Source organism: Hypomesus nipponensis, chromosome 20 (assembly GCF_054491055.1).
Source record: "Hypomesus nipponensis isolate SF chromosome 20, ASM5449105v1, whole genome shotgun sequence".
Taxonomy (NCBI): domain Eukaryota; kingdom Metazoa; phylum Chordata; class Actinopteri; order Osmeriformes; family Osmeridae; genus Hypomesus; species Hypomesus nipponensis.
Window position 1 is genome coordinate 3,375,914 of NC_140380.1, and position 121,671 is coordinate 3,497,584.

Sequence of the window (121,671 nt, forward strand, 5' to 3'; positions counted from 1 at the left end):
AGGCTACCCTAGGCTTGATGGCACTGTGTTCACACTCCGTAGTCAACAATGAAGAGAGGAAAATGCAATTAGATTTCAATGATCTATGACAGATTGTCGGACAGTATATTATCAACAAGACATCTTGTGTTTGTGTGTCCAACTAACTGCTTGTACATATTGGTGCAGGTTGAGGGGTGTGGGGTTTACACAACATCAAGCTCAATAAAACCCTGGCACACACAGTCCAATTTCCATGCAACTGTATCTTTAATCCGTTACATACATACACCACAGTTTCCGGTCACGCTCCCTTCTTATATGCAAACACTCAATCAATTAATCACTCAACGAGACACAGTCTGTCTCGTTGCTGCAGGAAGTCCCTACATGGCTCGGAGGTGGATCCAACAGGCTGCCAGATATTGCCCCCCAATCACCATTCCCCTGCCTTCTGCCACAATACGTAAGGACAAACAGTCAACAATTTAGCTCTTCTGATTGTTGCGTTGCCATTTTGGAATCCCTTGTCCTCCATACTTACTGCTGTACAAATGTCAGTGCTGTGTGCTCTGTAAAGGACAAGCTGAGTAAAAGGAATATTTTTGGACATCATACAATTTGAACTGTCAAATTATGAGTAAAAAACTGGGGCATTGCATGATTTTAAATTACTTTTGTTTCTCACTTACTGTCAGCACTGTAGGCCTCTAATGGATATGTCTGCAATTCAAACTTGGCCACTGGGGGGCTCGTATCATTAGCGTCCACAAAACCAACAAGTCGCTGTCAGGCGCTCCTCTGAACAAAAGGCTTCTTATTCGTCTTTTTTTTTACCTCCTCTGCATTGCCAAGACAGAAAAAAAAACAAGGGCCCTGTTTGTTGCGTCTTAAAATGCATCATCCATTTCCTTCCTTTGAAATCACTGATCCGACATGGCTGTGTTGCAATTGAACCTCTGTGAGATGAACATCCCTTCACCTACACACATGTTAGGTCTTACTAATGTTTTAGACTGTCTCTGCCTTGTCTGTGTTTATAAGAATAGCTCACAGTGTTTTCTTTGTCAAAATTCAGATTTAAAACCACATAGGATTTAGGTGCTAGTGCTAGGATTCTAGGAAGCAGTTGATAGGAGCAGGACCAAACATTTAAATGTGCCTTGTACTTGTTACTATGGCATATCCAAAAGGGCTGTAGGCAACACAGCAGACCAGTGAGAATCAGCAAGATGGCCTTAGGAGCTGCTGCTGTAACCAGTGGTGTACAGGTCACTGAAGAACTACATTAAAATGTCTAACTTGTGTTGGGGGGGAGGGGTTAAGAGGTGAGTTCTGTATGTCCATGTCAGAAGTGGGTAATACTAATACTTGATCGCATGTATTAGAATCCAGTCAATAGAACCACCAAGAAGGTGGAGAACCAGCAGCAGACAGAACGAGGGGTGGGGGGGCATTGTTCAATTATTTTCTGCTGAGTAACGGCCACCCTGGTTGCATGAATGGGTTAATGTGAGAGAGGAATGAGAAATTAAGGAAAAAGGGAGAGTTATGGGTGAGAAAAGTAAGGAGAGAAACGATAGCAAGACTTTAAGAGGGAAGAAAATTCAAGGAAGAGGGAGATGGGGAGGGGAAGAGGGAGGACTGGCGGAGTAGGGCTCAGGCAGGCACATCACAGCAAGAGGTGCACTGCAGAGTCATTTCTGAGGGAAGCTAGGCTCAAGTGCTGCCAATTCCACTCCTACTCTCTCAGCAGACACTGCTGTCATTTGTTAACTGAACATATTTTGTCTTGCTGGACTGTTCTTGTCATTTGTATTGGATAAGTAATTTAGCTAAAAGTGATTTTAATTGTTAGTTTAGCAATATGACTGACCTAAGTTACCCACATAGATTGAAATGTCAATGGCCTTGTGACAATGGGGTAAATAACTGCTTTTATGTTTTTAAATAATTGCACATTGTCTGTTGATGAATCTGGTCTTGGATGACTTTGGATTAAAATCATTGGTATTCCTTTGCCTTGGCAAAGTTGCCTGGTATTCCCTGGATCTCGTCTCAATTATGGGTGGCACCGTGGCAGGTATTTTAGTGTAACTGCTACAAAAATCTGGAACTCACACTCTATGTCTCTTTGCAGCATCACATCCATCTCCGAATTCAAATTTTCTCAATGTTATTTGTGTAATCTGTTGCTATGTATTTTCTCTGTGTCATGTCTAATTTTCTGTGTTTGACTGCTTGATGCTTTTTAGATTTAATGTTTGTCCATGTGTTTGTACTGTATTACCATTGTAAAGCGTCCTAGAGCTCGGGAAAGGGTCTATAAAAATGTAACATATTATTATTATTATTATTATTATTGCGTGCCATAGCTGAACCTACAATATACAGTGTGGGATGCAATTATCATTTTTATCAGTTTGTGTGCAGCAACCCCACCACTGCAGCTGCAATGTTTTGGTCAATCCCGAAGCCTTGCTGCGATTGGTCGGTGGGCCCCCCACGTGACAAGGTAGTCACGCGCTTTCCAGGAACCCGTCAGGAAGAAGATAAACAAAACAAACCAAGAGACAGACGCGTGGACTCCATTGAGATGGCTTTCTTGTTACCGAGATAGAAGCACATACACGAGCCAAACACGATTTCCTACTTTTCCATCGGGATTTCAATGGTGAGTTAAACGTTTCTAAGACCATTTAGCTAACTTTGCTGGCAGTTCAGTCAATGTTTCGTCGATGAGAGCGCGTCGACCTGTGGTTAGCATGCAAGCTAAGTTGTTGTATCTCGCTGCCGAGAGAGGGGAGGGACGGTGGCCATACTGCTAGTAGTAGGAAGCTAGAACAAACCAGCATCATTCGGAAAGGTTGGCCATTTTACATAAGAAACTGAATTAATTTTGATCACAAATTATTTTGGTCTATTAATTGTCACTGCATATATGTTTTATTTCACGTTCGTTGTGTTTAACGTCGAATACGAATATTGGCTAACGAGCTAACGTTACGTTGTAGCTTTGCATTGCTGACATCTGTCAAAAATAACCAAGAAACCTCCTCGCTGGTATCACTGATAGTTTTATTAATATGTAACTCGTTTATAATAAACACAGTAGGAAGTGCCGTTGTTATAGAGCTAGGTAGGTGTGTTAAGAAGGCCATTGTGATTATTACAATGAACATGACACATTAAACCAAAAAATTATCATCTGCTTATTGTTTTCGAGTCAATAACACGGTTGATCATATATCAGTCTTAATAATAACAAAGTTTTAATCACTTGAAGTCCATTCATCTTAAGCTTATAATTTATATTTATGGGTCAACTACAAAACAACACGCGTCAGCCAGCTCTCGGGTACACGCCCCCTCCCAGTGCAGAGAACGCGAGCGAGCGAGAAAATTCCATGCAACCCGATGAAAGAACAAAGCTCAACGGTTCTCAGGAGAACAGTGACATTCAATTATTTTTGTCTACAATGTTATATGTCCGTAGTTTTATTTTGTAAAAGAGGTGTGGTAATTAGATTTTTGCATTTTTACGTGTTTTAACATACATTGTGTGTTCTTCTACTTGTAGATCTAATTTAGATCAGATGTAATCTAAGTAAGACTATGTGTTATGATGAGTCGGCGTTTTAGAAAATGTAGGCTTCTCACCTATTAAGATTGCAGTGTAAGGTCATGAAAAAGGGGCTCGGCTGTGTTCACCCTCAACCTACCTTGATACATGTTATGTTTTTCTTGACGCAGCCGAACTCCTAAATTGACAGCACGCTGTCCATTCGCCACAGTATATGGGCGGGACAACCCAGAAGTTTCACCTATAGAGTTGGAGAATCACGTGGGCGTTGGCTCAATGTGATAGGTTGAGGTTTTATTTTGTTTTTGTAGCATGTCTAGCATGTCATATCTGTCAATCCCAGTTGCTGTTTATACATAATTTATAATATAAGATCATTACGTGCAATGTTATTTTGTATGTTTATGGTCGTTAAACCGCAATGCAAGTACGATAAGTGCACGACATAGGCTGTGTTCGGTTGTTGTTTTTCCCAAATTTCCCATGATTTAAATGAAATGCATGCATTTTATGAACGATGCTCGATGTCCTTGTCTGTACATTATATTACATACACATATATGTACAGCAGTAATACGTTTGTTCCAGATGGAATTAAAGGCGTCAATTCGCAGGCTTACAGAGTGTAGCGAGCGAGCCCCCTCACAAAACACAGACGCACACTTGGCCCAGGGCCGCACGTTTCTCTAACTAGCGTTCACCAGCAGCTGCTGTGATGGCAGAGCGGGACTGTGTTGTCTTAGCTACAGTCAAGGAAAGACGCGCTCTGCTCCGTGCTCTGTTTTTGTTCCATGCGTTTACAACATAAACAGCTAGACGATTTAAACTGTTTTCAAGTTAGTCAATGTTGCAAAAGATATTTCTGTGTTATTTGCTAAAGGAAGAATTAGACTTACACGGTAATAAGGCTAGTTGTCTGTGGTGCAACACTGTGAAAATGCTGTGGTCTGCAAGCAGTGGCAAGCGGTAGATCCTAGGAAACGTAAACGTAAATGTAGTCATTATGGTTGCTGTTCCACCTATTGATGTGTGTTACGTGACTGGTTATTTAAATGAGGTAATTGCAAATGAAACTTGCAAATGTTGTAGGCAGAGGGGAAATTGCCTTCCAGACAGGCAAGGGGATTTATTAGTATGCATTAAGGTGTATTTTGTGTTTACCTTCTTCGGTGAAAGTATCCTAGTTTCAATAGAACTCTGTTGTGACTCAATTCCTATCCTTCTGTTACAGCGAACAGATTTGCGTTTGTGTTATTTGTCCATATGTTTTTGGTGTGTGTCTGTGTTGGGATTCCAACAAGCAGCTGTTGGTGACAGGCCCTCCTGTCTGATAAATCGGATCAGACACTATGGCATCCTGAAGATCTGTTTAACCCTGCTGTTTCCTTTCCGCTTCCCTGTCTCCCCTGTCACACAGAGACCCCGGAAATGAACAGAAACCCAAGCCAGGCCTGAACACCAGACCCTGGCTGCCAGACCTAAGCGAGACTCCTTCAAGGCCATAAGAGGCCACACCCAGGACCGGACAAAATTCAAGAGAGGTCTAGAGACGAACCAGACCCAGGCAACTTAAGACACCTGTATCCATCCTCTGAGCTCAGTTGTCCTCTGAGTTGTCCTCTGGTGGTCCACGTTCAACACACGGCTGGACTCTAGAGGTGGCTGAGAGGTTCCAACACAGGAACACTGCCCTGCAATGCCTCAGGTACAGAGAATCACCTCGGATTTAATCTAATTGATGTTCCAATTCAGACTTAGCGATTCAGTTCCTTTCACATGTGAGTGATTCAGTCCACGGTGAGTTATTCAGCGTGATTCATTAGTGTATGTGCTTACAGCCCAGCATCATTGGGATGGAGCCTCCCTTTGGGGACGCGTTTCAGAACTACACGTTTGCTGACCAGGTGCTGACCAGCACTGAGCTGCTGGCCAACAGCTCCGATCCAGATTTCATGTATGAACTGGTGAGTCCCGGTTCTTTCCAGCTGGAGCACATAACATGCACGGAACCCAACCAGAATTCACACAACGTAGAACAGGTGTTGCACGGCATACCTAAATTGAGGTACGCGTCGATATTGTTTTAGTTAAAAACGGTTCGCATTAGCGTTTCCCAATGTTCGGTACTTGTAGGTAAAACGAGACTAAGCGATTCTGTCCACTGTGGGACTACTTTGCCTACAGAGCCGATGCTGATGGCAAACCCACAACATTACAAAGCCTATTTGTAAAAGGTGCTTTAAAAGTGCCGTGCAAGGGAGGAAATACTTCTAACCTCGCCAAGCACCTCAGTGACAGACCCAAGACCTACACGCCGAGTACAAAAACGTCAGGTTAGCGAATAAGCTAGCTGGCTAGCCAGCTGGTGGGATGGTGAAATATGTATGTCAGGCCTACCCTACTGTATTGTAAGCAAGCATATTGGAAAATGTGAGTTCCAAAACAACCAGTACATTATACTACAGTTATTTGGGGGTCTCATTTTGGTGCTTTTTAAAACAGTCACTAGCTAAATGGCATAGTAGGGCTATGTGCTAGCTACATGTCAAAGTGGCTCTATTGTCAGACAGAACGGCCAAAGGCACACTCCCATCGTCCATTTTGCGAAAACATTGCAAAAGCATTGCAATTGAAAAAGTTTGAGACTTGCAACTTGACTTACAAGGCTGTTAATAAACATTTAAAATGTGATTAACCCTTGTGGACTGTCTGTTTGGGATCTATTGGGTATCGAATCAGTATCGTTTCAGTTTCAAGTATCGTTTTGGTATTGAGTATTGCGATACTAATCTTGGTATTGGTATCAAAGTAAAACATTTGGTATTGTGACAAGACTACTTAGAACCCCAAAAAGAACCTGTTTTGGAATGCTTCCAGGGACAGGGAACACTGTATGCTACTCAGCTTTGTATATGGAATTAGAGAACATGTTTCGACGACATCAAACACTGCATTTTTACACATTTTTACATTTTATTAGTTCAGCAGACGCTTTTATCCAAAGTGATATACAAATAGAGTAACTACCTGCAAATCTAGGACCAAAGGCTAATCTAGGCTCAGCTCTAAAAGTATTTGAGAGGTTAGTGTCTAGGCATTTTCAACCAGACACAGTGCAACAGTAACATCACCTGAAGCACAGCATTACATCATTCTGATGATGGGACCATGCAACAGTAACTATCAAACATATACAGTTACATTGATAGTTACTGTTGCATGGTCCCATCATCAGAATGATGTAATGCTGTATATGTTTGATAGTTTCTGTTGCATGGTCCCATCATCAGAATGATGTAATGCTGTGCTTCAGGTGATGTTACTGTTGCACTGTGTCTGGTTATATATATATAACCAGACACAGTGCAACAGCATATATATATATATATATATATATATATATATATATATATATGACAAATAACCAGGTGTGTTGAGACTACAAAGTTCTCTTTTTTTGTTGCATGAAACACATCTGGTTATTTGTCAGGGACTGGGGGGGGGGGGGGGGGATAGCTCAGTACAACATTGGACAGCAGATCTACAGGTCCCAGGTTACTCCTGTACGTGGCTGTGGGTAAACTTGCTTCATGCTAAATGAATGAATTCCTATGTATGACATCATGAATAGTGAGTTTAACTGGTGCTATGCCACTCCAGGACAAGGACTTGCCTGCATGCCAGAGCCCCAGGGAGGAGGCCTTCTCTATGGGGAGGGGAAGGAGGTGGAGGTTGGGGGTCTGACCGACCTGGGGGAGGCAGAGCCTGCCTACAGCGCCACCTTCGAACAGTGGGACACTTACTGGGAGGACCTCACGAGGTCAGTGGCATGATTGATTTATCAATCCATTGATCTCGATTGTTTGTGCGAACGTTCCAAAGAATTTTGCATTGTTTTTATAATGCGGCCCCACAGGTACACCCGACTCACCAGCTGTGATATCTGGGGCACCAAGGAGGTGGACTTCCTCGGCCTGGACGACTTCTCCAGCCCCTACCAGGATGAGGAGGTGATCGGGCGCACCCCCACCTTGGCCCAGCTCAACGGAGAGGACTCACAGCCCGTGTGCGACACCCTCTACCACCCTGAGCTGCCCCTGCCCCCCTCCCTTAGCAAGAAGACCCCCGGCCCCACACGCCATGCCCCCACCCCTGGCCCTACTCTGGCCCCTTCCTCCGCCCCCCCTGCCCGCAGCCCTCTCCCAGACTTCCCTGACGGCTTCCAGAAGGCCACCTGTCCAGTTCCTTCCAGCACGGAGACCCGCTCCAAGGCCCAGGTCCAGGGCTCCAGCACAAAGATGAACAGCTCTGACTTTGTCCGCAAGGCCAAGGTGCGCATCAGCACGCTCCGTGGACCCCATGCTGAGGCACCCCCCATGAAGACAGAGGCTGACGAGGACCCCCCCTTGGGCCCCCCTCCGATCCCCCAAGACCAGGCCTCCACCTCGGGCAGCCCCGGCCTGGCGGCCGCACCCGGGGCTGTGGCCTCTGGCCCAGCTAGCCTGCTGGCCCCGCGAAGGGAGATGCCCGCTGCCTCCCTGGGCAGGTCTGGGACCGTGCCCCCCCAGCTCAGTTACCCCGGGGCTGGGGGAAGCCAGAGCCTGCAGGGGGGGCAAGGGCAGGAGAATCTGGAGGGAGAGGCAGCACTGGAGAAGACCAAGGAGGACGAGCACAACTATTCTGTCTTCCTCACGCGTGCCAGACTGGCTGGCAAGGTCCTGTCTGAGCTGGAGGAGGAGGAGGAGGAGGAGGGGGAAGAAGAAGAGGAGGAGGAGGAGGAAGAGGAGGAAGGAGAAGAAGAGGAGGCTGAGGCAGAGGAGATGGAGATGGAAGATGAGGACCACGATGAAGGCTTCGGCAGTGAGCATGAGCTGTCGGAGAATGACGAGGAAGAGGAGGAGGAAGAGGAGGAGGACGAAGACTATGAGGCTGATAAAGATGACGATATGAGCGATGCTTTCTCTGAACCAGGTACTTTGTGTGTGTGTGTGTGTGTGTGTCACATACTGTAAGTCAGTGAAATATTCACATTTGTTGCGGGACCAATATCCCATCCCCCATCCTATAAACGTGGGCTGACCGCTTCATCTTTCACGCTTCCCTTTTGGGCGCTCTCTCCCCCTCCTCCCTCTCGTCTCCCCCTCACCTCGTCTCCCCCCTGTCTCTCCAGGCTGTGACACAGACATCGTGGAGGACGTGAAGGGACTGACGGCGGGCGTGTCCAGGAAGCGGGGGAAGCGTCGCTACTTCTGGGAGTACAGCGAGCAGCTGACACCCTGCAAGCAGGAGCGGCTGCTCAAGCCCTCCGAGTGGGACAGAGACACCCTGCCGAGCAACATGTACCAGAGGAACGGTCCTCACCACGGTTAGCACACACACACACACACACACACACACACCCTGCCCAGCAACATGTACCAGAGGAACGGTCCTCACCACGGTTAGCACACACACACACACACCCTGCCCAGCAACATGTACCAGAGGAACGGTCCTCACCACGGTTAGCACACACACACACACACCCTGCCCAGCAACATGTACCACAGGAACGGTCCTCACCACGGTTAGCACACACACACACACACCCTGCCCAGCAACATGTACCACAGGAACGGCTCTTACCATTTGAAACGATATCCATCACAAGTGTTTGGCTGCGCGGAGAAAACCCCCCCCCCCCGATAGGCCAGGAATCAGGAGGTGACCGGGCTGTGTGTGTGTGATTGGCTGCTTGAACAGGGAAGTACACTCTGAAGAAGTCCCGGCGTACAGACGTGGAGGACCTGACGCCCAACCCCAGGAAGCTGCTGCAGATCGGCACGGAGCTCAGGAAGCTCAACAAGGTGATCAGCGACCTGACGCCCGTCAGCGAGCTGCCCCTCACCGCCCGGCCGCGCTCCCGCAAGGAGAAGAACAAGCTGGCGTCCAGGTGACCGGCGTGCCCTCTTCTACACTCTCCCTGCTCGCCACGCGCGGCTTCTTCTCGCATGCAACACTGTCTGTTTTAACGTTGTCTGTTGTATTCCATTGTGCGCGCGTGTGTGTGTGTCCAGGGCGTGCCGTCTGAAGAAGAAGGCCCAGTACGAGGCCAACAAGGTCAAGCTGTGGGGTCTCAGCACCGAGTATGGTATGTTACCTTGGTTAGCGGGGTGGTAAGTTGTTAGGGTTACCGGGGTGGTAGGTTACGATGGTTACCAGAGCGGGACGGACGAACATAAGTTTCTGTGGCAACGCGAGGTGACTGTTTTTCTTCCCGTGTGCGGTGACTGGTGTTTCAGATCGCCTGCTGTTCGTTATCAACGCCATAAAGGAAGAGATTGTGACACGGGTCCATGAGTCATCTCATCACAGCTTCAACATGGCCGACACCCTGGACAGACTGATCAAAGAAACTCTTGGTAAATACAGATACTGTTATATTCATACTGTGTATTACATAGTCTGTATACTTTGATGAATATACTGATGTTACCAACTTAATTTGAGTGTTCCCTCTTTGAGAGAGGATGCAACGCTTAATGGATTTAGCTACAAATGTAAGCAATAGAGGGCGGTTTTACGCTTACAATGTAAACGCTCTTTTATTTATTCCTTTTTTACGGTGACTTGGGCAAAAATGACCAATGGCATTGTTTGGAATCTGGGTTTATTGCCCACTCTGGATTTTGCTTACAGTCACATACAGAGGCTTCACACTAATTTGTGGGTAGACTTGAGACAAAAGTACTTTTTACGCCTCTGTCACTGCCACATGCCTGACTAGGGTGCCTAGAGATAGTGTAGCCTCAACCAAGTCATAATATACAGATTTGAAACAAAGTTCTAACCCTATATTTCGGAGCAGGTTAATGTAATGGTCTAATAGCTCATGTAATATTGCACATATTTTCGTCCTATTTCCCCTAAAGCAATACATTTAGGCTACTTATAGACACCTTCCACTCATAAAATATGTTCTAAATGGCAAAAATGCTGCCAATTAATAATTGACGTAACAACTTTTTGGAAATGGTCAGTAGCCTAGCCTATTGATTAAGGTAGGTCACTTTGAAGCATGTACACTGCCTGCTTCATTTGATCTTGGCTAAGCATTCTGTATCAAATAAGAACAATAAACCCACTATTCATTAATTGCAATTACTTCAGCATAATAATGCACCTAAAATACAAATGTGAGCAAAGGCAGCAATCGCTATCGAATCAACAGACGTGCAATTTAGCTTGCAGGCGAAGAATAGAAACAACGGAAATCACCAGTTAACTTAATTTAAATGTGCTAGAACTATAGACTAATACAATAACAGGCTTAAATGAACTGACAACATAAGTTGTACGACTTACAGTTCTCAAGGACGCACACACGCAATCTCACCTGCGGTGTGAAGTGCGTGTCTGCGCTATTCTCTGACAAGCACTCTAACAATTTCTGATACCTTGGCGGGCCGCCATGGCAAAATCAACATAGAGGAAACACTAAATACTAAAATGACAAATTTCAGTGCACTGGTTTGTGCAACTTCTAATGCGAAAACAAGGTAAAGATCCCATAATGCAACTCGTCTGAGCTGGGTCGCTCCAAGGCAATGATCACATTAAGAGGGTAACATCTGTCTATATACACCGATCAGCCCAAACATGATGACCACTCACAGGTGAAGCCAATAACATTGATCATCACCAAACAAGGGCCCATGGGACAGGGGAGATTGTTCGAGACAGGTCTTGAAGCTGGGGTGTCGGGTAATTTACAGGATTAGAAGGATTGTCTGCTATTGTTTTGGTGATACTAAAGGGCAGGGGTCTCCGATCCTTTTCCTGGAGAGCTACCTGCCTGGAGGTTTTCACTCCAACTCTAATCTAGCACACCTGATTCGAATAATCAGCTGGTTGATCAAGTAACCAGTGTTGAATCAGGTCAAAAAAGTGTGGTTGGAGCAAAAATCTACATGCAGGTAGCTCTCCAGGAACAAGATTGGAGTCCCCTGCTACAGTACACCTCCAGGGGTCTTGTAGAGTCCAGGTCGAGGACCAAGAGCTTATTAGGCAGGGGGTCCAAATGTTTTGGCTCATCTGTGCATTTTTTTTTTGGTGTGTGGATACCGTGCACAAGACCACCATCTAAACACACCATCACTACACAACTATGTGGACTTCTACCTAATTGTGTTTACTTTGTTGCTAAAGTGTGTATTAATAGTGTGACAGTAACAGCTTCTTCCTTCTGTGTGTACAGTGTCAGCACCCGTTGCTGGGCAGACTTCAGATTTTGTCAACCAGATCCTGGAGAACACGGGGAAGGGCGATCCCACCGGCGGATTGGTCGGCCTGCGAGTCCCCACCTCCAAGGTTTAGAAGCCCCGCCCACCGAGGGGAGAGGCCTCAGTCACTCAACGCACTGTCCCACACTGTAACAATGACCCCTCTGCATGCCCCTCCCAACCCCCCTCTCAGACCCCCCCCCCCCACCTCCTGCCGAGCGTGGGACACATGCCGAGGCCCTGTGTGTGTGTGTGTGTGCGTGTGTGTGTGCTCACACTACCCACTTGTAGGGAAACCCAGTAGCTCTCTCTTAGTAGTGTGTGAGTTGCCATGTTGTGCATGTGGTAAGACGTCCCAATAGCAAGCACAGATCTTCTCAAAGCTCCTCATATCACCATGATGTAACACCTTTCTGCAACCAATCACAAGTGGCGGAGGGGGAATACTTCCTGGTTTCGCCTTCTCCTTTAGCGGTCCACGCGTCCAGCTGGAAGGCATGGCAAGTAGGAGGGCGCAGTCATGAGTCATGAGTGGAAGAAATCTTTGATTGCGGCAGGAAGCAATGTCTGCTATCTGAAAAGCTGAAATATGGTAGGGTCATAGCCCTCCAATCAGAAACCTTGTTGTAGACGCCACCTGAGCAGGTGAGCAGTATTGAGGGGAGGGGTTATGGTAACTGTTGAGACCACTCGTGCCCTGCCCCCTCCCACCTGTCTTGCCCCTCTCCCCCAGCCTAGCGCCCCACCACGAAACTGAGGGGATGTACAGCCACATATGCCAACCTGCTCCACAGTGTTTCCTCTTCGACGTGTCTGAACCAGAGGCTCCAGACTAGCCATCCCGGTGGCTATGACGGGCTGGCTCCAGTCTGGTGCTCTCTCCTGGGGTAACCGTGTCCCAGAACCAGGCCTGGGTCTCACACACCCACAGTCACATACTTGTAGAGTACATCACTTAAGTTATTCCACTGCAAAGGTACCAGTGGAAACGGCCCTAATGTAACAAGTTTAAGGTCAAACTAATGGGCTTTCAAACAAGTAGGCTATTTGATCGGATTTTGTGTGTTTGAACCCAGGTCTGACGTAGAACCGGTTCTACTTGCTCGTCACCATTATGGTTACATAGAGTTCTGCAAATGGTTCTCCTGCAGGGTTCTGGAACTGAGCATGAAGAACCGGTTCCAAACACCCTCCCGTCTCTGTGTGTGGGAGGAGCTTCTGTGTGAAGTTGTAATATCTCTATAACAACCTGTTTCTTGGGGGCGTGTCCTAAATGTTCCAAAGCCCATCTGCTCCAATCGCATCGTAGGGATTAGAGGGCTGCTATTTCGATAGGTTCCCTAGTTCGCTGTTTTTACTTGGGTATCTGCTAAAAGTACTATTCTATTCATTGTGCCTTGTATTTGAGACGAGGTCATTTAAGAACTGCCCAAGGGGCAGGAAGACAGAGGACCATAAGGAGAGCAAGGAAGTGAGGCAGGATGGGACAAACTTACATCAGTTTGTCACATATTTCAGCTCTCTTTTTAAAAAGAAAAAGCTATTCTGAATGTATATAAGAACATGGAACCTGTAGATATATGCCACAGAGTCTGTGTTTTCGAAGATGGCTCTGCCAAAATAACTTTTGGTTTTTGGTACTTTGGGAATGGGGGAGGGAAGGGGTGGGGGGGGGGGTGTTGGGTGGGTTCAAACTAGAACTATTCGAGTAAGAGTTACAAAAAAAGAAAAATGTTTGCACAGTATATTTTGATTGTTTTTGTACCAAAGACAAATGCAAGGAATTTGGCGACTAGCCAGTCAAAGTAAGGTTTTGCACAGCTTACCTGATACCGTATTGAATGTAGGAAATATGGTAGGGCCAGGGATTTTCATTGAACTGTGAAGTTAGCGTGGGTCCAACTCTGAATAGAGAGAAGCGTTCATCAACTTTTTAACTAGGAGGCCATTTGCCCTGCAAGTCAGTCGGCTTGACTGAAGCCGGGTTCTGAGCAACTGTTAGAACCACCGAGGAGAACCCTCACACCACTTTACACGTTCTAGCATACACGTTGTAGTTGTTCTACAAAGGTGGACAACCTTTGTAGTTCTACAACTGCATTGTTGAAAGCTTAGATGAATTGGCTTCTGATTTGCTTGTTTGACGACAAATAACCAAAAGCTATGTCGCTATGACTCATCAATGTAGGTAGGACAGATGCAAACACATAACAGCTAGATGTTTGATTTATTCTGCTTGCCCATAGTATGTACGTCGCTACATCTCAACCATGCATACATACATCTGTCTGTATTCGATCAATTGCCACTTTTTCAGATTGATACATTAGTACCGCATGACACATTTCTAAGCTCTGTCTTCACACTAGGAAAAAAGTGGAGGAAAAATTTGAGAAGCAGAAAAAATACGATATTTTTGTACTGTTTGCCTTTATCTACTCTGTTTTATTCAATTGAGTCCTACTCTAGGTTAATATATTTTAGTTTCATGACATGAGAGCTTGGTAGTGAATATCATGGATGACATTATTCTGGTTTCTCTGACAGAAAGACAGAGGCTGACAGGCCCTCAGTCATAATTGAATATTGATGGGGAACTGGAGGAGAGCACAGAGAGGATCAGGAAAGGGGAGCAGTAAGGCAGAGACAAAGAAGAAAGAGAGGAATACATGTCCCCTCACTCCCCCCCTCAAAAAACCAGCTGTGGACAGCTGTGAACACCACGGAAGTGTTCTGTTTATACTACTTCCCGGAGGACGCGTTCCACACATGCGCAGGACATTGCATAGCGCATCATGCAAGGACATTGCATGCAGGACATTGCAAGCGCAGTGGCCATTCAGGATGTCATAGATTATTGGAGGTTCACGGATGGCCATACAGGGCCTACGTGGGCACTCGGATGACCAAATTGCCGTTGTGCAGACCGTCATGGAAAGTTTAACACCAGTTTCCCACAGACTGTCGCCATGTAAACGTAAAAAATGGGGCGAGGCTTCAGTCAGCCCGGAAGTGTAGCAGTTTGCCAACGCAGAGAGAAAAACCTACACTTAAATGCTGTTGTCTTATGTTGAGGAATGTGTGTCAGCTGTGACCAGGTTTGAGGAAGCTTAGTGTGAAGGTTGCCGCGCTGTCCAATTGACTAAATACCTGACCAAGATATCTTTGAATTCTGATTAAAACATAGGTGGGATCTGGCGCAGGAGTGAAACTAGAATGGTTGATTTCCATGATGTCCATCATGACATCATTAGACTTTTATGTTAGCCTTAGGTAGTGGTTGAAACATTCTTTAACTGTTTCCTGTTTTTATAGTGTTTCGTTCTGTATATAGACTTATTAAGTTGAAATGTATCTTCTAAATGTTAAATGTAAAGTATATATTCTATATTACATGTATGAAAAACAGAAAGCACTTTGTTCAACAAAAAAAAGGAAAAAAAAAACAAACAAAAAGAAAAGCATTTTTCCTTCCATTTGCTGCTAATCGGCCTGGTGTGAATGCTGCAGGAAGTACTTGACTATTTTAACCTGGCCAACAGTCTCAGCCCAGTCTATAACCTGGTCTAGACTGTGTTGGAGCAGTCTATTACCTGGCTGACACAGTATGTGTGTAGTAGGTCGTTAACAGGACAGAGTGTCGCAGGTCTCAACAAGATGGTTTTATTCCAAGGCCCCTTTGTTCATATGACTGACGATGTCATGGTTCATTTGCCTTCAGTAGAGATTTCCTATGGAAAGATTTAATTCTGCTCTGGCTCCTTTATTCAGGTTGTTGTACAGTGTAGACACCTCTCTCGTGGCCTTTGCCTAAGGGGGGTTGTTATTGTTATCATTTTTAAAAACTGATTTGTACCTGTGACTTGTACTGAAAAAATTGAAAAAAAGAAAAAACATGGTGGGGTGGGGTGGGGGGGGAGGGAAAGGAGGAGAGGAGACTGAGGTGCCATACCAGGCCTCAGCAGCTAAACTTTTATCACTGTACTGTAAGACAAGTCAATTGCTATGGAGATTCAATCCGGACACACTTGCCTTTTCTCTCTCTATAAAAACGCTCATTCTCAAATAAGATGGCCATCGGCCGATTGCTACTAGTGGCATTCCTATAGCAACCGGACCAGCCAACCTTTTTTCCTACATCGTACTGTCAACAACAGACAACTTAAGCCTGATTGGCTCAAATTAACAGTGAGCTCTCCGCTGGGGGGGTCACAAAAGGCAAATGGGGGTGGAGTGAGGGGACCTGCTGATATGGTAGGGAAAGAGTAAGAGAGGGGAGGAGGGGAAGGGGGGGGGGGATTGTTGGTATGAGGCAGAGGCAGGAAAGCGTGTTCTTGCAGATTTTCACAGTTAACATGACGGATGCAAGCTGTGCAACTTTACAAACCAGAAGACTCTGTGGCATTTTAGCGGTCCAGGACAGGGTTGATTATTCAACGCCAGTAACTATTCCTTCTTCTCTATCAACCTAACAGCTAGAGTCAGATAGATACAAATCTAGTAGGTTGTGTAAGTTAAGTGTGTGCTACTTTCGTCTGATAATCAAATAAACCTGAATCCATAAAGGTGTGCAGTGAATCAGGGTTATGACCATCCTTCTATGACAAACGTGTAATGAAATATATCCTAAAGAAAATATATTTATGTATTCCAATTAATGATCGCCATTTATTTCATCATTAAATAACAATATTATATATGTTTATGGAGTTGTCTATGTGAGAAAAAAATTGTGCAATGCTCTCCACACAAACAGCCAATAGATTTATAAACAGAGCTATATTCCTACCGTAGTTTTCTTTATATTCTATAGACATGGGTGACGTTGTTTTTTTAATCTTTTTTTTATTTTTTAATTATTTGAAAGGGACATTATGCTTCCTGGCTCTGAAGTTGCCTGTGTTGTAGAATGCTGCTGCTGCTGCTACTGGGGCTGGCTCATAGCGACACACAAAGAGACAGACGAAATATCTGCGTTCTAGATTCTATATCGTTCTATCTCCGTGGTGAAACACTTGACGTTGTCCCAGTGTCCTAGTTCTGTGTTTCAACCAAGCCACGGTGAACCTGGAGACGGATTCAATTGGGCTTGTTGTGAGGCTACCATTACAGTACGTATAGTTGTACTGTGGTGATCCTTGCTTGTATACAAACAATGTATTTTCTGTCCTGGCTATCAGCCAATCACAGCTCTGCATGTGGCAGCAGCATGTGCAAGGCAGGGAGGGGGACACTGCAAGCCTCAACATTTTAATGGCTACAGCCTCTGTCACTGTCAACCCTCGTATAGTCTAGGCTCTCTGGCGTCCATCTCTGGACTTCCTGCGGGTCTTCCTGGCCAACATTCCATGTTCGACAGGTTCTGCTCCCATCGTCTTCTATTCCAAACGGAACAAGGGACTGTTGGTCAGGGGGGTGTTCCATTCTAAAAACCATTCTGAAGACTTTGGACCCACATTCTTTCTCCCACACCATAGCCCCCCCACCCACCCCCCTTCACACACACACACACACACACACACACAAGTATCAAATGTTATCACCCTATGAAAGCTTATCACAAACACGGGCTGGATTATGTAACACACTGGAGGGCTCCTGATGAATGGTGTTCCATGTCATAGCCCGCCTCACTCTTTGAGACTCGTCTCTGCAGCGGGCTATGACGACGCTGAGTGTCTGCTATTTTTGATGTATATCTGTGTAGACTGAGATTCCCACCTGTGCAATGGGTATTCCAGTATTCATGTCAACCTGAAGGGTGAAGGGCGCAGGGCTGGGGATCCATGTCCAGGCTACCTGTTGTGTCTGTCTGCTATACAGAGGACCACAGGGTCTGAACGGTCAGTTTGAAAGACAAACAAAGATTTTGGTGTTCGGTAGGTGCAGGGACTCAACCCAGGTTGGGGGGTCAGAGGCCTTGGTACGACCGATAATCAGAACTCGCGCCACGGCTTTCCTTCTTATATCGATCATAACAAAACAGCCACCTTGCACTTGGTTTTACACAAGTAAAAAAGAGAATAAACAAGTCAAACGTTATTTTTAATACAATGCCTGCTAAACCAGGTGCCTTACTGAAACCGATGAGAATCCAAACTTGATCTGCACCCTCTCCTTTTCCAAGTCTGGGTGTTTTGTATTGAGGACCAGACCTCTCTCCTTCCTTCCCCTCTCTCTGCCCACTATGCTAAGAGGTTTCAGGACTATTTGCAGTCCAGGAGTCTAGTGCTGCAAACTGATGCTGCTTTGTTGTTTTCATAAGAGATGAATGTAGTCTTCCTTCTGAGAGTACAGGCCAGTTCAAGCAGAGCCTTGGGTGTAGAAAGATATATATAATGTGTATATATGAAGCTCTAGAATGAGGGGGAACTCAGAAGTCACAGAGAAAGAGAGCCTTTCCAAAAAGTGCTTTAGTGATTCTGAAGATGTAGTGTTTGAAGTGTTAAGCCTGCTCGGTTGGTGTCCTTATTCATCTGAAACTATTCTTATTTCATATGTTTTTTATACATGTTTATGCTCCAATGAGTTTGTACGTTGTCGCACAATTTTGAATTCTTCAGATTGGGAAAAATATATTTTGCCTTGTGTTTCTAGTCAGTGCCCTTTGGCAATGCCACTCCTGATTTACTTTGTCTCTATCTGTCCATTTGTAAGAAAAAATATTTATCAGGTTTGTGTCTATTAGGCATGGCCAATTGAGTAGAAATACTTTCTGCACCAACAGAGGCAGAGCTGTCTAGCTTAGTCAGATTGGTCACACAATGGAATCGCTTAAACTCTCAGAAAAGGCGGAAGGGGGTACAAGCTGGTGCTTTTTCTCAAGTCGTTCCTAATCAGTCGTTCTGAGAACCCGTCTACAGCTGTCTGCCAGGGCTCCTCTCAAGAGCTGCTGCGGTCTGACATGTTGTCCACAGCCCTGGACCTGCTCAGTTGAGAACGTCCTGCCTGGCCCAACCTACTGTGTTCCTCAGAACCCAGCAAGATACATGTGCCTCTCTGTCCCCCATAAGATGGCCTTATGCTACTGCTCTTCTATAACTAAACAAAAACATCAGTTGACCAGTAGAGGCTGCATGTCAAAACCCGGACATAGATACGTGAGAGTTATTGATTTATTGGTTTTAACTGGATCCATAGCGCAGGAGGTATCTCTCCAAACAAAACAGGGCATGGCAAGGATACAAATCAAGTGAGCCCTCACCCCAAGACTGCTGAAGGTTTCTGTGGCGTGGGGAGGAGCTAAATGGTGCTCTGGGAGTTGCTAATGGTACTCTTGGTGCTAATGGTTTTTGGTGCTGAAGTCCAAAGCGAGTCAGCCTACTTCCTCAGACATGCTGTCGTGAGGGATGCCCTGTAGAGTGCTCTGTGTTGTGGTCATCAGGAGCCGAGAAGAAAAGAGCATGCTGGTCCTGCAGGTAGAGATTGTTCTGATTTGGAAGGGGTATCTCCAGCCTCAGGTCTACTTCCTGCTTCTCTGCAAGCTCCATCCAAGGCTAGTCCTTGTTGGCTGCAGGCAGCAATGTTGAAGTGAGGTCGGTCCAGGGGCTTGTGGTGTAGCTTAGTGTTGTGACTGGCTACTTCAGAAAATCTCAGAGGCTGGCAGTGTTGTAGCTTTATGATTGACTGCTGAAGCCATAATAGGCTAGGAGGGCTGGTGGGCAGAGACCTTATCCCTGCACTGAATTGTCTGGGATTTTCTCTCTTGTACAGGAGACACTTGCAGACGAATAAACGCAGATCAACAACAGCAACAATAATAATAAAAACTCAACTTAAAAAATAATAACACCACCACAACACATCCTCGTCACGCTGCAATGATTTACATTTCCTTCCAAACTTGCCAAAATGCATGGGTTTAAATAATAAAGTAACAAACTGCATTATTTGTGGTTAAGAATATTGACAACTTGACAATTGTTTCTCTAGAACCTTTTTTTCTTATGTACGAAAAAAATAATAGTTTTTTCATACAACAGTGAGGATGTAAGAAGCCTCACCCATCCAGAAAGATCATGTCCTTGTTGTAATGCTTCTGGTGTTTTATGGTATATTACTAGATACTTTAAGCATGGGATCTTCTCGTAGCTAGTCCTGTGTGTGTGTTCCCCCTGTAGGACCACTAGTCATGGTAGGAAGGCTGTACATCATTGCTAAGTGCTCAGTTCTAGACCTCTTGGTGATCTCTTTAAGCAAACTGCGAACGTATATCCTGCTGAATCTAACAGTAACTTGACCCTATTGTTATTCCTATTCTTATTATTGTCATTAGCGATGTCTATATTTGTAGTTCACATATATGCCTGTTCGAAAATACAGTATCTTTGACCGTTCTATTTATGTTGTGTAAATGTTGTGCTGGGTTTATACTTTTTGTGGTTCTATCACTTAATTTGTTTTTAGTTTGTTTATTTTTTTTCTTTAGTATTTTTCTTTTAGTATTTCTTTTTTCTTTATTTCTTAGAGGCACAGTAAAGGAAGCTGTTCTGTGGGAAGAGTTGTACTGTCCTGTATGTTAGACCAGCCTGGATCAACTATAACATGTTAGCTTGTGGATTCGTGCCTCTTTTTAATTTCATTTTCCTTTTATCATTTTTTCTTTCTCAGTGCGAGGGCATAAGCCAGGAGTTGGCACTCTCCTGCTCTGCTTGTAACCATGTTAGTCTGATTCTGTTCTTGCTTTTAATATAAAAATAATAAAAACAGTAGAAACCAATGTCCGACTGGTTTTCTGTTTCTGTACTTTCCATTTCTCTGTGTTGTGTGGTGGAAATGAATGTTTGTATACATTCATGGGTTTGATATAGACATGCTGGTGCTTTCAGGTAATATAGATACTTAAGAATTACATTTTGCACGTTTTGGCAAAGAACATCTTTGTTTCTCACTTCCTGTCGAATCCCAGTCATGGTTGATCGGTGGTCAGGCCCTACATCATGGACATCTGTCACACATACAGACATGGACAAAATGGTTGATACCCTCCCGTTACAGACTGAAAAACCCACAATGGTCACTGAAATAACTTGAAACTGACAGTAATAATAAACAAAAATTAACAAATGAAAATAAGACATTACTTTTGAATTGTGGTTCAACAGAATAACACAAAAAAATATATATAATGAAACTGGCCTGGTCAAAAACAATTTTACACAAAAGTACCCTTAACTTAATATTTAGCTGCACAAATTTTTTGAAGAAATAACTGCAATCAAGCAATTACTGTAACTCAATGAGACTTCTGCACCTAAAAACCTTCAAACCTAACTTTTTACTGAAGCATTCAAGTATTTTATCTCAAAAAGGTTTTACTACTTTTATTAGTTATATTATTGTTCTTATAGATTTGCTATTTTAATTATTACTTTTTTTTACTATTCAGTTGTATTATTGTTTTTATTGATTTTATGTAAAGAACCTTGAGCTACAATTCTTGTATGAAATGTGCTATATAAATAAAGTCTTACTTACTTACCTGTTGACAGGTATTTTGTCCCACTCCCCGTCAGGCTTGAAGGATGCCTTCTCCAGACTGCATGTTTCAGCTCCTTCCACATATGTTCAATAGGATTAAGATCCAGGCTCATAGAAGGCAACTTCAGAATAGTGCAATGTTTTGCTCTTAGCCATTTTTGGGTGTTTATAGCTGTGTGTTTTGGGTCATTATCCTGTTGGAGAACCCATGACCTTCGTCTGTGACCAAGCTTTTTGACACTGGGCAGCACATTTGCATTTAGTCATTGAGCAGACGCTCTTATCCAGAGCAACTTAGTCAGTACAGGGACATTCCCTGAGGCAAGTAGGGTGAAGTGCCTTGCCCAAGGACACAACGTAATTTTGAATGGCCGGGAATCAAACCTGCAACCTTCTGATTGATTCTGATTCTTCTGATTCCCGAACCGCTCAGCCATCTGACCCCCCATTTCTCTCCAGAATGCCTTGATAGTCTTGAGATTTCATCGAACCCTGCACAGATTCAAGACTCCCTGTGCCAGATGCAGCAAAGCAGCCCCAGAACATAACTGAGCCTCCTCTATGTTTCACAGTAGGTACAGTGTTATTTTCTTTGTATGCTTCATTTTTGCGTCTGTGAACATAGAGCTGATGTGACTTGCCAAAAAGTTCCAGTTTTGTTCAAAAGACATTCTGCCAGAAGCTTGGTGACTTGTCAATATGCATTTTGGCAAATTCTAGTCTCGCTTTTTAAAATTTGCTTTCAACAGGGGAGTCCTCCTCGGTGTCTTCCAGGAAGTCCACTTTGGCTCAAACAGCGACAGATTGTGCAATCTGACACTGATGTACCTTGACCTTGGAGTTAACCTTTAATCTCTTTGGAAGTTGTTCTAGGCTCTTTGGTTACCATTCGTATTATCCGTCTTTTCATTTTGTCATAAATGTTCCTCTTGCGGCCACATCCAGGGAGGTTTGCTACAGTGCCATGAACCTTAAACTTCTGAATAATAAGTGCATCTGTAATCACAGGAACGTCAAGCTGCTTGGAGAAGGTCTCCAAGCACAAATTAAAATGGTGTTGTGTTGTTTTTAACTTTAACAAGCTTGTCTATAATTTTCTTTCTAATCTTTTCTAGGGGTACCATCATTTTTGACCAGGCCAGTTTCATTAGTTAGTCTTTTTAAATGATTCTGTTGAACCACAATTCAAAAGCAATGTCTGATTTTAATTTGTTAATTTTCAGTAATTTTTAAATTATTATTACTTTTGTCAGTTTCAAGTTTTTTCAGCGATCATTGTGTGTTTTTCTTTAACGGGACGGTACCAACAATTTTGTCCGTCTGTAGAAATGTGCTAAATAATTTTTAAAACTATGTACATTTAAAGGCATTAAAGACATTATTGACCCATTGGGGATCCAAGACACACACAATTAAGCAGACTGAAAATAAGATGAAGAATAGACAGGTCACAGGTACCAATTCGTGAACTTTCTCTTATCCTTTTTGTCTTGTGAAGTGTGCATATACGAATCGCGTTTTGTGGCTCATTTCATTTGGACAACTATTGTTACCGTACCATTACAAAAATGGCTTCTTTGGATGTCCACGTCAGAATCTGTGGACAAGAAATTATCAAATATGATCTAGAAATCAAAGCTCTTATTCAGGTAAATGTTTAAAAGATTTGTTCTGATCGTGTTCTTCAAATGTTGTTTGCTAACCAGATATTATGCTAATGCAGGCAGCTCCTGACAGCTTCAAAGCGGGGTTACAGTTAAAGTTACGAAATGTCATCTCGCTTATTTGTGAGATGTTTTATGGACATAAATTTTTGTATAGCCTATTTAACGAAACAGTCTTTTCACTATGCAGTGGTTCTCAAACTTTTACAGTGATGCAGTCCTGTCATAATGTACAAGTAGCCAAGACTGACCGGTGTTACAAGCCAACTGGTTTTCAAATCTATTGGTTTCCCAGCTGTGCGTTCACCTATCAGCCAGCTGGCTGTATCACCAGATTAGTCACAAGTTCACAAACATATTACAGGCCATTTTCCAGTCGGATCTCATATTTGCTGCGGCGAATATAAAAGTATAGGCTACGTGCGCACTACATTACTGTCACGACAAAATAAATAAAGACAAAATAAAACATTTGCAGGCTCGCATGAAGTGGGATTCGATCGCACTCGAGCAAAACACGTAATTTACCTAAGGCCATTGTTTTACACTACGAGCTATTCTAGCTCATAGAATGACATAAAATCAGTTATGCACTTATTAATCACCTTGGCCTTCAGGTAACATCTTGATTTGGCTTTAATTTGTTTGTGAATTTGTGACTAATCTGGTGATAGAGCAGGGGCGTCGTTAGGCCCTTTTTACTGGGGCACGTGCCCCAGTATAACTCTGGTGTGCCCCAGTGAAATCTGAGGTTTGAGTTTTAACAATTTACTTTAGTAGTCAATGCATACATTTAGATTGATAATCCTGGAAAAAAATATGCTTGTAAAATCAAAGCAGTTTAACAAAAAACCCAAACCGATGCATGCAGAATTCCATGTCAGCGTGCTGTTCTGAGCTTGCCAAATAGTCACTGCAGCATGCACACAGAAGTCAAGGTGTCTGACTCGGCACACAAGTCAGAATTGATAAACTAAGAAAACATAACTAAAGAACGTTTCTAAATGATAGGCCTACCAATCATCTTATTTTGACTAAAACATAAAAGCAATTTTACATGAAGCTCAAAAAAACAGGATTTGCTCTCAAATGAATGCAAAAAAAATGTGCGCACTGGCATTAACTATGATGTCCCTGCTAAAGCTGATATCAAACTTACGTCCCTGAACTGTGTATAGTGGGTTAAGCAAGGGGCGTTTCTATAGCCTAGTAGTGCATTGTGCGCAAAAAGCTTGAAAGAATAAAAGGGATATGAATAGGGGCCTGTGCCCCAGTAGAGTTTTATGTCTAACAACTCCCCTGTGATAGAGGCAGACTGTTAGGTGAATGCACAGCTGGGAAACCAGTAGGTTTGAAAACCAGTTGGCTTGTAACACCGGGATTTGATTCAGGTCTTCATTTGGTTTTACTTACAATACACACGCCGCTGTAACGTCATGTATTTGACTTTAACCAGGACATTAGAGAATGTCCGGGTCCGCAGGCGGTATTGATGGACCTCAACGCACAGGTGAAGGATAAATTCAACCAGCTACGTCTGAGGATCCAGGTAACATTACGGTTGTCAATCGAGGTAGTTTCAGGTTGGATATTCGACGGGCGATTAGCGCGTTTAACCGTCAGTAGCTTTCAAACCACCCAGTGCCTCAATTCAAAATGAAAGTCACAATGTTGGAAAAATAACGCACAACATTGCACACCATTTATTTCCACGATTTGGACCATAGTTCGCTTTACAAACTTGGAAACCATGTAGAAATATTCTTACAGGAGTCCCCAAACTACAACCTGTGGGGCAAATGCGGCCCGCCCACGCATTTGGACAAGCCCTCTGAACAATGCCAGAGACTTTTTTTATTTTTTTATAAAAAATAAACAAAAACAGTTCATACTGATTAACAGTGGTGCCGCCAGGAATTTTGGGCCCCATGACAAAAAAATCTAATTGCGCAGCTGTTGTCACCACATCCAGCTAACTGTCCCATCAAAAGCTTTACATGACTCTAATTAAGGCTTGCAATTGTCTTGCTTCTTGTAGTTCAATACTAGTAGTAGCACACTATTTACTGCTGGGGATTTGTTCATGCAAGTCTGCATGTGTACATCAACATCATCTCTGCTGGCCAGTGCCCCCACAAAAGCCTCCCTGTCCCTGTCAGTCAAATCTGCTGGCCACAAACCTGGGTCAACATCCTTTTTATGACTTCTGTCTTCTTCCACCATGCATCTCTCATCCTGATCATCACTGTAACTTTCTTTCCCTTCTTCCCGTGCTTCCACACTTCTTCTTCCTTCTAGCTCTACCTGAGAGGGCCCTGGATCTGTAGGATGGACACAATGCATGTGATATATACATATATACTGTGATAAATACAGTATATATAAAAATATGCCAAATACCAATAAATGACACTAACACTACAGAACATTGACCCAAATTACCTACAGTTCTGTATCACCACCACCTGATTACATACATTAGCTCTGCTTGATTTTTTGGTGTTTGTGGGCAAGCTTCTCAAATAAATTGCCCTTCATGATGGGAATAATAAAGTCTGTATCTATAGATGTCATTTAACGGCCATAATTCAATCTAAATGAACGTATCAACTGGATTATTTTAATATTTTCTGTAACTTACATGCAGGCTGAGGTAAGCTACTCACTGTTTTCCAACTGTCCAGCATCCAGTACGGACAGTAGGTTGTTTTTATTATTTTAAAATGATCATTATGTGAGAAAATCAGTACGACCCAAGTCATCCAAGGTGTGGGAGCATTTCACACTAAATACATCAGAACAGTGTGTTCATTGACCGAGGTGAAGTTATTTTCATATTCGACATTCGTCTCCCATTCGGAAGACGCTACTTTGCAGCATCGCGTTAAGGACCAGGTGAAAATAACAGATACCATTTTGAAAAATGTAGACTTTTATAATATTTTGGGGAATATGAAACCTCAAACAGACACCAGAATATCTTAACAATGTCTGGTGTACTTCCATAGCCTTTACCTTTTCAATTAAATTTCAAATAAAATGATAGAAAATCACTAATCTTTGAAAATAGCCTAATCCTCAAATTTCAATTGTGATCTGAGAAATATAAGTACCAAAGCCACTGAAAAGAACTGTCATCACCAGCTGCATCACGGGAACTGCACTGTGTGTGTCACCGACATCATCGGGGGATCTTCGCCCTATCCACAATTCCAGGAATCTATGTGTGTTTGTGTGTGCCACCAATTTGGGCAATGTGCACTATCGATAGGTTTTTAATATGTATTTGTGTTTCACTGACATCTTAAGCACCAACTGCATCAGGGACATTGTGCACTAGCTAAGTCAATAGACCAAGGCTTTATTGAACATCAAATCTTTTTTTACTAATAATACGAAATGTAAATAGACCAAAACAAAATGTGTGCAACATGTGTCACTGTCATGGGGTTAGCTAGAACTAGTTTTGAAACTTTTGGGTAAATAGCTATCTGTATATCACTTTGTTTGTTTGGTCCGGTCCTAACTGCTGTTGGTAGACTTAAGGAAAACTACCGGCAAATATCTGTCGAATATCAAACCTGAAAGGAAGGTTGTTAGTCAGACCGAAATAGTTTTCGGTTTGTTAAAGGCTAAGCATAGATGGTCATTGTTTGGCATGGTGTATGTGATGCTTCATCGATGTGTTCCATGCTTATAGAATCTGGAGCAGATGGCTAAAGAGCAGGATCGAGAAACAGACCAGCAAGCCATCCTAAAGGAGACAGAGAGCCAGCACAGACAGATGCTCAGGTGAGGAGTGGGTGTGGAGAAATGGAAAGTGACTGGTGAATTCCGAGTTTGTGTGCTACTGTCACCTTCTCCCTCCCTAGTAACCAGACAGCGTGGAGGAAGGCTAACCTAGCTTGTAAGCTGTCCATAGACATGCTGGAGAAGGATGAGCTTCTGCAAGGAGGTGACGGCAACATCAGGCAGAGGTCAGAACCGTTGTAAATATAGCCCTAGCCCCGAGTTTTAGCTTAGCCCCACAATTCTACCCCTGGTCCTATCTTTATCCCCCCAGTTTTAGTGCCAACCCTGGGTCTAGTGCTAAATCCATAGTTTTAGCCCCACTCTGGACATAACCCTAGCCCCTTGTTATAGCTATTCGAATCTTACTGTGTCCAGGAAGGCAACCAAGAAGAGCCTGGTGCAGACCAGCAGTGACATCACAGAGAGCCTGATGAGCATCAGCAGGATGATGTCACAGCAGGTTGAGCAGAGCGAGGACACCATCGGCACCCTGTGTAATACATTTAAACTGTGTGTGTGTGTGAAAGAGAGGCAATGAGAAAGGCTCTGTATGACTATGTATTTACAAAAAACCTTTAACCCCCACCCCATCTCTTCTACCCCCCTCCCCCCCACACACCCACGCCTTCTAGCCACCTCATCCCGGACGGTTCTGGAGACCAACGAGGAGTTCAAGAACATGACAGGAACCATCCACCTGGGCCGCAAGCTCATCCTCAAGTACAACCGGCGTGAACTCACTGACAAGCTGCTTATCTTCCTGGCTATGGCGCTGTTCCTCGCTACCGTCCTCTACATCCTCAAGAAGCGTCTCTTCCCTTTCATATAGACATACACGCGTTATACCACACATGCAATAAATATGGTTCCTTGTTAATTTTCAACTTGCAAATATGTAAAACCAAACACGTCTGTTTGTCTTTCTGTCACCTGAGATCTTTGCTGCCCAAACCACAGTTACTGATTAGCACTGAACATATAATACTGCTGGCAGAGGGAGGAAAACCTTACTTAGCTTACTAAAGTGAATTCTCTAATTCCTATTGCTTTTTCCAAGGAATGTTGTATATGTTGGATACATTTGAGTGTGTAATAATGTAGTTTTTGATGAACAGTATCTTGTGCCGTTGTGTCTTTTTTACGTATTACCAGAGAAGAAGATCCCTCTTATGTACCTGCATCCATGAAGCACCGCAAGTCTCCACCTGGTAGGAGAACCGTCAACGCATCAAGGAAGTGGTTTGTCCTGAAGTGGAAAATATGTACTATGTTTTATCAATTTCTCAATGTTTGAAATGATGTAAATACTTTTGTAAGTTCCCTTGTATAGTGAAATAATTCCAAGTATCGAAGTTGAGGAAACAGACGCACTGGAACTCAGAGTTTGATGCAAAGGTTTATTGGACAGAGTATCCAACAAGTGAGTGTGCTCCCGGGAGCAGACTGGAATTTTGCTCCGGACTTTCCTCTTTTATATCAAAACCTTATCAGTTCTGTAAATTGTCATTATCTGCTGTCTCTTACTAGGGAGCAGTGGTAGGTTCCACCTGGGTCACGGAGATACTAGGTTCCGTTGAGTTGTCCAGTGCTACCTGACTCAGAAGATTCTGTGCCCAGGCTTGAGTCTCGTGGCAGGGCCGTCCTCGCTTCCTGGAGTGGGAGGGGCACAGGGAGGCCCACTGGAGTAATAGAAGGCACCATGTTCCTAGCCTGGTGGGGCAGTGATGGGCTGTGAGCTATCTAATTGGCTGAGGGAGCACAGTCTGAGGCTGGCGCACAAGGCGCCCCAGTTCTGCTCGCATTGGGCAATGACGTGGCAGGTGATGGCGGCCCGCACGTCCTCGCCACATCACAACAGGATGTTGACTCAGCTCTACATGAGGTCTGGAGGGGTACAAAGGAGGAAACACATCACATGTGGTCTCGAATCTCAACATTGATTAGTTATGTCTGGCAGGAGATCCAGTATAGAAGCGTAGGTCAACTCTGAATGAGTGAATGAATAAAGTGATTGTGTCCAGGTTCACATTTAGATACTGTATAATGTCTATAGATTTCGGCATTTGATTGACCGTGTCTGATGAGGTAATTATTGATGAGTCTATGAGGATATTTTGACTAGTCAGGTCTGGGTGCATATTTCAACTAGTCCAGACTGGCGGTGTGTATTACCATCCTGACTCACCTTTGGGGAAGAGCGGGTGGAAGTGGATCATGTCAGCCATGACGCTCAGGTTGTCAGTGACGACCAGACAGAGATTGTGTTAGGGGTAGCACTCCCGCTGCAGCTGGTACACCATGTCCTCCAGCATCTGGCACCGCCGGCTCACACAGCTGAAGCGCTGGCGAAGCCCTGTCGCCAGACAACGTAGGGCATCCTTGATGAATGACTTACCCTGGTCAACAGCAACAACAGGACACAAACAAACATTAATGAGGACGATAAAGCACATCCTTTTGAGAAACAGTTTATCATGCTCGACAATAACTAAACAACAACAGGGCACAAACAAACAATAAGATCGAGGACGAAGGACGTCCGTCAGCAAGTTTACCCTGACACAGATCACAAACAAAAAATAAATTAACAAAAGGACATGCACAAATAACAATGACACATACATTATTCTTACTCTTAAAGGCAGGATAGGAAACATTTTGAAAACCCAGCAGTTTTAGCTGGAGTTTGAAAGGATTCAAACCAAAATATCCCACCCCCTCCTGTAAAAGCAACTCCAAAACAGATGAACTGACTACTACCGAGAGGTAGGTAGACATGAACGGCCGTCCAATCATTGCATTCGGACCGAATGCCAATCATTAGTGCCGGTCCGACCTTATTGATTGTTCGTGTTTATTACAGTCCTGCAATACCCACAGATATTGGATCTATGTCATTTTACTGTCAAACTTTTAGATTTATTGGTTGTTATCAGAATGTGAAGTTTATTTCCAAAAATATGTCAAAAAGTGCTTCTCAACAACATTATCTGCCCTGCCTTTAAGTCAGTTAGCAGGTTGTCTGAGTTACCGAGTGAGCCTTAGTAAGATAGTAGGTTGTTATGATTATCCAGTTAGCCTTGCTAGTAAGATAGTAGTTTGTTATGGTTACCTACTAAGCCTCGTTAGTAAGTTAGTAGGTTGTCAAGGTTAACTAGCTAGCCTCGCTAGTAAGTTAGTAGGTTGTCTGAGCTATCAAGAGCCTGGTTAGTCACATGAGTTACCTGGGCGTCAAACTTTCCAGCGTTGTGCAAGGTGAGGCAGATGTCCTGGAGACTCACAGGAGTTGTTGTTTTAACACTCAAACATCTCACAGCCAACCTCCCCTGAGCTGACCAGGCAGTGTTGGATGTCCGCTGGGGCGCCCACACATGCACAGCACACAGGCTGTCTCTCTGTCTTATCTGCCTTCCCTTTTGCTTACCCTAATGCCTGTCGGACTGCCTGTCTGTCCACCTGCCTGTTTGTTTGCCCATCTGCCTATTTTCCTACCTGTCTAGCTGCCTCCCTGCCTGTCTATATGCCTGCCTATCTGCCTGTGTGTCTGTCTATCTCCCTCCTTGTTGGCCTCCATGTGCAGAGGCCATGGATAGGAGCATATGTCCGTGGTAGTCAGCTAGTGTTGGCATTTGAAAGGGAATGCGCTGTGGTGTAATGCGTTAAAGGAGTGCCAGTAATAGAGCATTGAATTTCAGCACAACGACAAAACCAGAGCTGCATTTACCTGTCTGGGGGGAGGGGGGGCGTGTCGTCTGGCTATAAAACGGGTATTTGTCAACACATTTATATGATCTGTTCTCGACAAACGTATTTCCTGTTCAGTTTGAGACCAAAGCAGTTTCTATTAATGATTTGCTGCAGTAGATAAACTTATGAATGTTTTTTGTGCATTAACTTGATAAGGTTTTGGATGCATGCAATTCAATAGGAAAAATTAGGCCTAAACGTATTTGTACAAACATTTTGATAATAAGCTACTCAACATAAAGCGATTTAGACGTTTAACTTGATTGATCGATTAAGTCTGCAAGTCCGCTTCCGCATGCATCCTACAAAAGTGTTTATACAAGTTCACAATACTACTTAACTCTATTCAGAATTCAACTGAGATCTCATACCGCATTCTGCTAACATCATAGCGACACTTACCGGTGCTCTGTAGCGAGAGGCGTCTTTTCTGATGGTTTAACTGTTTTTCCTGAATGGTCTCATGAAGTTCGTTTGGATCTGCAGTATCTGCAGGGTGGCTAGCAAAACAAGCGCAAGAGAAAACTCATCTCATCTCTGTTCGCAATGATGTACAAACCACGCCAAAACAACCAGAAATATTCAAATGAAATGTTTTGTATTGAACATTAACTTATTCAACTCGTTCATCAGTAGCTAGATGTCAAGAAAATTGTCCGGTAAATCGCATGAGTGTGATGCGTGCGTCCCAGGATGGAAGAGTTCGTTTCCTCGCGCTCTCTGTCAGTGAAGCTGAAGAAGCCGAGCAGGTGCTGTCACTGGTGGACGCCGACCAGAGCGCCAGATGGAGGCATCCACGTCCAAGGTGAAAGCTCGTGCGATCAGGGAGCGTTTAACCGGCCTAAAATACATATATGGAGTAGCTCACATGAGTCATGTCTATTGAGCACATAATTCATTTAATGTTAGTGGGCGCAGTGTATGGTGGGACAGAGACATGTTTATTAAATCCATGACTTAGAAAAATAAAGACGCTGTCGAACACACTGACCGGCTGGTGTTAGTCCACCAAGTTAGTTTACAGTCCCTGTAAAGTGGCAATAAAATAGTTGTCTGTAAAATATGTGCCTAACTAACCAGCCAAATTTGAATGATTTAAAAAATCGCCAAGTAACTCAAATAAGTCATCAAAACCTTCATGTTTTCTCAGATCTCAGACGCTGGGGGTGTGTCCGCTGAGGTCGCTGAAACCCCGCCCACTCGCGGGAAACCTGGTCCTCTTTCTACTGTCAAATACCGCTACACCAAAAGGGTTATACTCTATGGAACGCCGTTTTAGTTCAAATTAAATACATAAATGAATAAGTAAATACATAATAAATAAATAAATATGGCTCTGAAATAAACCCTGAAAAAAAGATGGCAATAAATATATAAATATAGCATCGTATCAATATATAGCTGAATTCATTTAAATAAATACATACATTTACTTAAATTACGTTTGTGTAAAGACAACATTTATTTATTTCATGGGACTTTTATTTCCTAATGCAACATGTATTTATTCATTGAGACTTTTATTTCCTAATGCCACATATATTTCCGCACATTATAATATGATTTAATTATATTAAAAAAAACAAAGCAGCCGCACAAGATCGAGAGCAGATAGGGACATCTGGATTTGAGAGATGATGGGAGACAAGTGGTGTAAGAGATGGCATGCTGGTCTTCCGAGATTGAGGATTTTGTAGAGGTATTTAGACGTTGAATCACTATTGCAATATTGATGAAAATATTTGAATAACATTGATTTATAGTTTTTATTAATTGATTAAACATCAATTTGTAGTTGACCGAGTAAACAGCAACGATGTAAAAAAGTCATTGAATTATAGTTGACTGGGAAATGAAAAGATGATTGTAGAGCTAGTTGAATGGGAACAATGATCGAAAAGTCATTGAATTATAGTTGACCGGGGAATATGATTGAAAAATCATTGAGTTAAAGTAGACTGGGTTGTTTGGTAAATCAACGTCAGATTAACTTTCTTCTCATTTGTGGATCCACATCAGATAAGCAGAATATTGACAGGGCTCTCAAGTGTCACACATTGAGCGTGACAGTCACTCATTTCGGTCTTTTGTCACGCCCTACATTTTATTTCTCACGCAGAAAAAAATTATTTATAATATATTTAATATGCCGCAGCACCCAACCAAAATTCCTCTGGCCGCGCCACTCTCACTATGGAACCGGAAGGAATCAAGCGCGTCTCCCCAGGAGTTCTTAGTCGAGCCCAGAGCCATAGAAAAAGATAACAATTGATATGTGGTGGTTGAAAAATGAAAAAATGCAGGCTTTTCATCCATTTACCAGCTAACTTGCTTCGGGGACACTGAAAATGTATGGGGTTCAACGGTGAAAAATACAATGTTTGGAACTAGAGGTCGCATGAGACACGCTTTACTTCCGCATTCCTCAATAACAATGGGAGTCTATGGAAGTGTCGCAACTTTTTCTATGGCTCTGGTCGAAACTGCCACTTATTAGCCAATCCAAAAAAAGAAAGGGTCTATACATTAGCCAATCGGAAAATAGCACCATTGTATCTGGGTAAGATTTAATGCAACAACCAATGAAAAAAACACCATATCCTGTAATTTTTCGTGATTCTTCTACGTCTCCCGCAAGTTTTGTTCACCTACAAAGCAAACCACTGGAGCTCGAGCATCACTTTGAGCACGGTCATGATCTCCTGTTTTAATGTTACAACAAATTCACAACTTGTTTGACACAAACAATGACAACTTGACTGCTGTTAGAAAAATGTTTCCCAGATTATTAGCATCAGTTTTTCATTAGTGTCTTAACCAACAGTTTTACAGCCTGTTCGTTGACAACAGTTGCTCAGAACAAGTAGTTCATAGATACACACATAGCCAGTGTGTATCGGTGAAACTCACTCCTCAGATATGTAACACCCGCATCGACGATTTGCTAGCTTTTCGTTGGTGTAGTTGGTAGGGGTGGCACTTGGGATGTCAGAGGTGGCAGGTCCGTACCCAGTGCGGGACAAACATAGGCCCAATACCTCTGACGGAGCTTGCAATACCACGTCTGTTATATAAAATTGGCCTAGTCATATTTTCGTTATCACAGGATGACTGACAACTTGTCACATTATAAACATCTCTTTCCAACTGGGTGTAATAATTACATTTGCACTAAATACATTTAAGTGTTTCGCATAGTCGATGTTATAGGTCACTTTTAAAATAATGTCCTATTTTATAATTATATCCTGGCCATGGATGCATTAATCATTGCTGCCTTTCAAAGATGTCAGGTAAAAAGCAATTTATTCATTAATTAATTAATACATTTTGACCCCCTAATGGGGGGGATGTCACTCTTGCCTGTCTTCAAAACTTGAGATACATTAATCACTGCTGCACTGTGTCTCACTCTCGTTAAGGCTTTTGCTAGTGTTAAGTCAGCGTCAAGGCTTTTGCTAGTGTTAAGTCAGCGTCAAGGCTTTTGCTAGTGTTAAGTCAGCGTCCAACTGTAAACTTTGACAGTTTAGCATCTCTGATGCCAACCACAATTCGGTCCCTTATTAACTGTTCTCTCAGGGCCCCGAACTCCCAATGCTCAGCCAGTGTGTGCTGTTATAAAGAACTCAACACTCTCACCGGGCTCTTGGCTCTGTTGAAGCATGCTCTTTCGAACATAACATTCCACTTGCTAACACAATGTGCTGTGAATGCTGAATATGAACTTTGCAGAGTTCCCGGTTCTTGAGCTGATCGTGGGAAATAAAACTCATTAAAATGTGTACACACACACAGACTCCTGGCATTATTAGAGAGATAACAGTTTATGCGCTATCTAGTTACTAGAATGTTAGGGGAGGGGATATGCTCAATGCCTCCATTGTGTCATCAAGGCATGGTTTCAACCCCGCCCCAAAAAAGTATTTGAAACTGTTTAACTGTCTATTTCCACAATTCAATACTACATAGTTCACAGTCTTTGTAATGTGTTTAAGTAATAGATTTCTAAAAACTTTTATATGTTAATATGACAAAAACATCTAAATTCATTTCACAGGGACTTGAAGTGTCACTGTCGCCACTGTTGACACATCACAGATGTTGGGTCAGTTAGTGAAGGGATTATCACATCCAGATTCAGAATTCAGATTACTAGCCCGATTCCCTAACCGCTCAGCCACCTGACTTCCTCTTCTACCCCTCCTCACCTCTCGTCATCTCCTCCCTCCCTTCCTCTTCTCCTCGAGGAAGTTGATTCAGGTGAGGTTAGAGGTTAATACTTCTATACCGCTCCTCTCCATACAGTACCTGTCCTAGCACATTTTAATTCCAGAGTACAGCAGAATCGCACCCCCCCACCCCATCTCACTCTTGGTAAAGTCCTGACCCAGCACTGACCCCTTCCCCTAGCTAAACCCTGGTGTTTGTGAATTATCCTGGACCTTGTGACTGTGTAGTAAACTCCATGGCAACAATGTAAAATGGTATGGTAAAGTAAAGAGGCCTCATATGTGATGTATGGGAGGGGGGTTAAAGTTGGTTTAACTCACTGAGGGCCTTGTGTTTAAACAGGAGTCTCTTTCATCCTGTGTGAAAACAAGCCCTGGGCCTCAAGAGACCATGCTCTGTCGATGACCTATTCACCCACCTCTCACCTTCACACACAAACCTTTTACTCATATAATCAGGCTGACAGACAAACACTCCCAGACATCCCATACACACATGCTTTCCTCTCTGTACAAACATCCCTTCAGTGCACTTTCGTACTCTCAAGAGATCTTGTTATGACCATCTCTGAACAAAACTCACATGCCATATCTGGGAATGAAGGTGGTCGAGCGCGGTTATGGTGTGTGTGCCTGAGTGAACATTGGTGTGTCTGTGTGTAGTTTTTTGTATATGTATCTTGTCCAAATCTTTTCACCTTCGGGTGAAACCTGTTGTCTTCGGGTCATTCTGGCCCATCAGTCATTGTGACCTACCGTCGTATTGCGACAACTTTACCGCATACAAAAACAAAGTGATACATTTGCTTTTAACCGTTGGGCTGTCTCAGACCCCCCACATTGCGAAGGTTAAAATAAAATGATTTTATTTGTTTTTGTATTGGGTAAAATTGGGTAAACACAACGATGGTTCGTTATCAACCGTCATGTGACCCAAAGGCACCACAAGGGTTAAGGTGTGTGGGAGAAAAAGTGATGACCACCAGAAGTCAAAAGGAATGACTGAATGTTCTCTGATTCTAGAGCAGAGGTCTTCAACCCTGGTCCTCAGGGACCCCCTGTCCTGCACGTTTTAGATGTTTCCCTGCTCCAACACACCTGATTCAAATGAATGGTCGTTAACAGGCTTCTGCATATGTAGATAATGACCCATTCATTTGAATCAGGTGTGTTGGAGCAGGGAAACATCTAAAACGTGCAGGACAGGGAGTCCCTGAGGACCAGGGTTGAAGACCTCTGTTCTAGAGTATTTGGTTCGAGTTCTAACAGGGAGTTCTGAAATGAATATGGATGACCAGGAGGTCTGCTTCTAAATGCAGAAAATAAGCAGCCACGGGGGACTGTTTGCAAAAATTGGAGAGACAGGGATTCTGGGCTGGTTCTGGGGGTCTAGAAAGAAGGGGGGAGTTTGGAGTTGATCTAGGAAGGGAGAAGAGGTTATCTTTCTGAGAGGGGGAGAAGTTGTGTGTTATGGAGAGGGAGAAATTGTGGGGTGGGAGGCAGGGAGAGACGGGCAGGAGGGTTTTCGGTTGGAGGACATGTCGATGGTAGGGAGATGAGAAGACTTGCAGGTTTCTGGTTTGTGAGGGGGGAGAGGTAGTGAGTGTGTGGGGGGGTGACTTGGGAGATGAGGGATTTGGGTTCTGACAGGGGAGCTGTGAATTTACAGTGGGCCCGTTGCATGTATATGATATCCTCCTCTAAAGTGGGAGAAAATGCAGCAGGCCAATTAGTTAGTTGGCTCTTCTAAGGGAACAGTGGTTCGGGTCTTCATCCCTGGGATCCACTTGCAGCTGTGGTGAGGGGCTGATGATGGGTTAGGGGGGCAGGGTAGAATGTTTTTCCCCTCGCTCTGTGCCGAGTTATAAAAGACCGTGTGTACAAATGGATCTACGCAAAAGTAGCAATTTATCATGACGAGATTTCTTGGAATTGTGTGTAAATTTATGAATGGTCAATACTATGCGTAGTACAAACAATTCCAAGTGGTGAAACCATGCAATTGCATCGTAAACATGCATGTAGGCCTATATAAGATTGAAATCAATAATGACAGCATTTTGCAAGGATTTCCATGAAATATTGAATTCAGGAAATATTGTAATGATATAATTGAACACCATGAAAGGAGTTTTAATATTGGCGAATTGATGTAGTGTAATGTATGATACAACAATAATATGCTCGTGGACCACTATAAAAGATTGTCGATTAACACAGAATATCTAATATGAAGATGGCAGATCTAGCTGTGTTTAGAAGATTTAGCACACGCTGCATTTCGTCAAGAGTGCATTTTTAGAGACAGGTATGACTCGGACAGTTACAACAGGCACTTTATAGCGTAAGCTTGCTGATCGGTCTGGCATCTCACATAGGGTGACCAGACGTCCTCTTTTACCCGGACATGTCGTCTTTTTGAGACCTAAAAAATGCGTCTGAGATTCCAAAATTGTCCGGGATTTTGCCTTGTCGGATATTTGGCTGCCAGCTCAACTTCGCCCCGCCCACAAAAAATTTGGTTGGGAAGTTGGGTCTGGTCTCCAGTTTTGATGTTAGCCTCAGAGTCAGACTCGGGCGCTCACTGGCAGTGTTCACAATGTTGTATTTCATTCCAATCTTCACCACAAACGTCAGGGAGGACTGCTTTTGGTAGATACGAGCCTGCTGAAGATAGCCAGACTCTCGGATTTCTTTAACAGAGCCTGTTTCCTTCGTCATTTGCCTGAGAAAGCGACTTCCAGGCTATTCGAAAAACCATTAAAACAGGTTGACAGCAGTGGGGGTTTTTTAACTACAGCGAGCTACTTGAACCACGTGATCACATGTCGGCGAGACCAAAGCGTGTCGCAACTCTCTTTTTATATGGCTCTGGGCTACACCATTCCGGGAGGGGAGCGGGGGGGGGGGGTCGCCGGGCTGAAGCCAACTTGATGTGTTGAATGCTCAGAGCACGTTATAAAATGTATTCTTAAAAAACACATTACTGTTTTAATAAATCCTCGTAACAAATATTGCCTACAACCTAAGGTAAGCACAAAAATAGTGATACATTTGCGACACATTAAAAATTATGGTCGCAATGGCATTTCAAAATGCGACCATTTCGGTCGCCGTGTGCTGCCCTGCTGTTGATGTCAGCTGAGAAGGATGGTGCTGGCCAACCAAGAAATATTCCCCCCACTTTACAGATATTAACTGGTCCTTTACACCAGCGCATGCATGCACACACACGTCTAATGGTTTGGATTACTATGGCACCTGATGGTTCTCTAGAACAAAACACTATCTAAAGTTCTTCCTAGCCTCTTCCTTACCCCTGGAAACTGTTTGGAAAAGGGCAGGCACTTTCAAACTATACAAGGCAGGTGATTGGATGAACCGTCTATAGCAGGTTAACTTCAACCACACCTGTAGTCCCTCATAGGATGACGACTGGTACGCACGCACGCACACACACACACTCCATCTAAACTACTAAAAAGCACAGAAGGTCCTCAGAAACTGTTAATTTAAAATAGAAACAATTATGTACAGAATTCCTCATAATGTATCCAAAATGAGAGGGGGGGGGGCTCCTAAATCAAACACAAATAGCCACAATAAATGTATCTTATCTCGATATATATACATACACACACCAAGACATAAAAGGGCAGTTCCAATTGTTCATTTTATAGGAGGACACTCTTGGGTACCATGATTCAGTGCAGCACTATCTGCTGTCCTTGATTAGGCCTGACTTCTAGACAGGGGGTGAAAGAGTCCAGTCTGCCTCAGGTGCCTGGCATGAGCCATGGAGAGGAGACCTCTGGGTTCAAGACAACCGTCAGTCACAGCAGGATCCAGGACAGGCTATCCTTCTCTCACACCATCACAGACAGACAAGTGGAGGTAGTAGGTGAAGGGGGAAGTAGACACCAACTGTTCCTGCTCATCTTCTCTGGGCTGTCACACATGATGGTGCTGCTTCAGCCCCGTGGACATCCATAAAGGTTCTAGCAGGTTACAGAAGAAGCAGTGCTGGCAGTTACTGGTGGGGTTAGAAAGTAAGAGATGGTAAGGCGTCACAGTATAAAATTAACGCTTTTTAGTTCAATGTCCATGATTGCTAATTACTAATATCACATTTCTATAGTTAAACATTACTGTCTGAACTCTGACCTCAAGGTGTTTTGGGGCCAGCAGCTTGGGGCGGGGCCTCTGGCTGCTCTGGCTCTGGCGGTAGGGCGGAGCTCATCGGGTTTTCTTCCTTCCTGTCTGAGTCTAGGAAGTCATGAATAGCGTTCTCTATATGTGGCCGGAATATATGGTTGAGCTTGGGGTCCACCACCTGAGTGATTATCCTGTCCACCCCAGACTCCAGCATGCCTGACCTGCAGGCATATCACAGAAAACACAACCGTTAGGTAGAAACAAATAGCTGGAGCCAACACTGCAAACAGTCGCTTGTGAACAGAAAAGGCGATAACACAACAACATTTATCACAAATGAAAAAAAGTCGTATACAACTTGAATGGCAGTCGTACTCGTATTTATGTCTGTATATATATTTCTAAACTCACGTCACTGTTGAAAACTAAGATAATGCTAATACCAGGCTGGTACTATACAACGTCATCAGATTCAAAGACATTTGAATTTTAATTGATACTTACTGAACGACGCTTTGTCTCAGTCCATTCCTCACTTGATTCTTGTTAATGGAAGGGTTCCAATCTTGTGTGCTTAGGTGCGTGGAGACAAAGTTGTCAACTTTCTGTCTCAGGTTCTGGTAGGCTGGCTGTAGGACAATGAGTGGAAGAGAGCATTAGCTTCCTAGTTAACCATCATCAACAACTGGTTAGCTGGTTGGGATATTATCCCCGCAATTATCTATAGTAAACAGCTGGCTGAGTGACTATCACGTCAGCAAACTGATTGCAAAGCGGTGGCAAAGCTGCAAAACGTTCTATGTTTTAGTATATTGGCAAGTTCCGCTAACAAAAAGTTATCTTACGACATCAGAGATTGTCCAGTTCACTTCAGCGACATACTGTGGCTACCAAGCTAGTTAGCTACCTTTGTATCTACGTCTGCGAGACAGTCTCTACGGAACTCGTCGAAGAGGCCTCTGTTCTTCAAATGCTCCACAATCATGGCGATAAGTTGCGGGTCACCTGGTGGCAGATTAACCGCACCCGCGTTACCACTGCTGCCCTCAGCCATTAACAGAGTTAAGTGTGCCAGTGGTTGTCTGGTCTAGCCTTTTGATACTTTTAAATATGCTGGTGATTAGGTACGATTGATTCGGTTTTACCGCTTGGTGGCACCACTTGGCTTTGGACCGTTCATAATCTGATCGGGTAACCGGCGGATTGTGTGATACATATATCGAACGAACCCAAAGTCAGTCCTGGCGGAACTGAAGTTGACCAGATCGGAAGTGGGTCTGTTGTTCAAGCGTCGTCGCGGTTCAAAGGTACAGTTCAGCTGACGAATAACGAATGTAATATAGCTTTTAGGTGGTATTTTCGTGGCTGATGTTTGAGCAAAAACTCATTGTTGTATAGATTTTATGACATGTTTACTGACTTCATAACGTTGCAATGCAAGCCGTGATATAGCTTAGGGGTAGGGTTTCTATGAAGCAAGCCAGTATTCACACTGGCTACTGACAGTAGCCTGTACGAGTTAGGCTAACACTTGTTAGCTAGCTTACGTTACTCGCTGTCAAGTAGCCCAGCTAACCCTAGAAAACTAGGTCACTGCTATTTAATTAAGATAACTAACTAAAAATAAGCACATCATGATGTATCTTCCCCGACGTTATACTTATCCGTAGCCCATGCTCGTATGGGTAGCTTAGCTAGCTAATGGACTGGTATTGAGTCGCAAGTAGCTTGCGTGATATGAATAATGTATCGATGCCTTAGACGAATGGTGCGTTGACGTACCCCTTTGTGCATTTATTTTAGATGAGTGGTGACAACTCCGGGAACAACGAGTTTGAGGAACAGCTGCGCCTCCAGCAACTGTACGGCCAGAAGCCAGGGGACGGGACCGATCCCTACACCTTCACCGACCCAGAAGATGGAACAGTCTATGACTGGGACCACGACAAGAAGGCGTGGTTCCCCAAAGTATGTATGCTTGTCTGTCTGTCTGTCTGTCAGGTTTTGCCAACTGCATATCCATCTGCCTTTCAATCTCCCAGCTACACTGTTGCTTCCATGTTGCTAAAGGGTTTTTTGTGGTGCATGATGCTACATTCAAACTCAGTGTAACTTGCATCCCTTCTGCCCACGCAGATCACAGAGGACTTCCTGGCAGCATACCACGCCAACTATGGATTCACCAAGGAAGGCGAGCATGACCCGGATGCAGCGGTGGTGGCCGGTTCTGCCCCTGCAGCTCAGGGTCCAGAGGGCAAGTCAAAGAACACAGACTCGACCCCCACCAAGGACCAGGACCAGGGCCCAGGAAAGGAGGGCAAACAGAAGGGAGAGAAGAGGAAAGCAGATCCAGGTACAGGATAGGAGGAACGATACTCCCAGTTGGACGTTAGTTTCTTATCTAGGACCGTGGTGGTAGATTTCACATTCAATTTATTTGAGCAGACGCTATTATCCAAAACGACATACAGATTGTGCATGTAAGTACTACAGATAAAAGTTGTAGACTTGAGGTTGGAGAAGTTGGCCTGTCACTGGAAGACCGGCTGACTGGTCTGATGTGAACAAAAGTTGATTTGGTTTGACTCTTTAGCTAGCCACTTAAAGTGGTTGTAAAGCAGAACTGAAAATTAGCTTTAAGTTCATCACACCACAGAAGAATGTGTTGTTAACTACCCATCCAAATTAAAAAAAAAAGAAAAGAAAACTGACAAGTATGTAAAAATAGGCTTTTGAAATCGTGGGAAAATCAGCAGTCTTCTCTGCTTGATACTGTGGGGGTGTGTCGCTTGAAGGAGCTCAATCATGGAATTAGCTTTACAGCACTTTTAACAGCTGTATTTGGGCTTTTCTGTTGTTTGGGAAGCATGAGTAATTGTTGGACTGCGGAGCCCCACTGTAAAGAATATCTAACGTCTCTGTCTGCAGGATGGTTCGATGTAGACAAAGACAAGAATACCAACGTATATGTGTCAGGTAGGTCACTTTCTGTATTTTTGCTTGACTGTTTACTGTAATCAACCTTTACACACACACACACACACATTGTAGTATCAACTTGCTTCTCGAACCTTTGTGCACAATGTGCACACACACACACGGTAGAAACACACTCCACAGCACAACACTGGTTTCAGGTGGTCATTGTCCGGTGTTATGGTGATTCCCTGCTGGTGTCCCTCCAGGCCTGCCTCCAGACATCTCCACGGAGGAGTTTGTGGAGCTCATGTCCAAGTGTGGCATTGTCATGAGAGATCCCATCACTGAAGAGTACAAGGTCAAACTGTACAAGGATAACCAGGGCAACCTGAAGGGAGACGGCCTCTGCTGCTACCTCAAGGTACACTCCTGTCTTTGTCTTGAGGCTGTGTGTATACGTGCCAGCCTTTCTCTCTCTATGCGCCCCCCTCTCTATTACCCTCCCCCCCTTTATAGAGGGAGTCAGTAATTCTGGGTCTATCCACCCATCCATCCAATCACCCCCTCCCATAATCTATTAAAGGAGTGTGTGTTTACGTGCCCGCCACTCTCTATTAATAACCCCCTCTGTACGCACCCACACACACAGAAGGAGTCGGTGGCCCTGGCTCTGCGTCTGATAGACGAGTCGGAGGTGCGGGGCTACAAGCTCCACGTAGAGGCAGCCAGGTTTGAGCTGAAGGGCCAGTACGACTCCAGCAAGAAGAAGAAGAAGAGCAAGGAGTACAGGAAGAAGCTGCAGGCACAGCAGAAGTAGGTGCTCCCTGGCTGGTCAAGGTCCGGTCTGCATGTGGAATTACTGCGATCATTATTCTGTGTTTATGAAGGACTTGTGGGATTGACAGCCAGCTCGTGTCTTGATTGGCTGTCCTGGTGGGGGTCCGACATGTTATTGGTAGTTGTAATTGATTGACAGGCAGCTGGACTGGCGACCAGAGAAGAAGGGGGAGGTGAGAAAGAGACACGAGCGTGTTCTGATAATCCAGAACATGTTCCACCCCAGCGACTTTGAGGTGAGGCTGTAGAACCTGCTGCTGGGTTCTCCCAGATGGGGGTTGGTCTGAGTACTGCCTCTGAACTAGTTTATAACTATTTTATTTTTTCTATCTTATCTAAGACTAGGCTTAGTATATAGGTTGATGAACATTATACTGTATACCTTTCTACTAGTGTTGTGACGGTACCAACATTTCAGTCGTTGGTACCAATACCAGTGAAATTTCACGGTACTTGATACCATTTTTGATACCGAAGCAAATATATTTATTACTGAACAACTCTCATTCGTTCTCATAAATCACCTACAATATACAATACTGTAGCCTACTCATGACAACAACAGAGCATTAATACAATCATAATGCATGTGGGCCTAAAGGCAAAATAAATGTGGGTGGAGACTGGACTGAGTATAGACATTAAGTGAATTCAGCAAATGACTGAGAGATCATTTGTAGAGCTCAAAAATATAAATCTTGACTTGAACATCATTTTTAAGAAGTAGAAAGAGTGGATTCAACATGCTTTATGGTGCTCTTTAAATTTTGGTTGTAAATACAGCTCTGGAAAATGTTGAGATCAGTGCACCTTTTTCTTTCAATTTAGAAAAAGTTGAGAAAAACAATTTTGAGTGACGAACAGAAGGATACACAGTGTTTCCCACAGATTAGAAAGCAATTTGTGAATCATATGCCCAACCCAAAATACACATTTAACACCCTATACAATATACACACCCCATTCAAGTCCTATCTGCCAGAAACGGATGAATAGAAATGAGTTCCCTTATCCTGACACCTGTTTTCTTACCTGCCTGTTTCTACATCTGTTTCTCCACCTCACCTGTTGCTTCAGCTGGCTCTCTCACAGCAGCATGTTGGATGCTGTCCTCCTCTCTCACTCTTTCTTCAATGCCTAACGGATCTATCTCTTTCTCCCTGACCCTGTCTGTCTGCTTGAGCAGCACTGGTTGAAGCCTGAAAATATTTCTGGGGAAATTGTGGGGTGTAGTAATTACTGCACTACTACATAAGTGTAGTAGTTAGCTAGCTCTACAATTTACCGGGGCTAGGTCTGAATTTAAGTGAAAAGCAGAGCTGCCAGCTGTAGGTAAAGGCCTATGCAGGTAGCAACGCTAGTGCTAAATAACTATTTAACTGGTCGGCTCCATGATGCCATTAAGTAGGGCACGTGAGATTGCTCACCAAAAGAACGAAGAGGAACCCACTTGTCTAGCAGATTAAGATGTTCATAGGTACCTAGCAAAAAGTAACTTCAACTTTCCTAGGACCTAGACTTTTAGCTATGGTGCTAATGCTCAGGGCTCGGTGAAATCGCTGTCTGTCTAGAACGGCGTATCTATGCATCGTTGCTAACATGTGCTGACGTTGTGACGGTGTGTCTGTATGTGAAAGAGACGCGTGAGTGACTGTCTGGGAATCAACTGGCTTATGTCTTCACAGACATTTTCAACTCCTCTGCATCAGTGTGCAGTCGCACAGTGTTTTAAATCATCTGTCATTATCCCGGTCCAGAAGACAGCAAAAACAACAGAGCTCAGTTACTTAAGGCCAGTGGCCCTCACTTCAGTGGGTATGAAGGTGTTTGAGCGCTTAGTACTCTCTCACCTACAATCCGGTGTATCACCGCTGATGGATCCCATCAGTTTTGCTTACCAGGCTAACAGATCTGTAGAAGATGCCATCAACCTGGCTGTTCACTCTACTCTGCAACATCTGGAGTCAAGTCAACACCTATGCACGCATGCTGTTCATTGACTTGAGCTCAGCCTTCAACACAATTGATCCACTCATTCTTTTCTCCAGGCTGCAAGCCATGAACATCAACATAGCTTTGTGTCACTGGATACTGGACTTCCTGAGAAACAGAACTCAAACAGTCAAAGTCAACAATGCAACATCATGCCCTCCGACCCTCAACACTGGTGCGCCGCAAGGCTGTGTGCTCTCTCCTCTTCTGTTCTCCATCTACACAAATGACCTGATCTCGCCACCACTCTGTCAAGATGCTCAAATATGCAGAAGACACCACCTTTATCGGCCCAATCAGAGATGAGGATGAGTCTCAGTACATCAAGGAGGTGAACTGGGATGTAGACTGGTGTACGAAGAACAAGCCTCATCTTAACACCTCAAAAATTAAGGAAATAGTTGTGGACTTGAGAAGGAGGCTTATCACCAAAGCCTTACTTAATATATTTGACCTTCCCATAACCCTTACAGAGTCCTTAAAATTTCTGGGCTCTTACATTACATACATTTGAAATGGGGTACCAACACCTCCCACCTCATCATAAAAGCCCAACAAAGACTGTATTTCCTCAGACAACTGAAAAGGTACACTGAACACCTTTTGATGCTCTTCTATAAAGCCATCATAGAAAGTGTCATCACTGCATCAATATGTCTGGTATGGATGTTCTGACTGTCACACAAAGTTTAAACTGGAGAGAGTGGTCACCAAAGCCTCCAACATTATTGGTTATGACCTTCCATCAGTCTTCTCCTTGTATGCTGAGCGTAGCTTAAATCGTGCAAAAAACATAATCCGAGACTCCTCCCATCCAAGCCAGGACTTTTTTGAACTTCTGCCTTCTGGAAGACGCTACAGATCTATGCGAGGTGGAACCACGCGTCTCATTAACAGCTTCTCCCCTTCTGCTATCAGACTCCTGAACTCCCAAAGCTGACCTGGACTTTTTCTATTTAAATGTTTTCCCCATCCCCATCTGCCCCCCCCCCCTCTTTACTGGACTGAGATACCTATGACAAAATAATACCACTAACATTGTTGTGTGGCAATAAAGTTTCTGGCAATAAAGCCTCTGTAAAAATGTGTTAAGCCTAATGTGCCCTCTCCTTTTGTATGCCCCAGTATTACGTATTGCATTTGCAGTCTGCTGCAAATCATAAAGGACATGAATGTTCAGGGCCCATGAACGTATCGTGCCCACGATATTGTCATTGTTATCTTCCACCAAAGCTATTTCCATACGTGGCTTTTTTCACTTTTCTTGTCGACAACTTTTAGTGGAGCCCCTGCAGCATTAGCTGCTTGTCCAGTGTTGCCAATTTAACAATGTTGTTGCTAGATTTAGAGACCCACAAGCAACTTCTGTGAGATTATTTCCGACCCTGTACTGTTTTTTGATACTTTCTTCATACTATAACTTTATGAGGATAGCAAGAGAATAGCTGTAGTTAAACATTTCAATTTAACAGGTTATGTTTCAACATGAGTGATTAGCGACGGCGATTAGTAATGGAATGAGCTGTCAATCCTTCCCCCTTTCACTCACCGGCTCCTCAACCCCCGTCTCCCCCCAGGAAGACCCTCTGGTTCTGAACGAGATCCGGGATGACCTGAGGACGGAGTGTGAGAAGTTTGGCCAGGTGAAGAAGGTCATCATCTTTGATGTGAGTGTCCCTCAAGAACTGTCCTCCCTGCAGCTTGTTGCACCTTGTCTTTCTTTCCTTTATTGGGTGTTCCTTGGCAAGGTGCCACCTATATTCTCATATATACTATTTATTTATTATTGGGTGTACCTTTGGCAAGGCGCAACCTACACTCAACGGCCACTTTATTAGGTACATCTCTTCAATTGCTTGTTAACACAAATGGCTAATCAGCTAATCACATGGCAGCCACTCAACCCATTTACATTTATTCATTTAGCTGACACTTTTATCCAAAGCAACTTCCAGGAGAGAGCTTTGCAAAGTGCATAGGTCACTGATAATAACAACAAGATAGCCCCAAAAACATTGCGGGTAGCCAAAACATGAAGCCCATATTGTGAACAACCAAAATAAGTGCCAAAGGGAAGAACCATAAGAGCATGTAGTCAAACAAGTTACAGTTACATACAAGTTCCAAGTTACATTTAGGCATGTAGACGTGGTCAAGACAGCTTGCTGAAGTTCAAACCGAGTTAACTGGTTATTTCAGTTGTTTGTATTCTTCACCAGCTAGCTAAATTGCACATGGCTGTTGATTCGATAGCGATTGCTGAACACCCTTGCTCACATTTGAGGTATTTCAGGTGCATATTTAAATCAAATCAAATCAAATGTATTTGTATAGCCCTTTTACACGCAAGCATGTCACAGAGGGCTTTACATACGCCCATAGAATTGCCCCTCAACCAACCTAAACCCTCTAGGAAGACAAGGAAAAACTCCCAGAAAAACTTGAAGAAACCTTGGAAGGAGCAATTCAGAGAGACGGTTGGCAAGAGAGAGGAACAGAACACAAGCTAAACATAGTCATACAATGTCAATGGGTTTTGAAACACCAAAATCCATTGTTCGGCTTTATAGACGTTGGATGGGCCCTGGAAACTCGCTGTTGGCCGTCATGGAGACTGGTTTCCGGTTGACGACCTGGTCCAGCGTTGGTAGACCGACGACCAGGCAGGTCCTGACAGCTCAAACCCCCCACACCACAAGGGATGTGTGGGGGGACAGAGAGAGGAGAACAGGGATTAGAGAATGCCAGGAGCAGCTAACAGTTACAGTCGTAATAGAATGAGATCCCCAGTAGTCAAGTGTGGACTAGTGCAGCAATTTAACAAAGCTAAGAGGGTATTTGATGCAGCCCCACACACCAAGACAGCGACAGCCCCCCTCGGTTGGAACATGAAATCTGTCCCGGGGGAAACATCTCTAAAATAGGTTATATCTATACGAATAAGGATAAAAACAACCAGTCCCCCGTTGTCTCCAACTAGTAAACTATAACAATAATAATATACAGCAACGGAACTATTACAGTAATAATATACAAATATAGCTGCAAGCAGCAATGCGGGTTCCTCCTCAAAATATGATAAACATGTACACTGCAGAAGATCGATATTAGGACAACTAGAGAGCAAAACGACTTCATGTTTAGCCAAAAACAATTCCAGACTCTCAGTCAATGCACAACTAACTAAAGTCATGTGGGCAACTGGCCTTGGGCAGCGTTCATATTCAGCGCCTTGCAAAAATAGCCTGTGATGGTTTAGCAGCCGACTCTCTGGTACCATTAAACTCCACAACATACAATCAGGGTGACCAACAAGATTATTTTAACTAACCAACAATAACAATACAAACATCTAACTGAACGAACACAACAACTGTAATCCCTCGCAAGGCTGTTGTAACCAAACTATTTTCCACAAGTCTTTGTGTTTTTGGACATGCCGCACTGCATGCTGGGTACCCAAGGGTGCTGACACTGATTATCTAGCTGTGCTCTGACTGCGTGATATGAGTATTAGTTTTTGGTCAGCTTTGGGACAAAGGTTAAGAAACGGTTGACATTTCAAGGTGAAATTGCAGTACAACGTTTCAACCCATTGAGCTACCCTCAAGGCTTAAAGATTCTGGTCAGTTTCTGTATATATAAAAAAAAAAACAGTTTCTCCTGCAGCATGGATTGCTCGATTTGGCCAAAGTTTAAACAGCTGCAATTCAATGATTTTTTGACATATCAAGGTGAAATTGCGCATGGTACTTCAGAACAGTGTCATCCTGTTTAACTAAACAGATAATCAAATTTAAGACGGGCTAAATGACTGTGGCTGGATTTGATCCTACGACCTTATACTTTGTAGGTCGCCGTCCCAGCCCAGTGAGCTAATCTCAGTGTTGAATATTTTTACGTTCAGTTACTGTATAAAAAAAGTAAGCTGTTTCTCCTGTGGTAAGCGAAAGTTGAAACAGCTCTAATTCAATCATATTTTGACATACCAAGGTGAAATTGTGTACGGTACGTCAGAGTGATGTCACCTTAAAGCCTATTAGGTTTGAAAAACCATCATTCAAAAATGACATTTGATTTAGTGACACAAACATATTGCATAAATGTGGACATTTACATAAATACACCCCTTTCAGCCATTTTGTACTTGATTCAATTGCTTTAAGTAACATTTTTAAATTGTCAATGATACATATATGTACCAAATTTCAAGTCAATTAGACCTTTGGTTGAAGAGAAGAGGAATTTTGAATGTTTTCCCAAATTATCACTGTACAGGAAAATCCATCATGGCAGACCTTATGGGTCCTTGAGGCTTTTTTTTCCCCTCCTGACGGAGGAACCCTAATAATAATAATACCAACAATTACAATAGGGTCCTCCTGACGGAGGAACCTAATAACAGGTTTACTTTATTTGTAACATTTAAATGGGCAGTGTGAACATAAGCTAAAATTACAATTTAAAAGTTACATGTGATACACACATAGGCAAACACACACCCCAGGTTTACATAGAAAGTACACACATACTTACCTTTAACAATCATAGAATTAACTAAACAAGAACGTTTTTAATCTAGTTTTAAATATCGAAACAGTAGCAGCCTCCTTAATTGAGACAGGTAATTTGTTCCAGAGAAGAGGTGCTCTTTATGAGAACGCCCTACCTCCAGCAGTTTTTTTCTTAATTTTGTGTATTACCAGATAGCCGACATCTTGAGATCTTAGAGTCCTTGCGGGGCAATAGGGTGCAAGGAGACCGGAGAGGTACAGTGGTGCCAATCCATGTAGAGATTTGTAATTTAGTAGTAAAACTCAGCTCTGGCTTGGATAGGGAGCCAGTGTAAAGAGATAAGAGTAAAGGTTATATGATCAAACTTTCTTGTTTTTGTCAATAGTCTATTATGCTGTAGTAGTTACACTGCATTAAGATAATTGATTTAATAGTGGGTTTATTGTTATTATTTGCTACAGAATGCTTAGCCTTATAGGTCAAGATCAAATTAAGCAGACAGTGTATATGTGCTTTAGAGGGGCCTTACTTACAGTTTTTCTCAGTTGCTTTGGTACATTTCTCAGATCAGAATTGAAATTCTCAAAACAGTAAGTGCATTTCTCAAAGCAATTCGTACAAATAGCAAAACACCATGGATTACCTGCAAAAGCCAGTCTCTTGCTCAAAAGTTCATCTCTTTAGTTCATCTCTCAAAAGTAAATAGTGTCAATGAATATGTCAGTGCCATCAGAATGACAAGTCATTGTGTACGGATAAGACAGTCAAATTGCTTAGTCATGTTGTCAATATAACAGTGTATTCTGGAGGGATGTTCTGATGTAAAATATGGCAAAAATGTTGATGACAAATATTGTAAATTGTAGGTTACACCTAGTGTATGTAGGAGTTTAATTGCAAGAGACTGGACAACATTCACATACTTTTACTGCTAGTACTGTAATTTGTTGACAGACCATGTCATTGCAATACAGAAAAGAAAAGAAATTTGAATATTGTAGCTGTAGGAATTACAGTGCAGTCTTCCTACACCTCCTGACGTTACTGTTGGGCCACAAATTCTCATCCACATCACAACAAATATCTTCCCTTTACAGTCAGACAATCTGATAAGACAATCTTTTAGAGTGTCTTATCTCATCATCAGGATAGCGCAGATGGCCTTGGCCTCTTCTGCCTCTTCCTCTGTTTTGCCTCCCAACTCCTCCGCCACGCAGTCTCACTCCTCTTCTTCTTCTCTCTGGCTGTTGACCCTGTCCAATTCCTTGTCCTTCCACTGTCAGACATTGTAACATTGTGTTGTGCTCCGGCTATATATACTGGCCAGTTGTAAGTACGTTTTACCAGTGTGCCCCCCCCCCAAGCCAAAACGAAGTTCACTATATTTCGGAGCACGTTAATGTAATATTCTACTAGCTACCAGTCTTCAGTCTCCTCAAGAAGAAGAGGCGTTTCCGGGCCGCTTTGACCACCTTGTCCGTGTGAGCAGACCAGGTGAGGTCGTTGCTGATGTGATCACCCCGAGGAATCTGACCTTCTCCACTTCGGATCCGTTGATATATAGGGGCGCATGCTCCTCCTCCTGCCGCCTCCTATAGACCACAATCATCTCCTTGGTCTTATTGACGTTGAGAGACAGGTTGTTGTCCTGACACCATGATGTCAGGGTATCAACCTCCTCTGTAGGCTGACTCATCACTGCCAGAGATGAGGCCCATGATGGTTGAGTCGTCAGCAAACTTAACACTTAAAACTTAACTTAACACTCTGGATAAGAGCGTCTGCTAAAAAAAATGACTAAATGTAACAAGGAGGTTGGAGCTGTGCGTTGCATGAACAAGGAGAACAGGAGATGGCTGAGCACACAGGTCTGGGGGGGGCCTGTGTTGGTGATCAGTGTGGATGAGGTGTGGTCACCACACAACCTGTGGCCTTCCCGTCAGGAAGATGAGGATCCACTTGCAGAGGGAGGCGCCTAGTCCCAGGTGTGATGATGTGTGTCTGCTCCCTAGCGCCATCCTGACGGCGTGGCATCTGTAGCATTCAAGGAGCCGGAGGACGCAGACGTGTGCCAGGTGGCCCTGGAGGGGCGCTGGTTCGGGGGACGCAAGCTGTCGGCCCAGCTCTGGGATGGAACCACAGACTATCAGGTGTGTATCTGTGTGAAAGAATGTGTGCTGAGAGACAGAGAGATAATATGCCTGTTTTTGTGTGTGTCTGTGTGTGTGTGTGTGTGTGTGTCTGTGTATATAGGTGGACGAGACCTCGAGGGAGCGAGAAGAGAGGCTGAAGGGCTGGGCCAATTATCTAGAGGGGAAAGGGGCCAAGCCCACTGGGCCCAACCCTCTAGAGCCGCCCACAGGCCCCCCTACAGACCCAACTACAGACAGCATCACTGACCAACCAAGCACCACATCCACAATTACACTCCCAGACAGCAAGGCCTCAAGCCAATCAGTGCAAGGGGCTGCAAAGAACCAGGAAGTAGAACAGGAAGCAGACTCCACAGACAGCAGCCTGGCAGGAAGTGATGAAGACAACACATAAGCATGGACTGTGGTCTCCACCCCCATTGCCTCGTTGTCTGATTGTTGCATAGAGTATGTGGACAGTTGGAAATGATTTCTCCTTGGATACTGATAATAAAATCAACTTTTTTCACTGTTATTTTTCTCCCTTTTTATTTCAGTTACAGGGAAATACCAGGCAAATAATCTCTCAATATGACTGCAATGTCAAGCGGTCAGTATTTTGTTGAACTGTGCCAGATAAGAACAATCAAACCCAGATTAGCAATTGAATTATTTATAGAATCATTTCAATCTTGAGCGAAGGAATTCTTTTAACACAAAACAACACCTAAACTTCAAACATATCACAGGTATAACTGATTTATAGTTTATTAACCAGCCCTGATTGTTTCATAGTTTATTAACCAGCCCTGATTGTTTCAATCTTGTCTGGTGCTACTTAGTCTGTTTTGATTGCATTCTTCCTCCCCTTAGTAAATCATTGGTCTGGTAACTTACACCATCTGAGGGCCAGTGCGTGCATAAACAATGATGCTAGATCAGTGAAGGTTTTCTTTCCCCTCCCTTTCTAAACAGAACCCAGGTGTGGAAGATGTGAACAGACAATAATTATTTCTGGAGTTTACTCTGTAGTTCTAACCTTTGTCTCATCCAACTGTCATGTTTTTGAAAATAAAGGTGTGCAAACAGTACCCTGTCAGTGTAGACATATGTGTGTTCTTATATTTCACTTTGCAAAAAATAATGTAAAACTTAGTCCAGGATGATAACATGTAGCTAGCTATGTTTCCAGGCTGTGATATCAACACCTTTTATTTTTGTACGCCCTTCCAAAGCTTGTTATATTAGCGAGTTTTCCAAAAATACATTTCAAGCTTATAAATGTTTTTGGGGGCATATTTTCAGTTTGAAGGTGGTACTAGATTCCAGCGAACATACTACCAGTGACAACATTGTTAAAATCAACAGGTTTCAAAGGGGGTCCCCCCCCCCCCAATATGAATATGTAAAAAAATATCGGTGGAAGGAAAAAAACTTGAGGGGAAGTTTAAGTCATAGGCCAAATATAGGTTAGGACCATTTTTACACAGGATTTCCCAATTTCTTTGTTTTGATGCAACTGTTTCTACTATGTTAGCCTTCCATAAAGCCTATCACCATAAACATTCTGATATATATTATCTATGTTACATATGTTTTGATATGTAGTATTCCAATATGGATATTAGTGTCATCTCTTTGAATTAAAGATACTGTATTATTTCATTTTACAAAGAAACCACTTTACTGTTAATAAGTGAACATAGTAAGCGTTCTCTAACCTACTGGATGGATAGAGTAGACAGACATAAACAGCTAGTAAGTCAACCTTCTGCTAAGCGACCATAGCAATTCACACTATATCTAACAGTATGTTCAGAGATCATGTGACAGATAAATACATGGGTCAGCTGATGAGGGGCTTTTGAGTGATAGCTGTCGCGACATCTCCATGGCTCGCTCGTCCTCCTCTCCTGATGGACAGGTGCATTTACACACCTCTCGCATTTGACACCTATGAGAAGGAGAGGGATTTTGTTTTTAACACTTGGCTAAAACCCTTCAAAAGTTGGCTTTGAGACACTGGAGCTAAACTCATGACATCAAGTGTTTCCTGTTGTTTTCATCTTATTTAATTCACAGATGGACTATAATCATGTTAGGAACTAAACCTATGCAGTGGTTAAAGTACTTAAATAATGTCTGAAAGTAACCATTGTGCTTCCTATCTCGTTGTTTTGCGACAACTTTACCCAATACAAAAATAAATAAAAAGCGTTTTCTTTTAACCATCGCGCTGTGTAGGGCTGGGACAGCCCGACGGTTAAAAAAATGCTTCACTATATTTTTTGTATGAGGTAAAGTTGTTGCAACACGACGGTGGGTCACAATGACTAAAGGGTCACAATGACCCGAAGATAACACAAGGGTTAAATAAGATCTGAATTATTTCTCTGCATCTTTATAAAGTAGACACTGGAACGCAGTTACAGAAGTTCAACTGCAGGGGGAGTGAGAAGATCCATTCATAAAATAAAGATTTAGTGCCCATCCTGCAGTTACTGTATTCAGCCTGTGGATGCCGTTTGCCTCCTACCCAGGGAAGCTCTGCATGTGGTCGACGGTGTTGGGAAGAGGCACGCCGTGGCTCTCTGGTAACAGCAGGCTGAGCAGTCCGGACAGGATGGTCAGACTACCCATCAGGATGTTGGGAAAGGACTTGGAGAACTCCCCTGAAACACAATGTGAGAGGGAAGAAAACCTAGGTGTAGATCAGAACAACAATAGATGGAAAAGGAGGAGGGAGGGAGAGACAAAAGGAAAAGAGAGGCGAGAGAGATAAGGAGAAAAAGAGACATGCAAAGTAGACATACAAAGTAAAAGTAGAAGAAACGATTCTACAAAAGAAACACTAATCACTATTCTTTTTTTGGAAACTGTCAAAAGAGAACATTTTGCAACCTCTTTCAGTTGACAGGATATATAATAACCCACCCTTGTACAAGACAGATGAGAACACATTCTAGAACTCGCCTATATACAACCCCAATTCTGAATGTCAGGATTTCCATGACACTCATGACGGTTTTGAAGACGGTGACCTCTGAGGGATCAGAAATCCCGCGCATTCAGAAGTGGTTTTCAGCCTTACCCTTTACACACCGAGATTTGACAAGATTTCTTGAATCTTAAAATTATATTGTGCACTGTAGAAGGTGAAATGCCAAAACTCCTACCGACTTGTCTTTGGGGAATGTTGTTCTCAAAGTGTTGGATCATTTGTGACGCATCTGTTGGCAGATTGGCAAGCCTCAACCCATCCTTGCTCCTTAAGGACACGGCCTTTTTTGGAAGCTCCTTTTATATTATGATTACATGATTGCCTCACCTGTTTAACACCATCGTAATTCAACTTGTTTAACTAACCTTTTTTGGAATGTGTTGCATGCATCAATATCAAAATAAATATTTACATAAAACTATGCAGTTGATTAGGTAAAACATCAACTACATTGTGTTTATATGTTTTTTGTTTAAATTAAATACAAAAAGTATTTAAACAAACTACATTTACAAATCACTTTAAAACTAATACAAACTCTGTTTTTATTAGCATTTTCCATACTGTCCCAAGTTTTTTCGGAATTGTGGTTGTAAATACAGACAGAACAGAACATTTTAGAACCAACCCAGGTATAGGATGTAAGGCGCTGAGATGCTGCCCACGCGGGATGCCATGGAGCACACCCCCACGGCTGTGTTTCTCAGGACAGTGGGGTAGAGCTCCGCTGTGAAGGCGTACACGATGGCAAAAGCCACTGTCACGCCAAACTTCCCCAGCATTTCCAGAGCCGTGGAAATCCAGCTCAGGTCTGATGAACAGATTACAGAGACAGGCCAACGTGGGGATGAGATCAGGTGTGGAGTCTGAGACCTGGAGGTATGAGCTGTGACTCAAGGGTAGAGTCTCACCTGAAGGTATGAGGTGGGTAAAAAACATCATCACTCCTCCCAGAAACAGTGTCCAGCAGAGGGAAGGCCGTCGTCCGCAGAAGCGAAACAGGACCCAGGCCACCAGGTAGGCTGGTACCTCGATGGACGCCGACACAAAGCAGTTGAGGTAGGAGCTGCCATGAAGGTTGGACGTGTTGAGGGACAGGGCAAAGTAGCCGATGGACATAACGGTCCTAGACAGAGACGAAGGGGGGGTTGGTAAGGGATAGAGAGATGAATGGTGGGAAGGTAAAGGATAGAGGGATAAAGGATGAGAAGGTAAGGGATAGAGGGATGAAGGGTGAGAAGGTGAGGGATGGAGGGATGAGAAGGTGAGGGATGGAGGGATGAAGGAGGTAGGTAAGGGATAGAGGGATGAGAAGGTGAGGGATGGAGGGATGAAGGAGGTAGGTAAGGGATAGAGGGATGAGGGGTGAGAAGGTGAGGGATAGAGGGATGAAGGGGGGGTTGGTAAGGGTGGTCCTAGATATAGAAAAAGGGAAAGAAGGCTGTGTGACTATGTAACAGGCTGGGTTTGGAGGTTGGGGCTGAGGCCTGGGTAGAGTTAAATCTATGGCTGAGAGTAACACTAGGGCTAGGGCTAGATTGGTCTGGAGGTCAAGTATGGAACAGACCTGAGGCTAGGGCTAAGGGGTAAAGAAGTCTGGGAAAAGCTGAGGCCAGGGCTAGGGGTAGGAAGCTGAGGCTGGGACCAGGCTAAGACTGAGGCTCCAGGAACATCTGGGTGCTCTATTTGTTGCCGGCGACTCGGGCGTCTGAGGGGTATCTGAGGGACTCACCAGACAATCCACAGGGTGACTGAGACCCAACAGATGTTTCTAGGACGCAGAAGGTCACAGATGTTGTAGGTTTTTAACTTCCCAGACGCCAGCTCCATCTAAACACACACATATACGCACAAATGCACACACACAACCACACACACACGGGGACTCAAAATAAATGTGTTTCAAATGAGAGGAGGGTGGGTGCCAATATGTCAACAGCCAGCCAGCTGTGTGGACATAGTGGAACTAACACCTCCAACTTTGGGTCAGAGATCACCTAGGGCAGGTGCACTGCGAACAAAATGGTGGCCCTGTTGTTCCTAAACTGCATCCTTCATTCCCTCCTGCCTTCTGTGCTTCCTTTCTTCTGACTATTCTTTGTTCCTTCTTTCAATCTTTATTTTCTCTCTCTCTCTCCATCCATCTCTCCATCCATCCATCCATCCATTATCTACCTCCATCCATTGTCCCTCCCTGCCTAAATCCTCCATCCAGCCATCCATTCTTCTCAACATCAAATTCACTGAAAGACTTATTAGACAGAAGAAAAACAGCTGCTTATTCAGAACTGTCCTTAATGTAAACATGTAAATATTTACTTAAAAAAAAGTTTTACCCAAAGTGACATGCAGTAATTTATATAGAAAGTACAGCAGAAAGGCATCAGGATCAGAAGTGTATAGTTCTAGCAGTATTTTGGTGGTGAGTCAAGGAACAGACTGTATTTACCAGGCACAGTGCATTTGTGCAACATTAACATCTCAAATACAGTGCAAAAATTATATCTCATCTACAACATGTTAAATCAATCAGAACAGACAATGATAGTTAAAAACTGAACAAACTTTGTAGGCCTGTAGGCAAGTTGCGAGGTTCTTTGTGCTCAGCTCACTAAACTTCGACATTCCTGCTTCACTGGGTTCCTGTCTAATTGCAAAGCCCTGGTTGCTGTTCTTGTCAGAGGCCTCGCTTATTATGGAGGACCAGGCTGCAGGGAACACACTAACTAACCGAGGTGCCCTTCCAGTGAAAGAAGGGGATTTGTTGTTGTTCAGTGTAAGCCTTGGCAGGAGTCCAATCTTTCTTTCTCTTTCTCTCCATCCATCTCTCTCTCTCCCTCATCCATTACTAAGTATGTCTCTCTTTCTTGCCCTCTGTCTTTTTCACTCTCACCCTTTCCCTCTTTCTCTCGTACGGACCTCTTAGTCCCCCTCTGACTCTTTCACTCCTAGTTTATTTTCCTATGTTTTGTATTTCTGTCTGTTCAACTCTCTCCCTCTCTTCTTTTCATCCAGATGGATGTGCAATCCGATGAAAGTGGTTTCCAACTGCGACCAATCGTTGACCACTGTGTGACCCCTGGACTGATCAGGAACGAGCGAGCAGCTAGACTGACCTGTTGAGGCTGAAAGATGATGTCAGGAGCCTGAACTCGGTTCTGTCTGGCAGCTCTCCTCAGTATGGCCTCAGCTTCTTCCACTCTGCCCTGAGAGAGCAGCCACCGGGGGGACTCTGGGATGAACCTGGACACAAGAACAGAAGATAGACTTAACAACATCGATTCCAAATTAAATATTACTGGAGCTGGTAACAAGAATACACACTGAGCTCAGTATGACACAGTGTAAAGTACATACATGTAGATACAGTACAATTCACATAGCAAACTGGTTTAAAGAGAGCAGGCAAGCTCAGAATCCAAAGACAGGCAAGAGTTAAAAATCCAAACACTGGATTCAAAATGACAGGCCAAATCAGGAACAAAATACAGGCAGGTGTACAGGTGTCAGAAATCGAACGCGTAGGTCATGCAGCAGCAAGAGGAGAGTTCCGGCCTAACTAGCTTATAACCCTCCGTAAAAGGGTCATTTACTGATTTTATAGGCTATTTCACACTGTTCCTTAAGGTCTCTGTATAGGGTATGTAACATTGGTTGGGCTAAAAATGGCCCGGGTGCTGTTCTTTGCAGCCTAGTGCACCCTGTGAAATAGTCCTGGGAAAAAACAAGAGGTTTTATCCCTTTTATGGTATGCTCATGAATATATAGATGAGCTGCACGCTGACTGGTTGGTTTACAACGAGTGAAGCTGCGGAGCAAAGACTTAATACAGCCAACAGCACTCACTGAAACAAGTGGAGACTTGAAATAAAAACGTACAAATAAGGGCCAGGGTTTGCCAGATTCGTTAAGAAGCTCTTAACGCTAAGAGCTTCTTATGATTCAACTCAGCTTCAGTTAGCTCTAGCTATCTCGCTGAAAAATAGATCTGGGCAAACATGCATTGTGAATTGTAGATTTACATGTCAACACAGGTTCTTTATTTGAATGAAACACAGGAACATGAAATAAAGTTAGCCCCATTGCCAATAAACTAAATAATCACACATTCTACCTATGCTAGATACAGGCAGGATATGTTAGCATAACTAATAACTGTTAGCGACAACATCATACTACAGCTTGCGGTTGTGATGAACATAAGGTCGGAACAGCACCTCTTTTCAGCAACAGCTTCATAGCAAATCATGCTTTACATTGTCCCAGGTTTTCAAAACTGTCCTTAGTGAAATGGTTCGACCAAATGTGTAATTGAGGATCAAACTGCACAGAGATCTTCTCATAGACAAACATCACAGCCCGTCGAGTGTTTGGTTCCTTGCCTGGAAGACTGAAAAGTGTCAGCATTTCCTGTACGCCTTGAACACTACATTTCCATTTTCAATATCCTTGAAAAACGTTCTTCTTTGTAATTCCATGGAAGTAGGCTACACAGCAGCGCGCAGCACATTTTGGGGCGTGACAAAGGTACAGACCAGAGCCAAAAAAAGGTGGAGCTCCCGTTGTGATTTTTTTAAACCTACCGTTTTACTAGCCTGGTCCTAACCAGTAGCCTAGCTCTGCCCTCCTATGTACTTCCGTTCAATTTGGATTTTGCTTCTGTACTAAGTCTGGCCAGAGAATGTCTAATATAGAGAGAACTGCCACTCTCGGGAAACTTCCGGGTTCTGAACTGGTTGAAATTCCATGTGAGGGCGCTAACGAGCGAGAGCAAAATGAAGGGAGGTCTATGGAGCGGTACCCCTCAAAATCCACTTTTCTCAGGATATAATTTTTTGTCTAGTAATTTGAATTCTGAATTCGAAAGGGGAGGCAAAAAAAATACACACTGCCGGCTGTTAGATTGTTTTAAAGTCGCCTTTCTGTTCTAAAAAGCCTTTGGAAATGTCATTGACGTCATACACATCGTTCAACCAGAGCGACTGCTTTACGGCAAGCTCTGGTCACTTACTTTTTTCTCTCAAGGCATCGACAACACAGCTGACAGGTTAGGCTCTCCCTGTCAATACACATGCTAGAACGATTTTTGGCTTGCTAATGTTGTTGCTAATGTTGCTAATGCTCTGACAATCTGATTCCGCTTCGGATGCCATCAAGCAAGAGCTCTGGTCGAATCAGTCCTTCACTAACCAATCAGCATTCATTAGCAGAATGCTAGCGTGTTATGGGCAACAACGACTCACCCTGTAAGAAATCAAAAGGACATAAGTACTCGTTCATTCAACTTTCGACCTATAATCCATGTTGAACATTCAAAAACTACAATCAAATCGGAGATTTCTCAACGCTAATCAGGCAAAAGAGACAAATTTAGCCGTTTAGCTCCATAGACTCCCATTCAACATGCACTCGCTTGCGATCACCCCCAGTGGAACTTTGGTGGAACTGCAACTAAATTCGGTACAATGGGGCTTAATAGGGAGTGACAAGGCTCTCCATAAACAGGCTCTGGTCTGGCCATTCGGTGTGCAAGTCAGATTTTTCAGGTTGATTTTCTACCGGTGAATCAGCAAACAGAGGATGTGGCTGAGAACGATGACGTTGATGTCGTGCGCTAGTTTGTGCTGTAGTTTCGTAATGGCGGCGGAGAAAGATTCAAGCGAAGCCATTTGGTCCGTTGTGGCAAAACTGCAGAATATCTATAAACTAAAGCCAGAGCAAGAACACGTTTCGCTGAGTTTTGTTGCTAGAGGTCCAGCACCTCTAGACACAAACAGTCGACGACGTGGACCACCATTGCTAACAAGCTAGCTAATATGGCCTCTCTCGCTAACGAATGCTCCTCTATGAACGACGATGGAATCTCCATGGTCCAGCTGGTGGAGGAGCTGTCCAATAAACGTGCCAGTTTAAGAGAAGACATTTCCATCCTCATTCAGGAATCTGTTGGCCCTTTGCAAACTTCCATGAACGCTATAAAAGATACTGTGGATAACTTAAAAGGCATTCTCTTTCTTTTCACACGTCTATCTAATCGCTTAAATAGAATAGATTATTTTTTTATTGACAAAACACTCCTTCCTTCTGTGAAGAAAATAGAGTTTACCGCCATAGTTAACTCTATAAGAAAAATAGACCACCAGTATTCCACAGTCCCAACTCTGGAACTATACAAAGACAGAATCGCTCTGATTTATTATCGAAACAAAAAACTGAGAGACACCTCCTGTGGTCAAGAGGGCACTATTATGAGAATGGAGGAAAAAGCAGGTCACTTGTTATCTTACCAGCTTAAAAAGAGATCAGCGTCTCGTATGATCCCACAGATTCACAGTGCTTCACAGTTAACAATAGATCCAGTGGAAATAAACAATGCTTTTAAAGCTTTCTACTCAGACCTGTATACATATGAATTTCCACAAGATATATCAAACATGCTACAGTTTTCAATTATTTAGATATACCCAAGATAGATGTGGCTGCTAAAACTGACTTGGACAAACCCTTGCAACTACAAGAAATCTTTGATTCCGTCCATAAAAGGCAAAATGGTAAAACCCCGGGTCCAGACGGCTATCCTGGGGAATTTTACCAAAGAATTCTCATCTCAGCTAGCTCCCATTCTCCTTGAAATGTTTAATCGTTCATTGAGTCAATCAAACCTACCACAAAGCCTAACAGTGGCATCTATTTCACTTATTTTAAAACCCGGTAAGTACCCGCTTGAGTGTGGGTCGTATCGTCCGATTTCAATTCTAAGCACAGATGTAAAGATATTAGCTAAACTCCTAGCCTCAAGATTGGATACTGTAATGCCTAATAATCTCAATGGACCAAACCGGATTTATGAAGGACCGCCACTCTTTCACCAATATTCGTAAACTTGTGGTGAAAAAGGTGGTGCATTCTCCAGCGTCCGGGGAGACTCCAGAAGTGGTTGTCTCCCTGGATGCGAAGGCATTCGACAGAATTGAGTGGGGTAATCTGTTCGCCGTATTAGAAAGAATTGGCTTTGGTTGTAATTTCATCTCTTGTTCTCTGAACAAGAGAGCAGATTTGATCTGATCAGGCAGATTTCATTACACCTGTTATATACTTCCCCAAAAGCATCAGTGATAACAAACAAACTGGCTTCCCAACTTTTCCCTCTGTCAAGGGGTACCAGACAGGCCTGTCCCCTCAGCCCACTTATGTTTGCATTAGCCATAGAGCCCCTGTCAATTAAGTTGAGAATATCACATACATGGGCTTCACAGGATGGGAGTTGAACATAGACTTTCTGTATATGCCTACGACTTATTGCTCTATATATCCGATCCAGAGTTATGTGTCCGTAATATTGTGGAAAAGCTGAACCTGTCTAAAAGTGAATGTTTTCCACTCAAAATTTGGCTCTTCAGATTTCAGATGGTGAACTGCTGTTCCGTTTTTCCAAAATTTAAATACTTAGGTAAACAGATCACCCGTAACTTCTCTGATCTTTATAAAAATAATTTCACACGCCTCATGAAAAAACTTGAATCAGACCTGCAGAGACCTATACCTATCTCTCGCAGGTAGAGTTAATTGTGTACAAATGAACGTTCTACCCAGATTTCTGTATTTGTTTCAATGTCTCCTGCAGAGCATAGATAAAGCTTGTGATGTGAACTATTCTAAATTGAGGGGGGTGGTCGATCTCAGGCTGAAGTGCTGACAAAGTACACACACAAACACACACCAGAATGACATGTGAAGAGGTCTGTCACTAACCACTGTTCAATTAACAATAATTAAAGATTACAAATAATGACTGCTTTATTACTTATATACTGTTTTGAATGTTCTGAATATGATAAACAATGTTTGACCTATACCCTGCTATAGACCCTAACACTAACCCGTGGTCAAGTCCAGGAGAGAAATATGTGTATCTATGGATTATGTTGCTCGTATCATTAATTCATTATACTGTTTGCTAAAGCTTGCTTATGCCTGCATAGCCATAAGTAAGTTCTTTGTAAGAAATGGGAATGTTTGAGACACTAGGGTAGGTCCGAGGTCACCCCCTGACGTTTCTTGTGAGAGTAAAACCTCCGATATTGTGATACTATTTAACTGCCCTTTCTTCCTGTATTCATTGTCCAGTCCTCTGAGATGCTCAATTTGAGTGTATCAGACAACTGCACCTCATAGATCTATAATAAATGTTTGATTTAGTCTTGAACTTGTACTTTGCAATTGATTTCATTGACTTGGTACTTTCATAGCAAGTGGGTAAAACAAGAGACAAGAATGTATGACTGACTGACTATGTATGTATGTATGTATGTATGTATGTATGTATATATGTATGTATGTATGTATGTATGTATGTATGTATGTATGTATGTATGTATGTATGTATGTATGTATGTATGTATGTATGTATGGATGGATGTATGGATGTATGGATGGATGTATATGTGGGTGTGTGTGTGTGTGTGGAATACTGGTGGTCTATTTTTCTTATAGTTAATAAGTTATTGCTCCCTCTGTTGTCTTGCTTTATGACGTTACATGGAGTATGACAATTTTTCCCCATATAACAACTTTCAATGTCTCCCAACTAGAAGGTGAAATTAAGGCTGATCTGTTGAAAAACAAAAACTCATTCACAAAACGGTTTGTCTGCCAGTAAAGCTGTCTCCAGTTATTGCGCTGTGTAAAATTTTGAGAGAAAACACAATCAAGAATCACTGGTGCATGGTCTGATTCCACTATGGCGGTAAACTCTACTTTCTTCACAGAAGGAAGGAGTGTTTTGTCAATAAAACAATAATCTATTCTACTGTATGTATGATGAATGTGTGAAAAGAAAGAGAAAGCCTTTTAATGTGGGTAGAATTTTTAAAAATTCTATTTCACTTGGTATTGCTAGTTTATGTATCCTTAGTATAGTTCGACCACATATTTAAATTTAAGATTCCTATATGTTTATTGTATGCACCTTCCTGCCAAAGAAAATTCCTTGTCTGTGCAAACTTTCATGGCGAATAAATCCCTTTCTGATTCTGAAGAGACAAAGAGACATCTTCACTTGCATACACACCATTAGCATTGCCACGAGGATGCCTGGGGCTGCCCAAAGCCCCCTCATTTACATGTCCAGCTCCCGCAGATTTCTGCCTATCATTTGCTAACATCTGGAGTTGCTGGATGGAGTCTCTACTTGAAGGGTCTCACACCTCATTTTGTAACTTGCCACATTGCTAGTCATATGTTGATAAGGGTCAAGATGCAATCTGATTGGTTGTTCTTGTGTGTAAAGGAAATTGTAAAGCATTGTTCTTGGGATTCATCATCTCCTGAGGGCTTCTCCTCAGCTCTGGCTTGTCTCCTTGCTCACCTTTTGCTTTCTTTCTCTCTCTGATTTACAATAATCAAGGTCGAGTAGGTAACAGTTAAAACCTTCCTTTTGTAACATGTTGGCCTTGTCATTGATTTCATTAATTTGCAATGTTATTAAATAGGAGAGCACATACACACACAAGCACATACACGTATACAGCCAAAAAGACATGCATTCGGGCAGTCCAGTCCAATTATTCCTGGTCAGAACCACAGGCAGCAACCAGGCAGCAACTCAGGCAGCAACCAGGCAGCAACCCAGGCAGCCCTTAGGACATGGGATCCATGTCAGGTATTACCTGCTTCCACGTTCCAGTTACGGGACAAGTGGCGCAGCTGTGGCTCGTCGACTGACTGGACTCTCCTATTGCATAAAGGCCAGCAAGTGCACAGATTGAGGGATGTGTCCACGTTCATCTGAAGATCCAAGTATCTAGCATCTATGTAACGTTGTGAGATAACTCTGTTGCATTGCTGTATCCCTGCAGACATAGCTGACCTATTCCTGCCCTCGACTGAGGGCCTTCGTTTTGTTTTTGCTAGTTTGTTATGTAATGAATAACTGTGGGCTTTACCCTCACCTTTTGTCAGCATTTTGCTTATCAAACAAAAATCTTCAAAATAAGTAAAGTGCTGAAAAGCCCTGTCATACTCAGATGTTGCCACCGCATACATAAACACACACACATGCACACACACTTACCACCACAACGGCACATATAAGACGCCAGGCAGGGTAAGAACCAGCAGCAGCATCCTCCACTCCCTGATAAAGTAGGCCCCCAGAGGGAGGACCATGTAGCCCAGGGCGAAGCTGACACACAACCCCAGGGTGGAGAACACTATCCGCACTTCTGGGCTCAACAGCTCCGTGCCTGGAGATAGAGGCTACCGTTACTTCAATCTGCCAATCTGCATCGTCAAATCGTTTTGTTCTGAATTAGATGGAGTGATACATAGATTGATCAATCAAAATACATTAATTGATTGATGTATAATGGGATAGACAAACCGACAGATGGACAGCTTATTCCTTGGTCTAATTACTTATAACTTGACCTTGGGACAGTCTAAGATGGATTTAGATGTACTAATTACTTTACTTTTATATGTCCTATATATATATACTATTAACATTTAGGAAACATCTTATACATGAATAACACAATTTTTTATGATCAAATGAACATTCAAAGTACCGAGCACAAAGGCAGCCACGTAGTTGGAGATCTGCCCCATGCCCACGATGAAGTGAAGTCCACAGAACATAGACCAGGAGAGAGAGAAGACCTGGATGAAGGTGAACACTGTCTGGACCCCCATGGTTACAAACAGCACTATCTTCCTCCCAAACCTGGAGAAGAGAGTATATCAACACATGGGTGTGTGTTCAAGTTCCAGTTTCAGGTTTATTATCATTTGTAACAATTGTTACAACATTGTTTATGGTAGGACAGATGGCTATCTGTATTAAGTATCTCTATATAATATCAAGAAAGTCTGGAAAAGTTTAATAATACTAATGTGTGACAGGTATTAGGGCAAACAGGGGTGAAGGTCTAGTGTGTGTGTGTGTGTGTGTGTGTGTGTGTGGACCAGACTGCGTGTGTGTCACCTGTCTGACAGCTGTCCTGACAGGAAGGAACCGGTGAGGACACCACAGAAGAAGATTGAGGAGGTCAAAGGGTTCCTCCACTTTTCATCACAAACCAGGTCCCACTGTTAAACAACACACACACGCACACGGGATGGGGTATAGTTCAGTGGCAGTGCAGATCAAGGGATCCCACATTCAAATCCCCCTGTATAGTGCTTTGGATTCAACTGTCTGCTTTAATAAATACATTATTAATTAATGTAATAATGTATTAATTAATATGCAAATGTATTAGGATTTGTGTCTGAGAAAGTATGGATCCAGAGACAGCAAATCAAAGAGAAATTCGCCAGACAAATGGAAGTCATAGGATGTCAAATGACATGTGATAGCTGGCGACATGAGGCAAGTGAATAGGTGGCCTAGCGTGAGGAACAAATACTGTCCTATGCTAATTGCAAGCATATTTAGCAACTGTCATTGAGCAACATCCAACTGTCATCTCTGTGTCCACATTTCCTGTTTAGATAGTAAGTAGTTTCCCGAACCTTGGCTCGCCGGCGAGCCAGCAACGCCTTTCCCTCAGTGAGAACGCACTCAATTTGTAAAATATATATTTTTTAGACGTCTAAACATATTATACCTCGTTGGAAAGCTACGATTCTTGTGCTTTCATTGAAATAAACCAATTTAAGCTCAATTCGCAACAGCAAGTCCTGTCAACGTCTTTGTCCGGTGATCGTTCCTTCAACAATGCCAGAGAAAAAAGTTTGACTTACCTACGATTACTTCAGAATGTTCCAGGTATGCACACAACTCATCAAAACCTCATCTGCTTACATTCCCAAAGGTCCAAAGTATCAAACCATGTCGAGTAGTTGTCCAAACAATGAATCCACACATAGCCACGATCTTGTTGCTTAATTCTGTCTTCGTCAAAAAATAGTTTTGATTTGCGTCACAGACAATCACTCATAGCAAGAGATCTGAGCAGTAAACAAAGACGAGGATAATCTTAAAATGGCCGCTACACCCTAAGCTATTGATCGACACCTCATTTGACCCAATAGGAGCTTCCATGCCCCGGTGACAGCCCTCTAAAGCCAACTAGGTCTGTGCGTCCCGCCCCCCCCCCCTGCCCCCCCCCCCCCTCTACACGATTTTTTCTAACTGGCTTTGTCTGGCTATGAAATGAGCTAGCTATCCTTGTAGCTTAGAGCTAGCTGAAAATGGCGATAACCCATATGCTAGGTGTTTTGGAGCCTTCAAAATAAAAGTTGATTGCGCAATATGTCAGTGTTCTATGAGTGCCAATCCTGGGAATCAGATAAAGCACTCCAATGTGTTCATGCTTCAGTTTTTGTGTTTCAGTAATACTAATGAGGGATTTATTAGTTTATTAGTGTTATATATGATAGTTCTAAGTACCACCTTTATTATAGATAACAATTATACCTTTTTATACTAAGAATTTGACCTTGGTTACAAGGGTCATTCTGGAGTCTCCAAAAGAAAACGCCTGGATGTACTCTTATAAAAACCTTTGTCAAATATGAATATATTGTGGTATTATGTTTGACTTTTGATTTGAATTGGGTAAGGCTTCAACCTGTGGTCCAATGCTGTCTTCCAGCTAATACCTACCACCTCTAGGCCTCTTCAAGCCTCTGTTTTCAACCCAAATTCTAGGCGGAAATAGAAACTTTCACTTTCCTTGTTCAAGCTTCTATTGGTCAACACCAGTAGGACTGACAGGGGTCCTGACAACAAGAAATATAACTTCAGAATGTCAGCTTTCAAAAGAGTCCATTTACATGCATGTACTCCAAATGGTTCAAGACCGGCAGTCAATTTACTTTGGGTATGCTGTTTAGGCGTTTTTGGGAACATTTAACAGGATCCAGAAGGGGTTAAGTGACTGTGATAGCATGATTGACTGTATGCCTACTAATTGTTGGGAGGGAGGTGATGGGTATGTTTGTGAGTGGGTATGTAGTATTTCATGTTTCATATGTTTTTTTCATGTTTCATAGTATTTCATGTTCCCTCTTCTCTCTGTACACCACCATCACCCTGGGATCTGCGACGGTGACCCCCTCTCATCCTCTGCCAGGAACCTCGGGGTTACCATGGATGACGAGCTCTCCCTCACGGGCCACATCGCCGCAGTCTCCCGGTCTTGTAGATTTACCCTCTACAACATCCGGAAGATCAGGAGATACCTGTCTGAGCACTCCACCCAGCTGCTAGTCTAAGCAAGTCCAAGTTGGACTACTGCAACTCGCTGCTCGCTGGTCTCCCAGCATGTGCAACCCGCCCTCTTCAGAGGATTCAGAACGCGGCGGCCCGCCTGGTCTACAATCTACCCAGACGCTCCCATGTTACCCCGCTCCTCATCTCTCTCCACTGGCTACCCATCAACGCCCGTATCAGATTCAAGACCCTGGTACTGACCTTCCGAGCAGTGAACGGGACTGCACCCGTTTACATCAAGTCTCTCCTGCAACCTTACACCCCCACCCGTCACCTACGGTCTTCTTCAGACAACCGCCTGGTGGTCCCACCGCTCAAGACTGCCCGGTCCCAACACAAGCTCTTCTCCTGCCTGGCCCCCCAATGGTGGAACCAGCTCCCCACCTCCATCAGGGAAACTGACTGTCTCCCCACCTTCAAGAAAAGGCTCAAGACGCACTTGTTCCGGGAGTACAACGGCACTTAAGAATGCTTGGCTGGACTTGTTAGTTTCCTCCAGGATCACAATGACTCTTATTAAGTGACTCATTGCTCTTTTAAGTTAGATATAACGAAGCTAAGTCTTGTACTCGCTGTGAAATTTTACTGTTGATTGTCTTCTACAGGTACAGTCCTGCACTTTTGTGGTTCATGTTGTTTTAATTTGTAACTTGTATAACTGCATGCTCTTATGGGTCTTCCCTTTTGGCACTTGTTTAGCTTTTTCACAATGTATGCTTCATGTTTTTGGCTACTTGCAATGTTTGGGACAATCTCGTTGTTATGTTCAGTGACCTATGCTCTTTTGTAAAGCTCTCTCTTGGAAGTCGCTTTGTATAAAAGCGTCTGCTAAATGAATAAATGTAAATGTAAATAATGTTTTTATGTTTCAGTCAAAATAAGATGACCGGTAGGCCTCTCATTTAGAAACTATCTTTAGTTTTGTAATGTTTTCTCGCCTACCTCAATTCTGACTTGTGTGCCGAGTCCGACGCCTGGACTTCTGTGTGCGTGCTGCAGTGGCTATTTGTCAAGCTCAGAAGAGCGCGCTGACATGGAATTCGGTTTGGGTTTTCGGTTTAACACTTTTACAAGTGTTGATTGCGATACTGCGTACATTTTTTCCGGGATTGTCAACCCAAATTAATGCACTGACTAATAACGTAAATCGTTAAAACTCAAAGTTTAGATTTGACTGGGGCACAGCATACTAGGGCACGTGCCCCAGTTAAAAGGGTCTAACGATGCCCATGGTGAGATTTGGTGGGGCCAACCACAATTTTGCTGCGTACAAAGCGACCCCCCCCCCCCTTCCTCGAGACAACCTTGCGCGGGTGTTCGCGCGTCTATGTTGCTTCTAATCCAACCCTATCAACGCACCTCGGTGACAATAGCAGAGATTTACGTCCCCTGGTCGTAGTTCCATCCATCCAGACATGTCTCGAGGGGTAACTCACTGACGTTCACATCAATCCCCGGGACGTATCCACTATTGGATACGTTTTTGATGACATCCAGTCGATACCGAGAGCATTTGCTGAGAGACAAAGTTCCATGTTGATCATCCTCCCAGGGAATACTGTGGTTCCTCCATTCGGCACTAATGTTGCTTCCCGCGGGAATAAGGCAACGATGGGGCGGTGTGTCTCCGATGAATACAATGGACATACCGGTAAGACCATTAGGTATGGCACTAGAGCACAATAGAAAAAACACTGTTTGTTGGAACCGTCCCCATTGTCCGAGGAAGGCAATGCTTTTCTCGTAGTCTGTCATGTTTGGTCATCCAGCAAGGCGCTGCTCAGGTGATGACTATAAATTATGTTAGTATAGTCGAGGTTAGGGAAGTGGGAATACCAGTTTCCCAATAGATTTTCTTATTTAAACGCACATTTGACAATTGCCCTGGCTCTTTCTGACACACCAATCAATGTTTAATGTGTTTAATATATTTTTGTCCCCAGTTACTCTCTACTTATGCCCCAATCTTGTCACTTTCCACTTGTTTTTCCTTTTCAAGTCTCTGTTTATTTAATTTAATGGCTATTTCAATAAATTTCCCTCTCAGCACCGCCTTAGCACCATCCCAAAGGGTGGAGGGGGATACTGCTCCATTATCATTTATTGCAAAGTATTCTTCTATAGTTAGTTTTAATTGCTTTTGGGTTATCGGGTCCGTTAGCAAAGCGACATTTAATCTCCAGTATTTTAAATGCATTTCGAAACCCAAGTTCAATTTCAGACTCACTGGGCCGTGGTCAGATAGGGTAATAGGTTCTATAACACACTCCTTAATTTTATGACGGCTTTGCTTTGAAATGCAAATCAGATCAATTCTGGAATATGACCCTTGAACCGTAGACAGAAATGTAAAATCTTTTGTTGTTGGATTCTTGGCTCTCCAACCATCTACAAGCCCCAACTCTTCCAACATATGTGTTGCGGCTTTAGATTTCCTGCTAGGGGGTCCATTGTCTGTTGGTAATTTGTCTAATTTCGCATTTAAGACACAATTAAAGTCTCCTCCTAAAATGATGGTACCTTTAGCCTCCCTTGCCAATATGGATCCAATGTCCTTAAAAAACAAAGGATCATCTTCATTTGGAGCATAAATATTCATGATGGTCTGGTCTATCCCAGCTATGTTTCCTATTATTGCTATATGCCGTTGACTAGTTAAAATTGCCACTCCTCTCTCTGCCACAAGATGCATAGAACACCTGATACCTTTAACATTGTAACTGACAACCCCTAAATCAGACATAAATAATCTTCTTTCTCGTTTTTTTTCTTCCCTTCCTCTAAAATCCCCTGTGTTAAAAATAAAAATCTTTACTTCAAAAATTAAGTAATGTACTTGCATGAATTTAACAAACATGTCAAGGATATAAGAACTAAGAACAAACACATGTAAATGAACCAAATACACACCTTTGACTTCCAAAAACCCAACTGGCTGAAGAAATATGTCCACCAGCCCCCCCTGTATTATAGGCAGAGAGTTGTGACCTCTAACTCTCTATGGGGAATATGCACAAAGTGCCAACCAAACCACAGACCAAAGAAAATAACCAATTCCCTGGTGAGGTTTTCGTCCCATCTTGGGTATTATCATAACAAAGAAAATGGGAGCCTTTCACTCCCTCTTACCTGCAATATCACTCACATACACTCATCATATTATATTCAATGTGACTAGCTGTTTCAAGTGTCACATGAGGGGATGGATATAATGTCTTATTATTCCTGTCGACCGTTAAACTTAGCACCGACGTTAAAAAGTCTGTTAGCGTTACCTGAGCACAAATGTAATGTTCTCAATCCCGCAAAAAAGACTGTAAATCAGTGCCCCTCAGAAATGCGGCTCCTCATCCTCTCCTCCCATCCTCCTGCCTTTGCCATGTCACCCTTGAAAGCCCCACCCTCTCACTCACTTGCACAACAACGCCCAACTCCCCAAGAGCCCGCAGGGCCTCGAACAGCGTTGGAAAAGTTTTCACTCCCGTCTCCAAGATGACTCTCAGCTGTGCAGGGAAGCGACATCCGGCCCGAATCCCTTTCTCCTTTAGCTGCTTTATAACTCCACGTACCCACGCTCTTTTCCTCTGTACCTCCGGAGAGTAATCTTGATCGAATAATATGAGTTTTCCCTGGAACTGGACTGGTTTTAGCCCAAAAGATCTGTGAGCCCTCTCAATGTGTACGTTGATTTCAGACGGTAGCTGTAGCGTGTCTTTAATAAGTTGTTTAACAAATCCAGCCACATCTCCTTTCTCACTTCCTTCAGGGACTTGGTAGATTCTCAAATTGTTGTGGCGCATTCGGTTCTGCAAGTCATCACATAGGTCAGTGAGGGCCGCCTCACGTCTCACCAGGTGCCCGAGCACCCGCTCATGTCTTTGCCTAGCGTCTTCAACTACGCCGACTCTGGTCTCCGTCTCTTCAACCCTCTTTTCGAGTTTCTCCATCCGTTGTTTTAGATCAGTTACCGACGTTTCCAATCTAGACAACGAGGCCTTGGTGTCGGTAAACGACTCCTAATTTTCTGTCCTTAATTCTTTAAGTTCTCAAAGTATCTCCGCCATGTTCATTGCTCCTTCTTCCCCACTAGCTTCGCCCGAGGCCACGTTAAACAGCAGCCCTTTTTTTCCTTTGGCCTCTTCTTGGGATTTGTGCTGCTTTCCTGCATTTCTTGTATCTCTAAACGTGCTCATGCCTTTTCTTGCAACTAAACTTATCCTATTTATCGTCAGAATATTTTTATAATCTCGCAAACAGCCAAACCACACCAAATTTTGAGGGAGCTAACACTCGTTGCGACATTTTCAGAACATAGCGTCACCGGAAGTCTGAGTGGCGTACTTCTGTAAAAAAAAAAGTAGGCTACATGCAATTCATACAAAATAATGTGACAAAACGTATTGCGTCATCTAAGGTTGCTGTACATTCTATGGTAGCCTTCGCCGGCTCTCATTTAGCTCAAAATCCTCATCTGTTCGTCCTGCTAAACATGGACGGCCCTTTCAACCATTCAGGTGCTATCGCCGTCAGTCCATGGAAATCAGGGACTGCCCTCTAAAGATCCCTGCCATCGCCATCCATCCATGCTCTGCGATCCCTGCCATTGCTGTCCGTCCATGCTCTGGGCTCCCCTTAGCAACGGACGTCCATGCTAATTAGGGACGGCACTCTTACCATCATCGCCATCTATTGCCGTCCGTCCATGCGAAGGCAAGCCGCCATCGCCGTCCATGCAAAGACACCCCCCCCCCCCCCAGCGATGACGTCCATGATGCTCTGAGGGATTTAGCTGCCTCTCCGTCCATCCATCCACTAACGACCTACCTATCTATCGAAAAGGAACTCACAGGTTTCTACAGAACACTTGTAAAAAGACAGCAACAGTTCCTGGGACAGATTGACTCTGTGATTTCAAAAAGTATTGTCGCTGCTCTGATTTTTTCACCAGGGCATTGGTGTTAAAGGGGCGATTGACTGGGTTTTTGGGGTAATTCACTTATATAAAATTGGTTTGGCTGAAAATGGCCCGGGTGCTGTTTGATGCCCCCTGGAAAATCTTCTGATATTTTCCCGCAAAAAAACTAGGTTTTCTCCTTTTATGGTATGCTCATGAATAATAGATCAGAGCTGCGCGCTGACTGGTTGGTTTACAACGAGTGAAGCTACGGAGCAAAGACGCAACACGGCCAACAGCACTCACTGAAACAACAAAGGTGGAGACTTGAAATGAAAATGTACAAATAAATCTATTGTGTCTACACAACACTGTTATCAACAGATTGACTAGATATCATTTGAAATGATTACGTTAGTTGTTTCCACATCTGTTGTCAACGCAAACAGGATCATATTAGGTGGGTAACAGCACTAGCCTACATCAGTAGCTACAGCTTAGCAAACAAACTATCGTGATTCAACTCAGCTTCAGCTGCTCTAGCTATCTTGCTGAAAAATAGATCTGGACAAACATGAATCTTTTACATGACAACACATTTATTTGAATATAACATTTAGGAACATGAAATAACATTAGCCCCATTGCTAATAATAACTAGGCTAATGTCATTGTATGGAATGTTAGGGCGTGACAAAGTTGATGCTGCCCGTCACAACTTGCATTGACGTTACAACTTGCACTGTTTCAAAAGCTAGCGTTTGGAAGTTGCAGTTTCAAAAAGTGCAATTTTGATAGGAAAGAGGTTTCAATGGACTTTGAGGTTCACTGTGTCTATTTTACACACCAAACTGTAATTTTTCAAGTATGACAAGGTAAAATCGGTTTTGCAATCAATCGCTCCTTCTATCACCAACCAAGAGTTGAGGACCAGATTGTTGCCAGAGCATGAGGAAAGTAGGGCTGGGCGATATGGGTATTTCTTTTAAAATAGATATTTATACATTCGATAACGATAATTCAGACGATAGACCACAGATCTATAGCAGTAGAAAAATAAGTCTCTTCCTCAACCTTTCCCTACACTTGGCATAAAGTTTAGGCAGAGCGATGTGAGAGAAATGTTTGCGGCCAGAGAGCATGTACCTGGGGTCAAGTTACTTAAGCTTTTTAAAACCTTGCTTTTTATCAATAGCCTACCTATCAATACGTTGGCACACTCACACTTTCTGCATGTTCCAACGAGAGACCTACGGTCTCGGTTAACAAACATTTTAACAAATCTCGGTTTACAAAGGCGTTTGCAGACCTGTCGAGGAGTAAACATTTGCAGTTTCTTATATACTAGTATTATAAGTGGACCAATACGCTGTTCTTATTTATAGCAGAGGACTCAGTACACAGCCCTGGGGGACCCCAGTGCTGAGGGCCAGGACTGAGGAGTGATGGGACCCCATCCTGACTGACAAACTGTTACGTACTGTTATGACTGGACGTACTGTTAAAGTCCTTGATCCATCTGCGAGTGTGGTGGCCGACACCCGGGCTGTGGAGTTTGGACACCATTCTGCTGGGGATGATAGTATTAAATTCAGAACTAAAAACCACAAACAGCATTCTCGCATATGAGCTGGGTTGTTCCAGATATGTTAAAACGGAGTGTAGGGCTATGTTGATGGCATATATCCCTTCAACCACATAACAAAAACAATTGGATGTCAACCTTATTGCCAAAGCAATAAGAGAATAAGTATTCTAATGGTACATTTGATCTACTTGGCATCTTTAGAAACACCATGAATGAGTTGTTTCTACTTTAAGCCTCCTAACACCATTCAGAGCACAATCACGTGCAGATCCCTGGGTGTTTGAGAAGCTTGGAATGTTGAGTGAAAATGTTATATGTTCATTGTGCAACAGGGAGAAGTATGGAGGACAGGAATTTGGGTTGAGAGTGAGGTGGGCGGAGGTATTTCTCCCTAAGTGACCAAACTTAATCAAAAGTGTGAGTGTTGAGTTGTTTGTCTTTGAAGGTTCACGTCTTGCCTGGATCCTAGCACCTTCTGGGAGGACTAGGTAAAGATGACCATGTCAGACAGGGGTAGACTCAGTTCTGGGAATGTCTGGGTAGATGATACAGCTGTATTTGGAGGCCCATCAGAGGGGGTGAGAACTATATTTACAGAAAGGGGTCTGTCCCACTGAGAGCTCCCCCTCTTCCTCCCCCTTTCTCCCTTAATCTCACTCGGAAGAGCTGCTTATTAACTCTACACCACATCTCTGGAGTCTCGTGTTTTACAGGGAGTTGGGGTTTGTTTTGGTATTTTAACACACTTGTCTGCAACAGGATGGGCACCAAAAAATTGCCAACTGAAAAATCATCATAGTTCTAATAATTATAATGCTGATATTATTTCAGTATAGAAATATTAGGCACCTTTTAGGCATGTATATCACAAAACAGGCAGAATAAGAGATATATTTAATTGCTCAAAAAAAGTTACGATGCTGCAACAAAAAACTACAACAAATACACTTCCCAAGCTCGCCGTGGGTGCCCTTTCCTATCTCAGTGGCCTGACCGTAGGCTAGGTCAACTTTTCGAAAATGGCCTCAATAAGGCAATTTTTGAGGACAAACAGGAGTCAATGGCAGAATGCCCGTGCATCACTTTCAGGTAAGTCCATGTTTAATCTTTGTTAAATACAGGAAATGTGCTGCTAATTTAATGGTTAGCCTATACATAAACCTCAAACTAGCTGATTAATGTTAGCACACTCAAATGTGTTAGCTGCAAGCTAAATTTAGATTTTACTGTTAAACATTATCTATGCATTTTACAAGTAACTGACGCCAGCTAGCTTTTACTTTACATTCTATGATGCTTTTATATTCGATTCATCAAATAGTTTTAAAATGAGTAATAAAGGTGGAGAGCTCCTTGGCTGCATGCTTTCAGTTTTAAATGTTTATAATTTGGAAAACCAGGCTAAGGAACGTAAGGGTGGGGCTGAAAAATTAAGAGATAAAAAGACATTGTTGTGGACTCAATATGCTCTTTCTATGGTCCAAGGTCAGTTGATGTGGACAAGAAGGATTTCTGCAAGTCGTAGTCGATTATAACAAAGGTCTTACTTTATTGTGCCAGGATTGGAATACATTCACAAGGCTGTCTCAGCTCCAGAGACTAACCCAAAATTTAACATGACAGCGAGGGATTGTGGTAACACTTTAGAATAATGGTCCGTTGTTAATGAGTAGCTATGCAGGAAGTAATAGGTAGTTCTACATTAACACTGAATTTAATACTATTAACTAATATGGAACCAAGATTAACTAAGCAGTAAGTAATAGCGAATTTATTACAAAGGTAGTTCCTTGGTAGGTATTTGATTATTACTAAATAAATATATCCTCATTGAGAACTACTTGTGAACTATGACCAATTAAGAATAACCAATGAATTACTAATCACAAAAGTAAGGTCTAAATAGTGAACAATTGTGTTGTTTTACTCTTAACATGGTCATAACATTTCAGAAGCTTGCGCCTGAAATGAGTTCTTTGTGGAAACCAGTTTATGAATATTAACGTTATAACACGCCCCTGTATGATTATCGGACACGTCTCCCCCAATATTTGATCATACTGTATGATTATGGAACACGTCCTCCCCCCAAAAAATTCTCCCCAACACACTCAACATTGCAATACTATACAGTTTGTATGAGGGACTTTTTACAAGCTAGCCGACAGCTAGCCTGGCTTTACAGCTAGCAACAACTGTAGCTAGCGTTTTGGGCCATGTTCCTGTTCTCTGATTTGGGTTATCTAGCAAGTTATTTTACAGTCCTGCCTGTTCTTTCTTTCTTCATCATTTTTATTCCTTTGGAATTGCGTTGCTGTTGTAGCCTATTCGCAGTAGTGGCCAATACTAGACTCGTGTGTAGTGAGTAGGCCTATGCCTTGATTTGGGTTAGGGTTAGCCATGTACTTCTCGCTACTTATTTATTATTAAGCCATTATCTTTGACTCAGTTTATCATCACAGTTTGTTGAATGTTTCATTCCAAAATACAGATTTTTTTGTTTAAATGCTAGGTTTCATCATTGTGCCAAACAAAGAATGTTTAATTCAGACATATTTAAAAAATGCTTTATTCTTGCTTGCCCATGAGCATTTTTGCATTATGTAGGATTTTCTTTTACGATTTAATGGAAATCTTCCAGTGCCTATAATTTTTTTTTAATCAATCGATCCAATCAATTCCGCATCACAAGTAGTTCCTGCAGGATGACAATGTAACACTTGAGTACTTATTGAGGAGTTAACATGTTTGTCATTTTTAAATAATGGTCCACATCACAAGTAGTTCCTGCAAGATGACAAGGTAACACTTGAGTACTTATTGAGGAGTTAACATGTTTGTCACTTTAAAATAATGGTCCACATCACAAGTAGTTCCTGCAGGATAACAAGGTAACTCCTGAGTAACTAGTGAGGAGTTAACATGTTTTTCACTTTAAAATAATTGTCCACATCACAAGTAGTTCCTGCAAGATGACAAGGTAAAGCTTGAGTAATTAGTGAGGAGTTTTCACAAGGCACTGGTAATAGGCCTATAATAAGTCTATTTTTATATTTAACACATACGGTACAGGCATACATTTCTGTGAGGCACTAGTGATATTCTAAAAAACATTGAAATCTGGAAGATTTGGTTTTGCGCTTATCGCAACATAAATGCAGGATGCAAATTGTTTTTGACAAGAGAACATCAATGTTTATATTCATATCCTAAAGAGAAGTCCTCCTCAGGCGGCTACTGTAACATAAAGGTCGGTCTTTGGAGTCAGACATTTAACTGACACTCAAGCTCATAATAGTAAACTAATCCAATTATGAGAGTGTCAGCATCACTTCCTAATTATTAAAAATGTTAAACAAATTATCATTATTTGTATTATACCTTGTTTAAGTTTGAAATAAACAGAGAACATACATCCATTCTTTGGTAAGAGTAGTCAAAATCTCAACCTGTAGTTAACGTATTTGGTGGGATCTAATATTCATAAACTGGTTTACACAAAGAACCCATTTGAGGCACAAGCTTCTGAAAAGTTATGACCATGTTAAGAGTGAAACAACCAAATTGTTCACTTTTTAGACATTTTACTTTTGTGATTAGTAATTAATTGGTTATTCTTTCTTAATTGGTGATAGTTCACAAGTAGTTCTCAAGAGGATACATGTATTTAGTAATAACCAAATACCTACCAATGAACTACCTTTGTTGTAAATTAGCTATTACTTACTGCTTAGTTAATCTTGGTTCCATATTATTTAATAGTATTAAATTCGGTGTTAATGTAGAACTACCTATTACTTCTTGCATAGCTACTTGTTAACAACGGACCATTATTCTAAAGTGTTACCGGGATTTTTATACAAGACTTGTACGTCATACAAATATTTCATTGGCAATCGGCCTGGAACCCTGATACACAGATGGGCCTATTTCACAATACATATTGTTGCACACGCAGCCACTCCATGTCACTCTGACCTATGAGGGAATCAGCACTGGAACAGAGCATACTTCTTCTTATAAGGCAATGCCCTGAGGCAGTTTGGCAAACCTAACAGGCCAGCCCTTGCCTGTGCTGTGGTTAGATACTAAAATGAGTCATACTGTTCTAACTTGTATCCTGTGCTACAGAGTTTGCATAAAACTACTACAACATCACTTTCACTAGACAGGTTTTACCAATTAAAAAACGGCTTTATTTTACATGAAGCTCAAAAAACTATTTTGCGCTCAAATAAAGTCCAAAAAACTTAGCTTGCGCGCGTTGCGCTCACATTAAGTCAGAAACTCCGTAACTATCATCACATCAAACGTGCATGCATTGGCAGGGCAGCCGGTTCTGGAGGCCTGGTCTGGATCAAAGTCCAGGTCCTATTTTTACTCCCAGTCCGTCCTTGCCAAGCCCTGATCAACCACCCTCAACCAGCTGTTTAGGGACAGATACACAGCAGAGAACCACCACCTCTGAATAGGTGTTACATTGTGATGCTGCTGTTGTGTTATTGGTATTGAGTTTTATGTTTGGTAATAAAAAGTTAAACTGGCAAAATTATGCTTAGGGCACCAAAATGGCTAGCCGCGTCACTGGGCCTGGAGGGCAGCTGTCAGTAGGGATGGGACGTATGATACTGACGCATTGATGCTTGTGTCGCATAATCAATATGCACAGTTTCTTAAGTGTTTTGGAGCTTGTATCAAATTACGATAACCACGTGATTGATGACGTTCAATGCTTCAAACATCACAAACTGGTTCAAAGTTTTGTTGCTCTTCTGAACCAGAGCCATAGAGGGAACCAAAAAAACTCTCTCTTGGAAATCGCTTTGGATAAAAGCGTCTGCTCAATGCATAAATGTAAGTAAGTAAGTAAGACTTTATTTATATAGCACATTTCATACAAGAATTGTAGCTCAAGGTGCTTTACATAAAATCACTAAAAACAATAATACAAGTGATAAAAGTCATAATTAAAATAGCAACAATAATATAACTAATAGAAGTAGTAAAACACTTCTGAGATAAAATTACTTAAATGCTTCGGTAAAAAGGTAGGTTTTAAGCTGTCTTTTAAAAATGTCTAGCGTGTTTGCTTCCCTAATATTTATGGGTAATTTGTTCCATAGTTTTGGGGCGTAATTAGCAAAGGCCGAATGACCAATCTTCTTATGACTGCTTCTGGTGACCTCTAATAGGCCTGCATTTGATGATCGCAGTGTTTTAGCTGGTGTGTAGTTTATAAGAGAGTTAGCAATGTAGCTAGGTCCTTGTCCGTGTAGAGCTTTGTATGTGAGGAATAGGACCTAAAAATTCTGAAGGTAACAGGGAGCCAGTGTAAAGTAGCTAGGAAAGGACTAATGTGTTCTCTCCTTTTAGTATTGGTTAATAATCTAGCTGCAGAATTTTGAATGAGCTGTAGTCTTTCAGTGTTTTTTTGGGGAAGACCAGCGAAAAGTGCGTCACTGTAGTCCAGCCGGCTGGATATAAAAGCATGAATTAACTTCTCTGCATCATTTTGGTCTATGAATGGTCGTACCTTTGCTATATTCCTCAGGTGAAAGAAAGCAGTTTTGGTCACTTTATTAATGTGGGAGTTGAAATTCAAATCTGAGTCCAGGATTACACCGAGACTTGTCACCTCTGGTTTAAGCCAGGGGGTTAAACTTCCTAGATTCTTAGAAAGCATCTCTCTTTTGGATTTGGGGCCACATAGGACTTCAGTTTTGTCTTCATTTAATTTAAGAAAGTTATCATTCATCCATTTGTTTATTGCCAACAGGCAGCTGGTAATGGAATTGATGGCCGTTGCATCGTTGGGTTCAGTGGATATATATAGTTGTGTGTCGTCCGCATAGCTATGGAAATTCATGTTATGTTCTCTGATTATGTCACCGAGTGGTAACATATAAAGAGAGAAGAATAATGGACCTAGGCAGCTTCCTTGAGCAACCCCGTAGCAGTTCTCATGTTTCTTAGACCTATGGTCTCCTAAACTAACATAAAACTTATTTCCAGTGATATATGATTTTATCCAGTTCAATACACTATCTGGAACCTAATAAGCTTTTCCAGTCTATTGATTAGGATGTCGTGATCAATGGTATCAAATGCTGCACTGAGATCTAGCAGGATAAGGATAGAGACTTTATTTGCATCAGAGTTTAGTCTGAGGTCGCTAATTATTTTGGTGAGAGCAGTTTCAGTACTGTGATATTTCCTGAAACCTGACTGCGAGACTTCCAGAATGTTATTTTCTTCAAGAAAATAATTTTGTTGGACTGAAACTATCTTTTCCAGTACTTTACAAATAAATAAAATTGGTCTGTAATTTGCAAGTAGACTGTTATCCAATTTGGGTTTCTTTAATAGGGGCTTTACAACAGCTGTTTTGAAGGCATCTGGGAAGACACCAGTTCTAAGGGATGTGTTTATAAACTTCTTAAAGATATATCTTAAGGTTCTCTTCAGTCTAGGTTCTACCACAGAGCCTTAGAATGTGATTAATGTTGACTCAACAATCGTTAACCTTGGTTTAAGAACTTGTATTATTCTTTGTGTCACTTTCAAATAAAATACCCTTAATTAAACAAAAGATGTTGAGTAATGTATCACCCAATCACAATTTTCATGTACAGTTATTGTGAACAAGGATACTGGCCACATATCCTGTCCAAATACAAATACAATAGATTGCCTTACCAATTGAAATAAATGTAAAAAAAAAACACAATACTTGAATTCACAAAGAGCACAAACAATGACTATATGACAACCATTGAAATGTACATGAGGGATGTGGAGTAATGCAAGTACTCTTGGTTGGTTGCACTATGTGGTGCTATTGTGGTTGGTTTAGATTCCTACCACACCGGAGTACAATTGTCTTTAAAGCAGTCCCTTCCAAGGAAAGATGAATCTTCGCATGCAAATCTTTGTCTTTTCTCTATCCTTATGTCGGGCGGCTCGCCATCCTTGGAACGGAATCCTACACTCCCTTACGTTCACAAAAGACCTAGGGTCTCATTTATAAAACTGTGCGTAGGATTCTTACTAAAAGTGTACGTACGCCCAAAAGCCTAAAATGGCGTACGCACACAAAAATTCAGATTTATAAAACCGTGCGTACGCACACCCGTACGCAATGTTCCCTTTATAAATCACAGATTACTCACAAGTGTGCGTACGTGAATCAGCATTGTACCCCGCCCTGAATACGCCCATTTTTTACCAAAAATAGTAAATGCAAAGAACCTCATGAATGCTAATCTAGTATCTCATCATGATCCTGGCATACGATTGTTCTTTACGGTGAATTATAGCGCATGACAACTTCTCAGACACTGTTAGTCTATTGGTGGAGCCCGAAAACTCCGAAAATGTGGTGACCGGTAGATCACCAATAAAAAAAAACTGTGCGAGTGGTCAACTGTGCCAGTGATATACTGCGAGTCGAGATACAATTTGAAAACAAAAGCGTTTTGTTATGAACAGTAATCTATTAAAGTCTGGACTGATAACGAGGACGTAGAGTGTAGCGATTGCACGGGAACTTAACGACTGTATTTGCAGTTTTTGACATATGAGGATATTTGCACAGTATTAAATAAATATATTTAGTTATACACTGTGTTCTGCAGTTATCTAAAGGTAGGATATGTCTATATCTGGTAGGAAAAGTCTATGTGAGATTTGCAAATTGTGTTTTCCCATGTGAAATGGTTTAAGGTATTGACAACAGACTGCACAATTAGCTACATGAGTTTAGGCAACTGATAACTTTGTTCAGCCAATGGGTTTTAGTGTTTTAGCAATTCAGAAAAACTGTAAGTACGGTCATCTGCGTCGCCAATTCCAACTGTTTTCAAAATGTGCGTAGGCCTACGGAATAGACAGAGTTTGCGTGGAGGACCGCACATTCTCCCGTCAAGTTTGTTTTTTATAAATCACAACCTTTGCGTGGAAAGTGGCGTACGCACATTTTCAGCCCCGTTAATACGTACGCAAGCTTTATAAATGAGACCCCTGACCTGTTTTGCAACAGGATCAGAAGACATTCGTTCAAATACATATTCTTAAAACTTACTGTCAAACTAATAAGATAATAAACCGTTCTAGGCATTTACAGAAACATATAACATTAAAACAACTATAACTGCACATGGAAGAAAAATGCACATGGCGTGAATAAATGGCTAGCCTGGCTAACACACCGAGCAGGCTAACTTGACATAGCAACGAAATAGCTAACAACACATCAATTCTCACTCACCAAATCCTCGAATGAACAACGCAATTCTTTTTTCTTTATACTTCTCTTATCTTTTGTCAAGATAGTATAATGTACACTACTTATTATTCAATGAAAATGAAACATATATGCATATATCTATTCTTCGTTACGTTGACGTTTCAGCTTTCACTCCTCGGTTTCAACTGATTCTCTCTGCGCGCTCACGTTCGTTCACCTCGAGCGTGGGGAGTGAGCCTACCTCACACCGTGAGCTGATTGGCATAAATTAAAGCGTTCATCATGCAATTTCTAAAACGTGATTGGCTTATTGTAAATCCTATGTTTAGTTAGAAAAAGAAAATATGTTTTGCTCTAATTAACTTTTCAATTTAACCATCTAAAATGACAAATAATTTGTAACGTGGTCTTTCTTTTACTGGGTTACACAAGCTTTTCGCATTTAACTGCTGAGGATGGGGGTGGGACAGGGACAGTGTTTAGCAGCTGGTCAATGGTGGAGAAAAAAACTCTGGAATTTCTGTAATAATGTTGGAGAAATATTCTCTCCTTGCTAGACGGATGGTTTTGTTATAGCTGGTTAGTGTGTCTTTGTAGATATTGTAGTGGATAGTGATCTTTGTTTTCTTCCATTTTCTCTCTCCATTTTATTTGTCAGCCATGGCGAGGTTCTACTTGTGCACTTCTTTTTGGTTTTCAGTGGTGCAACAGAGTGTAACACAGATAATAGTGCATCATTGAGGTTCTCTACCATTTCATTCAGAGAGCAATCATGATTAGTTGGCTCATATAGAGCAAATTGTTCAGAAAATGTCATCATAGCTGTATCGTCTAAATTTCTTCTTTGGACTAAGAATCTTTTTGTGGTTTTTGTTAGGATCATTACCACATTAAAAAGTATATAATGATGGTCTGAGAGGGGTAGATCAGTTATTGTAATATTATTGATATTCAGTCCAGTTGTTATTACTAGATCTAGTGTGTTTCCGTGCCGGTGTGTTGGGTCTGTTATGTGTTGAGTTAAATTGAGACTGTCTAGGAGATTTAAGAGCTCAATAGTTCTTGGGTCTGCTTTTTTATTTACTTGGATATTTAAGTCTCCGTTTAAAACTACTTTGTCATATCTAGTGACACATAGTGATAATAGTTCAGAGAGTTCTTGTATGAATATTGGCGACCCTCTTCCAGTGGGCTCACCATCCGCAGGAGGGGTCATGGGGGTCGGGTGCAGTGTGAGACGGGCGGCGGCCGAAGGCGGGGGCCTTGGCGGTCCGATCCTCGGCTGCAGAAGCTAGCTTTAGGGACGTGGAACGTCACCTCGCTGGCGGGAAAGGAGCCTGAGCTGGTGCGCGAGGTAGAGAGTTTCCGGCTAGATATAGTCGGCCTCGCCTCGACGCACAGCACGGGCTCCGGAACCAGTCTCCTTGAGAGGGGCTGGACTCTCTTCCACTCTGGAGTTGCCCTTGGTGAGAGGCGTCGAGCTGGGGTGGGAATACTTGTTTCCCCTCGGTTCGGTGCCTGTACATTGGGGTTCACCCCGGTGGATGAGAGGGTAGCCTCCCTCCGCCTTCGGGTGGGGGGACGGGTCCTCACTGTCGTTTGTGCTTATGCACCAAACGGCAGCTCAGAGTACCCACCCTTTTTGGAGTCTCTGGAGGGGGTGCTGGAAAGCGCTCCTCCTGGGGGACTTCAATGCTCATGTGGGCAATGACAGTGAGACCTGGAGGGGCGTGATTGGGAGGAACGGCCCCCCCGATCTGAACCCGAGTGGTGTTCTGTTGTTGGACTTCTGTGCTAAACACGGTTTGTCCATAACGAACACCATGTTCAAGCATAAGGGTGTCCATATGTGCACCTGGCACATGGACACCCGAGGTCTCAGTTCAATGATCGACTGCGTAGTCGTGTCGTCGGACTTGAGGCCGCATGTCTTGGACACTCGGGTGAGGAGAGGGGCGGAGCTGTCAACTGATCACCACCTGGTGGTGAGTTGGCTCCGATGGTGGGGGAGGACGCCGGTCAGGCCTGGCAGGCCCAAACGTAATGTGAGGGTCTGCTGGGAACGGCTGGCGGAACCCTCTGTCAGAAGGAGCTTCAACTCCCACCTCCGGGAGAGCTTCGATCATGTCTCGGGGGGGGCCGGGGACATTGAGTCCGAATGGGCCATGTTCCGGGCCTCCATTGTTGAAGCGGCTGACCGGAGCTGCGGCCGCAAGGCGGTCGGTGCATGTCGCGGCGGTAACCCTCGGACCCGGTGGTGGACTCCGGAGGTGAGGGATGCCGTCAAGCTGAAGAAGGAGGCCTATCGGGCTTTATTGGCTGGTAGGACTCCTGAGGCAGCTGATGTGTACCGGCAGGCCAAGCGGAACGCGGCTCTGGCGGTCGCGGAGGCAAAAACCCGGGCATGGGAGGAGTTCGGCGAGGCCATGGAGAATGACTTCCGAACGGCTTCAAAAAGGTTCTGGACCACCATCCGGCGACTCAGGAGGGGGAAGCAGTGCTCTGTCAACACTGTATACGGTGGGGACGGTGCGCTGCTGACTTCGACGGGGGACGTCCTGGATCGGTGGAAGGAATACTTTGAAGACCTCCTTAATTCCACCAACGCGCTTTCCGACGTGGAGGCAGAGTCTGGGGACATCGGGGGGGGCCCTTCTATCTCTGGGGCCGAGGTCGCCGAGGTGGTTGAAAAGCTCCGCGGTGGCAGGGCCCCTGGGGTGGACGAGGTCCGCCCGGAGTTCCTTAAGACTGGATGTTGTAGGGCTGTCTTGGTTGACACGACTCTGCAACATCGCGTGGACATCGGGGACAGTGCCTCTGGACTGGCAGACCGGGGTGGTGGTTCCCCTCTTTAAAAAGGGGGACCGGAGGGTGTGCTCCAACTTTAGGGGGATCACACTCCTCAGCCTCCCTGGGAAAGTCTATTCAGGGGTCCTGGAGAGGAGGGTCCGCCGGATTGTCGAACCTCAGATTCAGGAGGAGCAATGTGGTTTTCGTCCTGGCCGTGGAACAGTGGACCAGCTCTATACCCTCCGCGGAGTCCTGGAGGGTACATGGGAGTTCGCCCAACCAGTCTACACATGTTTTGTGGATTTGGAAAAGGCGTTCGACCGTGTCCCTCGGGGGCTCATGTGGGGGGTGCTCCGAGAGTACGGGGTACCGGATTCCCTGATCGGGGCTGTCCGGTCCCTGTACGACCGGTGCCAGAGTTTGGTCCGCATTGCCGGTAGTAAGTCGAACTTGTTTCCGGTGAGGGTTGGACTCCGCCAGGGCTGCCCTATGTCACCGATTCTGTTCATTACCTATATGGACAGGATTTCTAGGCGCAGCCAGGGTGTTGAGGGGGTCCGGTTTGGTGACCTCAGGATCGGGTCGCTGCTTTTTGCAGATGATGTGGTCCTGTTGGCTTCATCGGGCCGTGACCTTCAGCTCTCACTGGAGCGGTTCGCAACCGAATGTGAAGCGGCTGGGATGCGAATCAGCACCTCCAAATCTGAGGCCATGGTTATCGACCGGAAAAGGGTGGAGTGCCATCTCCGGGTCGGGGAGGAGATCCTGAACCAAGTGGAGGAGTTCAAGTATCTCGGGGTCTTGTTCACGAGTGAGGGAAGAATGGAGCGCGAGGTCGACAGGCGGATCGGTGCGGCGTCCGCAGTGATGCGGGCTCTGCATCGGTCCGTCGTGGTGAAGAAGGAGCTGAGTCGAAAGGTGAAGCTCTCTATTTACCAGTCGATCTACGTTCCTACCCTCACCTATGGTCACGAACTATGGGTAGTGACCGAAAGAACGAGATCGCGAATACAAGCGGCCGAAATGAGCTTTCTCCGCAGGGTGTCCGGGCTCTCCCTTAGAGATAGGGTGAGAAGCTCGGTCATCCGGGAGGGGCTCAGAGTAGAACCGCTGCTCCTCCGCGTCGAGAGGAGCCAGCTGAGGTGGCTCGGGCATCTGATTAGGATGCCTCCTGGACGCCTCCCTGGTGAGGTGTTCCGGGCACGTCCCACTGGGAAGAGGCCCCGGGGAAGACCCAGGACACGCTGGAGGGACTATGTCACTCGGCTGGCCTGGGAACGCCTCGGGGTCCCCCAGGAAGAGGTGGTGGAAGTGGCCGGGGAGAGGGAAGCCTGGGCCTCCCTGCTTAGGTCGTTGCCCCCGCGACCCGATCCCCGGACAAGCGGCAGATGACGAGACGAGACGAGATATTGGCGAGTGCTTGGGTGGCCGATATATAAACAAAAAGTATTGATTCGGTTTTGAGCTCTATAGCAAGATATTCATATGATGTGAATTCACCTAGCTCAGTAATTTTGAACAACAGTTTACAGGAGAAAATAGCTGTGACTCCTCCCACTTTTTTTGATTTCCTAGAAACTTGGTGAAAGCTGTAATCGGGCAGACACGCTTCTATCAGAGTTGCTGTTGCCGTGTCATTGTTTAGCCAGGTTTCTGTTAGACAGATGCAGTCTGAGTTGTTTTCTTTGACCAGATCATTAACTAGAAATGTTTTGTTATTTAGTGATCTAACATTTAGAAGGGCCAGTTTTATCTGTTAATAAACAGATGAAACAGGGGTTGATAAATCTGCTGGAAGAATATGGATAGTTCTGTGACATCTAACACTAGCTTCAGGTTTGTAACCATGCATTTTACCATGCCATTTTCTGTTTGTGATGATGACCGGTATGTCTAATGAAATAGCATGGTGGCTGTCCTAGCGTAGCTTTTCTTTGGGAAAGTCTATGTCACTGAGCTGTTCCATCACAAGGGAATTCATCCGGGGGGTGCAGATCTGTGCAGTACCCATGTCCTTGCAGGAGGCTGTTTGAATGTTCTGTTCCATGGGAGGTTGTTTGGGATGCGTCAGTCATCAGTCAGTTAGACACAACAGGGATAGGGAGAGAAACTTGATTTGTGGTCAGGAGCATGTGACTGATGTTTGCTGTTAGTAGTCGAGATCCTCTATGGTTTGGGTGGAGTCCGTCAGCTTGAAAACGGTCTGCACAGTTCCAGAACACATTGAAATTATCGATAAATCTCAGTTTGTGTGCCAGACAGACAGACGCCAACCATGTGTTGAAAGATAGTAGTCGACTGAAGGCTTCTTTTCCTCTGCGAAAGCATGCAATCGGTCCACTGATGAATTAATCTTGATATCTGTTAAGTGTGTTCAGTAGCTGGGAACAGCTGAAATGTTTTTTAAGTATCTCAGTGCCAGTTTTCTTGTGTAGGATATCAAACGAGCCAGTGTGGATGATAATCTTAGGGTTGTTTGGTTTATTGTTGAGGATTGTTTGTACCTCTGACGACAGCTCCTCGACAGATGTATTGTTAAGAGATATTTTCTGTCTTTGCCAGTTTAACATGTGCTGTCATGGCATCTCCAATCAAGATAGTGGCTATATGTGGTGTTGTGTTTGCATTCTAACGTTTGCCTTATCAGTAGCTGCGGAACCAGTTCTTAGCTTATTTGGGTTAGCAATGATAGGACCTTGTGCTAGACCAAGGTTAGTCACTGTGTCAGTACTAGTAGTAGATTCTATAGTGCTAACAGCTGTTACAGTTTTTCACAATTGTTAACACACAAAAAGCAAATCTTTGGCACAATTTTCACAACCTTAATGTCATGTACCAATTGCTTGACCCAATTTATCACTACTTTACACTCCTTTATCTGCATTAGACTCTGACATTCCTTGTTTACACACTGATGTCAATTACACATCACCTTGTTGTCAAAACACTACACACAATGTTCAGTTGTTGCACACACTTATCAAGTAAGCAAGTCTCAAAGCATCAACCCACAACACACAACTATTCAAATCTCTAAACACTCAGGTCTGGTGAGCAATTTGCGATCAGGACTGCAGCATAAAAAGGGCCTTGAGCCTCTGTTTTGTTTGGTGAACAATGGAGAACTTAGAACATATCAACAACCAGAGAAAGAGAGGGGTAAGAGTGAGAGGAGGACAAGGAAGAGGACAAGGAAGAGGAGGATGAGGAAGAGGAGAAGAAGAAGGAGGAGAAAGAAGAAGGAGAACGGTGATCTCTAATGAGATTCGGGCCACCATGGCACATGCACTTTCACAGCCGAACAGGAGACTGACATCGTGAAAATGGTTCGTGAAAACAACACTATCACACGCCGACAGATACAAACCAGGATCCTGGCTAACCATGCCACATTCAGAAACATTCAGACCATCAGCCTCTCTACACTGTACCGTGTTCTCCGCAGGAATGCCATGCGGATGAAACAAGTGTACAGGGTCCTATTTGACCGGAACACAGACCACATCAAGGAGTTGCGGCAAGAGTTTGTAAGTCCCATACATTCAGCACTGACACATGCATGTATTGCACCTGTAATGTGTCTCACTGTACCCCACTGTGTTGACCCATCTGTGTCCATACTATACAGTAACTTGCATTATCATGCTGTCTGTTCCAGCAGATCCAGGAGCATGACACAGCTAATGATCTATATGAAGACATGAATACATATTAATTGATGAGGTTGGATTCAACTTGAAGAGGAGGCGCCGAGGCAGAAATATCATTGGCCAGCACACCATTGTTGAGGTCCCCGCCGAGTGTGGTGGGAACATCACTTTGTGTGCTGCAATGGGTTGAGCAGGCCCGTTACAATACAAAAAATGTTGCTGCATATGTGTGCTGTTTTATGTTTGACTATGAAATAATTTGGCCTACACTGAGACATTTTACAAACGTTGAAATGGCTCATTCTCCAGAGTCATTGTCATTCATATGGTGTGTTCCATTTCGAGAATTGTGTTTCAATTGTGCACTACTGTGTGCTGTGAATGCTTGGTAGTGTGCAGCAAATGCTTATTGTGTGTACTGTTATGAATGGTATGTGTGTGTCATTTGAAAATATGGCTGTGTGTACCAAATGAGAACACAAGTTCCATTTTGTAAACAGGTGAGAGATTTGATGGCAAAGAGTCATCTTGCAAAGGGAGTGTCAGGTTTAACATTTTGTGTGTGAGGTTTTCAGTTTTGTGTGTGCAGTTTTGAGAAAGACGTTATTGTTTTGAGAAGCGTGTGTTAACAATCGTGAAAAACTAAGTTATCAGAGTTGTGCTGGCATAACTTGGCGTGGAATTATGAGCGAAGTGTCAGTTTAAAAGTATTTATTCTTTATTCTGTGCACTGGCTATATCCAACCAACTCTGTGCATCATACAAGAGAACTCAACAACATACACAACATACGCGACATGCACGCAGATATGAGAAACGTAACACCTCAAATACAACAGCCAATGCTATCACTGTAAAATAAGTGCGTCATCCATAACGATAGTTTAACACCCCCACTCGCTCTTATCTCATTAGGTTGCATGAAAACAAAAGTAACAGAATTTGGTAACCTCGTTATCTTAAAGAAACAAGATACTCTTTGCACTCTTAAGTACCAAACATTTCTTGTAAATCTTTGTAACTTTAGCTTTGTAGGTGGCTTTGTCAGGGCATCAGCAATCATTTGCTCAGTAGGACAATATTCCAAAATACATTTTCCATTGTTCACATATTCCCTAATAAAATGATACTAGTGCTATGGCACCGCACCTTGGTTGTCTTTATACACCTTTGTTTGTGCATATTGGTATGCGTCTACACCCCTGAGTAGCTGTTCTAAGTAGATGCATTCCTGTATGGCTGATGCTAAGGACATGTACTCAGCCTCACAGGTGGATAAAGCTTCTGTTGGTTGTTTTCTTGTTTTCCAGGATATCAAAGAGCTTCCATCATTTAGACTGACACAATATCCTGATGTACTATGCCTATCCGCTGGATCTGCTGCCCAGTCAGCATCACTGTAGACTCTAAGGCCTAGTTTTTCTGTGTAATTTCTCCTGAAACATAATCCTTGTTCTGTTGTACCTTTGAGGTACCTGAACACCTGTTTTAATGTGTTCCAGTGTTCTACTGTAGGTTCAGCAAAGTGTTGGGAGAGTTTACTGACCACAAAAGTTATGTCTTGTCAGGTACATGTGGACAAGTAAATTAAACTTCCTACTGCCTCCCTGTACTTTCTTGGGTCGTTCATTTTTTCTGCAGCTTCTGTGTATTCAAGTTTTGGTTCACATGAAATATCTCTAGGTTTACAATCCTGCATTCCGAATTGATCTAGATTTTTTGCTCACATATCTCTTCTGTGACATTGTGACTGCACCATCTGTTTGTTAGAAATCTATGCCCAATAAATATCTCAGCTTTCCCAAGTCTTTCATTTTGAACCTTTCAGTGAGCATTCCCTTAACATGTTTCAGAACATTCTCATCAGATGGGTTCTGTACAAAATCATTCTCAATTAAACATGTATGCAACATAGCAATCCCATTTCTCCCTGACTGTTTTAGACTATAAAGAGGTTTTTGTAATTTACACACTAGTTTTTTGTCTGTTTCAGACTTTTTCTCGTGACCCTCAGGTTGCTCCATATAAATGTCACGATCAATTAGGGCATGCAAATAAGCTGTTTTAACGTCCATCTGGTGTAGGTCTAGGTTATCTTGTACAGCCTTTTGCATGACCACTCTAACACTTGTCATATCAGCTGTGGGTGAAAAGGTCTCCTCGTAGTCAGTGCTACGAACCTCGCTTTGTATTGGTCAGATCCATCCATTTCTGTCTTAAGTGCATAAACCCATCTGCCCCTCACTGTCTGTTTGCCTGGTGGCAACTGAGTAAGGCTGAAAGTCTGATTCTCCTCCAGAGATTGCATCTCCTCTCTCATGACATTCATCCACTGCCTTGCTTTGCTTGATGCAATGGCGTCCTGGTAGGTTTGAGGTATGTCACACACTGTTCTGTAACAAGAGTCCATGCATGTGTGTAGTTTGTCATCTGTCTCAAAATCCTGGAGATGAGCTGGTCTCTTTTTGGTTCTTGGTGGGTACCTTCTGATCCCAGTCTCTGTGGCCTCACTTGCACCACTTTGAACACCCTGAACTGGTACATTTTCCACATTCTCATCAACAACATTCTCTCCACTGTTGTCAACAGTAGAGTGTACATCCCCGTATTCTGTGAGTGACTCAAATGTTTGTGTCTCCCTTTCTTTGGTTGTTTTAGTGGTGAATTTCACCAACCTGTGCTTTTGGACCCTTTCAGTTTCTAGATAGTATACTAGAGAGGCTGGGCTGTTTTGATCATAGCCTATAAAAACATCTTGCTCACATCTGGAGTCCAATTTGCTTTTCTCTTGCTTATAGGCAAAACACATCGATCCGAATTTTTTCAATTTGGATATGTCTGGTACCTTGCCTGTGAAAAGCTTGTATGGCATTTTCTTTGTACGCCTGCTGTAGCATCTGTTTCTCACATAAGCGGAGGTCTGTAAAGCGCAGTTCCATATCTTATCTGGTAACCCGCTTTCTATCAGTAGGCATCTGCTCATATCATAGAGTGTTCTCCACCCTCTCTCTGCAGTGCCATTTTGGTGGGGTGAGTAAGGCGCAGACCTCTCATGTCTAATCCTATTTTTTGTAAACAGTGTTTGGAAGTCTCGACTTGTAAACTCAGTGTCGTTATCTGAACAGATACACTTGACTTCTCCATAAGGAGCTATGTCTGCTAAGAATCTTTCTGTAGCCTGCACTGTATCACTCTTGGATTTTAGGAAGTATACAAGCATAGTGCCTGAGTAGTCGTCTGTAAAGGACTGTGCATATCTGTGTCCTTCTATGCTTGGTGTCCGCATGGGACCGGCTAAATCGGTGTGGACTAGTTCTAGGGCCTTCTTTGCCTCCCTATCTGGCTCCCTATTTCTTGTCGGGTGAACTTTCCCTGTGTACACACATCACATGACTGATCAAACCCTAATGCACCTCCCTTAATCTCCATGCCTTTTACAACACCTTGCAACCTTTTCACATCTTCATAATTACAATGACCCAATATTTCATGCCACTTTTGCATATCATGAGATACTTTACATTGATCAACATCCTTCTCAACAGTTGGTAAGTAGTACAAATTTCCATCCCCATAGATGTCAAACCTGCCAACACCCTTGGTGACCATTCAACTGTCCCCCTTTTTGAAAGTGATTGTCGCTCCTCCATTTTTTCCTCTTGCCACTGAGAAGATGTCATGTGGGTACGATGGCATGTAAAGCGCATCTCATAGCTGCGCTGTGTGTTGTCGTCCTGCGTTGTTTAGAAAATGTATCACTGCCGTTCCTCTCTTTTGTGCTATTCCACTGCATTTGCTTCCGTCTGCTAACTCCACTGAGTGGGTCTCTCACTGGAACGAGTTGTCAAAGCTCTTGAACTTGTTGATGTCATTCACAATGTGGGAAGTCGCCCCCGCATCCACTGTGATGCCTTTCATTTCCATGTTACTTGGTGGTCTATCGCTCTTGACATATTCGGCCTTGAAGAAGTGGTCTTGGTTGCCATCTTGCTCCTCTGCAACTTTTCTGACACCATCTTGTCCCCCCTTTTTCTTACAAAGTGACTCTGCATGCGTATTGTTCTTACAGTAATTGCACCACACTTTTCTGTGACATGTTCTCGCCCTGTGTCCCTTTATTCCACACTTGTAGCAAGTAATGTTGGCATCTACTTCTTTTCTGTTGCTGTGTGGCTTGCTGCAGCCTCTGTCCCTGTCTCTGTCCCCCTCTGTCCCTGTCTTGTGTATGTTTTCATCACATTATCTGTAGTTGGTTCTGTCATTTTCATTTTCTCTGATTCCTCATAGACTCGTAGTCTTCTTTTGAAGTCTGCAAATGTAACGCTATTGTGTCACATGGACGGCTGGCGGCTTGAACGAGTCTGGTAGTCCGCCTAGCGTCATGGCTACGATCAGTCTATCACTCATGGTCTCTCCTGCCTCTCTTCATGCTGTAATGATGTTCTCTGCTCTTATTAAATAGTCAGTAGCAGTCACACTGTCTGCCATATGCAGTTTGGTTAATGATGTGTACATATTTATGATCCGTGGCTTGCTCTTCCCTGAATAATGTTCTTTGAGTATACGTAGGGCTTTCCTGCCATCATAAGCAGCCTCATGTCTGATTAGCTATAGGCTTTTATCGTCTATTAGCCTTACCAGCTGGGCAAAGCAGTAGGCATTCTTCCGACTATCTTCATCACTTGCTTCACCTGGTTCTTGTAAGACAGTCTCCTTTAATTTCAGAATGTGTAAATATCCAAGGAACCACGTTTCCCAAAGGTCAACTTTCTCCTCAGACCCATCGAATAAAAGCTGGGATGTTGGAACTCCTGTTGCTCGTTAGCCATCCCGCCAATTTCTTCTAGCTTCTTCTGCTAGCTAGTATATCGCGTTATACGTCGCGTTAAACTTATTCACTCGCTTATCTTCAACTCCGGGCCCATAACCTGTTAAGTTATCAGAGTTACGCTGGCATAACATGGCGTGGAATTATGAGCGGATTGTCAGTTTTAAAGTATTTATTCTTTACTCTGTGCACCGGCTATATCCAACCGTCTCTGTGCATCATACAAGAGAAATCAACAACATACACGTCATACGTGTCATGCACGCAGATATAAGAAACGTAACATCTCAAATACAGCCAATGCTTTTACCAACAGCCAATGCTATTACCGTAATATAAGAGCGTCATCCATAATGATAGTTTAACAGCAGCGTTAGCTCTTCTAAGTGCTGATGGGCCGTGGGTAGTCTTAGCATACCTTGGATCTTGATAATCCTGTGGTATTGTTGTCTGATTAGGTTTGATAGGGGGACGAACAGCGCCCCGAATGGTCCGAGAGGGGCTTGGAGTGAAATGGGGGACTTGCATGTGTTGGATTTGTATCCTGAAAGAAATAGGCTGTTGTCATCCAAAAGTGAATGGGATACTCAATCAATTAGATAGGCCCTGTCCGGAAAGGGGTGAGACAGGTTGCCGCTGGTGGGATCATATAATCTTTGAACTTGGTATTAAGGGGCTATAGTCACTGAACCAAAGGTTATGGGATCCCCTGATCCACACCAGAATGAGGAGTGATGGAGTAGGAGAAGAGTCCAGTTGTGTGGGATGAGGAGAGGTTGTTGAGCATCAAAGACATTAGCCCAGGACATTTGTGGGGGAGTTAGTGGAAGATGGGCTTTTCAGCTGTGAAGAAGTTCATCAACAACCTTATCAGCCAAAACAATGTGCACGCAAGGTGGGGTGTGAGGAAGCCGGGGTTGGGAGACAGATTAGAACTTTCCGACATGATGCCGTCATTGTATTTTACAGGGCGGGAGGATTATTCTCATTTAGTCTATCAAACGTGAATGTTGGGGCATTGAGTCTTGCCTTTTGAACCTGCCGTGTATGTATGCTGCATTTGCGTTGCTGAATAAACCACCAAGCCATGTTGCTTTTGAAAGATATTCTGTCTCAGTCTCTTTTTGAGAATCCTTCTGAAGAGAGCCGTCTCTTTTTCACAACAAAGACCATTTAAGTACAAAGTCTCTTTAACATTTTAATTATACATTTAGAAAGATTTTTTAAGTGCAATGCCATAACAGATGAACTACTGTCTATGGGTGCTCGTTGTATCCTTTTTAAACTTCCTCATGTAATGACGTGCAGGATAGTATCTACGGATAATCTTCAAGGAAACTTCTTTAACTTTGTTAAATAATAAGTATGTTTGGGGCAACATCCAGACAAATATTCTCAACAAAACGATCCCAATCGGGAACTAGAGAGGGTATAATATCTGGGGAAATTGTGGGGTGTGCTTGCGTCGGTTGCAGATGGGTATGTTTCCAGGCTGTGAATATCAACACCCTGTATTTTTGCACTCCCTCCAACTGGTGAGCTACTACGATTTCCACACAGCAGAAGTCTAGTAGTTAGCTAGCTCTATAATTTACCGGGGCTAGGTCTAAATCTCGGAGCAAAACAGAGCACAGCTGCCAGCTGTAGGTATATGCAGGTAGCAAAGCTAGTGCTAAAAAACTATTTAGCTTGTCAGCTCCATGACGCCGGGTAAGTAGGGCTTGTGAGACTGCTCAACAAAAGAATGAAGGTGAACCCACTTGTCTAGCAGATTAAAACATGTTCGTAGGTACCTAGCGAAGAGTAGCCTCAACTTTCCTAGACTTTAGCTACGGTACTAATGCTGATATCACTGTCTGTCTTACTAGAACGTCGTATTTATGTGTTGTTGCTAACGTGTGCTGATGTTGTGACGTTATGCTAGCACTGAGTTTCCTTGTGGGAAACAAGGCACTTTTTGCCACAAAAACTTAATTCAAGCGAACAGAACCAAAGGCAAGCACACCCCAATGACACTGGGAGAAGATACAAAATCATACAACTCTTCCAGCATGCGACACAAGTGCTGCTGACAAATGACGTAGGATGTGCTGTGACGAAGAAAAAAAAACGACTGCACTGCCTTAGCTCACACGCCCCCCGACAGGTTGTTGTAAAGTATAACGTGTACAGCTAAATGCAAGCGTGCACAAGTCTCCGAGCTAGGAGCAAGGCGATCCACTGTTCTGTGCAAGACCGGATGAGCCAGAACTGGAAGGATGGCGCAGTCCGTTTCGCGCTCTCGCTTGCCTCACTGCGCAACTGAGCACTTTCCATAAAAATGAATGGGGACCTCATCTTTAAAGAACAGGCTTGCTGTGTCTACTGTACATAATGGTATGTGTCCACTACAGCGTTTTTTAACACTGCACCGCTTGCCTTCCCACAGTTAACCACGCTGGGGGCGTGCTAGGTAAGTTAATACAGAGTTGTAGTTCTCTAAGGTCACTGTTGTATTCATGGCCAAGTGTGCAGACTTAATATAAATTAAAATACAAATTTTACACAATATTTGAGTAAAAATACACATTTACATTTATGCATTTAGCAGACGCTTTTATCCAAAGCGACTTCCAAGAGAGAGCTTTACAAAAGAGCATAGATCACTGATCATAAGAACAAGGTAACAAACATTGCAAGCAGCCAAAACATGAAGCATACATTGTGAAAAAACTAAACAAGTGCCAAAGGGAAAACCCATAAGAGCATGCAGTTATACAAGTTACAAATTAAAACAACATGAACCACAAAAAGTGCAAGACTGTACCTATAGAAGAACAATCAACAGTAAAATATTTGAAATATTTGAAACTGTGAAACCTAGATATTTTCACCATGACCAATGGTTGCTACGTTACAAGAAACCACCAATCAGATTGGCCAACGCTAGTGTTTAACACTCCTCATTTACATAAAGTTGAGAAATTTGCACTTGTAACGCTCCCACAATGGCCGGCTTCAGAAACATAGACTACAAGACGTAGTAAAATTATTGGGGTTAGATAGGCCCATAAAGGGGTAGGTAATACCAAAAATATGGATGGAGCTGTATGTGTTTAAATAAGAAAGAGACAAAAGGGAGGTATAAAGATGTACAAGGTTAGTTAGACTGTTAGACAATCTATTCCATGTGTGTTATATAATGGTAGTTACTGGATATTATTGAGTATTTTGAGGTCAGTTGGTCACATGACCAAGGAGCAATTGAAATTCTAATGTTTTACATATTTATTTGAAACTTTGGGAAATGAAAATTATTAAATCTAAGGGTTTGTACAATGTGTCAATGTTATTTGGTTAGCTAGAATCAGTAAACAAATGGGAGTGATTGATAAAGAGCTTTTGTCATTTTAATAAAACAACATGTCACTTTGTTGACGGTCCCTAACTGGTTTTAGCGAACGTTAGGAAAATTAATGGGAAAATCTTTTGATTATCCAGCCTGAAACTAACTTTACCTCGGTGGTGTGCAAGCACAAACCAAAGACGAAAACGTCTAACAACACCTCTATAGAAACTCCCCTTGCTTAACCCATTATACAGCAGTTCAGGGACGCAAGTTTGATATCAGCTTTGGCAGGGACATCAATAGTTAATGCGAACGCGCACATTTGACTCTTAAACCATGGCCCTCTCTGACCCAAATTAGTCGTCGGAAAAAACACGATACAGCGCGCACACAGCATTAAGGCCTACATGAAATTGTGTTGGTCAATAAGCACTATTTGAGCCAGCCCTTGCGGCACTTTTTACGATAATTGTGCATAAGGTAGCCTAATTGTACATAATGACGTTGCGGACGTTGCGTTGGTACATATAGCTAAGCTAGCCTACAGATTGACCAGTCATTCTGCACAACACTAAAACATATAGGCCAGTGGTTCCCAACCCTGTCCTCAGGGACCCCCTGTCCTGCATGTTTTAGATGTTCCCCTACTCCAACACACCTGATTTAATTGAAATCTGATATAGGAAACACTGATATACAGGCTCTCAAAAGCTTTGGTTTTCTGCTCAAAATTAAGTTCTGGTGTAGGTCTTCCTTTGCCAATTAACTCCAACTTCTCATTACAAGTTAACCTTGAAAACAGCGTATAACAAATGTGAAACAATGTCCTCCTCACTAGCGGGAACGTTAATTGCGGCTTCACTTATGAAGTGAATGAACAAGCTGATGTGAGCTACTTTATTAGCTTGTGATCGCTTTTCTCCCTTCCCACAGCGGGCGGAACGTGTCATTAACGGTGTGTTCAAACTGCAGCGGAGCGGGCATTGTGGGAAGGCGAGCGGAGCTTTGAAAGTTTGATTTTCTTAACTTTATGTAGCCTAAATGAGGAGCGTGAAAACGCTAGTGTTGCCAATCGGATCGGTTTCTTCTTTCTTGTAACGTAGCAACTGTTGGTCATGGTAAACATTTTCTAGGTTTCAAGATGTAGGAGAAACGTATTGGATATGTGTCAACACACACAGTCATGTTTTATACGCCTCTACAATTAAAGAGACGTTAACAAAAGTATATACCCATCAACGCCCATATCAGATTCAAGACCCTGGTACTGACCTTCCGAGCAGTGAACGGGACTGCACCCGACTACATCAAGTCTCTCCTGCAACCTTACACCCCCACCCGTCACCTACGGTCTTCTTCAGACAACCGCCTGGTGGTCCCACCGCTCAAGACTGCCCGGTCCCAACACAAGCTCTTCTCCTGCCTGGCCCCCCAATGGTGGAACCAGCTCCCCACCTCCATCAGGGAAACTGACTGTCTCCCCACCTTCAAGAAAAGGCTTAAGACGCACTTGTTCCGGGAGTACAAGGCACTTAGGAATGCTTGGCTGGACTTGATGTTAGTTTCCTCCAGGATCACAATGACTCTTATTGAGTAACTTGTTGCTCTTGTAGGTTAGATATAACGAAGTTAAGTCTTGTACTCGCTGTGAAATATTTCACTGTTGATTGTTCTTCTACAGGTACAGTCCTGCACTTTTTGTGGTTCATGTTGTTTTAATTTGTAACTTGTATAACTGCATGCTCTCATGGGTCTTCCCTTTTGGCACTTGTTTAGTTTTTTCACAATGTATGCTTCATGTTTTGGCTGCTTGCAATGTTTGGGACTACTTCGTTGTTATGATCAGTGACCTATGCTCTTTTGTTAAGCTCTCTCTTGGAAGTCGCTTTGGATAAAAGCGTCTGCTAAATGCATGAATGTAAATGTACCTGGCGCAGGGTTGTCGAGGTTGTCGGTATCCCTGGTGTGTTAAATTCAGTCTTGTCACTTTAGCTAGCTACGTAACCCAGCTCTAAAGGCCGATTTATACTTTTTCGACTCCGTTACGGACAGACGCACGCACGGAGTCGGACGGATTGGTTGAATTTATACTACTCCAACGGCTTTGCGTGCTGAAAGCAATTCACCGCCAGAACAGTAGATGCGCTGCACTGCGATGCTGGCTAGGTTATCGAAAAGTCGGAGCATATTTACAAATGAGCCGTTTCATCAATAAAATAAGCACATTATCAGCAACTACACTGCCCATTTCTCGTTACATTTTAATTCAGATGCTGATTTACATGTACTGTTTAGCTGAAATATGAATTGTAAAAACTTACAACAATGGCGGTCAAAGGATTCTGTTCTCTTGTTGGTCACAGCAACCCCGACCCTGACGCAAGCGGCTCTTAATAAGGACCAATTACAGCCAAGGGGTATCCGCAAAATGACGGACTGACGGACGGATAGTCAGGAAAATCAGCAGGTGCGCGTAAAGCTCTCCAAGGGGCTCGGAGAAGGCACTGAGAGGGAGTTCCCTGTGTGCGTGTCCGTAAAAACGCAGAAGTATAAATTGGCCTTAACTTTCTTGTGCTAGCTGCATACTGTACTAGTCTAGCTACAGTAGTCTAGTTTACCTAGCACACGATTGACATTTAACGTTGAAATGCTGGTTGGCAGTCACTCGCTAGCCATACAGTAAATGTGTATTGGCTATAACCTGGCGATGTTACTGGAAAAATGTTTGAAGTGCTGTACAGTACTGTATAGCCTAGTTGACAAGATCATGCAACATGTAGGGTGATTTCAGGTAATGTGGGACACTTTTTGGTAGAGGCTCCAGTAGACTTACAAAATAACTGGTAACTCGCCCCAGTGGTGTTTTTGTAAATCGTTTTAGGGCTTAGGAACATTTTCATGCTGGAATGAAATATTTTAGAAGCTACACACTTTCAAACATAACATGATCCCCTCTCTCACTCGGGCAGCATTTTCAGGTAATGTGGGACAGCTTGTCTGGTAAAGTGGGACAGTCATTGTCTGTCGTCCTAGTCTGCTGATAAAATAATTATTAATTCATATACAACACTACTAGGTGCAAGGGTGTGGCAAGATTAATTTAGTTGTGGGGGTTGACTTATACAATGGGCATAAAGTGTAACTGATGTAAACCTTAGTGATCTGCAGTCTATGTGCTAGCTAGCTAGTCCCGCTGCGTTATTTTGTTGGACTAATGTTTGCGGTCACGCTTACAAGTCTGAAAGTGCTGGTTCAATGACAGTGTAAGTTGTTATTTAGTTGGGAACTTAAGTGCAGTATGATGCATTGGTATAAAACATTTGACAACTGTCGAATTAAATTATTTTTATAGCATAAACACAGCATTACTAGATGTCCCACTTTACCTTAAAAATGCTGTCCCACATTAACTGACATGATCAGGTAATGTGGGACAGTCACATTAAATGCATTTTTCTTCTAATAAAGCATTATTTTACAAATGTTTGTGTGTGTTTCAATCAGTGGTTAAACCCATTCAATATTCTGCAATAGTACTCATTGTAACTTAATTTAAATTCCTTTGCCAGCCTTATCATTGAGAAATATAATGTCATATATGCCGCTGAACTTTCGATGCGTTTTTCCTGTATAGACCTCTTGTCAAGCCAGATCACCCCTACTCTAATGATGTCAGACAAATAAAAACCACTGCATAGTGACTAGAATTGTTGTATTTACGAGTCAAGAGCTCTGGTGATGGGATGTCAGTTTTGCACATATTAAATCATCAAAATGCATAACTGTCCCACTTTACCTGATGTCCCACATTACCTGAACTCACCCTAGTCATTCAGCGTATCTGATTCCTTCCATCATGCCGTGTAAAAGCTGTATTTTGATCGATACAGGAGCACCTATATTCATATCAATAATGATCGCTATTTTAAGTACATGAACCCAAGTCTGCACACTTGACCATGACACAGTTTTACACAAACTACAACAGTGACCTTAGAGAACTACAACTCTGTATTAACTTTTCTAACACGCCCTCGAGCATGGTGCACTGTAGGAAGGCCAGCGGTGCAGAGCGTTAAAGCCACCCATTTAAAAGGAAGATATGATTGGTCAATTTTACTGTCAATGGAACTTAGACTTTCATTGAATTTCTATTAAGCGGCCCTCTGTAAATTCATAGCTGGACCACCAATCACAGAGCTGCTGCATAGCATTTTCCTCCCAACAATGAAGGCAGCAATTCTGATATAGGCTAGTGACAAAACTGGATTTTTAAATTTCACTGAATAGGCAGGTATCTATTTTTTTGAATATATTCTTGTTCTCTCTGAGAACCTAGAGGGCCCTGACGGTTCCCCACTGGCTTCATGTAATACATTTTTATGTTTCAGTCAAAATAAGATGAGCGGTAGGCCTCTCATTTAGAAACTATCTTTAGTTTTGTAATGTTTTCTTAGCCAAAGACTGACTTGTGTGCCGAGTCCGACGCCTGGACTTCTGTGTGCATGCTGCAATGGCTATTTGGCAAGCTCAGAAGAGCGCGCTGACATGGAATTCGGTTTGTGTTTTCGTTTTAACACTTTTACAAGCGTTGATTGCGATACTGCGTACATTTTTTCCGGGATTGTCAACCTAAATTAATGCACTGACTAATAAAGTAAATTGTTAAAACTCAAACTTTAGACTAGTTAATAGGGTCTAACGACGCCCAAGGTGAGATTTGGTGGGGCCAACCACACTTTTGCTGCGTACAAAGGGGCCCTCTCCCCCTTCCCCGAGACAACCTTGCACGGGTGTTCGCGCGTCTATGTTGCTTGTAATCAACGCACCTCGGTGACAATAGTAGAGATGTACGTCCCCTGGTCGTAGTTCCATCCATCCAGACATGTCTCGAGGGGTAACTCACTGACGTTCACATCAATCCCTGGGACGTATCCACTATTCGATAAGTTTTTGATGACATCCAGTCGATACCGAGAGCATTTGCTGAGAGACAAAGTTCCATGTTGATCATCCTCCCAGGGAATACTGTGGTTCCTCCATTCGGCACTAATGTTGCTTCCCGCGGGAATAAGGCAACGATGGGGCGGTGTGTCTCCGATGAATACAATGGACATGCCGGTAAAACCATTAGGTATGGCACTAGAGCACAATAGAAAAAACACTGTTTTTTGGAACCGTCCCCACTGTCCGAGGAAGGCAATGCTTTTTTCGTAGTCTGTCATGTTAGGTCATCCAGCAAGGCGCTGCTCAGGTGATACCTCTTAATTATGTTAGTATAATCGAGGTTAAGGAAGTGGGAATCCCAGTTTCCCAAAAGATTTTCTTATTTAAACGCACATTTGACAATTGCCCTGCCCCTTTCTGACACACCAATCAAGTTTTCAGTAACATCCATGCTAAAGCTAGAGTAAACATGTTGGGGAGACTAGACATTGTCAAAGCAGGAAAAACATGTATTCTGAAACACTGAAGTTTATTAACTTCCCACATCACCCAATGTCCTGCATTAACCGAATTCATCCTGTTGGGTTGGTCAGTCCGGTTGTGCCGGTGTTCCACTCCCTTACGTGTGAACGCACACACACAGTAACCTACTGCTATGCGTAAAGTTGCGTTCCGAGGCGATTTGTATTCAGTTTTATTATACTGTGTCTATAATGCATTGTAAAATGCATTGCAATGCAAATGCAACGTTTCACTTTACTGATTACGTAGGCTAATGTCTGCGGATTGAAAAAACATCGTTCTGCTACTGCAACCCGGTATCACACAAAAGCGTGTAATAGTCACGTTGGTCCACTTGGGAAGGAGTGTGAGTGTCACGTTTTGCCTTGCCAAGGCGTGAACATTTCACGCGTGTAGGAAGGATGACTACCAACAGGGGGCGATAATTCAATTACAGTTTTTCACAATTGCTAAAACACAGTCACCCATTTTCTCAAAACTGTAAACACAAAACCTCATCTTCAAGCACTATTTACAAAACCTCGAATTCTCTTGCAAAATGAAACTTTCGCCTCAAAACAGTTTTACCTGTCCTCAAAATCAAACTTTCACCTCAGAACAGATTTACCTGTGCTCAAAATCAAACACTGCTCTCAAATCATAAACAAAGTGACCAAAATGATATACACTATCAAGCAGTCAGTAAACAATACACCAAAAAAACACATTACATTTTTACGTAATCTCAAAACTAATTTCATATTTATCCGTCATTGTCTTTTGATGAACGAAAACATTTTCTATCATAGTAGCTCAACATTTATCAGAAATTACTACTCTGCTTTGCTCTTTGCAATTGTTCTTGTTCTTTCTCCTCCTTGTACCCCTATACAGTACTATACTGGCCTTGCATAGTTTGTCACCAAAGGTTAGGGATGTTGTTAGGGAAATCTGTTAGTTTTGTTATGCGTTTCTGGATTTTTTTATTTCATTACAGTAATTTTCTATATCGGCCGATATATCAGAGTAATATACCCTGCATCTCACTACCCACAACTCACTCTTGTTCTTTGTTGATATAAACCTGCAACCAGTCTAAATCTATTGAGTATTCAGTACTGTTACTGTAACAAATGGAAAGTGCAATGTTCAGGGCCATACCATTTGTTAGGTACGTAATTGTACAGTATAGAGCCTACAATGCACTGTACTACAGTATACAATACTATACAGTAAAAGGGACAAAAATCAAAGGAGTAAACATGTGATCAATGTGCTTCTTCTTGTCTTTGGGCTGGGTCAGGGTCATTGACAACATATTTTCCCACCTTCAACAACCTGTTTGCTCTCTGAACTGGCTTATATTGGTTGTGTCACATCATTTGAAAACAAGTTAAATCAATTTTGAGTGTTTGTGTTTAGTCAATGACATGTTTTTTCTATTTGTATTTGATTGTTGCCATTTGTGTTTACCAGTATGGATGACATGTCCATTAGAGTGCAGAATGTGTTTTGAGAATGAGAATGTGTTTAGAGTTTTGCTGAAAAGTCTATGTGAGATTTGCAAATTGTGTTTTACCATGTGAAATGGTTTAAGGTATTGACAAGACTGCACAATTAGCTACATGAGTTTAGGCAACTGATAACTTTGTTCAGCCAATGGGTTTTAGTGTTTTAGTAATTCAGAAAAACTGTAACTGCCAACAACTCCCACAGACCAGAAATAAGCAGGTAAGATTGTAGCATAGAGTTAATATAACTAGAGTAAGCTACTTTTGTCTTCCAAGATGGCGTCCCCATTCATATCTATGAAAAGTGCTCAGTGGCGCAGTGAGGCAAGCGAGAGCGCAAGACTGGACGCGGCCATCTTTCCACTTCCTTGTCTTCCGGTCTAGCTTTAAACAGTGGCTCTTTTTTTCCCTAGCTCCAGACCTCATGCACGCTTGCAACTAGCTGTGCACGTCATACTTTGCGACAACCAGTCGCGAGCATAGATTTATATGGTTATGAGCGTGTGAGCTAAGGCATTGCAGTGGCAGAATCTATGGGCAGAAAGTCCGATAAGAATCAGAGACATGATGCAAACTTAACGGAAATGTATTCTGCAGTTGTTGCAGTATTGTAGCACGTTTTACAAATGGTTGCACACATACATGACGGTTGTTTGTAGAGTTTATGTCCGTTATTTTAAAGCAGATTTAACCATTTCGTAATGCACGCTATTATGCTCACGGCATGACAAATGTAATTATAGCATAATATAATTAGTTGTAATATTGTGGCATGTTACAGCGTCATTTTTGATTGTTGACATGTTATTCTGGAGCAAAAACGAATAAGAATAAATCATGTCTGATAGCCACAATATGGTCGTTATATTGTTATAACTTTGTTAACACTAACGATGGCATTATCAATAAGCTAGTAATAAGTAGTAAACAACACTCATCATCATTATAATAGTAACATAGGTTGCTATAGGCTTAATTTAGCTTGCTTTGCAAAGCTAGAACAACAACAGAGCCAGATATATAAGTTTACAGTTTATTTATCCGACACAATACAGCAGTCAAACTATAAACACGAAGCAAAAAGAACAACGTATAGGCCCTGCACATATAATACTACAGTACTAATAGTATTGATCTTCGTAACGTTCACATGTATCTGCTTCTTGATCGGACTTGTACCACATTCTGACAGTTTTCTGCTATGCCTTAGCTCCAGCTCACAAGCTCGCGACTGGTTGTCGCAAAGTATGACGTATACAGCTTGCACGAGTTTCGGAGCTAGGAACAAGCTTCTGCGCAAGACCGGACGAGTCGGTCTGGAAAGATGGCGCGGTCCGTTAGTAGCTCCAGAGAATGTCTAATATAGAGAGAACTGCCACTCTCGGGAAACTTCCGGGTTCTGAACTGGTTGAAATTCCATGTGAGGGCGCTAACGAGCGAGTGCAGAATGAATGGAGGTCTATGGAGCGGTACCCCTCAAAATCCACTTTTCTCAGGATATAATTGTTTGTCCAGTAATTTGAATTCGAAAGGGGAGGCCAAAAAAATACACACGGCCGGGTTTTAGATTTTTTGAAAGTCGCCTTTCTGTTCTAAAAAGCTTTTGAAAATGTCATTGACGTCATACACATCGTACGACCAGAGCTACTGCTTGACGGCAAGCTCTGGTCACTTACTTTTTTCTCTCAGGGCATCGACAACACAGCTGACAGGTTAGGCTCTCCCTGTCAATAGACATGCTTGAAAGAGTTTTGGCTTGCTAATGTTGTTGCTAATGTTGCTAATGCTCCGACATTCTGATTCCGCTTCGGATGCCATCAAGCGGGAGCTCTGGTCGTATCAGTCTTTTACTAACCAATCAGCATTCAGTAGCAGAATGCTAGCGTGTTATGGGAAACAACGACTCACCATGTAAGAAATCAAAAGGACATAAGTACTCGTTCATTCAATTTTCGACCTATAATCCATGTTGAACATGCACAAACTACAATCAAATCTGAGATTTTTCAACGACAATCAGGCGAAAGAGACAAATTTAGCCGTTTAGCTCCATAGACTCCCATTCAACATGCACTCGCTCGCGATCACCCCCAGTGGAACTCTGGTGGAACTGCAGCCAAATTCGGTACAATGGGGTTTAATAGGGAGTGGCAAGGCTCTCCTTAAACAGGCTCTGGTAGCTGTCCCTTGCCTCACTGCGCCACTGAGCACTTTTCATAGAATTGAATGGGGACGCCATCTTGGAAAACAGAAGTAGCTGTCTCTAGTTATATTAACTCTATGTTTCCACCGCTAGCAACAATGTCAACGCTACAACACTGGATGTTATGATAGGAAATTCAGGGCCGACAATGCCATCTCACCTTTGAGCAATTACACGCATTGATGTTCTTAAACTCAAACAATTATTGTCATTTTACTATACTGTTCATTTTGAACAAACATCAGTGTGTTTATTTGGAAAGATTACTGTATATTTCCACTATTGATATGTAATTCCATTGTAAGTTTGGTCTTAAATTTTATTTAGAAGTGGTATGAAAAGGTCTTAAAAAGTTTTAAATTGAACTTGTTTTTATACCTGTAGACACCCTGGAAAGGGCACTATGCTGGTGACAGTCTTTTACAGGTTCTCTTTCACTTCATGCTACTGGTTTTAAGGGATGAACATATTTAAATTTCAAGGTGATAATTTTTTTTATTGAATTTAGAATTGTTTCACGAAAACAACACCTAATCAAAGTATGCTTGTCTCATAATTAACTTTTGAGTGTATAAAGATGCTGAATGCTGATGCTGAACAGAACAAAGGTACATTTCATGCCTATGTAGAGGGCAGAGGTTGATGTTATGAGTGTGTAACATGCAGTCTGGGAACGTACCACCAGAGCGGGAACAGAGGAGAGGATGACCAGCTAGATCCTCCACTCCCTCATGGCATAGGTGATCCAGGGAAAGGTCATGTAGCCCTCGCAGTCATAGAGAAATTTAGTTGTCTGAGTGATCTTGTGCAGTAGACCATACCTGTTAGCAGGGCCGACCAGCAGAGGGCGCCAACCGCGCCACATCATGTCTCTGTGTTGGACATTGCATTTGGGGGGTGGCACTGCGATTTGCGCTCCTGGGGGGGGGGGGGGGGGTGCGCCTAGAGCGCCAGATGTGCTAGGACTGGTACTACATCTGGCCAGAGATCAAGGAACAAGTAGCCCGCAAATAGAGTGGAGGACGCAAATGGCCTTTTCCACTCGTCACTGCACACAAGGTCGCTCTACAGATGGAGAATTTTACTGGTGTCTGAAGACTGGAATGATTCCGATCAGTCGCCTACACGCAACACAAGCTACTCAAAGGCATTCACTCATTCTCATGTTTTATATCTCCACAGATATTATTAGTTGCATCTCATACTAGACATCTCTGGTGAAGCTAACACACACACCTAGACATGGATTCTACTGTAGCTGACACCCCCGCACACACATACCCACTCCTACGTAACTATAGTGCACTAGTAGAAGTCTGAACTGTAGCTAATGTAACAGGTATGCAACGGACGTGGTCTTGCTAGCAAACTCCGTCAGAGGTATCTGGCCGCACCGACCAGGGGCCTATTCCATAAAGGCCGCTCAAAAAAGCTAGACTTAAAGTCCTAAACCAGACTTGAATAAGTTTAATTAGTCAAGCGGAGCTTAAGCGGTTCCATAAAGGCCAATTTCAGCTCACGCAGTCCTACTAATTCAAGTCAGATTTACATAGTCAAGCTAATTGCGCGTGCACCCTATTTTTTTACAGCCCGAGAGGTAAAACATGGATCATACAATCCACCATGGCAAAAGCAATGCACATGGCCACATGACTTCTTCCAGAAAGAACGTTCCCTTTAAATCGTGTACAATGACAGCTCCCTCATCCACCGCTTCAATCAATGTAAAATGACACGCCATGATTGACGTTGTGAACGTAGACCTTCGTTGATTAAAAAATACCCTCTAAACGAATCTAAATTTACTTTTTTGACATTGTTTAAAATAAATAGCCTACTATTAGCCTAATTAAAACATTATCCAGTAGCCTAGTGCTAACTTTTTAACATGGGTTTTGTGTCGGGGAAATGGGGGACGGACTTAGGTTTGTTTTGCAATTGTAGGCTACTGTTAACAATTATATTGCTATGATAATTATACTCAGATAATTTAGATTGAGATGTAGGCCTATACCTGATGCCTAAACATTTGAAATCACAAACTAACATCCATACATTTAACGGCTATGGTGCGTAGCCTATTGAAGCATTATTCATCATTGTTTAATGCATTAGGCTAAATGTTGTAGCCTATGTAGGCTATTTACGTTGATTTTCTATCAATGTTGAACTGATGAGAATAAGAAAATGAGAATATACGTGGTAAATCATCGTCTTCCCGTTGGGTGAGTGTTACAGGGACGTCTGGTTAAGCACCAAGTCACGCTAAGCTTGACAGTTAGTCTGACCCTGACCAGACTAGTTTCGTAGCCTAAGTTGCCATAGTAACCGAGTTCGACCTACGTTGAGCTAGCTTTATGGAACAGAATGAACAAGAAATGAGTCTGACTAACTGACATAAGTCTGGCTTATTCGGTAAACTCGCTTTATGGAACAGGCCTCAGGAGTCGAACTCACCACCTCTGACATGCCAAGCGCAACCACTACCAGCTACGCCAAAGAAAAGCTAGCTATTCGTTGACGCGGGTGGCCCATTACATACCTGAGGTGTGAGTTTCACCAGTTCACACCGGCTACATTCACCCCTCAAACTCACTCCGGCCGGTTAGCTGGGCTCAAGCTTAAACATACTCACACAGACACCATTAACATACATTGACTAGAGTGGACTGGTAGATTTCTGTGACATTGCTCCATCCACACAGCCATCGTGCTCCCAGTCAGTCAAGTTGATGTCCATTCCAGGCATGACACCCAAGCAGACAGATTCCTCACCATATCCAGCCTTTACATGCTACAGTAGTTCTCCTCCTCCACCCCATTCACCTCCACAAGGGGGATGACAGCAGGTGGTGGTTCTCTGCTGTGTAACCGTCCCTCAACAGCTGGTTGAGGCTGGTTGATCAAGGCTTGGCAGGGACAAGCGAGCTTGGGAAGTTGAGTGTGTATTTGTTTTTTGTTTTTGTTTTGTTTTTTTGGGGGGGGGCACCATCGTAACTTTTTTGGAGCAATTAAATATGTCTCTTATTCTGCCTGCTTTGTGATATACATGCCTAAAAAGTGCCTAATATTTCTATACTGAAATAATATTGGCATTATAATTATTAGAACTATGATGATTTTTCAGTTGGCAATTTTTTGGTGCCCCCTCAGGCTCTTGGTGCCCTACACAGCACGTAGTGTGCGTTATGGGAGCAGCACTGTCCAGGCCTCACTGAGGTCACCCAGCCCAGGGTCCAGGCAGCGGTGCTGGGGGTGGCCCCCATAAGTACAAAGTAGAGGCCATTGAAGCTGATTGAGATGAAGACGGTTTTGAAAAAAAAGGTGGTCCAAAAGTAGGGCCCGCTCTGACACAGGAAGGCTGTGGCTTTGTCATAGTTGCCCATCCTGTTGCAGACAAGTGTGATAAAATGCCAAAACAAACCCCAACTCCCTGTAAAACACGAGACTCCAGAGATGTGGTGTAGAGTTAATATGCAGCTCTTCCGAGTGAGATTAAGGGAGAAAGGGAGAGGAAGAGGGGGAGCTCTCAGTGGGACAGACCCCTTTCTGTAAGTATAGTTCTCACCCCCTCTGATGGGCCTCCAAATACAGCTGTATCATCTACCCAGACATTCCCATAACCGAGTCTACCCCTGCCTGACATGGTCATCTTTATCTTGTCCTCCCACAAGGTGCTAGGATCCAGGCAAGACATGAACCTTCAAAGACAAACAACTCAACACTCACACTTTTGATTAAGTTTGGTCACTTAGGGAGAAATACCTCCGCCCACCTCACTCTCAACCCAAATTCCTGTCCTCCATACTTCTCCCTGTTGCACAATGAACATACAACATATTCACTAAACATTCCAAGCTTCTCAAACAACCAGGGATCTGCACGTGATTGTGCTCTGAATGGTGTTAGGAGGCTTAAAGTAGAAACAACTCATTCATGGTGTTTGTAAAGATGCCAAGTAGGAAACTGTAGATCAAATGTAGCATTAGAATACTTATTCTCTTATTGCTTTGGCAATAAGGTTGACATCCAATTGTTTTTGTTATGTGGTTGAAGGGATATATGCCATCAACATAGCCCTACACTCTGTTTTAACATATCTGGAACAACCCAGCTCATATGCGAGAATGCTGTTTGTGGTTTTTAGTTCTGAATTTAATACTATCATCCCCAGCAGAATAGTGTCCAAACTCCACAGCCCGGGTGTCGCCACCACACTTGCAGATGGATCAAGGACTTTAACAGTACGTCCAGTCATAACAGTACGTAACAGTACGTCAGTCAGGATGGGGTCCCATCACTCCTCAGTCCTGGCCCTCAGCACTGGGATCCCCCAGGGCTGTGTACTGAGTCCTCTGCTATAAATAAGAACAGCATATTGGTCCACTTATAATACTAGTATATAAGAAACTGCAAATGTTTACTCCTCGACAGGTCTGCAAACGCCTTTGTAAACCGAGTCCAAAAAGTCCAAAAGTCCAAAAACTCACTACCTGGTGCTCTGACAACAATCTGGTCCTCAACTCTTCAAAAACAAAGGAGTTGGGGATAGATTTTAGGAGGAAGTAGGAGGTACCTGCCCTTCTTCACATCAAAGTGGACACTGAACAGGGGAAGTGACTTTAAGATCCTTGGAAAATACATTTCTCAAGACCTCACATGGTTTGTTAAAGGGGCGATTGATTGCAAAACCGATTTTACCTTGTCATAGTTGAAAAATTACAGTTTGGTGTGTAAAATAGACATACAGTGAACCTCAAAGTCCAATGAAACCTCTTTCCTATCAAAATTTCACTTTTTGAAACTGCAACTTGCAAACGATAGCTTTTGAAACAGTGCAAATTGTAACGTTAATGCAAGTTGTGACGGGCAGCATCAACTTTGTCACGCCCTAACATTCCATACAATTACTTTAGCCTAGTTATTATTAGTAATGGGGCTAATGTTATTTCATGTGAATTCATGTTCCTAACTGTTTCATTCAAATAAATGTGTTGTCATGTTAAAGATGCATGTTTGTCCAGATCTATTTTTCAGCAAGATAGCTAGAGCAGCTGAAGCTGAGTTGAATCACGATAGTTTGTTTGCTAAGCTGTACTGATGTAGGCTAGTGCTGTTACCCACCTAAGGCAATCCTGTTTGCGTCGACTACAGAAGTGGAAACAACTAACGTTATCATTTCAAATGATATCTAGTCAATCTGTTGAAAACAGTGTTGAGTAGACACGATAGATTTATTTGTACGTTTTCATTTCAAGTCTCCACCTTTGTTGTTTCAGTGAGTGCTGTTGGCCGTGTTACGTCTTTGCTCCGTAGCTTCACTCGTTGTAAGGGGGGGGGGGGGGGGCTTCGCATGGACGGCGATGGCGGCTTGTCTTCGCATGGACGGATGGCGATAGATGGTGAGAGTGCCGTCCCTAATTGATCCCTAATTGATCCTGATTTCCATGGACCGACGGCGATAGCACCTGAATGGGTGAGAGGGCCGTCCATGTTTAGCAGGACGAACAGACAAGGATGTTGAGCTAAATGAGAGCCGGCGAAGGCTACCATAGAATGTAGCTTACTGACACCTTGGATGACTCAATAAGTGTTGTCAAGTTATTTTGATATAAATGTTCATACCATGCTAACAACACCGAATGCAATAACACTGTATTTTCTCAGTTTGATTTTTAATTTATATTATATATATATACTTGTTTTAGGTAATTATAAGAATACTTTACAGGCATCAAGGAATGTGCCGCTATGGCTGAGCTATTTATCAATAGCAAGAAAGCTATTTAAGAACGGGTTCTATGCATTTATTTATGTTACATTGTTTGATTTAATATTGTTTGTGGGGTTTTGTATTTGGAGAAAACATTTAAGGCCAAACAAATGTTTTGCTTTATTTAATTGTAAAGGTTATTATGCGTTTATTGTTTTGGAGGTCCTATTATCATGCATATAATGTCAAGTGCAGTTTTATATATTTATCTGATTTTAGCTTACACTGCTATATTCAAAAAAAAAATTAAGGCAATGTTTATGCTAGATATGGATTCAGACGTAGGCTACAGCCAGGCCACAACTACAACCGTCTCCCATCTAAAACAACATCCCTGCCCGACAATAAAGTTTTGTTTCTGCTATCATAATTGCTCAACTAACAACTTCATTAAATTGCCTATCTATGTGTGTTGAACAGCCATGTCAATTGATGTTTAAATAAATGTAGACCTAGGCTAGGCTACTTCTGGCTTAATACTAACTTTTCCGAAGATATAATGTCACCGGATCCACAGTCAAAAACGACTTTTGCTGGTGCTACAAGGCTAAATGCATATTTTCAAAACTTGACTTGTGGTATCGTATTGCAACATTTAGATTTGCCTCCACTCAAAGTGTGTGGTTTGTGCGCAAATTTGGAGTGACTGAGTGGCAGCTCCAAATCCACCCCTTAAAATACTTTAAAGTGACGAATTAAAAGACAGAAAAAGCCCTCTCGTTTTGATCAAATTTGATAATTTATTTGTTTAACCGCAGCTTATGTGGCTGCTCTACCTTGCAGGTTTTGCAGGCCACATGTGTGGCCTGTGAACTGTGTGGCAGGCAATACATTTTCTTGATGTTGACCCCCTGGCATTTCTATATGAAGTAAGCAAGAGAGAGAATGGGAGCGACACAAAGTGATTATGAGAAATGCTTCTTTCACTCAAATTAACCAGAAGCAGAGAACAATAATCTAAAACAAACAGCAATACCTACTTAAAGAGTGTGAGGAAGAGCGAGAGAAAGAGTGTGTGTGTGTGTGTGTGTGTGTGTGAGTGAGTGAGAGACTGATGGAGTAAGTGAGTGAGAGATAGAGACATAGAGAGAGAAAGAGAGGATGTAAAAGGAATGAATGAAATAGAATGGCTCTTAAAAGAGCTGTTGATTGAAGGTGGGGGGTATAATAGAAGACGAAAACATTGTTATTTCTCTTGCAGCAACATTTCATGGATTTCTTTTTCATAATTACAGGCCCTCAATCCCACACAGAAGCGCTGGTCCTCCTTTGATAGAGAGTACTGGGCTGTGCTGTGGGCTGTACGCAAATTCAAATACTATGTGGGACTGACTTCTTTCACCATCATTACGGACCATCGGCTGTTACTGGGCCTGCGTCTTATGTCCATTGACAATGATCCATCTGGCTGGAGGTGTAGGTGGATACTGGAGCTGGATCCCCTGCACTGGGTCATCAAACACCGAGGGGGGGTGTGTCATGCTAACGCAGATGCTTTGTCCAGCAGGCCAGTGTCGACACACGATAGTGTGACTTACGTGAACGCCATTGACTCAAGGGACGTGCCTGACCATCCTGGGACTTTCCATACTCAACGCAAAATTCGGGACAACTTTCCTACCTCTCTGCCAAAGTTTTTCTCTCTCAAAGTTTTACTACTAACTTACAAATCTCTGCATGGATTGGCACCACTGTAACTCTCCGGTCTCCTTGCACCCTATTGCCCCGCAAGGACTCTAAGATCTCAAGATGCCGGCTATCTGGTACTACCCAAAATTAAGAAAAAAACTGCTGGAGGTAGGGCGTTCTCATATAGAGCACCTCTTCTCTGGAACAAATTACCTGTCTCAATTAAGGAGGCTGATACCGGTTCGACATTTAAAACTAGATTAAAAATGGTCATAGAAGGGAATTTCAAATCATGCTTAGCATCAGTGGCAATTTCTCCTGGCTTATTTACTGAAATGAATTTGCACAACAGGCAAGGGATCCACCTGAACAATAAATATACTTAATTAGAGCTTGGTTGTGGATCTGACACCCCAATGTGTATGCCTACACTGTATGGCTACTGACTCATATCCACCTGTTTTTTAACCCTCAACTATACACTGCCCAGGTGAAAAAAAAGTATACTTTAGAGTACTTCAAGCATATTCACATTTTCAATAGTACATTTTAAATATACAAAGAAAAAGTGTACTATCTGTGAATATATAAAAAGTATACTACCATCATGCTTTAACCAATTTTAACGTTAATACTTTGAACACACTTTTATTTTTTTTACTACAGTACACCTTAAGTAAATATATTATTAAAAATATATACTTTAAGTGAAACACATATGTAATTTCTAAAGTGTACAACTGGAACTTTGTTTTTAAACATATTATTTCTATATTTTAAAATGCAAGCTAAAAATAATATTTGTAACGATGCACTTAAAGCTTTCTTTAACATAAACATTTGCTGAAATGTTTGGATATTTTAAGTTACTTTCACAGTCCCTTCATTAATTCAGCCTTCAGTGTACTGGTATACATTTGCTGTACTGAAGTGTGTAGTAGAGTAAAGTACCTTATTTTTTTAAAGTTTTCTTGTGCTTGTGAGGCTTCTATTTCGAAGCGACCGATCGTCTGGTTTTAGAACAAAAAAGTGGCTTCTTACAAGATTTTTATTGCTCAACACTTGAACGGGGGCTTATTACTTGAATGAATAATTATTTTCTGTGTTGTCTCAGTTACACTATCAAGGCTTGGAAATACAGACTTGCTAAAGGAGGCAAATGGCTAGTAGAACATAACATTTCATAATAATTTCAGTTAATCAAACAGCTGCAAGACCCAGTGAAATGTTATAGGCTAGCTAGCAAGCTAACGCTAGCATCACTGACATTACTACCCTTACAAAAAAGAAGTATACTTCAAGTTTATTTTGTAAGTATACTTGGTATAAAAAGTATACTATTATCATGTTACTTAAAGTATACTAGCAGTGTACTTATTTATATACTATTTTTGTACTAAGTAAACTGAATTGGCCCACTTTTTAGGTCCTTTAGTACACTTTAAAGTACACTTATAGTGTATTTCAGTAGCCTGTGTAGTACACTTTCAGTTCATCAAGTATACTTCCTAAAGTACTTCAAAGTATACTTTGGAATACTCTGAAGTAACATGTGTAGTGCACTTTCAGTTCATAACGTATACTTCCTAAGAACTTAAAAGTATACCTTGGAATACTCTAAAGTAACCTGTGTAGTGCACTTTCAGATCATGAAGTATACTTCCTAAAGAGCCTCAAAGGATACTTTGCAATACTTTCAAGTGCACTTTCAATTAATGTAAGTACCTCAAGAAGTAAACTTAATAAATGTAATTTCGCTATGACTTACTAATAAATTAAAATGTTTAGGGGCCCCATTATGTCCACTCTAAATCTCCAACATTCGGGGCCGCATTATCGTCCACAACATTTTCTTCCGTTAATTTGTTTGTCAGCTTCTTACTTTGAGATTTGAGTATGTAAATACGCTCTCAAACCGTATGTGTAGCATCTGCCTTCCGCAGCGTCAAACTGACATTTCTCCATTGAAAGTGGTTGAGTGGACGATAATGGGACCCCCTGGCTAACTGCTAAAATCAGGAAAATAACAGTTCTAAGCATATCCTGATTGGATTTCAAAACAGAATCAGTGGCGGTCCTAGCACATTGTGCGCCCAGAGCGAGTTTATCACTTGCACACGTTGTTCCACTTTAACACATAAAAGTATACTTAACACACTTTAAATTGTGCTTTAGTACAATTTTATTACAACTAAAATATACTTAGTACAAAATAAGTTGTTCCAAAAAAGCACACTTCAAATTAACTAATCATTCAATAACTTGAAGTAATACTGATGATTAATCAGTCTTCAAGTATACTCAAGTATGCTAAGATTTAGCAAGTAAGTAAGTAAAACTTTATTTATATAGCACTTTTCATACAAGAATTGCAGCTCAAAGTGCTTTACATAAAATCAACAAAAACAATAATAAAAGTGTTGATCTAACTAGCCGCGCTCTATCTGCGGTCTCTCGAATCTGTCTTAGATCTGAGCTGCCACTTGCAGTTTCTAATACATAAACATGACAAGGGGGCAGGAAGGACGGGAAGCGAACTCCCAGACTATGCTCCTAGAGGAGTACAGTGTGGTCATGACCCAAGACAGAGACGCAATCCACAAGTGAAAGTTAGTGTATGAGTAGGCCTGGGTTGTCACCATGGCCTAGGCCACAATTAGAGAGTTCTCAATTCGCAGATTGTATTGCCATGGAGACAGCCTTGATCAGGTACCAGACAGAGACAACAATCTTCAGGTGTCTGTTGGAAGGGGGTTGGGAATGCAAGAGAAGTCTCACTGCAGCGCTCTTCAGGGGAGTTGTTGTTCCAGCAACGGCCTTGGCCAAGGCCTGTGCTGGTTAGGGTACTGAAAGCAGATAAGATTGGGGTTGTTTGCTCGAGTAGCCGCATTCCAATTTGCACGTCTACTCCTTTTTCCACCGGTCTCCGTCGGTCCAATCATGTCGGCCAGCCTTAGGGGGCTTTTTTACAGCTGTAGCCATTTCCTTAATTTTTCGATATGTCAAGGCAGCGCCTAATCCAATCAGCAAAAGCCTGTAATCGTGGTTCCAAATAGGTAGATGTCTTCAATGTCCTCCACGGAAAGTGCTGCTGGACACCTGACGCATCCATCGAGTAGCCAGCTGGGAACGTCCCGTCAGGACAGTAAGGTTCCCCAAACCCAATGATGTCAATTGCATTGAGACCAGCTGATCAAATCCATGATTTTTAGTTCGGAGCGCGGTGCGGAGAGAGTCTATCAGTATAAGACAAAAGACACAGGACTTGACAATACAATAGAAGCCAAGCAGGGAAGGTCAGGGGAAGAGAGGGAGAAAATGCGACTGCCTTCGTTGAGAGCCAAAAATAAAATATACTTGCTAGTATACTTAGCATTTTCTTCACCTGGGTGGGTTCAAAAATGATAGGTTGGTGATGTAAACCTTTTTTACACACTGCTCTTGTGCAATGAGAATTGCAGCTACGTGACTACACTTCTTCAAGGCTATAACAACAGCATATCATATTGAACATTTACCGGTGTGTTTATTAATTACTACAATTTCACTACAGTTATTCAACAAGTAACCAGCAAATAATCACACTCTGCCATACGTGCAGCCCCACCCCCTTTGTCTTTAATTGTGTGGCGTAATAATTAAATGCTAGTGTGATAATGAATCATTTCAAATCATACAAAGTGTCATGATGCTTTGTATTTAATGCCGGATTCTTTCTTCTTCATGCTTATATGTATCTATTATCAGATGTTGAGCAACAGCCCCCCCCCCCCCGAAATGAACGAATGACTCAAAAAATTATTTGTTCTTTTTACTGAACGAGATTCAAAGAAGAATCCATAAAATGATCCAAATTTCCCATCACTATTGTCGTGGGCAGATTCAGCAAGGTTGCATTCAAGGAAGAACAGAAGTCAGGTTGTTCTTTGGGTCAAATGCCAGTTCTTTATTTTATCTCATCAAAGATACAGTCAGTGGGCTTTCCACGGTGAAAGCCTAAGCATAAGCATAATTCTTCTACTCTTTTACACAAAACCCACCCTTAACTGAAAATTGGCATACATGGCATAGGTGGCCTATTTTTGCTATCTCTTCCTGTTGCCTGCTTCGGCTCATCAGCTGTTTGGTACTTTCCTTTCAGTGTTAAATGACTAAAGTCCATGTTTCCGTCTGTCATGTTTTGTTTTATGTGTGCTCTGTTCCGGACCCAGACGCAATTCTAATTTAGTCATGATCAAAGCGAGTTTTCATTGGTGCATGATTTCACAAAAATTGAAGGCTAAGCTATTTTGGCACAAGTTTTTCAGTTCTGAACATTTAATTTCACTGATTATTTTGTGGGTGATTTGTGAGACACTAAACTTTGACATCATATATGCATTTCCACTATTTCAACATAACTGTCTGGAGGCTTTAACCACGACCCTCTCGTTTGCATGTGAGATCGGAAATAAATACAGCACAGAAATAAATGTGGTGTGGAAATATATGTGGAAATAAATGTGGTGCGTAAAAGATAAAAAATAAATAAATAAATGTGGCATTAGGAAATAAAAGTCCCATGAAATAAATACATTTTGTCTTTACAAAAACGTCATTTTGAAATAAATAAATGTATTTATTTATTGATGTTGGTAAATGGATTCAGCTATATAATTATGTAATACTGTATTTATATATTTATTGCCATCTTTTTTTATTTCAGAGTTTATTTCATAGCCATATTTATCTATTTATTTATCTATTTATTTACCTATTTATTTATTTTATTTTGACTAACTCGGCGTTCCATACACAGAAGTCCAGGGGCCTCATGTATAAAAGATTGTGCAGCTTTCATACCAGAAGATGGCGTACGACCAAAACTTGAAAAGTACCTATACGCACAGAAATATTCACATGTATGAAACCGGTCGTATGCCAGGTCCTGTGCACCTTTCCTTTATAAATGACAATCAACGTGAGATTGACCGCACGTGAACAATAAAACAATATTATAAGTAATAAAAGTAATAAAACCCTCCTGAAAACAGGCCGCAGTCTTTGCGGTAATAAAGAACACATAAGGTGCAGTCTTTACGGTATCTTGAACCACAGTCTTTGTGGTATCCAGGGGCAAATCTAAATTTCCAATTTTGGGGGGGCTAAGCCCCTAGATTAGGGATGGGCATTCGATTAAATTGTCTTAATCGATTGTCGGGAGAATTAACGATCAATTTTCAATTAATCATTAAAAAAATTATATTTAAATTCATTATTTATAGGCTATATTCAAATGCAGTGAAAATACAAAATACAGCGTGTTTCCGCATTGAGAACTGTAGCTATTACAAGAAGAACAACTATTTCTGTAACTCCTAGAAGCGGACCCTCGTTTTTTTCCGGCTAATTAACAAAGCTTCATAAAAACCTTCGCCCTCAACAAAACTTAAGGGTAGCATATCCATCTCGATGGACTTGCAGATCCGTTGAGTAATTTTCTCTGCTCGTTGTGCATCGCAGCTCCTCCGTGCTAACACCGAGAGCAGGATGCACCGCCACTAACCAGGGTTGTATATACGTTCTTCAAGTGGTACATCATTTGAGTCATGGAGGAGTTGTATTTATACTCAGCTTTGCAGTGTTGGCAGTGAACAAAGTAATGTTTAAGTCAAAATGGTCTTACGCTACACTTCGCCGTGACCTCTTCATGTTTACTTTTGAAATACCTGGAAACTCATCGGTAACTGAGTAGGCCTGTGGCGTTTTTTCCCAAACATTGGCTTCGTTTGGTAAAATGTTTAATTGATGCCACATAGCGAAATCAATTGCATTCCTCAAGACTCGCACTACGCAACAGAACACGCTTTAGTTTTATCGTTGAACAAATAATGTCCTCGACGAAATTCTTAATGATCGATAATCGATTGTCGATTAATTATGCCCATCCCTACCCTAGATAAAACCTATTATTTTTTTCCTGTGACCCAGCAAAACTAGGGGGGTCTGGGGTCTGGGTTCCCCCAGAATAAATTTTTGAAAATGTCCTTTTAAATAGTGACCTCTAGTGGGGTTTAGGAAGAGAAATTAACACATTAAAAAAATGAAAGAAAAAAATCTAAAGGTTTTTTAATTTTTTATAAAAAACATTTGGGGGGGCTAAAGAAACTTTGGGGAACCCCCCCCAAAATAGGGCTAGATACGCCCATGGCGGTATCTCTCGAGCCACAGTCATTGTGGTTTCCCAAAATAAATAAAAATTTCGATATCCAAAACACACAGGGCCTCATCTCCTTACAGGATTGCGCCCTTTTCAGGCGTAAAATAGCGGGTAAAGACATAAAACCGTATTTACAGAGTTAAAAATAGTTAAAAATATCCATGGGCATGTATCATTATTATCATGTATCGTGTATTATTCGGTTAATACACTCTTAATAGTATATATTAATAGATAAAGATCATAGTAAGTTTAATAGTTTTTTTATGTATATATGTATACGGGTATTTAATTAGACAACCAGTCATTAAACCTAGCATTAGCTGGAGAATGTGAGTGTTGTAAAATGGGAAAATAGATATATTATAAATATAATAAACAATAATACAAGTCAAACACAAGCCACAGTCTTTGCGGGAATCCAGAACATAAATAAAAACAATAATAGTAAATAAAAGTAAGAAAACCCTTCTGAGAAAAAAAAATAGTTAAATGCTTTGGTAAAAAGATAGGTTTAAGCTGTCTTTTGAAATTGTCAAAATGTTTAAACATTTCTACACATTGTGCAAGAGAGCATGAAGGAGTGCCCATAAAACAGAAAAAAACTGGACAAAACCAGGGCATGTAAGTAAAGGTCAAATTCATGAGCCCAAACTCTTGATTTGTCTTGGATTCATCAAAACGCTGGAATCTTGGAATGGATCAAAACCAAGGATTGAAAATTATTCTGCTTAGTATAAATAGTATAAATTAATGGATAGGATCTTACATTTGAGCACTACATGAACACCACCTTATTCCTATTTTCCCATTTGACAACACTCACATTCTCCAGCTAATGCTAGGTTTAATGACTGGTTGTTTAATTAAATACCTGTATACATATATACATAAAAAAAACTATTAAACTTACTATGATCTTTATCCATTAATATATACTATTAAGAGTGTATTAACCGAATAATACACGATACATGATAATAATGATACATGCCCATGGATATTTTTAACTACCTACCAAATCACTTGCAATTGAAATCAGCATTGTAGTTTTCTTATTTGCTGACGTGCTTTGTGTGATGACAGACAAAAGTGTCCAATGATACTGTACACAGATTTTGCTATATTTGATTGGCTTAGATGGTTTTGGGAGTGGTGTTCCAGCCTCCTTCTACAGAGAAACATCTCTTTTTTGCAAGTACACAAATCTTTTTTTGCAGAGCTCCCTCTTCTGGCACTAGTTTCACACCATATAAATCTTGCTGCTAGAGGTTCTAATGTGCTGCTGTGCAATAATAAGATTCTAAGAACTTCTTATAGATGGTTTAAGCGCACCTTACAGTATGTACACCATGGAAATGTTTTCCAAGACTTGTGGGTGGGATTTATGGCATGTGCTCATTAATATTTTTGATATGTTATGGTATTGAGTGCCATTTTAAGTTCAAGTTCAAGTCTTTTATTGTCAGATGCACAGAAAAACACAGGGTCAGACTGGGCACTTAAAATCTTAAGACAAGACAATGCAAAGAAACCTGGCATAACATAACATATAAGTACACAGAACATAGAACATACAACTCAGAACAGAACATACCTAAAATATAGTAAACCTCCTAATATACAATAATATACAATATTCAATACAGTATATTAAACCTCTAAATACACATAATTCACATAATAACCTATACTGACATTATAATCCTATACTAACCTAAGACAAGTGAAGTACAATAGTGCAATTTTGCTGATAGCAGACTGGACAACAGTTTCTACCCAAGGGCCATCAGGCTTCTGAATGGACACTGATATGGACATTGATTTACTGCACACTAGTCACTTATACACTGTCACTTTCAGCTCCTGGTTGCACTATCAACAAGTAACATTGCACTACTGTACCTCGCCACCAGGCTCCTGTATAGTCATTGACATAGTCACTGATATGCAATTTTTGCACTATTGTACTGTACTCCACTTAGGTTAGAATAGGTTATAGGGTTGAAATAGGTTTTATGTGCATTTAGGGTTAGTATAGTCGATTATTTATTGCTATCTGTATATTTAGGAAGTTTCA

General features: G+C 42.6%; 5 protein-coding genes and 1 long non-coding RNA gene across 9 annotated transcripts; 3 read left to right on the forward strand and 3 right to left on the reverse strand.

Annotated features, from left to right (window-relative positions):
• The first annotated feature begins 2,527 nt into the window (after positions 1-2,527).
• Positions 2,528-20,542, forward strand: crebrf (creb3 regulatory factor). The gene is given in 12 exon segments (XM_084683816.1): positions 2,528-2,653; positions 4,980-5,267; positions 5,401-5,526; positions 7,223-7,250; positions 7,253-7,382; positions 7,479-8,533; positions 8,733-8,927; positions 9,305-9,494; positions 9,619-9,692; positions 9,844-9,963; positions 11,799-11,972; positions 14,371-20,542. Coding segments are annotated over 10 exon segments (2,046 nt in total). The 5' UTR covers positions 2,528-2,653; positions 4,980-5,258; the 3' UTR covers positions 11,918-11,972; positions 14,371-20,542.
• A 2,291-nt stretch (positions 20,543-22,833) lies between these two features.
• bnip1b (BCL2 interacting protein 1b) lies at positions 22,834-27,876 on the forward strand. 2 transcript variants are annotated; one of them, XM_084683877.1, is made up of 6 exons: positions 22,834-22,952; positions 24,424-24,516; positions 26,668-26,759; positions 26,840-26,944; positions 27,135-27,269; positions 27,392-27,876. In XM_084683877.1, exons 1-6 carry the CDS (start codon positions 22,872-22,874, stop codon positions 27,492-27,494), a joined length of 609 nt encoding a protein of 202 aa, XP_084540003.1. In that variant the 5' UTR covers positions 22,834-22,871; the 3' UTR covers positions 27,495-27,876. The 2 variants fall into 2 exon arrangements, with proteins under 2 accessions (XP_084540003.1, XP_084540002.1); XM_084683876.1 differs by having other exon boundaries at positions 27,135-27,253.
• A 1,074-nt stretch (positions 27,877-28,950) lies between these two features.
• LOC146245178 (uncharacterized) lies at positions 28,951-31,717 on the reverse strand. Of its 2 annotated transcripts, XR_014734554.1 has the most exons (4): positions 31,641-31,717; positions 31,498-31,533; positions 30,909-31,347; positions 28,951-29,155 (listed from the first exon to the last, which is right to left on the reverse strand). It is a non-coding gene; the product is annotated as an uncharacterized LOC146245178 (long non-coding RNA). The 2 variants fall into 2 exon arrangements; XR_014734553.1 differs by lacking the exon at positions 31,641-31,717 and having other exon boundaries at positions 31,498-31,638.
• Positions 31,718-38,229: 6,512 nt separating this feature from the next.
• On the reverse strand, positions 38,230-40,013 carry bod1 (biorientation of chromosomes in cell division 1). Its single transcript, XM_084683878.1, has 4 exons — positions 39,798-40,013; positions 39,395-39,519; positions 38,900-39,111; positions 38,230-38,768 (listed from the first exon to the last, which is right to left on the reverse strand). Exons 1-3 carry the CDS (start codon positions 39,942-39,944, stop codon positions 38,901-38,903), a joined length of 483 nt encoding a protein of 160 aa, XP_084540004.1. The 5' UTR covers positions 39,945-40,013; the 3' UTR covers positions 38,230-38,768; position 38,900.
• Positions 40,014-40,047: 34 nt separating this feature from the next.
• On the forward strand, positions 40,048-51,820 carry htatsf1 (HIV-1 Tat specific factor 1). Of its 2 annotated transcripts, none has more exons than XM_084683872.1 (10): positions 40,048-40,197; positions 40,694-40,858; positions 41,027-41,243; positions 41,819-41,866; positions 42,076-42,230; positions 42,459-42,622; positions 42,786-42,882; positions 46,216-46,305; positions 51,166-51,303; positions 51,407-51,820. In XM_084683872.1, exons 2-10 carry the CDS (start codon positions 40,694-40,696, stop codon positions 51,698-51,700), a joined length of 1,368 nt encoding a protein of 455 aa, XP_084539998.1. In that variant the 5' UTR covers positions 40,048-40,197; the 3' UTR covers positions 51,701-51,820. The 2 variants fall into 2 exon arrangements, with proteins under 2 accessions (XP_084539998.1, XP_084539999.1); XM_084683873.1 differs by having other exon boundaries at positions 40,197-40,224.
• Positions 51,821-52,470: 650 nt separating this feature from the next.
• Positions 52,471-82,299, reverse strand: LOC146245181 (organic cation/carnitine transporter 2-like; the record flags this gene model as incomplete). The annotated part of the gene is made up of 11 exons (XM_084683874.1): positions 52,471-53,239; positions 53,822-53,957; positions 54,915-55,097; positions 55,198-55,412; positions 56,019-56,116; positions 57,403-57,529; positions 64,359-64,530; positions 64,855-65,009; positions 65,271-65,374; positions 73,899-73,969; positions 82,254-82,299. Coding segments are annotated over 11 exons (1,446 nt in total), but the record flags the coding sequence as incomplete, so codon positions are not given.
• Between the last annotated feature and the right edge of the window lie 39,372 nt (positions 82,300-121,671).

What these genes read in the sequence shown, in the direction of transcription:
- htatsf1 (XM_084683872.1), top strand. Translation starts at nt 40,694, where the DNA reads ATGAGTGGTGACAACTCCGGGAACAACGAGTTTGAGGAACAGCTGCGC. An exon ending in GAAGAGGAAAGCAGATCCAG is followed by an intron (nt 41,244 to 41,818) that starts GTACAGGATAGG and finishes CTCTGTCTGCAG; the next exon opens with GATGGTTCGATGTAGACAAA. An exon ending in ATGGAACCACAGACTATCAG is followed by an intron (nt 51,304 to 51,406) that starts GTGTGTATCTGT and finishes CTGTGTATATAG; the next exon opens with GTGGACGAGACCTCGAGGGA.
- bnip1b (XM_084683876.1), top strand. Translation starts at nt 22,872, where the DNA reads ATGGCTTCTTTGGATGTCCACGTCAGAATCTGTGGACAAGAAATTATC. An exon ending in AAATCAAAGCTCTTATTCAG is followed by an intron (nt 22,953 to 24,423) that starts GTAAATGTTTAA and finishes GACTTTAACCAG; the next exon opens with GACATTAGAGAATGTCCGGG. An exon ending in AGCTACGTCTGAGGATCCAG is followed by an intron (nt 24,517 to 26,667) that starts GTAACATTACGG and finishes CCATGCTTATAG; the next exon opens with AATCTGGAGCAGATGGCTAA.
- bod1 (XM_084683878.1), bottom strand. Translation starts at nt 39,944, where the DNA reads ATGGCTGAGGGCAGCAGTGGTAACGCGGGTGCGGTTAATCTGCCACCA. An exon ending in TCGCAGACGTAGATACAAAG is followed by an intron (nt 39,520 to 39,797) that starts GTAGCTAACTAG and finishes ATTGTCCTACAG; the next exon opens with CCAGCCTACCAGAACCTGAG. An exon ending in CTGAGACAAAGCGTCGTTCA is followed by an intron (nt 39,112 to 39,394) that starts GTAAGTATCAAT and finishes ATATGCCTGCAG; the next exon opens with GTCAGGCATGCTGGAGTCTG.